Genomic DNA, 129,295 nt, shown 5'->3' on the forward strand with positions numbered 1-129,295 from the left:
GTATTCATAATTGAACACAAGTTTGGTAATTGCAGCCAAGAACTGTATCTTTTATAATCACCCAAGGATATGATCAGCTCTGCTCAAACACGAAGCCTTAATGTTTGAATTGGAGTAGTGTGTTCACCGAATGGCGGTCTTTGGGCAGTGCTTAAATACCCTTGGTTTGACTGTGAGGACTAACTCCATTTTACCATTTGCCAGGGTTGAGTTCCCCTGGCAAGACAAGGATACTGACTCAAACTTTTATTTAAAGGAAGTTGGAGTGAAATTACATGTAGATTTAATTGTTAATTTTGTCTTTTATAATAAAGTTTAGAGGCAGCATGGGAAATCAGAGAAATATATAATCGGGATTAAAGAATTGTGAAACTTTATGATGCAGAGAGGCTACAACAATGCTCAAGGATTAAAGAGTTGAGTAATATAGTGCATTAGATAAAACTGATCATCAGTTCAGTATCCTCTACAGAGCCTCCAAATTTTATATTAAACTCCATATTTTGACCAAGCCCTTGAACACCACACTAGTTAATAAGCATAAAAGATACTCAGTGTATACAGTAGTTTGGTATTAGATAGTTGACCTAAATACTGGTACTTCCTAGCTACATTATTTTTCTAGCTCAGTATGAATTACTTTTATATCATAATTGCTGGATTACCAAAAGTTGCATATTGTCACCTTGAATATTCAGTCTCTATCATTTCTGCAAGCTCAACACCTGCTTTTCTTTCCACACATAATATATTTACAGAAACTGTTTATCCTCTATGTTCAGTTGCAACTCTTAGTTTGGTCTTATGGTCAATACATTGAACAACCAAAATATTTTTTTAGCCTTAAAAATTCTCTGATTTTGTAAAGCACAAATATTTTCTCACATTTACAACTGTTGTTCATAGCTATCATTCTTCAGACACTTAAAATGAGTACACTTAATTATATTTTGCTAATGGAGACTTATGGTTCACTCTGTATAGAAGTTGAATATACTGTAATGATATCCCCATTAGCCGGAATAATTGGTGCAGAGATTTACGGGTAAAGAGAGAACTCTCTCAAACCGGAAAAAATCCCACATCCCCGGAATTTCCCAGAAGTTGATCATTCTTTCATCCTTAGAATATGTTCCCAGACCCAGGAAAAAATTTGAAGAAAGATTCCGGAAGTTTTCCAGGAAATGTGTGTGATTTTCAATTTCGGAAATTGCTCCTTGACCCGGAAAAAAATGGAATGATTTTCTGGAATTTTCTCAGAAAATGCACTTGATTTTCAACCTCAGAAACTCATTCACAGTATTGGAATTTAGTGAAATTTTCCGGAAAAATTCTGAGCCAATTTCAGTTATGACTGACGGGGATTCCGGCTAATGGAGATATTATTGTATAAGAACAAGTGTGTATGTGTTCATGTTTGGAGTAACTCATTTGCTGTTTGAACCTTTTCTGTTGCTGTCAACACCTTTCTTGTGCTTAGTACAGTATGTAGTTAGACTGATTTCTCCTTTTATTAGTTTCGGTTTCTGTATCATTTTCATCTTTATTGCAGAATTCTTATTCAGTGTTGTTGACTCTCGATGACTTAAAACATAAGCGACAGAGAAAAATCAAGGTAAAGTTTATGTACTATTGTGTGAAATGTGGAAAATTCTAAAAGTGTTCAAACTACCTTATCTTGTACTTGAATACAAATTTATTTTCTCTGTAGTTCTTGCATTCAGGTTAAGGTAGGGACAATTAATCTTTTAGGCCTTTACTCCTGCTTGTATTTATGGGTAACAGCTGATGTTCATACGTATAAAGAAGTTAATTTTTATAATTGAAATCTCTTAACAGCTACTGCTTAGGATGTTTTCTGTAGCACAATGTAAACTGTACAGGTAGTTCTGCTATAACGCGATAATTGTGTTCTTGTAAAATATCGTGTTATAGAAAATCGCGTAATAGAAATAACAGGGCTTATGGAGAAAATAGGGTTAGGTGCAGATTACTCGAAATCGAAAAAATTTAGTAGTTAGCCTAACACAAAGGATAGCACAGTCTAAATAAATGTTACATTCATATCTAATAATGAAATCATACAGTAAATTTAACACTTTACCTTGAAAAAATATGAATGTAACTTGATGGGGAGAAGGGTGATTTTGAGGTTGATAACATCAAGCTTCTCTTCAAGTGTTATATCCTTTCTTTTACGATAATCACCGGGAATTCTATCATCAGAATGCTTTTTGGAGATATTCTTCTTTACCATATTCACAGTTAATACCACAAAATTGGAGAAATAGTAAGCAAAAATCGCGTTATAGCAAACAAGCGATCGCGTTATACAAATATTGTTCCGAATTCATAAATCGCGTTAGAGCAAATTCGCGTTATCAAAACACGCGTTATAGCAGAACTCACTGTACTATGATTTTACCTCATCTTCATTGTCGTGATTTAAATAAATACTATTGGGGAGGGATGTTAAACTTTGTAATATTGTGTTACTGCTGTTAATTTAAAAATCTCTTTCAAAAGTCAGGAATGAAACTTGGTCTCACCTGTATTAGATGCTGAACTAGTACAATAAACAAGTAACACCAACACTTAGAGGCTTAAAATATGAGGAAAATCATATAAATTTACCTTGTACAATGAAATGGATTGCAAATATATATAAAGAGCTTGTGTATCGGGTCATCATGTGTAGGGAGATATGTGAATTAAGTACAGCTCCTTCCTGACTTACGACGGGGTTAGGGACCCAAATCCAGGTTGTAAGTCGAAAATGGGTGTTTCTTTTTCTTCTCGGCACCACAAAACTCACTTAAGTTTGCCAGCCATTTTAAAGTGAATTACAAATGAAAATTTTATCTGTGTACTGACATTGGGAGTCAAAAATACATTTGACAAAATTTTGGAATGACTGAGGCAGGTCGTAAGTCGGGGAGGAGTTGTATATATTTATTGTTTAAAGAGGACCGTTATTACTCTATATTCTTAAACTTTTAATGTCTTTCAGGAGTCTGTGATTCATGTGTAATTTATAAGGAAGACATTTTGGGAAAGCCAAAGTTAACTACAGCCATTTATATATTTTGTACATTAGATAGAAATAAAAGTGACTTTGTATTAACAGGTTCCCTGATTCCTATTATCTCTTAATTACAGATTCATATGTAAGTTTAGCCTGACCTTTACAGTTCATCAGAAACTGGGAAGGACACGAATCTTCCCACTCTCTTGTAAGTACTATGGTAATTATGTCCAGCTTTATGGAAATTTTTGTAGAATGTTTGATTTTTTATTTCAGTATAATACCCAAGTATTGCAGGTAGTCTCTGATTAACTGGAGTTGTGACCCTGTGGGTTGGCATTTTGGAAGGGCATCCATCTGTAAAATTTCAACATGCTTGATGGCAACCGGGGTGTAGTTTCACGCTCACTAAAAGTATATTACATAATTAAATATGCTTTAAATAAATTATTAAAATAATATCTAAATTTAGCAACTGTTCTGGCTGTTTATAAATTACTTTATGCAAAGCTCACAAGTGAGTATCTAAGTTTTAAGCTGTACTGTTTTTCCTGTACTGCTGTAATATCAGAAAACTGGGGCCAACATTATAAAGAATGAGATGCCATACATATATTGTAACATTTGAAAACTTATCTGACTGACAAATTACACAATAAACACGGCAACAAAGGAAAATACAAACCGGTTTATAGCCTTCTAATTTTACTTGAAGATCTGAAATACAATTTCATTTGATATTCCAACCTTCTTCAAAACCAGAACATATTTTAGCACAAACTAAAGCAGCAGAGAGATGGTATCTGGAGAATGAAACCTCTTCTTCCACGTATTCTGTATCCACCTGAAAGTATCAAGAAGCTTTTTGTAGTTCCCCTTTTAAACTGAAAACGTTCCACAAACAGTTTGGGGGGGGGGTTAAACATTTTCTATCTGAAAATACCGAGATACATGTACAGTATTTGATTACACACTTCTACCTAAAAATATCCAAAAGCAAATTTTTTTTTTTTATAAAAGCTGCACATTTCAGTCAATAGGTTAGAGGTTGTATCGCACTAGATAACTTGCACAATAACTTGAATGTAAGTGCTTGAGCTACAACATGTCTTACAGCTTGCCAATGTTCTTAATACATAAACTTTGGACATGTAAATCATGTTAGCTTCAAAACAGAAATATTATTTATCAACAGTTTTCAAACAAATAGTGACCAATTTAAAAAAGAAAGACTGTACAGTACAGTATAACATTCAATATTACAGTAATCTCTCCATAAGTAGGAATTAATCCGGGTGAAGGGACGCGTTCTCAAGAAATTCTCTCCGTGTCCTAATATGCCGGGCACATTGAGGTGATTATAGTCACTTTACACTAGCTTGGCCCAGAGGCCAAGCCCCCATTTCTATAAGCGAGCTGATTGGTTCATATCAAATGTTCATTTCGCTGTATATTTATTCATACTAATGTGTTCACTATTTATTATCAGACCTGTTCTTCTCTATAATAATGTTAAAAATTACATAAATAAAAATGCAAATGATTTTAAGGCACTAGCATAATCAAAGAGGATGTTAAAAATGATTAAATATGTATAACGAACGGTCGAAGTCAGACAAAAGTTACGTTCGGATGAAGCCTATCTATTATTTCTTTGTTTTGTGGCAAACAAAGTAAACAAACTAATAAGATCAAACATATAGCACAATAGACAATTCCATACAGTTTGTAAAGGCTAGAATCATTGTAACTCATTTACGCACAGTTGTATATCAGGGGAACAGCCACAGGGATGGAGCGAACTGCAGAGTTGCCAACAACCTTTTACACCAAGGCGGGGCAGTTCATTCCGTCCCTGTGGCTGTTCCCCTGAGCGTACCTCCCCACGAACTGTGCGTATGTTCATCAATTTGTTCAGTTAAACAATGATTTACACTATATCTAGCCTTTACAAACTGTATGGAATTGTCTATTGTGCTATATGTTTGATCTTATTAGTTTGTTTGCCACAAAACAAAGAAATAATAGATAGGCTTCATCTGAATGCAACTTTGGTCCTCGACTTCGACCGTTCGTGATACATATTCTAACATTTTTAACATCCCCTTTGAAGTGCTAGTGCCTTAAAATCATTTGCATTTTTATGTTTGTAATTGTTAACATTATTATTGAGAAGAACAGGTCTAATTATAAATTATGAACATATTAGTATGATAAATGCAGAGGTAAACCAACACTTTTTATGGACCGATCGGCTACTTTTCAGCATAGAAAGGGGGCGTGGCTTCTGGGCCAAGCTCGCATAAAGTGACTATAGTTGTGGAGGTAACATGCACAATAAGTTCATACTGTATTATTCTGCCATTGGAGTGATCCCTTACTCGCTGATGTTTTGTGTACAATGATGTTGTGTAGTACTGTACATTACAGTACCAGGAAACAATCTGCCAAGATTGCAGTGTTAAGACAAAATGTGATTCCAGTTTTGTATACAGTCCTGTACATTCAGCAGAATGGACAGTGTATGCCTACTGTAGACTCAAGATGACAGCATCTGCTGGCGAGTGCAGTAAACGCTTAACTCAATTCGATATACTGTATGCAACTTGGAATGGCAGTAAAATATGCTACTAAATTATTTTATTGAATTACTTTTAACATTAAAAAAAATGTATTTTTACATAACTTGCAATATTCCAAGATCTGATGAAGCAACCTTGGAATGGCAAAATATGTGTGGGATGAGTGGGAGGCTCTGCCTGGTCAGCTGCTCAGTTATGCATCTGTAGGCCTTGTGAGGATACCCATCCACAGTTGCTCTACTTATTTTCAGGTATTTTGTACAAAGTGCTATTCCATTTGCATTGATAATTTAACCACTATACATGTAAAGTAATGTTTAACTGAATAATATTTAAAGTTGGTGCTGTAAGTGCTTACAATACAGATTTGTACTATACGTATATGGTACTGTAGTGCAGTGAGCCCCCACCACCTCTGACTGGTCCAACGAATTACCCAAAAGTATATTAAATCAGGGTAAAATCTTAACGAATATATGTTTTACACCAATAAAACCTGATTAATAATGTTTTCATTGAAATGTAGTCAAAATAATTAAATAACAAACAGCAAAAAACGCTAAATTCCAAAGAGTCACCTATCCAAAATGGAGATATAATTACCGATGTTTCTGTTACTTTGGGGTATTTAACATAGCCGTAGCATTTACCTTTCGTTAGGTTAGGTTAGGTTAGCGAAGTGCATCACGATGGATCTGAGTTATCTCCCTTGTTCACGAACTCTTTGGAATTTAGCGTTCGCCAATACCGAAAGGTTTTCGATGTTTATTATTTCATCTTGCAAATTATTTTTACAAAATTACACTAAAAATATTATTAAACATGTTTTGTGTATGTATAACAGATATTCGTTAAGATTTTACCCTTATTTGCTATACTTTTGGATGCTTTTTGGTACTTTTGGGTAATTCGTGGCTCCTTCTCTGACACCTACCACATGGCACCACAAGCATGAATAATCTTCATCCTTCAACTGCAATGCTGGTAAGTGTTAATTTTTGTGGAAGTTTTCTGATTATGGTAGATTATTTTGGCCAAAAGTTAGAGACAGTGATATCTCCGTTAGCCGGAACAATTGGTGCAGAGCACATCAGGGAATGAGAGACTTCCGGGTAATGAGACGACTCTCAAAGCCGGAAAAAATCCCTCATACCCGGAATTTTCTGAGTAATGGAAAAATGTTCTCGGAAGTTCCAGAAATTGCCCATTATATCTCTCTAACCTGAAAAAATATCCCTCATCCCCGGAATTTTCCAGGTACTGGAATTATTTTTCTAAGGAATTTCCGGAAAATGCGCCCCTTGGAAAATCGTTCCTAAAGCTGGAATTTTCCAAAAAATTTCTGGCTTTAACAACGATTTTCCGAAAAAATTTAAATTCCGGCTATCAGAGATTTCCGGGTCTGAGGGATTCCGGCTAATGAGATATTACTGTATTTGGGTGGGATGAAAATGCCCCGATAACTCGAAAAATTTGATATCTGGAAATGGTAAGAGCCCCATATATTGCAAGTTATCAAGGGTTTACTGTACAGTTCATAAAGATGATGACCATTATACAATGGGGTTAGGGACTTCTGAAAAGCCATTGTAAGGTGTATATCAATAACTTATGGGGGAAATAAGTTCCGTTTCTGTGCTCTTGAGCCAGAGTTAGCACTCAAAACAGTTTATTTTTCAACTCGATGTTTTAATTGCCTGTATGTTGGCCTGGCGAGTTAATGCAAGGCATTTATATATGTAGGTATAAAGCTAGACGTCGCATTCTGGACTTTATCACAAAAACTGGTTTAAAGAAAAAAAAAGGCTTTTTCAACTCATAAGATTGGGAAGACATACGTAATTTTCTTTTACTCTGTTACAAGTACACAAAATCTTTCATAGAAAATGTGAAAAAAAATACACAAAAAAAAAAAATAATCATAAGGTAAAAAACAAAAATGGAAAAAAAAACATGTACACGGGAGTAAGCCCACAGAGCGGGGATCTCTCGGATGTTCTTTGTCCCATGTCCTGTGAAATGAATGGCAACACAATATTTTTATTTATTTTTTCACATTTGCTGGTACTGTACAGTATACATTATTTTATGTACAAAGGATAGTTTCATCTACACGCAAATAATACTCTGAACGTCTTAACATGGTTCAACTGCTGAGCCTGGCAGTTACCAGGGACTGGCAGAACCTCCTGTATAGGTTGCATGTTTGACGTCATTCCGAGGTTACATCATTCGGGTAATGATCACTGTAAATCTGATCTTAGCCATCGTGTAGTGGTATTTGGTGTTGATTTTTTTACATCGTCAAAATTTTACTCTGTTTTTGTGTCTGGAAAGGCCAAGGCATCCAAGACAACCTTGTCTCTGAGGTGAAGCTTGATTTTGTTATGCAGCTTGAGACTCCTAGAGGCTGTGGTGGGAGTCAGCGTGACGTCTCCACTCCACCTACTTAGCCTCGAAGGGGACACGTTGTGGTGAATGTTGTTTAATTGTTTTGTACTGATAGTAGTATTGTAGGAATTGTTTTGTCTATGATACATGTGTGTTTGGGGACTGGCTAGAAACATATCCCATCTATAATAATTCGACTAGAAATGGGTTTTAAGGAACCTAACCCCATCACGTCTTGAGGTTTACCTATCCATTATTTTATTTATCTACAATATTCAATGGTGTTTGTGTAAATAAATACAGCTCTGTGACTGTCCATTTGAGATGCATAGTTTAGATTCTTTGAAAACTTTCCCCAGTACAGGGTGGAAAATTCCAGTCTTGGCTGTAACATAAACAGCTCCATTCAGGATTGTTTTAGAAAATAAAGGATGTTTCTAACTTAATTAGAACATTTCTTCTGTTTTATCATAAAGACTTGAGCCCCCATCATTATATCATGTCAAAATTTGCATAGTTTAGATTCTTTGAAAACTTTCCCCAGTACAGGGTGGAAAATTCCAGTCTTGGCTGTAACATAAACAGCTCCATTCAGGATTGTTTTAGAAAATAAAGGATGTTTCTAACTTAATTAGAACATTTCTTCTGTTTTATCATAAAGACTTGAGCCCCCATCATTATATCATGTCAAAATTTTGTTTAATAAGTTTTTGCTGTGTCAGATTGATGCAGAAGTTTATAATTCGGAAATGTTTCCCCCACCCAGGAACATTCCAGGGATGTGGGCTAGTGTCTGTGCAAGATGAGTAGTTTAGACCCAGAAACTTTTCCCAATAGTACCCGGAAAAATTCTGGGGATGTGGGATTTTTTGCAGGTTTGAGAAAGTCGTCTCATTATATGGAAGTTTCATCCCCGGAAGACCTCTGCACCAATTGTTCTGGCTAACAGGGATACTGTATACAGTGTTGTACGTTGACGCCGTTAATGCACGGCGGCAACTTTTTGCTGACGCTGACACCATCAATTTTTTGGGCAGGTGACGCAGCCAACTTTTCACCCGAGCGGAGAGTCAAGTGTCAATTTGTTCGTTAACTTCTTAAATATTTTATTTATACAAGTTTGATTTTCAATTATCTTGTTATAAAGATGACCAACAAGGCCATGTTCTCCATGGGCAAGGACGTCTTGAGGCCCAAGCGCAGCAGAATGAGCGACAAGCATTTTGAGATGCTAGTATTCTTGCGGGGGAACAAATGAATAATTAAAATAAAAAAAAAATAATAATAAATGATTAAAAATTAAAGAATATATTTTGATTCTGCATATGTTACTCCCATACACAGGAGAATAGGCATTTCGGGGCTGCATTTGTACGTCACTGAAAACTCATTGATGCTAGGTGTTGACGCTAATGGCGTCAATTTCTGAAATCATTTATGCCTATGCTGACGGCATCAAATTTCTCGGCCGTTTACGCTGGCGGTGCCACTTTTTTTCGTTGACACGTACTATACTGTGTATACATAATATCTTCACAAGTCAGAATCCCTCTAACCAGAACCCCTCAACAGCCAGCATTAAAATATCTTTGGAAAATCTAACCAGTCAGATTTTTTTGGAAAATCCCAGCTTTGGGAACCATTTTCCAAAGGGCATATTTTCTGGAAAATTCCGAGAAAATCTTCCCGGCACCTGGAAAATTCCGGGTATGAGGAATTTTTATTCTTGGTTTGAGAGATGAAAATTTAGGGGCATCTTCTGGAAATTATGAGAAAATTTACGGCATCCAGATAATTCTGGGGATGGGGGATTTTTTTCCAACTTTGGGACAAAATAATGCATTAGTCTGGAAAATTCAGAGAAAATTCCGGTTCCCAGAACAATTTTGGAGACGAGGGATTTCTTTTCTGGTTTGAGATCTGATGTAATGCAAAATTTCTGGAAAAAAAGAAAAAGAAAAAAAAATCCCGTTACCCAGAAAATTCTGGGGACGAGGGATTTTTTTTCGGTTTTGAGAAAGTTGTCTCACTACCCGGAAATCTCTCATTCCTGGAAGTGCTCTGCACCAATTGTTTCGTTTAACGGAGATATCACTGCACTACCTCGAAAAGTTACTGAGATATGCATTTGGCATTTATATTTTAATATTTCAATTAAGAACTGTGTAGTACATTATATTTGCATTACAGTATTACCCCGCTTTCACTTTCCGCGATTTCTCATTTACGTGGTACCTTGCCAGAACCAGACTTTCACTTTCCGCTGTGCATCTACTCATATACGCGGTGAAGTATATATATTTTTTTTATTTAGCTCATAAAATTCATACAAATTACCCTGCCAGAATATAATTTACATTACTGGAATTCTTACAATATGATGATCATTTTGAATATAAACATCATGATTTTGCATTAGACATACAAATTTTAGATCTAAAGTAATAATTTGGTTTACACAAAGCAAATATTTTATCTTTTGTGCAAAATATATGAAGTTTATATTCAAAATATTCCCTGACCTGCAAGGAATCCAGAAATGTCAATTATATTATCCTAACTTTAGTCTGAGGTATTATTTATTACTGTTAAAATCTAGTTTTTTTCACCCACACACACATTTATCTGGTAGGGAGGAGGGTGGGGGGGGGGGGGTTGGGACCGACCGACCCAGCTGGCGTGAGTGTGAGGAGGGAGGCAAGGTGGGGTACTTTGATTGACAGATAGTGTCGTGAAGAATATTTTTTTTTTTATTAACTGAAGATATTTGTTTTAGCTCATAAAATTCATACAAATTACTCGACCAGAATATAATTTACATTGCTGGAATTCTTACAATATGATGATCATTTTGAATATAAACATCATGGATTTTGCATTAGACATACAAATTTTAGATCTAAAGTAATAATTTGGTTTACACAAAGCAAATATTTTATCTTTTGTGCAAAATATATGAAGTTTACATTCAAAATATTCCCTGACCTGCAAGGAATCCAGAAATGTCAATTATATTATCCTAACTTTAGTCTGAGGTATTATTTATTACTAAACGTTAAAATCTAGAGTTTTCACCCAAACATTAATCAGAGAGGTAGGAGCTAGTGAGCTGGGAAGAGGGGGGGGGGGATTTGAGTCCATTATTTGAATGGACATTAACCTGGCGACTGTATTTCTCTTAAATATTAATTGTGTGAGCATACCATCATAAAATTTAGATGTTATTTTTACTACAACATAGGTATTGTGTCGGAAAAAGTGGAGTTTGGGGGTCGGGCCAGTCTCTATTAGAATTAATCCCATATGTTCTGTTGTTCACTTTACGTGGTTTTCATTTTCTGCGGTACCCTGTGGGTTCAACTAACTACTGTATATACTAGCTGAAAAACTACAGCTCCTCCCTGACTTACGACCTGCCTCATTTGTACCAAAATTTTGTCAAATTATGTATTTTCAAGTCCCAACGTCAGTACACAGACAAAATTTTTGTTTGTAATTCACTTTAAAATGGCTGGCAAGCTTCAAAGTGAGAGTTTTGTGGTGCTGAGAAGAAAAAGAGACACCCATTTTAGATTTTCTATGTATTATTTAAGCATTTTCGACTTACGACCTGGATTTGGGTCCCTAACCCCGTTGTAAGTTGGGGAGGAGCTGTTTACTGTTGATATGTTTGTAATATACAGTGAACCCTCACTTTACGCGCTTAATTCAACCCACGGCGGCCCGCGTAAAGTGAACAACATAACATATGGGATTAATTGAAATGGAGACCGGCCCGACCCCCGAACTCCACTTTTTCCTGACACAATACGTACGTTTTACTAAAAATTACCTCTTAACTTTATGATAATATTCACCCACACATAATATAGAAGGGAACAGTCAATACGAGAAGAATAAAATGAAGGTTAGGTTAGAAAAAAACAAGGCTGGGGTTAACACTTACGTTAGTAGAAGAGATGGGTCGGCGTAGGGGAATGGAGGCTGATTCCGAGGCAGAGGGCAGGCTACTGGCCCTCAGGTGAGTCTTCATCGGTGTCATCCACACATACTAGTGCCTCCCTGACAAATCCCTCAAAGTCATCATCACTGTCTCTGCCTCTGTTACTATCTTTGACTTGGGTTGGCTGTGGTGGGTTGCGGGCGAAGAACTTGTTATGCTTTGCTGACGGCTGGTGTTTATGTTGTCGTGATAAACCTTGATGTAGGGCTCCATAGTCTGCAACAGCTGGGTAGTGAAGATTTCATACCTGTTTGCGTCAGGGTCGTCGGAAAGGAGGAGCTTGGCTTTCTCGATACACTCGATGACACCCCTAACATTACTATGGGATAAGCGGCGTTCTTCTTGGGATGACACACCACCTGCCTCTTCACTGACGTCATCATCATCTACCATCTCGTCGGTAGTCACATCAGGATCCCTTATCACCTCCAGGATGTCGTCGTTGGTGGTCTCGGAGAAGCCTGCAGCTGTAACACTCTGCGCAGCTTCTCTGGCAAGGTCCACTGCTACTGCAACAGTCTGACCCTCACCAGTCACAGATTGACTCTGCCTAACGGCCGGAATGCCTTGCAACACATGTCTCCATGCATGACGAACAGTTGCTACAGACAGCTGATCCCATGCCTCCACCAAGAAGTCCACAGCTTTCTTGACGTTGAATGCTCTCCAGAATTGTTTTAAAAGTACTTCTTGCTCTGCCAACTGTTGATCCTCGTCGTCTTCACTCAGGTTACGCAACTCTTCCTTGGTGTTGGTGTAGTCGTTCAGGAGCTGGAATTTTTTAGAGAATGCAGCTTTTACATTACAGATCAATTCTTGGTCCATGGGCTGTATTATAGACGTAGTGATGGGAGGAAGGAAGACCACATTTACGTTGGGGTGACGATCTAACAGTAGGGGCGAGTGTCCTGGTGCGTTGTCAAGCAGCAACAAAATCTTGAATGGCACATTCTGTTGCTCACAGAATTTCTTCACATCGAGAACGAAACAGTCATCAAACCAGGAGAGGGACAGTGTAGAGAACATCCATGCCTTACGTGCGGTCAGCCAGTGGACATATAGCTTGGTCATGTCCATGCTCTTGTAGGCGTGCGGCTTGTGTGCTGTGTGGATCACCGATAACTTGAGCTTACAGGTACCGGAGGCATTGGTGGTAAACAGGATGGTGATGCACTCCTGCAACTTCCGGCCCCGACACTTGCTGGCATTCTTCACTACGAAGGTCTTGGAAGGTAGCTTTTTCCAAAAAAGACCAGATTCGTCCATGTAAAACACCTGGTCGTCGGTGTACTGTCCTTCCTCCATAATCTCACGTAAAAACGGAGGAAATTCCCTAGCCGCAACACGGTCAGCACTAGCTTCTTCACCACCAATGTTGATATTGGTGATCTTGTTCCTCTTCTTAAACCTCTGTAACCACCCAGAGGAAGCATTAAAGGGTTTGGGCTCTGTAATTCCCATCTTTCGTGACACTGCAGCATACAGTTCACGTGCATACTCCTTAACTGAGCGCATGTCCACAGCCATGTTCCGTCGCGCCTGACGCACCAAGTAGCTCACAAGTAATTTTTCCGTCTTGAGAAGCACCTGGTTGTGGAAATACTTGATCATAGAAGCACCTGTAGACTTTGTGATGTTCATGTGCTCCTTTATCTTGGCTGCATCCTTCTTAATTGTCCTGATCGTAGACTCGTTAACACCATGCTGGTGCGCGAGATCAACCTGTCATGTTCCTTTCTCCAACTCTTGTATGATCTTATACTTAATTTCGTAGCTTATGGAACGTTGTGTCTTCTTTGGCTTAGGGCGGCTGGGAAAGGTTTCTCTCTGGGTGTGGTGGTCCGGCGGAAGCCATTTTACAGAACAATGGAATCACGTATACACGGTGTGGCCTGGAGGGATGAAACTGCCGTGGCTAGGTCAAGCGTCGTCTTTCCTCCCTCCCTCCCGCGGGTGGACACATCATATTACTTTAAACCAATCACAGCTAACAGCGGAGGGAGGTAAGGATGCATGGCCCAATTACAGTCCGATACGTCATATGACGTCACTGATAACGCAACAAAGACACACACTGCGCAACCTACTCGCGCCGCTTACACAACATGGCGGATGGCGGGAGAGGGCGGGAGGTTTGGATCCAAAAATGGCGCGGCTCACCAGCCGCTCTCCGCATAAAGGGGTACACGCACCGCGGAAAGTGAGCATTCCGGTTTCGGCAAGGTACCGCGTAAACGTGGAAATGCGTAAAGTGGGACCGCGTAAAGCGAGGGTTGTGCCTTACATGACCTGTGGTGTAATGGTCAGCATCTTCGCCTCGCAAGCGAGTGGACCTGAGTTCGATCCTCGGGCAGGGTGAAACTATGGGCCAGTTTCTTTACGCCATTTGCCTCTGTCTACCCATCATTAATTTGGAACCTGGATGTTAATCGATTTACGGATCGTATTCCGGGGTAATGGTTAGCCAGTGCAGTTGGTGAGTTTTCTGGTCTTCTCGGACTATTCCTTAACACTGGGTCATGCAGCTCGTTAATTTAGGGTGTGGTTGTTGAGTTGGCGACAGCTTTTACACCTTAAACAAATTCACGCCAGGTGGGCCAGCCATCCACGATTTCGAGGGGCTTCCATAATTATTGTGCCATAATACTGCATAAAACAACTAGTTTAAGTTATTTATATCAACATTATTACTGTATTATCGAATAATTCGTCAATTTTGTGCAATGTGCTGATATATATACTTAATTTTAGAAGTTTATTTGACCTCTACTTTTGTTGTTAAACTTATTACACTGTACTGTCACTTGGAGGATAAAACAAAGAAATTGGTGGGTGTGGAGTCCCTTAGCCTCAGGGTGATTAGTTTAAACCAATGGTTAAAACTATTTCATAACAAAAGTGTTTTCTCTACCTTGCATGTTCACACCTAAGGCTAACATATACTGAACAGGTAGCAGACAAGTATGACAGCAGCCAAGCTGTCACACCTGGTTGCTGCTCAGACCTCAGTTCACTTTTTGGCTGAGATAGTTTGGGCATGTGGAGAGAATAGATGAAACTGATTCAGTTGGAAGATGCATGAGCTTAAATGTGGAGGGGAGGAGAGCCAGGGGTAGGCCAAGATGGGCATGGGGAGAGGTTCTAAGAAATGATATTAAATAAGAGACTTCAAGAGATTGTGCATCATTGAGAGCTGCCATCAGGTAATTGCAGATAACCCACTCAAGCCTGGGTAATGGCTATAAAATATTAATGAAGCTTTATAGGAAAAAGTATGCTATAACCTGTGTACATACAGTATGTACTGTAAAAACACCATCAAAATTAATTCACTGAGAAAGGAGGACTCCTTGAATAACAGTTATTCTATAGTCTCTAACAAATCAGTAAATACAACTATGCTATTAACTCCTTAAATACAATGATTTTAATCCCCCAATTACAATTTCATCATATTCAAAGGAATAAGTATTGTCCTTAAGGGGAATAAAACATTGTATTCAGGGGTTAAGATATCTTATTAATTGGCCTTATTCACTGTAGTAATCATACTCAGGAGAATGGCATTTCATGCAAAAGATTAAGTCATTGTAGTTTAGGGGTTATGAAGTTTATGACTGCCAATAACAAAAACTACTGCTGCTATCAAGTATCCTGTTTATAACTACCCAAAATAGAGGTCAGTATTAAATTTTACTTCATTCTACTGTATTTAGGAAATCTGCAGGATGCAGTAGTCAAGTGGATATACGAGACTAATCCCCCTGACCTAAGGGTCACTGTTTTGTGCCTGGGGGAAACCCTTAGTCCAATCCCAACCAGGTGTAAATGGGCACCACTACCTACCTTTACAGTTAAGAATGTGAGTGCAGTGATGGTTACACTGCAAATAACCTACAGAACCCAATTTAATTTTTTTTTAATAGAAAATAAACACTACTCCACTACATTATACAAGCATATTCCTACCTTTCCATGAGCCATAGCACCAATAACCACAACAATTGGTTCATTGTTGGGAACAATCTCTCGAGGATTGACCAATTTCGTAGCTGTGAATGAGGTGCCAATTTTTTTGCAGCCAGGAGGGAGATGGTCCGTGACTGGATTGCGTATAACTTTCAATAGCTTCATGTTCCCATCGGAAGCTCGGACATTCAATTTGTGCAAGAGCTGAACTGAAATACAATTTGTTTTATGAAAAAAAAAAATTACATTACCTTGGTAACATAATTTTGTACTACTGCAGAATCCATCTATTACTGCAGTTAGATAGAATGACAGTGAATGCTGGAAGAATGCTTATTGCATATGTGTGTGTTTTACTGTAATTCATTCCACTGTGGTCACCTACAATAAGTTTTATAGACAATCTTAAACATAGAAACAAATTCTGTATAATTAATTTTCCTTCACTTGTAATCCATTAACCTCATTATTGGTAAAATAGTGGGCACCTACTGTACACTCAGTATCAGAGGCCATCTAGTATTAACTAAAATGGAGAGACAGCACAAGCTGGATTGTAGTATGTGTATGTAAAGTATTCTTAGTAAAAATAACTGATAAATTAGCAAAAAATTTTACATGTGCGCACACGCACTGTATAAATACAGTGATCCCTCGGTTAACGAATTACCTTCCATAAGAATATTCAATTCGGTTAATGAAAAAAATTTGGTTAACGAACTCCATACAAATTTTTCCCAACATGTTATCGCCTGCTCACCAGCTGTAGTATTAGTCCGCCAATACAGTAATAGGTTTTAGGGCTTAAATTCGTTACCATTTGAGTAAATATCAAGAAAGTTGTACTATTCAATAATTTTCCAAATCTTATATTAAATTTTTTTAGTCATTTTAACAATTATTTAACATAATTGAAGTACAGAGAACTAGTTTTTAGCGCGCCAAACAGCCACTTGACTCACCCAGAATGGCGTCAGTTTGTGTGTCTGCTCAGTGGAGGAAGCATCTTGCTTAAGACTCTCTTGAACATAAAATATTTTTACAGTACAATTATTGGTCATTCTGAAGTTTATTTTACATATTGACAATACATAATGCAGTGCAGTGGTGATTTAAAGAAAATAATCTTGAATTACACCAAGGGAACTAAAATTTTATGGGTGAAATGGTGCCATGGGGTGACTTCTCTTCCACCCAAATGCCTTCTCTTCAACCTTCTCCACCCCCATTCTAATTCCCATCATCATCATCAACCAGGAGCCTTCTACATGCAAACCTCAAAGTAAGTATACTTTACTGCATTTATTTTTAGTTTATATGTAATTTTCGGTGAGTTGGAACCAATTACCCAAAATCCCATTGAAACAATGGTTTCAGTTAACGAACGACCTTCTGGAACGAATTGTGTTTGTTAACCGAGGGACCACTGTAATTTTAATCTGGGAGATAATATATTAACCCTCTTGTGCATGCAATAAGTTTTTCAGTTTCTGTGACTACAACAAAAGTCATGTGGGACCACTCACATGAGGTCTGGTCAATCTTGGTCTGTGACCAATTTATCACACAAGACATAGTTGGGTTTTTTTTGCACGATTTATACATCACTGACTTTGTTATTGTTTTGGCTTTAAGATAACCTGAAAAAAAAAAAAAATAAGATGAAAATAATAAATAAAAATATTTGTTCCCAGCATCATACCTCAAATATTTCTCATACACCTACCAAGCGAAATTTTGAGTTTTCCAACGGTGCCTCGGAATATTGATCTGACTAATTGTGGGGAGGGTGGGAGAGGAAATACTGTAGTGACAAATGCAACCTACCAGCACGACTGTTGGGAGGAAATTGATAGGACAGCAGAAATCTACCAAAAGTTGACAATTATCTTGAAAAATAAAAAGGTAAATTTTTTTAAAGTTTAATCACCCAGTTCACGTCACCAATGCAAATAGTGCTACCCAATAATCTGACGTGATTCGTGTCAATAACATTTACCATAGGAAGACATCGAGTGAAGAATGAATGATAGTTTTTGTAAGGATGGACATAATGAATGGCAGACAAGATTCTATGATAACAAGAGGTTTGTGTGTAGGTTTAGTTGTAATTTTATAGTGCAGTGCAGTACAGGACAGTGGTCCCTCGATTAACGAACACAATTGGTTCCACAGTCGTTTGTTAACCGAAAATTTTGTTAACTGAATCTATTATTTTAATGGGATATTGGGTAATTGGTTCCACCTCACTGAAAAAGTACATACAAAGTAAAGCCAAAAAATGCATAGTCACAAACACTCCTAGAATTCCCCAAATTGCCATTAAATCACCATATATAGTATATACACGTACAGTACATATACACTAGAACTCTTAAATCACAACTGTAATGTGATACAGGTGATTATTTTTTATCTCGTGCAAAATATATGAAGTTTATATTCAAATTGTTTGCTGTCTTGCAAGGATTCCAGCAATGCAAATTATATTCTCCTAACTTTAGCCTGTTATATTATATAAGATAAAAACTGTAAGCCTAAAACCCTGGCTGGGCAGATCGGGGGAGGGAGGGAGGGAGGGAGGGGGCGCGGGGGGGGAGGAGGTGAGGTGATACGTTAAATAGTTGGCATCGAAGGTCTAATGTGTGTGTTTATTTATCAGTCCTTAAGAGTGACTAAGCTTCTCTCTTATAAAATGCCACTGAAATGACCTGGGAGAATATAATTTACATTGCTGGGATTCTTGTGAGATAATGATTAATTTGAATATAATGCTATAGTTTGTACAAGACAAAAATCTTAGTAATCATTTTGTACATTATTTTGAGTACATGTACAGTAAAGCTTTGCCCTTAGAACAGTGTGTGCATGTAAATAAGTAAAATTACATATATCCAGCCAAAAATATTAGTTGAAAAACTTTATGTAGACAGAGCTTGGATGGCTAAATTTTAGAATGACCAATAATTTTAATATGAAACTGCAAAAATATTCAAGAACACAACTTTCTTGATATTTACTCGACTGGAAACAAATGTAAATATAGAACCAATTACAGTGGGGTATGCTATAACGAACGGATCCTACTACGAATATTCCTATAACGAACGGTTTTACCTATAAAATTGAGAATGCTATAACGAACGCAACTCCTACAACGAACGCGGATGAATACCGGACTATTTCGCCTGGCACATGAATATTGTTGTACCGCGACCCACAACAAGAGCGTCAGGCGCCATCTTTGTCTCATTGTGTAGCCAGTGCACCACTGTTATTGTTGAAATTTCGTCTTTTGATGTGGAAATAGAGTTATTTGTATAAATATTTTGTTATACAAGTGTACAATTGTGACAATGAATCGTTCAAAGCGAGTGAGAAAGCTCATAACTCTTGAAACTAAGAAAGAAATCATAAAGAAATGTGAGGATGGAACAAGCATTGCGAAACTTAGTGATGAGTATGGGATGGCTAAATCGACTATATGTACGATTTTAAAGAATAAAGAGGAGTTGAAAACAGTGCAAGTGGCTAAGGGAATCTCTAGACTTAGCAAAGCAAGGTGTAATGTGATTGAGGAGATGGAAAATTTACTCTTAGTGTGGATAAAGGAGAAAGAAATGGCAGGTGATAGCATTAGTGAAGCTATAATTTGTGAGAAGGCCAGACAATTGTTTGAGGACCTTAAAGCCAGGACTCCCAGTGCAAGTGATAGTGATGTGCCAGTGTTTAAGGGTACCAAGGGGTAGTTTACTGGTTTCAGAAGAAGAAATAAAATACATAGTGTTGTGAGACATGGTGATGCTGCTAGTGCCGATAAGGAAGCAGCTAAGGAACACCATGACATTTTTTTGAATATTATTAAAGAGGGAGGCTTTGTTTCTCAGCAGGTATTCAACTGTGATGAAACTGGACTATTTTGGAAAAAAATGCCTTGCCGTACATACATTACCAAGGAGGAAACTTCTGTCCCTGGCCATAAGCCAATGAAAGACAGGCTTACCCTCCTTCTTTGTGCTAATGCTTCTGGTGACTGCAAAATAAAGCCACTCCTTCTGTACCATGCAGAAAACCCCAGAGCCTTAAAAAACACTAGGAAGACCCGCCTTGGTGTTATGTGGCGGTCAAACCCAAAGGCTTGGGTGACCAGGAATTTATTCTCTGAGTGGGTGATTGAGGTGTTTGGACCCAGTGTTCGGGAATACCTCAGGGAGAATAATCTTCCACTAAAAGCTTTGTTGGTGATGGACAATGCACCAGCCCACCCTCCTAATTTGATGGTTGAATTGCCAGAGGAGTTGAACTTCATCACTGTGCACTTCTTGCCACCCAACACAACACCTCTCATCCAGCCCATGGATCAACAGGTAATTTCTAACTTTAAGAAGCTGTACACAAAGGCACTGTTTAGAAAATGTTTTGCGTCCACTTCTTCCAGTGATGTTAGCTTGAAGGAATTTTGGAAGAGTCACTTCAATATAGCAGATGCTGTATTTTTAATTACCTCAGCCTGGAAAGAGGTTACTGTGAGGTGTCTTTGTGCTGCTTGGAGGCCATTGTGGCCTGAATGTGCCCTTCAAAGAGACTTTGAAGGCTTCGAAGAGTTAGAAGAAGAGGCTGTTCTTCATGAAATTGTGGCTCTGGGCAATTCCATGGGCCTGGAAGTGGATGATGATGATGTTGAGGAGTTGGTGGAAGAGCACAGTAAGGAACTGTCCACTGAGGAGCTGCTTGAGCTTCACAAAGAGGAAAACGAGACACTGAAGCGGAGCTTAACTTCTGAGGAGTCAGGGGAGGAGGAGGACAAGGAGGAAAGCCGCATCATTCCAGCCAAAGATCTCAAGGATGCGTTCTTTTGCTGGAGCAAACTGTCCAAGCTTGCTGAGGATTATCATCCTGATGTTGGTTCTGTGCAAAAGGCCATCAGTGTGTTCAATGACAATGTTATGAACTACTTTTGGAAGGTCCAGAAATCAAGATTGAAGCAGCCAACCCTGGATACCTTCTTTACAAAGATAACAAAAGAACATACAGACAAAGTGCCTGTGAGACAGTCACCAAAGAGGGCTAGGAAGGATGACTCCTCTCCTTCCACCTCTTCTCAATAATTCTCTCCTCCCCCCTCCCCCTCTGCCTCCTGTCCTGCATGCTGAACAACACTAAGGTAAGATAAAGTACCGTATTTTTTACATTTTCCACAGAATTTTTTCAGTGTTAAGTGGTTGTATTTGGGGGCCTGGAACGGATTAATCCTATAACGAACGAATGCTATAACGAACGAGGTTCTGGAACCAATTACGTTCGTTATAGCATACCCCACTGTACTGTATTGGCGGACTAACCGAACAGCTGATGCTCACAACAAAGCGTGTTTCTCCGAAGGCTTTCGTTAATCGAGGTTTTATTCGTTAATGGAACTGAAAATCCTTATGGGAGCTAATTAGTTAACCAAAACTTCGTTAATTGAACTGTTCGTTAATAGAGGGACCACTGTACTGCAATATAGAAGTTGGTGGTTAATGGCCCAAAAAAGTGATTCCTGACCACCTTTAACATACTGTACCACCTAATGATGAGAGCTTAATTTATGCAATGCTTAGGCTCGACTACACTTATGATGGCATCTTCTGTGATGAACTTGACTGAATGGCCAATTAAAAACCATGTTAAATTTATTTGCACGCAAAAATTTGTCTCGAGAAATGACAGGTGCTGTAAAACTACCCTGATAATGAGTTTAAAAACTTTGAGAAAAATTATTGGTACAATTCTCTAAAGCAAATACAGTACAGTACTGCATTACTAGCATCATCTTGTACCATCCTAACCTTAATGGTTTTTACCAACCACTTGTAGTACAGAACATCAAAAAGATGTATGCTAATGTTGTAGTCGCACTACAGTTCTATTTCTGTTACTAGCCTCGTTCATAGAACTACCATAATCCAGTTATTCTCCTTGTCACAGTACAGGTACCAAGGTGCATACCCAAGACTGTTTTCATCACACCCTTCAATATCGTGAATGACACTCAAATTTCCCCATTAACTAGTGAGAGAAAAAAGAAGAAAAGTTTTCCTCAGTATAATGTACTATACTTTCAAACAACCTTCTGAAATAATTATAAATTGTACATTCCCTTATTTCTCCACTAGTAACATTACATTATAAAAAAAAAAAGTCTATTCTGCTGGTGCATAATTATCTTACCCATAAGACCTGCAAATCTCTTGAAGGTTCTTGGTATTCTGCACTGAGGATGGACTTCAATGAGGACATTCTTCTCTGTGTGAATGTACACCTGAAAACAGCAAATGTTTAAACCCTATAATTAAGGTTTTATAATAGAATGGTAGAGAACAATACTGTATCATATTTGAAATTAGTACTGTAGGTGTATTACAAAAACCCTAATGTGAATACTCATTGCTGTACCTGTCTACCAGGTGATTAAAAAATTTGACCTCTACAATTTTAAACAAACCGGTAGACCCTGATTTACAAAAATTTGCAGTTATGAAAACAAAATTTTCTCCACATTTCCATCTACTAATTGCAAGAATCCTGAATTTAAAAAAATAAATAAATAAAAATAATTAGTAACAATCAAACTGTTAAAATAATTATTATTTTTAACTTGAATCCCAGTTATCCTACCTGGAGTTTGCCAGCTTGATTAAGAGGGGAGTCTTGCAGCATTAGAAGGCACTGATGGAGGATATCTGGGCGATAGTTAGCCGGGTCCTTGTTGTACTTCTTCATCAGCCCCATGTGGTCATCACAGTTGAGGAGCTCATAACTTTTACCATTCTATAAATAAGAACAATTATCAGCACTGGAAAACCACTATTGATGGTCTATTAGGTTTGTGATGTCCTTTTAACTTACAATAAATAATAAATATATATTACTAGTCCTGTAAATAACTGATAATACTTTACAGTATTCAGAATTTTTTCCAATGTTTCCCATTGGATCTAACCTAACCTCGCTTAACAATGATAAGATACAATATATTTTATTTAGGTTATGTTAAGTAGTTTAGGTTGGTACATCTTTCATCATACAAACTGTACAATGAAGCATACTTCATGTCTTTCCATTTATAAAACAGTAGTTGGTACTGTAGCATTAAAATTATAAGAAAACAGTGGTGTAGGCAAGTTGATATGGGTGGACGTAGATTAGTGTTCAAGCTGTAGAAGTTAGCAGAGTAAAAATACAGTATGAAAACCACAATTCCTCATCATAGTAATACCCCGCTTTACGGGGTTTTTTTTTACGCGTTTCTACATTTACGCGGTACCCCGCCAGAACCGAAATTCCCACTTTACGTGGTGCATCTACTCATATACGCGGGAAGCGGCGCAGGCAGGGTGCGCACAAGGTCGCCCAGTCATCAAAACATTACCGAGTTCTTCACCCACCACCCACCACAGCCGGCCCAAGTCAGTGATAGAGATAGTGAGGATATGGACTTATATGAACTTTGAGGGGTTTGACAAAGAGGCCCTGCAAGCCTCTGTGGTGGATAGTGATACAAGTGATACAAGTGATACAGATGAGGGCCAATAATCTGCCCTCTGCCTCGGAATCAACCCCCCATCCCCGTGTGCCCAGCCATCTTTTCTACTAATGTAAGTGTTAAAAAACGTAATATTATTGATATTTCTCTTAATTATTAATTGTGTGTGCATACCATCATAAAATTAAGAAGTTATTTTTACTACAACGTAGGTATTGTGTCTGAAAAAGTGGAGTTTGGGGATTGGTCCAGTGTTTATTTCAATTAATCCCAAATGTTCTGTTGTTCACTTTACGCGTTTCCCGCTTTACGCAGGCCTCCATGGGTTCAATTGACTGCGTAAAGCGGGGTTACACTGTATATATGATTTTTCTTGAGGTAAGGAATAAGTCGGTGGGATCACCACAAATTAACCACCCTAACACTAACCTAACCCAGCCAAACTCCCCCCCCCTTCCCCCAAATAGTGTTAGGGTGGTTAATTTTTAGGTGAAATAAACTGGGGTGGAGATTCTTCAGGTGATCCCTTGTTAGTATTGTACTGTACTACAGCATGATACTCTGGAACAGGGGTCTGAGTTAGCCAGTAACTACAGACAAATTTTCGGTGCTACTACAGCATGCCGTCTACAAAGATATCTTTAGTTTAATCTAATCTAAATATCTTGTAGACTCCACATTATAGTAGCATCATTTTTTCTATAGAAGCTAACTTCTTTCCTACCTCAAGAATATCCCAAAACAGGTGGAGAAATTGTCAATTTACATGAAAGTTTTTTTTTTACGGGGAATAGCCCACCCCGGCACAGGTCATCGACCCACATCGGGGCCTAGGAGGCGAAAAAGGTTATATTTACCTACACTGAGAGGTTGCCGGAAAACCATCTTTTTATTGAGACATTGTATGAGTATGGAAACACAGAAGTACTATAACGGGTTATTCTAGTGTGACCGACATCCACAGAGAAATGGTGGGCACAGCGGGCAAGACGTGTGTGACGAGCCCACTGCCTCGCCGGCGGTACACAAGATCCCAAATCCACCGAACATTACCCGTTAAAGTACCTGTAAAAGAGAGAGTGAAGCAACATTGCGGCGAAGAGAAAATGAAGAAATATTGTCAACTAAAGGAGGAGAGTTAGTTAGATGAAATGCCTTTGATTCCACCCAGTTGGACAGAAGAAGAGCCACCCCAGATATGAGAGCAGTACTCCAAGTTAGGACGAATGAATCCCTTATATACTTGAAGCAAATGCTCAGGAGTGAAGTACAGTCGGCCCTTAACATACGCGGGTTTATAATACACGGATTTGCAAATACGCGGATTGCCCCGCCGGAGGAATATTCTGTACATTGAAGTAATTGAAGTACATTCAAATCGCGCGCGGCACCAAACACGGGACACCGCCCGCTCCCACAACCTCACACACACACACACACACACACACACACATAGCTCTCCCTCGCTCAGTCAGTCTCGCTGTAACCACGCTTGTGTTGACATCAGCATTGTAGTTGCAAAAATATTACATTTCCGTGAATGTATTATATCAAGCACAGTATGAATAGAATATCACTAATATAAGAGTATTTTAACTGAAAACTACTAAAAAAAACGAGTAACATATCTTGAACATCGGAAGGTTAGGTAAAGTCTTTTGTTTTCATGTAGTTTATCCTAATTTACATTGAAATGCATTACGTTTCAGCAAAACTACTATTTATTTCTGAGAATATGGAAATGTAATATTTTGCTGAAATGACGTACGTATTACAGTGGAAAGTGACGAAAGCAATGACTCGCTTTCTTTCGTTCAAAAGAAGTTACCGTAATCGCTTTTCAAATGGTTTTCAGTTAAAAAACTGTTGTATTACAATAATATTCTATCCTAATTCACTTGTGATGCAACAGTTTTTTTAACTGAAAACCATTCGAAAAGCGATTACGGTAACATCTTTTGAACGAAAGAAAGCGAAAGTCATTGTTTTCGTCGTCACTTTCCACTGTAATACGTATGTCATTTCAGCAAAAATATTACATTTCCGTGAATGTAGTATATCAAGCACAGTATGAATATAATATCATTGTAATATAACAGTATTTTAACCGAAAACTATTAAAAAAACGAGTAACATCTCTTGAACATTGGAAGGTTAGGTAAAGTCTTTTGTTTTCGTCATGTATTTTATCCTATTTTACATTGAAATACATCACGTTTCAGCAAAACTACTATTTATTTCTGAGAATATATTCATTCAGGCACAGTTTAGGTAAAATATACATGTGCTGTAACATTGTTTTAATTGAAAACGATTCGAAAAACACGTACCCTCTAGCCCTGTTCAAGGAGTAGACTGGGAGGAGCTGTTTGGTGTTTAAGACGATGACAAGGAAAATGATTTTGATGGATTTTAATGAAAATATTCAGAAAGACCCTGGCACTGTCAAGGAAAGTGGCTGCTGAAGGCTTCCAGGACATGGCAGAGGACGAGATTAGGGAGCTAATTGAAGAGCACGACACTGAGCTGACCGAGGAGGATCTACAGGAGTTAGTAGACTCAGGCAAGGAAGAGGAAGCGAAAGGGAAAGAGGATGAGGAAGAGCACCAAGGAATAACGTTGGAGAAGTTGGGGGAGATGACCAGGAATATTGAGGCACTGAAAAACCTGGCCTATAGTATGGACCCCTCCATGGTGCGTGCCCTGAAATTCATGCGAGGGATGGATGACGTTTTCGCTCCATACAAAAACATCATGGAAGAAATGAAAGAAAGAGACGACAACTCCCCATCACCATGTTCTTTGATCACCGAAGGAGAGATTTAACACCATCAATCACTGGCGGCAGTGAGGAAGCAGCTGAATCCACCGTCGCCCCCACTTCACCACCCGTTATGGAATTGAGTGACGATGAGCCCGATGACCCCCGTCCTGTCGCCGAGGATAGGTACTGTACAGTAAAGTGAAATTTTTATCTCTTTTTTTTTTAATAGCTTTTCTTGCCATGTTTATTGTTTGTAAAAATGCACAGCACAGTACAGTTCAGTACTGTACATAGGAAGTGGAGGTGCAGTTATTCACAAAACATTTGTGTTCGTTGTCGGCAGTAGTGACGGTGAGGAGGTGGAGGAGGAGCGGAGGGAGCGAGTTGGGAGGAGTGGTGACCTTGGACGCGGGAGCAGGGACGAGTGGAGATGCCAGCCAGTACATTACGGGTGTATTAATTGTTTTTATAGCTATTTTTGCATTTTAATATTAAATATTGTACATTACGTTTCAACAAAACTACCATTTATTTCTGAGAACATGGAAATGTAATATTTTTGCTGAAATGATGTACGTATTACAGTGGAAAGTGGGATAAAATTGTGACGAAAGCAATGACTTTCTCTTTCTTTCGTTCAAAAGATGTTACCGTAATCGCTTTTCGAATGGTTTTCAGTTGTGGGATTATAAGGCTAATGATAGGATAGAATATTATTGTAATACAGTACGAGTACAACAGTTTTTTAACTGAAAACCATTCGAAAAGCGATTACGGTAAAATCTTTTGAATAACGAAAGAAAGCGAAAGTCATTGTTTTCATGATTTTATCTTTCCACTGTAATATGTACGTCATTCCAGCAAAAATATTATATTTCCATATTTATTTCTGAGAATACCTATATTCATTCAGTTACAGTTAAGGTAAAATATATAGTTGTGATGTAATATTTTAATGAAAATACGATATTGTAGTTTTCTTTTGTTTCAAATTTAATTAACAAAGATTGATGTTTCAAATGTAATGAACAAAAATTTATGTACAGTATCTATAAATAAATTTTAATAAATGAATACTTTGTTTTACATCGTCCTGTGCTACCATACCATGGATTTGGCTACTTTGGGCTTGCTATGATGACGCAAGAGATCTGCCCTGGCGACTGTACTGACACTCACAGCTGGTGGTGCGTTGGTGCATAGTTTCCAATGTTTACTGGTAGTTACTGGTAAATATTTTTCAACCTAACGAAACTATTACCCGTTTAGAGGTCGACCCCCAATTTTTTGCCAAATAATTTGATCTTAAAAAATTGAACTACACACAGGTATATACGGTAAATTAGGACATGGGGGGACCAGTTTTTTTTGGGGTGGAACATATACGCGGATTTTTAACATCCACGGGTATCTCTGTTACATAACCCCTGTGTATGTTAAGGGCCGACTGTAGTTACGGCATCTGTACAGCATTCCCAGCTTTCGGGAAGCAGCTTTAGCAATGTTGAGGATGTGTGGCTTCCATGACATATTAGAGGATATGGTGAGGCCTAGCATATCTATTTTAGAATTTGGCAGAATGATAGCATCCTGAAATATCATTGGTGGGAGATCATCTAATCTGAAAAGTGTAATTGGTAAATACATGTACTCCTCGACTTACGACATACTCGACTTACGACCACCCCAACATACGACCGCTGCAGTCATATAAAATATTTTTCAATTTACGTATTTTCAAGTCCCTACGTTAGTGATCACGTTGTGTACTGACAAAATTTTCGTTTGTAACTCCTTTTAAAATGGCTGGCAAGCGTAAAAGTGAGAGTTCTCGTGGTGCTGAGAAGAAAAGGAGACACCATTTTAGATTTTCTATGTATTATTTTTGCATTTTCGACTTAAGACCAATTTGACTTACAACCTGGTCGTCGGTCCCTAACCCCGTCGTAAGTCGAGGACTGACTGTACAGAGTACTGAGTTTTATTACTATTGAATTTAACCAAGTTTGTACCTCCCCATTCGGAGATGCTGCACAGATCTGCATTGATAGACGTAATGATATCAGCTCTAGAGACAGATCTAGTTTGAGATTTAGGAGGAAGGGGAAAATGTGAAGAAGAGTGAAGAGTAGAATCATCAGCATAAGAATGGATAGAATTAGTTGTAGTGTGAAGTAAATCATTGATAGAAAGAAGGAAGAGAGTAGGTGAAAGAACAGAACCCTGTGGGACACCACTACTGGTAGAGAGAGAGAGCGAGAAATCGATCCCTCGACAACAACTGTCATGGATCGGTTCTCAAGGAAGCTAAATTAGAAAACAAAGTGGGGGAGAGAAACCATGAGAGGGAAGTTTAGAAAGGAAAGACTTTTGCCACGACGAAAGTTTCCCCATAATCCCTAAGAGAGGATGACCAAACATGGGTGCAGTAGGAAAGCAGATCACCAGTAGATCTAACCTGGCGAAAGCCATACTGGTAATCCGACAAAAGAGAACAGCGTTCAAGGTAACGGAGAAAATGGGAGTTCAAGATAATTTAAAAAATCTTGAGAGGGATGAAGTTAGGGCAATGGGGCTATAGTTAAGAGGGACTAGAATGGTCACCCTTCTTCGGGATGGGTTGAACCAAGGCATGCTTCCAAAAAGATGTTAAAGTTTGGGTTTTGAGGCAAGGGCAAAAGAGGCGAGCAATCACGGGCCAGAACTTCAGCACACTCCCTCAGAACACGAGGGGGTATTCTGTCCGGTCCATGCGCCTTACTCACATCCAACCAGGATAACACACCGACAACCCTGCGAGTGGAGATTATAGGAAAGTGCATAGGTTCAGTAGGAGGAGGAGGAGGGATAGAGTTGGAATCGTCTAAGGTGGAGTTAGAGGACAATAAGGTGCCAAAGAGATTGGCTTTATCAAGGGGAGAGTTGGCTATAGAGTTATCAGGTCGGGAGAAAGGAGGAAAAGAGGGAGTGCAGAAGTAATTACGGATGTATTTGGTTTAGGACCAGAAGGATTTACTAGAGGAAGAATTAGTCAGGACAGTGGTCTTTCTATTTATAAAATTCCGTTTGGCCCTACAACGATTCCTAGAAGTAAAGAAAGAGGTGTGGGTAATAGGAGGAGATAGTTTCATAGCTTGATATGCCCTATCTCTCTCCCTGCATGCAAGAGAGCAGGAGCGATCAAACCATGATTGTAATGTGAAAGTTTTGGAAGAATATGGGATAAATGCACTTGTACCACCCTGTATAACCCCAGCAATGCTGTCAGCACATACTGTGGTGTCCCGAGTGGAAAAGCAACATTCATTCCAAGGAAAGTCGGTGAAGAATTCTCGCAAGGATTGCCAGTTTGCCCTCCGATAGTGCCATAGTTGACGTTTAGAGGGGGGTGGGGGAGGTAGTCGTTCCCAGTTTGATTTAATAAAAATAAGATTGTGATCAAAATATCCTAAGGGGGCAGAAATTGAGTATGAATAGTGTGAGGGGTTAGAGGTAAAACAAAGATCAAGAATGTTAGCAAGTTGATCGTATCGATCAGGAACGCGTGTAGGGTGTTTGATTATTTGTTCCAAATCATTAAGTAAGGAAAAAGAAGAGTGACTCAGCTCCACCTGGGTCATCCCTTGCAGAGCCAAGCCACTCTCTGTGACTGTACATTGAAATCCCCTAGGTAGAGGATCTCAGTGTTGGGGTGTGTGGATAGCAACGACTCATGGAACGACTCATGGCAGGAAGTGAGATAGTCAAAGAGTTCCAAATAGTTGGTAGAGTTGGGAGAACAGTATAGGAAACAAAGAAAAATAGTCACAGTTGGTAGAGATATTTTGAGCCAGATGACACCATAAAGGGAAGATTCAAGATCCGTGAGTCGGGCTATAGGTGTACATGTGTTGCAGTAGGCGCATACACCTCCCTTAGAACGGAAGGAGGTATAAAGGTTGTAGTTGGAGACTTGAAAAGGTTTGGGTGAAGCTGCTTTGGTCAGTTGAAGTTCGGAGAGTAGTAAGAGGTCGGGGGAAGAGGTTAATAGATGGTGCTCCACAGTAGGAAAATTGGATCTCAGGTCGCGAATGTTGGAAAAATGAAGTGTGAAAAAGGCCGATCCTCCAGCAACTGTGGTGGCGTCAGTTGAGGCCCCAGTAGTTTGATGATAATCAGGTCGGACTTGGGGTCCACAACCTTCCCGACCAGTGGGACCCATCCCAGAACGCCCCGCTTCAATATTATTGTCAACTGATATCATAGGAGAATAAAAGAATAGAACAGATCAAGAGTGAGTACGGTTATATTTGTTGTGTTGTCAATAGTAAGAGAGACAATTGAGACCCTGCAATTGTGTAAAAATGAGGCAAAAAGACAGATCAGCAACCTGGGACTTGGTAAAAATTTTCGTGATGCCATATGGCAGCAGGGTCTACCATTAGACAACACATTATGCTGCCAATATCGTCCCAGGCGGTAGTACCTCCCTGTTTGGTACCTGCCTACTGTTCCATACACATGAATATTTCCAGCAACTCTTACAGTCAACTTACGACGCAGTTAGGGACCGACGACCAGGTCGTAAGTCGAAAATGCAAAAATAATATACATAGAGAAAATCTAAAATGGGTGTCTCTTTTTTCTTTTCAGCACCACAAAACTCTTACTTTTACGTTTGCCAGCCATTTTAAAGGGAATTACAAACGAAAATTTTGTCAGTACACAGCGCAATCACTAACGTCGGGACTCAAAAATACGTAATTTGAAAAAAATTTGGTACGACTGGGACAGTCGTAAGTTGAGGAGTAGCTTACTGGGCATGCACCGGCTCCTGAATGTATCTGAACCGGCTCCAGTGTTGGTCAAGTCTGGTCTTGAAAGAGCTCACACTCGGTGCATTCACCACACACTCTGGCAGGTTGTCCCATGAATTCACAACTCTCATTCCGAAAAAGTTACCCCACAGTTTTCCGGACTTGCGGCTTCTTTAACCTTGAGCTGTGACCCCTTGTGGGGCGAGCGTCCGCCAGCTCCAGGTATGGGCATTCGACTGAGTAGTGCCCTTTGAGATGCTTGTACACCTCAATCAGATCTCCCCTTGCCCATCTGTAGAATAAGCTTGGCAAGTTCAGGTGCTCCAATCTCTCAGGGTAGTTGAGGTGCCGCAGTGCAGGCACCAGTCTGGTGGCCCTTGTATTAGCCCCTGTCTCATAGGCAGACGTACTTATATAAATGTGGGATAATTACATTAGACTTGTATAACTATCACCCCCTGTAACTTTCCACTAGCTATGAGGTTCATGTTCAGAGCACGTGATAAGGTGTGTCCACAGGAAGGCGCGTCACTTAATGCTAAGCTCAGGCATAAGTAGCCGGCTCCCTGGCCACCCATTGCAGGCAGTAGTTTGATAACCCTGACGAGAGGTAGATGTTATTAGAGCCATCCCTGATGTGCTCCGTCTTTCCTCGAGGGAGGACGTTTGATATATTCCGTTCTCCTCGAGGGGTCTCTACTCACGAACACTTCCACTCTTACATCAATCGGACGTATTTAGTAGAGCTAATCTAAGTTAGCCTCCGTCCTCATTTAACACTCATAGCTCATTGAGATAGTTACGGTGATAATCCTTTTTGAAAGTGTACATAGAAACCTTTTATAATCAACAAAGAAAGGACAGTTGGATTTCGTTACTGAAAACCCAATAAACTTTTATCTATGTTTTAGTCGTCTAGAATATAAGGTAACATGCTTCACAAGTGATTGTTACAAGTGGTGACAACCCAGGAAGGTTGTTACGTATATGACAGCTTCACAAGTAGTTGTTGTACAATGGTAACAGTCACCCAACAGATACACAGTTGGTAAAGGTAGAGATATTATGTTCTCCCCATTACTGTGTTACACTGTTATACAAAGAAGTAAAAGCTACATCGGCAAAGCGCAGCTTAAGAGGACCCAGTCTAGGACCAGTCTAAGGTGACCAGTCTACAGTTAGTCAAGTGTACTCCAAGTAACCGTGACAATTTTGGTAACAGAAATTATTTGTTACACCGTAGTTGAGTAACAGTTGAGATTATCTGTTCTCCTGTTACTCCTACTGATGAAACAGAAATTAAACAGTTTCACCCTCCTTTGGACATTTTCAATCAGCTGACAGCCCCTGGCATATCTTGAGGACCAGACAGGGTGACAGTACTCCAGATGGGGAAGCACTTCACTCCTTGAAGATTGTTATGAGGGACGAACCGTCTAGATATCTGAACAACCCTCTTATAAGACCTAATAACTTAGTTGCCTGATATACTTTCTTCTCCCAATTACCCAAAAACTTCAGTTCATTGTCAGTGTACACACCTAGGTTCTACTATGTAGCCTATTTTAAAATACTAAAATAATAACATCTGTAGAAAAAATGAACAAAATTGAACGCCTTCTGGTGTTAGCCATCTCCTCCATGATTACTGTTGTTCCTTTTAACGGGTGTTATTGTAAGTTTTAGCCAAAAATTTCAAATCAAAACTCCCAGTTTTTCACTATAGCCCTTGGTGCTAAGGCCCATATGCAAGATCAGCCGTGGTGTATACCATGCTGTAGTACTCCCATGGTTGTTATGCAAGAAGCATTTTTGGTTGAAAAAAAGAAAAATATGTATGACTCATTATTGGAACATGGGGAAATTTCGTGGTACACGTACCCCCCGTCCGATGATCACTACGAGGGAACTATTTTTGAAACCAAAAGAAAGAAAATTGATTTGGATGGACATAAAATGTATAAATCTGCAAAGGAATAATATTTTTTATACGATATACTCCATATAGAACAGCACATGCAGAATTGTATTGTTCTTTTTAAAAGCGGTCCATGTTTGTGTACGAAAAATGCCGCCAGCCTCTACTTGTCTCATCGCCGTTTATATCCTCCAAATTCGCCTAACCATCATAAAAGGTAAGCCTTTAAGATAACTAATACAACTAATTTATGTGTAGAAATGTATTGAAATCAAATTAAACTAAAAAAAAGTCATAAAAGGTCTATTTGAAGAGTGGTGAGAACAGCTTCCTCTGAGATGGTGAATGACATCCTTTATCAGAATTAATATCGACCCAAATTTCGTAATGAGGGCAATTAATAACAGTCCAGCACTACCAAAATAATTATTTCTTTAGTATAAATACTTTGTGCATAAATTTCACACTTTAATATGTCCAAATATGCCGGGTAACCAATGCCAGGTGAATCCAAACTGGTACATCCGTGATGGTCGATGGACGTCCTTTATCAGAATTAATATCAACCCAATTTTCGTAATGAGCGCAATTAATAACCGTCCAGCACTACCAAAATAATTATTTCCTTAGTATAATTACTTATTAGCCTAGATTTCATATTTTAATAAGTCCAAATATGCCAGGTAACTAGTGCTAGATACTTCCCAGGCACGTTTCATTTGTGTATCAGTTTAACCACAATTTGCTACTAATAAGATAAATTCAGTGACCTAAATTCATGTTTTATTTATTTATTCCGTTAGTGACTCAATGTATTACAAGAAAGAACTACTTTACGACTTGTTTGGGCCAACAGTTGGAGTGGTGATATTAATTAACTTTGCCATTCACACTGGTAGAATCAAATGTAGATATATTGGCTTTGTATGTCCATGATTTCAACAAAAATGAATAAGTCCTTCTAAAGTAAATGGAATTGATGATATTATTATCTTTTGGCCATCCAGCGAATTTAATGATTTTAACTTGACCGATTTTTACCAGTTAAGTTAGGTTACGTTAGATTAGTTAAGTTGGGTTAGGTTAGGTTTGGTGACATTGAAATTATGTTTTTTCAAATGCCAAGTAGGTGGATGACCTAAACATTCATTTTACCAAATTGATTATGAGTAGATTAAAAACATTTGTTGTGTTTTTTTACAAATTCAGACCCCGTAAAGTTCTAATGACAATCACTTCATGATAGATGTTTCACCCTATACACTAAAGCTGCTTTATATAAGAGGAAAAAATTAGCACCAAATTGTATTGTTAACACCAAAAGAAGTCATTGATGATAATATTTAATAACAATATTTCAGGTATTACGACCTGGTCGTCGGGACGGAACACTGCCGTAAGTCGAGGAGAAACTGTAATACATTCTCATCTTTAAACTCCTTGTAGCTTACCTAACTCACCTTGATGCTCCACTCAATTATAGCTAGATGTAATAATTGTAGAAAGTAATCACAGGTATGACTCCCTTTACCGTTAATTGTTTTTATATTACAATTCTTGGATATTCAAAGATAATGAAATTATGAATCTTCAATAAATGTGATATACGTAAATTCTAATGATGACAATAGAAATATGTCAGACTTGACTAATTAACTGTAACCAGAAATTAACCTCAGTGAATTTGTCCTTAATCCAACCTTTAAAATATGAAAGACAGTATAGTGTACTTTATTTTATGAGAGTTAAGTCAGTTTCCAATTAGGTTAAGTTAGGTAGGTTAGGTTAACATTTTTATATAGATCATTAAAATTTTAAAGGGCTTATAATTTTTGTTCAATGAATTTCTCCAAAAAAGGGATCAAAGTTTTGGAATCACCATAACAACATACACTACAGTGGTCCCTCGGTTAACGAGCACAATCCGTTCCAGCAGGTTGCTCGTTAACCGAAAAACTCGTTAACCGAAACCATTGTTTCAATGGGTTTTTGGGTAATTGGTTCCAGCTCACTGAAAATTGCCTAAATTCAACAAAAAAGGTAGAAAAGTACACTTACTTTGAGGTGTGTATGTAGAAAGCTCCTGGATGATGATGATGATGGGAATTAGAATGGGGGTGGAGGAGAAGGGAGAAGAGAAGGCATTGGGGTGGAAGAGAAGTCACCCCATGGCACCATTTCACCCATAAAATTTTAATTCTCTTGGTGTAATTCAAGATTATTTTCTTTAAATCAACACTGCACTGCATTATATATTGTCAAAATGTAAAATAAATTTCAAAATGACCAATAATTTGCTTGGAAACACAGAAAAAAAGCGTTTAGTTGAAGAGAGTCTCAAGCAAAATGTTACCTCCACTGAAAACAGAGAGAGACTAACGCCTGTCTGGTGTGTTAACAGGCTGGATGGCACGCCAGAAACTAGTTTCTTTACCTTCAATTATGTTCAATAATTGTTAAAATGACTAAAAAGTTAATATTAAACTTTTAAAATTATTGAATAGTATAAACTTCTTGATATTTACTAAAATAGTAAGGAATTTAAGCCCTAAAACCGATTACTGTATTGGCGGACTAATACTACAGCTGGTGGACCGCCAAATGCAAGCGAAAACATGTTGAAGTCGGCTCGTAAAAAACTCGTTAATCGAGGGATTGCTCGTTAACTGAAGTTAAGAATCTTATGGAAGGTAAATCGTTAACCGAAATCTCGTTAACCGAGGCGCTCGTTAACCGAGGGATCACTGTACAGTACATTAGAAAAACAGTAATTTTTTTTCGTGTGTGTTGCATATCAAACTAAACAAATCTGAGTTTCCTTTGGAATTTTTATTTTATATTTTTTTTTAACAGACAAAATTACCCTCAATATTTAGATGTTGGAAACTTATAAATATTAACCCTCATAAATATAGATGTTTCAGAATTCGCAAATTTAACTAACACAATATTAATGACTTTATTTTCACTTACAGGTGGAGATACAGCTGACTATTCACCTTTCACCAATACTGAAGAAACAAATCTTGGTATCATGATTGATGGGGAATTTTTCCGGTTCCAGGGAAGATTTTGGAATTTGCTTTCTAGCTTAACCTCGGAACTGGTTCCCAAACTCAGACCAGACAAAATTGGAGACTTTCCGTAAAATCCCCAAATTACTCATAGACCAGAAAAAATGCAGTTTCTGGAATTTTCTGAACATATACCTTGGAGAAATCATAACATACTGTATGCCTTAATTATTATTATTTTTTTATTTTACACTCTGCATACATACGTGGATATTACGTATTAATTTATTTGTGAAATTTGTGGATGAATTTTTCTTTTAAAATACTTTACTCTTGATCATCCATATACAGTATTACCCCGCTTAACGCGCTTTCACTTAACGCGTTTTCGCATATACGCGGTGCCTTGCCAAAGCTGAACTTTCACTTAACGCGGCATTTTTCATCATATACGCGGTGAGTGTCCGGCTCGAGAGCTATTTTTAGATTCGCACCACCCGCCACCCTGCCACCCTGCCTGTTTTAGCTCATAAAATTCATACAAATTACCCAGCCAGAATATAATTTACATTGCTGGAATTCTTATAATTTGGTGATCATTTTGAATATAAACAACATATATTTTGCATTAAACATACAATTTTTAGATAAAAATTGTTCTCTAGGTAATTATGTTATCTTTTGTCCAAAATATATGACATTTATATTCAAAATATTCCTGGTCTTACAAGGAATCCAGCAATGTCAATTATATTATCCTAACTTTAGTTTGAGGTATTATTTATTAAAATTTAGTGGTTATCCCACACATCTCCTTGGGACGGTTGGTGGGGGGTGGGGGGGAGGGAGGGACCGACCGACCGACCATCTGTTACCCCGTGAAGAATTATTTTTTTTTTTATTAACTGAAGATATTTGTTTTAGCTCATAAAATTCATACAAATTACCCGGTCAGAATATAATTTACATTGCTGGAATTCTTATAATTTGGTGATCATTTTGAATATAAACAACATATATTTTGCATTAAACATACAATTTTTAGATAAAAATTGTTCTCTAGGTAATTATGTTATCTTTTGTCCAAAATATATGACATTTATATTCAAAATATTCCTGGTCTTACAAGGAATCCAGCAATGTCAATTATATTATCCTAACTTTAATCTGAGGTATTATTTAATACTAAATGTTAAAAACTCTTGAATGGAGGATTGGTGGGGGGTGGGGGGAGGGTTGGGACTGACCACGCGGTTGGAAGAGGGGGGAAGGCAAGGTGGGGTACTTTGATTGACAGATAGTGTCGAAGAATATTTTTTTTTTTTTATTAACTGAAGATATTTGTTTTAGCTCATAAAATTCATACAAATTATCCGGCCAGAATATAATTTACATTGCTGGAATTCTTACAATTTGCTGATCATTTTGAATATAAACATCATAGATTTTGCATTAGACATACAAATTTTAGATGTAAAGTTTATTCTGAGTAAATATGTTATCTTTTGTGAAAAATATATGACATTTATATTCAAAATATTCCTGGTCTTACAAGGAATCCAACAATGTCAATTATATTATCCTAACTTTAGTTTGAGGAATTATTTATTACTATACCTGGTTTTCCCCCAAAAATTTCTCAGAGGGAAGAGCCAGTGAGTGTAGTGTGAGAAGAGGGGGAGGGAGTTGAGTCCATTATTTGAATGGACATTAACTTGGCGACTGTATTTCTCTATTTCTCTTAAGTATTAATTGTGTGCATGTACCATCATAAAATTAAGATGTTATTTTTACTACAACATAGTTATTTGTCGTCAAAAAGTGGAGTTTGGGGGTCGGGCTGGGTTCTATTGGAATTAATCCCATATGTTCTGTTATTCACTTAACCCGGTTTTCACTTAACACGGGACCCTCTGGGTTCAATTGACCGCGTTAAGTGGGGTACAACTCAGTATTATAACATATCCTGCTTTTAATAAAGGCTATACAGTATTCTGAAATAAGCATTATCATTGTATTCTTATCCTTATTATTATTACAGTTTATATTAAACATTAAAAAATGCAGGAATGATTTGCAATTAACATTGCAGACTGTATTGAGGATATTTTTAAACCCTTTAATTATCAACTTGTTCTATGTTTAACATTGTTAGTCTCTGATTAGTTAGTAGAATTTCATGACTATACCTACTGTATATGGGTTCCATGACATTTGCTCACAAGATGAACGTAATCTAACCAAACATGTCTTCATTTCCATAATAGTTGAGTACAGTATATGCCTTGTAAACAAATGTCTGCACACTAACTATATGAAGGCTCTCTAGTGAGGATCCATATACAGTATTTACATGTAATATTTTTCCAAATAAAAGACTATTTAAACAACAGAGACTTTTCTCCGACTTCTGGTTTAGTCCATGTCTTAACATATTGTATACATTTTTACTCCTGACATTGGGAAAGTGTTCATGTCTTGCTTTTTTGGAGGGGTATTTATTGTATTACTATAATCAGGTGGAGACAAGTAGGAAACATTATCTCAAATTTTCATATCTTGTAGATAACTGGCCTTGTATAATATGAAAGTAAAAATTTTGGTATAAAGATAATTTCCTGTTTGATAGAAAACTAACAGTTATGGTGATATTTTTTCAAGATTTTATCCTAATTCATCTGTACAGTGAGTTCATCACTGTCATAACAAAATTATAATACTGTACCTAATACTGTACTTCGGTATATTCTACTGACTTCATCCACAGAACAGGCCATAGTTCTCTTTATTTACACTCACCCAACCCCAAGTTCATGAAAACTTATAACTTTATTGTTAGATTTAATACCGATAAAGAAGAAAGGAACAGATATTACACTCTATTCCTACATTTTTATGGTTGTCACAGGCTTTATTTACCTATATTCACTGTAAATGATCGTATTTTATTCCCAGAATTGGCTTATAATCCAAGAAAATAGGAAAATGAGGTGCACCTTAGCTTGGGATTCAAGTTTTTTATGCTCGTAAATCGTGTAGCACGAGCAAACGTTTTGTGCCACTGACAACGTTTTCAGGGTGCAAGCATACCAACCCCCAAGTCTTCCGGCAGTTGATACACCTGACTACATTACGATGACGTAGTAACAACAAACGAGTCGGGTATCACCATGGCCCATCTTGAATAATCACAACATTTTCACTCCATTGTATTACGACTGCCGGGATACCACGGCATGGTGTACACCACGGCTGATCTTGCATATGGGCCTAAAAAGTAACTCTCTGGTCGTCGTTACAACAATGGAAATGAGTTTTTAACCATTTGGTAAGCTATCTTCTCTTAAACTGACATAATCTAACTTAAACGAAAATTTGGATAATACTTGAGGAGTGTGGTCTGGCACTGATGCTAACTCCTTGACCTAGGAACAAGACATACTTTATATCCTCTTTGCCTGTGTTGAACATGATGAAGTAAGTCTTATTCCTGGGTCAAGGAGCCAGTGTTTTCTATATATTTACCAATATTACCCATGACTTACCCCATTAAATACAACATTACTCATGACTTACCCCATAAAATACATTACTCATGGCTTATCCAATTAAATACATTACTCAGGAGTCATGACTTATGCCATTAATACAACATTACTCATGACTTACCCCATTAAATACAACATTACTCATGACTTATGCCATTAATACAACATTACTCATGACTTACCCCATAAAATACAACATTACTCATGACTTACCCCATTAAATACAATAATTACCCATAAATAATATCTACCTTAACACTTTCCAGGTTTGCTCTTTCCAAGACGACAATAAGTCTCGTCTCTAGATTCCGGATGTGTCCCGCTGTTATTTGTCTTTGAGAGGATTCCTCTGCGCTATCATCATCATCCTGGTTCTCTCCATATTTTCTTTTCTTCCCCATGATCAACAGAAGGTAAGACAACACCTACTGTATGGTGTTACTCCACTGATCAACAGAAGGTAAGACAACACCTACTGTATGGTGTTACTCCACTGATCAACAGAAGGTAAGACAACACCTACTGTATGGTGTTACTCCACGTGTGTCTGTCTCCCTTACAGTGTGTCAACAACTTGTTCCGTTAAGTGCTTGTGGCTTCAACTGGATCATAATTTTTTTTAATTGATTAAATGTGTGTGTTATATTTTATTATTATTAATTAATACATATATAAATATAAAAACTAATTTTTATACAATAAATTCGATATTTAAAGATAAATGGTCAAAATTAGAGGAATTTTTCTGTCACAGAGGGTGCCAGGTGGTATAGATTGAAACACTCCCACCTGAAACAGGGAAGTTGTGGTTCTCTCAAGAGTAATGGAGGGGTGTTACATACAGTACTTGCCACACTGGTCTTCTCTCGGCATGGCGAGGGGTGTTACATACAGTACTTGCCACACTGGTCTTCTCTCGGCATGGCGAACTCAAGTTTAGGTGGTCATTAGGTATATAAGGTAAACAATTGGGAGCTGTACACATGTACTGTACTATACATTGTTCGGTCTTTGGTCAGTTTATAGTCTTACACCGGTCATTCTTTCGCTGTTACACTGTCTTTATATATATTTTGCAATGTTTAAACAATTCTAAGACATATTTCTTCTTAGATATTTCCACCGGAAATTATGGATAATTGAGATAATAATTTCTCAACATTATTACATTCCCTCAGTCACAAGTTTCGTCATGTCTTGTTTAGTTTTACCGGAGTAGGTAGTATTGGACCAGTCTTTATTTTGGTATTAAAAATAGGTTGTTCCTATGGTGTTGATGAATTTCGAATGAATTTGATATTAATTTCTGCCGGAAAACACTAGATTTTGAGATTAACCCCCCCCCCCTCCCAACAATCATTACGGAAAAGTTGGTTTTTAAAAAATAAATAAGTAAAATAAAATACCAACCAACTAGCAAAATCTGACCTGATCTGACCTAACCTAACCTAACCTAACCTAACCTAATCTGTGTTCATGCCCCTACAGCTTACCTTAATCTGAAAAAGAATCGGGTTCATTAGAATATGACGTCCAATGTGTATGAACCACTATCTTGCATGGCAGTAAACAGTGACATCACCCACATGACTCTGACCTATATATACTGTTAATGAATGTGATGTATTTCTTTGTGTATGAACCTCTGTCCTGCGTTGCAGTGAGAAGTTTTACCACCCTCAGTGTTAATACCTGACTGAATTACTCCAAGGTTTGTCAATAAATTTGTTAAACTAAAATAAAATCTGGGTTGTCAAGACAGAGGTAAGGAGTGATGCGTAAAGGGTGTCAGACTCCGCCAAAAGTAAACAAGACATGGCAAAACTTGTGACTGAGGGAATGTAATAATAATGAAAAATTAATATCTCGGTTATCCTTAATTTCTGGTGGAAATGTCATAGAAGAAAAATGTTTTAGAATGGTCTAATCATTATGAAATAGATATTAATAACAGCGAAAGAAAGACCGGTGCAAGACTATAAATTCACCCAGTCTTTTTATATCAGTGCACCATTCTATCTAACCCAGTGGTTCCCAAACTTTTTAACCTGACGCCCCTTTTGTTTTTTGCGAAGTCCTCACACCTCCCCCATTATATTTTTGTATGTAAAATCTACATAGATTTAATTTTGTATTATAATTATACTTTAGTATTGTTGAGGATCAGATAACTCCTTGTGAAAGATAAGAGTAGTGTGACAGTCAGTATGGTATGCATGACATGTACAAGACGTGTAAGGTGAGAGAGATGAAATTATAGAAAACGGATAGGGGTGACTGCTACACTTTGGTTTTGCACGGATGTGTGGAAGATTTAAACAGAGAGAGAGTTACTCCTGAAAGAGTTTCTTCATTATATTCTTTTGGAGCAAAAAATATCAAATTTGGGCAGATGGCTTCACACCTCCCCTGTACCCACCTCACGCTGGGGGCACGTCCCCCAGTTTGGGAACCACTGATCTAACCTAACCTAAAAGCCCCCCTGCACTCCCCTGATTAGGTTAGATTAGAGTGAGATAGGTTAGGTTAGATTAGGTTTGGTTGTTGGTGATTTTTCTATGTTTTTACCCATTTCTAATACCCAAAGAAAGAACAGTGCACTGCTATAAATTGACCCATTGTTCACAGATGAAATGTTTAAATGATCGTAGTGGATATTTTACTGTGACCAGCTAAGCTCCTACTAACACTATTTTGCTGTGTGCATTTTGATTGGCTAGGTACATTGTTTAATATGACAGGGGTTGTGTCCCCCGGCTAGGAAGTTAGGTAAGGTTAGGTAGAATTCCTTTGTTGGTTAGGTCATGTTCTGTTAGTAAATGTCGCCTCTTTTATAATGGTATGTTTCCATGCACAACAGATATATGGTTTGGTATGTTTACAGCTACACAACTATTGACTCATAACAAAATAAATGCCAAATGCCACCAGAGTCACGGTCAAATATAGTTCTCGCATTGTTCACCGGTAATGGACGATTAGCCAATCAGAGTTCACTCACGGTAAAATAGCATTAGTAGAAACTGATCGGTTATGGCAAAATATCTGCTGCCTAAAATGATACTGTGTTTTCATTATTATTCATCATTTCATAAATTGGGAACACTATTTAAATATTTTATTTGGTTAATATTTAGAAGTTACCAACACCTACTTATATATTGAGTCTCATATTGGGAGAAAGAAAAAAATAAAAATGATGTACAATATTCTATAATGTTTCTGTGGGAATTTTGCTGGTTTCAAGCTAAAGCCCTTCATGTTCTATCGTTCAGAGAACCCCAGGGCTTTTAAACATGTCAGCAAGCACACACTGCCAGTGTTTTATCGCAGTAATAAGAAAGCCTGGATGACCATTGTACTGTTTGGGGATTGGTTCATGAATTGTTTCATTCCTCGAGCCAAGGAGTAGTGTGCAACAACGGATTCCATTCAAGAATTTGCTGATTTTGGATAATGCTCCGGGACACCCACCACACCTGGACGACATGCACCCTGATGTTAAGGTAGTCTACATTCCACCTAACATCCAACCCATGGATCAAGGTGCTATTGCTGCCTTTAAAGCGTATTATTTACGCACGACCTTCGCTCAGGCTGTTGCTGCTACTGAAGGTGAGAAAACGCTCAGAGAGTTTTGGAAGGAGTACAACGTTTTGTCATGTATAAAGAACATTAGTGCAGCATGGGATCAGGTTACAAAACATTGCATGAATGGAATATGGAAGAAAATCCTGAAAAGATATGTGAACAGTTTTAGAGGATTTAATGAAAATTAAGTTATTTTGGATATTAGTAACAAGATAGTGGAGTTAGGTAAACAGCTTCAGTTAGAAATTGATAATGAAGATGTTGAACAGTTGGTTGAAAGTGTAGCAGAAGAGCTCAGTAACGAAGAACTCATCGAACTGGAAGCACACAAAGATACAGAGGAAGAAGCCAGTCTAAATGTAGAAGAAGGACCTGCACCCCCCCAAAAAGTTTTCAGTGAAGCAAATGGCAGAGGCATTTGCTACAATTATTAAAGGGATGCAAATGTTTGATGGCATGGATCAAAATTATGAGCGTTTTGCCAAAGTTGACAGAATGATCCAAGATGCACTTGCTTGCTACAGAGAAATTTATAATGAAAAGAAAAAGCAAACTGTGCAGTCTAAATTGGACATCTATTTTAAGAAGTCCCCCAGTGCTGTCTCCTCACACCCCACCAGTGCTGCCTCTTCACTCCCTCAAGATGATTCAATACCTTCAACCAGTAAGTTTCCACAGTACATAAACCTGTCTGAAGAAAGCGACATTGATGACCCACCCAACCCTGTCTCCTCCTCTGGTATGCCCCCACCCAGTCTGCCCAATTATGTGTATTATGATCCTAGTTCTACTCACACATGTTTGATGTATGTTAAGAAGTCACTTCCGCATGTACCTCTTGTATCCAAAACGGCTACCAACCTTCAGTACCATGGGATCACTATCCACCTGGGCAACTCCACACTCAACGTGCTAAATGCCTATGCTCCCTCAGATCAGCTTCAATACACAGATCTCCCAGACTTTTTACACACTGAGCCCACTGTCATGATGGGTGACCTGAATACTAGATACAAGAATTAGGTGACTCCACCACTAACACCAATGGTAGGAGACTTATCTCACTTCTCAGCGCATATGAAGATGTTCGAATTATAGGTAATAGTGAACCAACACACATGTATGGTGGGGGTCTAGACAAGTGTATTGGTTTTAATCTTTCATACACAACTCATAGCTCTGATGTTGTCACTGATCTTATGTCTGACCACAGGCCAATCCAAGCTAGTATACATGTAGCCAATGACACCCCCACTGGTGGTAAACTCAACAGACGTAGAATCACAGTCAAACAAGAACATGAAAGCCAGTTCATAGACTTCATCCATGACTGGTACAAGGACTACAAGCCTGACAACTAACAAAGTTTCCACTACGATCTGATAGATAGGACTTATGTATACTTCACCAACAATGCCTCCACCAAAAAAAGGAGAAAACGTGGTCAGCATAATGGGAACAGGCAACAGCAGTGCTATAATGACCCTGAGCTGAAAAAACTCAGGACTAGGGTCAGGAGGGTGGGTAAGGGTTGCAAACAAATTAGAACACCTCAAATGTTACAATTGTATCAAGCTTCCCTTGCTGCTGTCAGGGAACGTGTAAACGAACTCAGACAAAATGTATGGAAGACATATGTCAACAGCTTGAACCAACATACATCCCTCAGCAAGGCCTGGAAAGACATAAACACAATCAGAGGTAAAAACAGTAGACACGTCTCCCATCCAAACCCTCTGCAAAAGTCGAATGAGCTAATAACAAAGTGGGCTCATGTCTCTAGCTATGACATGTTACCAGCTAGGACTCGGGAACTCCTTGATGCGAAGTCTGTAGAGAGAAGTAATCTTATTAACTTTATGCTGGCCAAACAGCACGATGAGTGTGATGTTCCATATACTGAGTGGGAGCTTGACGCCGCCCTCGCCAGGGGTAGGTCTACTTCCCCTGGAGAGGACGGAGTCACCTACAACATCGTTAGACTACTAAGGCGTGTGCCAGGCAATCCATTGTTGGTATTGTACAATATGAGTCATGCCGAGGGCCAACTACCCACATCATGGACCAGCAGTATTGTTGTACCAATACCGAAACTAGGACAGCCTGATGCTTTTCGTCCCATATCACTAACCAGCTGCCTGTGTAAAACCTTTGAGAGGATGGTTCTTGGCAAACTCTTATATAGAATCAGAGAACACATGTCTCCTAACATAAATGGCTTCACCCATGGCAAAGGTGTACATAATTGCATCACCACATTCCTAACTGTGCATGGTGATGAAAGGTACAGATACACCACATTTCTTGACCTAAAAGCTGCATTTGATATTGCCAATAGGCAACTGATATTGTACGAACTAGCCAAAATGGATATTGGAGGTAAGTTGTTACACTGGATAAGTAGTTACCTAACCAACAGAAGGGCTGCTGCACTGTTTCAGGGTTACAAAAGTGAAGTTAATGGTACCCCTCAAGGTGGAGTACTTAGCCCCACTTTGTTCAGTGTTCTTATGAATGCATTATTAAATTTAATACCAGACAACCCCAGCAATATCTCTATCAGCTATGCTGATGATATTCTTGTACATACTAAAACTCATCGTGAAATGCAAACCACCCTGAACCATGTATACGCATGTATACCTTGGTCTTATTATCTCCACTGAGAAAACTAAGGTGTTCAACAAACAAGCTGATAACCACAAACGCGGCCCCGCCAAGTTCAAGATAGGTAACAACACTATTGACAATGTTTTTTCTTTTAAATATCTTGGTGTTTCCGTCCCTTGTACCCTACCTGCCATACAACAGCTAACCCGCCAATGTACTGACAGACTGAGACCTCTTAGAAGTGTAGCGGGGTACAGCCCGCACTATGGTGCTAATATTAGAATTGTTAAAACAATGTACCTAGGCTATATAAGATCTCTGATAGATTACCACACACCAGCCCTGGTCCTTCGTGACGGGAAAGACATTGACAAGCTTGAGAAAATGCAAAATAAAGCCCTCAGAATTATCCTAGGATGTCCCATGATCACTAAAGTACTTAATATGAGGAAAGAACTAGGTATACCCAGTGTTAAAGATAGAATAATTAAAGTCAACCTCATGATAGCCCTGAGGCTTCTGAGTGGTGATCCTGATAACATTGTTTCCTTAAAATTGCTAGAATGAATGAACCAAGGAACTGTTGAGTCTAAATGGACCCAAACTACAGCTACACACATGAAGATGTTTGGACTAGACCACCTGTACAAAGTTGAGACACAACAGCGCTTCCTGCCACCCTGGCGGACAGTGCCTTCGATATCACAATACCGACATATCCGCCTAAAAAATTAATTATACAAAGCATCTATCTCCAGCAAACTGCCAAATTGAGAGCTCTTGAACACATACACACTCTACAGACTGATGATAATATCACACAGACCATCTACACTGATGGATCTCTTAACACCACCTGTGGGAGGGCTGGAAGTGCTATTGTTGTGACTCAACCTGACGGTAATATAATTGAGAAAGGAGTTAGAATTAACAACTGGGCATCCACTCTACAAACTGAATTAGTTGCCATACTCACAGCTATTAAATTCATTGAAACCACTGTCACTGACAGTCTCATCATCACTGACTCTCTATCCTCACTACTTGCCCTTGACACCCTCGACTCAGGTTGTCACGCTCTTGTCTCTGAAGCCAGACACAAATATGCGTGCCTTGTTGACCGGGGTGTCAAGGTCAAACTGTTGTGGATTCCCTCTCACATAGGCCTCATAAAACATGACAGAGTTGATGCCCTCGCCAAAGTCGCGTCTAACAAAGACACCGTTGAATACAATTTGGGTCTGTCAAAAAGAACCCTTAAAACTGTAATTAGGAAAGAACTTTTTGATGAGTTTGACGCAAGTAGACAAGTGCAAACAGGCACTAGTCGATCCATAGTTTACCATGATGAGATGTATCAAGTGAAACTTGTATATGGAGCAAGTAACAAGATCACTAGATTACAAGATGTTGTAACCATTAGATTAAGGCTAGAATATAAGTACCTCTGGCAGTATGTTCCTCAAGCAGATGTAAACAAGACTAAATGTAAAGTGTGTGGCCAGACATATGGCCACACACTTGAACACTACGTCCTCGACTGTGTGAAGATAGAACCTTTTAGGGACAGGTCCAAGCACACTGTGTGTGAAATGGCACAACACTTTATCTCTAATGGCAAGATAGCCGACATATTAAGATTGTATCCACTTTTTTGCACTTAGTAACTATATCAGTTCTCATGTACAGAACCAAATACACAATGTGCTTGAATACTTCTCACGTAAATGTGAATAACAAAGTGTGAGGCCAGACATACTGCCTCACACGCCTGTACTCACGCATTTGTGAATAAGTTACCCTTTATGTATAGAACTAAACAAATAATGTAATTGAAATACTGTGTAACATTCAGTGCCATAATATCCTGACAACGGGGGTTAATTATTATGACCCTTTGTAAACCTTTGTAATCCTTTTGCGCTACCACTCACAGGATGAGTGTGGGGTGCACAATAAAGTAGCCGCTGTAAGCGGCAAAATAAAAAAATCAATCCTCTGCTTATCCAATTAATATAGTCTCCATGTATACCTGTAAATAGAAAATTATGGGGGCCCTGTGTGCATTCAGCTGACTACATTAAAGGTAAGTGCTCAGTCACACTCTCCATTCCTCATTATTTATTACTTGTACTGTATTTCATTGTAGAATTTTTTTTTTTTTTTAAATCTGTGTGGGACTTCGACCTGGATTTGGAGTCCCTAACCCCATAAAGTCGAGGAGCACCTATATATATATATATATATATATATATATATATATATATATATATATACACACACACACACAGTTGGCCCTTAACATACGCGGGGGTTAGGTAACAGAGATACCCGTGAATGTTAAAAATCCGTATTTGCTGCCCCCCCCCTAAAAAAAAACCCTGGCCCCCCATGTCCTTATTTACCGTATATACCTGTGTGTAGTTCGAGTTTTTAAGACCAAATTATTTTGCAAAAAATTGGGCGGTCGACCTCTAAAAGGGTAATAGTTTCGTTAGGTTGAAAAATATTTACCAGTAACTACCAGTAAACAATGGAAACAACGCACCAACAGCTGTGAGTGTCGGTACAGTCGCCAGGGCAGTCTCTTGCGTCATCATAGCTAGCCCAAAGTAGCCAAATCCATGGTATGGTATACACAGGATGATGTAAAACAAAGTATTCATTTGTTAAAGTTTATTTATAGATACTGTACATAAAGTTTTGTTCATTACATTTGAAACATCAATCTTTGTTAATTAAATTTGATACAAAAGAAAACTACGATACCGTATTTTCATTAAAATATTACATCACAAGTACAGTTGGTCCTCACATTACGCGGTTAATGTAACCCGGAGGGTCCCGCGGAAAGTGAGGAACGCGTAAAGTGAACAACATAACATATGGGATTAATTGAAATGGAGTCCAGGCCGATCCCCAAACTCCACTTTTTGACGACACACAACTATGTTGTAGTAAAAATTTTATCTTAACTTTATGATGGTATGAAAAAACAAGTAATATAGAAGAGGTTAGGTTAGGAAAGATAAAGGTTAACATAGGAAAAATAAAGAATAGGTTAAAAAACAAAAAATTTGGTGTAACACTTAAGGTAGTAGAAGAGATGGGTCGGCATACGGGGATGGAGGCTGGTTCCGAGGCAGAGGGCAGATTACTGGCCCTCAGGTGAATCACCATTACTAGGTGAATCATCATCACTCACTTACAGTTGTCAGGGCTTCCCTGACAAATCCCTCAAAGTCAACTTCACTGTCACTATCACTGGCTTGGGCTGGCTGTGGTGGGTTGCGGGTGAAGAACTCGGTTATGCTTTGCTGACGGCTAGCGTTGATGTTGTCGTGATACACCGTGATGTACGGCTCCATAGCCTGCACCAGCCGGTTATGGAAGACTTCATAGCGGTCATCGTCATTGTCGCGGGAAAGGACGGACTTAATTTTCTCTGCAAACTCCATGGCACACTTAATATCACTATGACTTAAACTGTGTTCTTCGGAGACTGACGCACCTTCTTCCTCCTCTTCACTGACGTGTTCTTCTTCCATCATCTCGTCGGCAGTCACTTCAGGATCTCTGATCACCTCCAGGATGTCGTCGTTGGTGGTCTCGGAGAAGCCTGGAACTGTAACAGTCTGCGCAGCTTCTCTGGCAAGGTCCACTGCTACTGCAACATTCTGAACCTCACCAGTCACAGATTGACTCCTCCTCTCACCTGGTATTCCATGCAACACATGTCTCCATGCGTGACGAATTGTAGCAATAGACAGCTGATCCCATGACTCCACCAACATGTCCACAGCTTTCTTGATGTTAAATATTCTCCAGAATTGTTTGAAGAGTATTTTTTGCTGTTCTAACCGTTGTTCCTCATCTTCGTCGCTCTTGCTATCGGTGGTGGTGTCACTCAGGTCACGCAACTCTTCCCTGGTGTTGGTGTAGTCGTTCAGGAGCTGGAATTTTTTTGTTGAGAATGCAGCTTTCACATTGCAAATCAACTCCTGGTCCATGGGTTGTAATATAGACGTAGTGTTGGGAGGAAGGAAGACCACTTTTACGTTGGGGTGACGATCTAACAGTAGGGGCGAGTGTCCTGGTGCGTTGTCCAGCAACAACAAAATATTAAATGGGACATTCTGTTGCTCACAGAATTTCTTTACATCTGGAACAAAACAGTCATCAAACCAGGAGAGGGACAGTGTAGAGAACATCCATGCCTTACGTGCTGTCAGCCAGTGGACATTTAGCTTGGTCATGTCCATGGTTTTGTAGGCGTGCGGCTTGCGGGCTGTGTGGATCACCGATAACTTGAGCTTACAGGTACCGGAGGCATTGGTGGCAAACAGGACGGTGATGCGTTCCTTCTGCATTTTCCGGCCCCGAATCCTGCTGGCATTCTTCACAATGTAGGACTTGGAAGGTAGTTTTCTCCAGAAAAGACCAGATTCGTCCATGTTAAACACCTGGTCGTCGGTGTACTGTCCTTCCTCCATAATCTCACGTAAAAACGGAGGAAATTCCCGAGCCGCAGCACGATCAGCACTCGCTTCTTCACCACCAATGTTTATATTGGTGATCTTGTTCCGGATCTTAAACCTCTGTAACCACCCAGAGGAAGCAGTAAAGGGTTTGGGCTCTGTAATTCCCATCTTTCGTGGCACTGCCATGTACAGTTCACGTGCGTAGTCCTTCACAGAGCGCGTGTCGACCGCCATGTTCCGTCGCGCCTGACGCACCAAGTACCTCACAAGTAATTTTTCTGTCTTGAGAAGCACCTGGTTGTGAAAATACTTGATCATAGAAGCACCTGCAGACTTTGTGATTTTCATGTGCTCTTTGATCTTGGCTGCATCCTTCTTGATCGTGCGAATCGTAGATTCGTTGACGCCATGCTGGCGCGCGAGATCAACTTGCCGTGTTCCTTTCTCCAAATCTTGAATAATTTGGTACTTCACCTCGTAGCTTAAGGAACGTCGTGTCTTCTTTGGCTTAGTGCCGCTGGGTCCAGGTAAGGAAAGGTTTTTCTCTGGGGGTGGTGGTCCGGCGGAAGCCATTTTACGGAACAATGGATGCGCGTTAACACGGAGTGGCCTTGAGGGATGAAACTGTCGAGGCTAGGTCAAGCGTCGTCTTTCCTCCCTCCCTCCCTCCCCCGGGTGGACACGTCATAATACTTTAAGCCAATTACAGCTAGCAGCAGAGGAGGGTAGGGATGCATGGCCAATCACAGGTCTTGTACGTCATATGACGTCAGTGATAACGCAACAAAGACACACTGCGCAACCTTACCGCGCCGCTTGCCCAAGCGGAGGGAGGAGGAGGGAGAGGCAGGCAGGCGCGTGGCGCGTGGGGAAAATCTAAAAATAGCGTCGCGCCGGACACTCTCCGCGTAATGGCGTTCGCGACCGCGGAATGTGAGAATGTTAGGTTCTGGCAAGGCACCGCGTTAACGGTGAAACGCGGAATGCGGGACCGCGTAATATGATGACCAACTGTATATTTTACCTTAACTGTGACTGAATGAATATACAGGTATTCTCAGAAATAAATATGGAAATGTAATATTTTGGCTGAAATGACGTACATATTACTGTACAGTGACCCCTCCATTAACGAACTCAATCCGTTCCAGAAGGTCGTTCGTTAACCGAAAAGTTCGTTAACCGAAACCATTGTTTCAATGGGTTTTGGGTAATTGGTTCCAGCTCACCGAAAATTTCCTAACTTCAACAAAAATGGTAGAAAAATTTACTTACTTTGAGGTGTGTATGTAGAAGGCTCCCGGATGATGATGATGATGTGCATTTGAAGTGGGAGGTGGAGGAGGAGAATGGAGAAGAGAGGAAGTGAAGGTGGAGGAGAAGCATTTTACTGCTTCTTGGAAGGTGAGTCACCTTCCATGAAAATGTCAGGAACCTCTGGACTGACAGATTCTCCACCAGGAACATCCTCTCTCCTTCTTGAAGTGGAAGGCTGAGGGCTAGCATCATCCTCTCTCCTTCTTGAAGTGGAAGGCTGAGGGCTAGCATCTTGTTCCCTCTGCCTTTTACTGAAGAAAGTGTCAATTGTGGTCTGTGGGGCACCTGTCCTCCTCACCATTAACTTATGTTTAAAGAAGGAGACCACTGAGTCCTCAACATGACACAAAGTTAGTTCAGTTTTTTCCACTTCTGGGTGCTTTGAAGCCAGTTCCCTGAACTTCTCCCAGTAGTAAATCACATCTTTCAACTGTTTAGCTGACATATGGTCATCACTTTCAATTTCCTCCTCACCACTGTCAGCCTCTACCCGTAACATCTCATCCAGTTGCTTCAAGTCATCAGGAGTAAGTTCCTCCTCATGAGACATCACAAGCTGTTCCACATCCTTCTCCTCCACTTCAAGGCCCAATGACTGACCAATGGACACAATCTCCTGGTCCAACTCTGTTTCTTCCTCAAATCCCTCAAAATCATGGACTACTGATGGCCACAGTGCTTTCCATGAAGAATTGAGGGTACTAGTGGAGACTTCTTGCCGTGATGACACAATCAATTTTACAGCCTCCAGGACGTTGAATTGTGTCTTCCAGAACTGTCTCAGTATTAGTTCAGGATCAGTGGAAGTTGCCTGATGACACCACCTAAACATTTTCTTCATGTACAACTTCTTGAAGTTGCTGATTACATTCTGGTCCATTGTCTGTATGATTGATGTAGTGTTTGGAGGCAAAAACAACACTTTCACAAAGTCAAATTGATACTCCAAATTGCTGGCAAGGTCAGGGTCATGACCAGGAGCATTATCCATGAGGAGAAGAACCTTTAAAGGGAGTTTATTGGTGGTTAGGTATCTCTTGACAGAAGGGCAAAACACATCAACAGCCCATTCATTAAAAGAGCTGTCTTGTCACCCATGCCTTATGGTTGGACTTCCAATAAACTCCAAGTTTTGTTCTTGCCACTTTCTGTTGCTTGAACACCCTGGGGTTTTCAGAGTGGTAGACAAGCATAGGCTTCAGTCGGAAATCCCCTGAAGCATTGGCACCAAGCAATAGAGTGAGACGGTCTTTCATGGGTTTATGCCTAGGTAAAGAGGCTTCATCTTTGGTGATGAATGTTCTTTTGGGCATCTTTTTCCAGAACAGCCCAGTTTCGTCCACATTGAACACATGCTGTGGAAGATAATTTTCTTCTTCCATCAGTTTTTTAAATTCAACTAAAAACTTTGCTGCCCCTTCTTTATCAGCACTAGCAGCTTCACCATGCCTAACAACACTTAAAATGTCACTTCTTTTCTTAAATTTTTCAAACCAGCCTTTGCTAGCCCAAAAATCTTCAAATTCTGTGCCTGAAGAACCAGGTTGATCTGCCTTTAAATGTTCATAAATCTCCCTGGCTCTTTCACAAATGAAATCACCAGAAACTGAATCACCTTTCATCTGTTTTTCCCTAATCCAGATGATAAGTAACCTCTCAGTTTCTACGATTAGGGATCTACTTTTAAACACTCTTGTAGATTTGTCTCTCACGTTCACTTCTTTAAATTTGTCTTTTTGTGCAAGAATTGTCGACACAGTTGATACCGACATTCCATATTCTTTGCATAGCGCATTTGATTTAATACCTTGTTCGTGTTTTTTTATTATTTCCTGCTTGATTTGGATTGAAATTGCTTTTCTTGATCTCTTAGGCCCCATGCTGGATTCAAACAATGTCAACACGTGTTTTTCAAAGTTAAACTAGCTGTAAATAAAGAATATTTTCTTTAAAATAACACTGCACTGCGCTATATATTGTCAATATGTAAAATAAATTTCAAAATGACCAATAATTAATTTGTTTGGAAACACAGAAAAAAAGCGTTTAGTTGAAGAGAGTCTCAAGCAAGATGTTACCTCCAGTGTAAACAGAGAGAGACTAACTCCTGTTTGCTGTGTTAAGAGGCTGGATGCCGTGCATTAAACTAGTCACTTTACCTTCAATTATGTTCAATAATTGTTAAAATGACTAAAAAATTGAATATTAAACTTTTAAAATTGTTGAATAGTATAAATTTCTTGATATTTACTAAAATAGTTAGGAATTTAAGCCCTAGAACCGATTAATGTATTGGCGGACTGATACTAAAGCTGGTTGCCCGGTCAGTGCAAGCGAAAACATGTTGAGGTCGGTTCGCAAGAACTTCGTTAACCGAATTGAAGATCCTTATGGAAGGCAGTTCGTTAATCGAAATTACGTTAACCGAGGCGTTCATTAAACGAGGGGTCACTGTACAGTGGAAAGTGGGATAAAATTATGAAAACAATGACTTTCGCTTTCTTTCGTTGTTCAAAAGATTTTACCATAATCGCTTTTCAAATTGTTTTCAGTTAAAAAACTGTTGTACTCGTACTGTATTACAATAATATTCTATCCTATCATTAGCCTTATAATCCCACAACTGAAAACCATTCGAAAAGCGATTACGGTAACATCTTTTGAACGAAAGAAAGCGAGTCATTGCTTTCGTCACTTTCCACTGTAATACGTACTGTACATTTCAGCAAAAATATTACATTAACATGTTCTCAGAAATAAATGGTAGTTTTGTTGAAACGTAATGTACAGTATTTAATATTAAAATGCAAAAATAGCTATAAAAACAATTAATACACCCGTAATGTACTGGCTGGCATCTCATCCATGCTCCCGCGTCCAAGGTCACCACTCCTCCCAACTCGCTCCCTCCTCCGCCTCCTCCACCTCCACCGTCACCACTGCCGACAACAAACACAAATGTTTTGTAAATAACTGCACCTCCACTTCCTATGTACAGTACTGAACTGTACTGTGCTGTACATTTTTACAAACAATAAACATGGCAAGAAAAGCTATTAAAAAAAAAAGAGATAAAAACTTCACTTTACTGTACAGTCACTCAATTCCATAACGGGTGGTGAAGTGGGGGCGACGGTGGATTCAGCTGCTTCCTCACTGCCGCCAGTGATTGATGGTGTTAAATCTCTCCTTCGGTGATCAAAGAACATGGTGATGGGGAGTTGTCGTCTCTTTCATTCATTTCTTCCATGATGTTTTTGTATGGGGCGAAAACGTCATCCATCCCTCGCATGAATTTCAGAGCACGCACCATGGAGGGGTCCATACTATAGGCCAGGTTTTTCAGTGCCTCAATATTCCTGGTCATCTCCCCCAACTTCTCCAACATTATTTCTTGGTGCTCTTCCTCATCCTCTTTCCCTTTTGCTTCCTCTTCCTCTTCCTTGCCTGAGTCTACTAACTACTGTAGATCCTCCTCGGTCAGCTCAGTGTCGTGCTCTTCAATTAGCTCCCTAATCTCGTCCTCTGCCATGTCCAGGAAGCCTTCAGCAGCCACTTTCCTTGACAGTGCTCGGGTCTTTCTGAATATTTTCATTAAAATCCATCAAAATCATTTTCCTTGTCATCGTCTTAAACACCAAACAGCTCCTCCCAATCTACTCCTTGAACAGGGCTAGAGGGTACGTGTTTTTCGAATCGTTTTCAATTAAAAAACTGTTACATCACATGTATATTTTACCTAAACTGTGCCTGAATGAATATATTCTCAGAAATAAATAGTAGTTTTGCTGAAACGTGATGTATTTCAATGTAAAATAGGATAAAATACATGACGAAAACAAGAGACTTTACCTAACCTTCCGATGTTCAAGATATGTTACTCGTTTTTTTAGTAGTTTTCGGTTAAAATACTCTTATATTAGTGATATTCTATTCATGCTGTGCTTGATATAATACATTCATGGAAATGTAATATTTTTGCAACTACAATGCTGATGTCAACACAAGCGTGATTACAGCGAGACTGACTGAGTGAGTGGAGGTTGCAGGCGGTGTCCCGTGTTCGGTGCTGCGCGCGAGTTGAATGGCGCGCGATTTGAATGTACTTCAATTACTTCAATGTACAGAATATTCCTCCGGCGGGGCAATCCGCGTATTTGCAAATCCGTGTATGCTAAACCAGCGTATAAGCTAGACCCCGACTTACGACTGCGACTTACGACCGTCGGGACTTACGACCGCCTCAGATTTTTTATTTTTTTTCAAATGACACGCATTTTCTATACCGAAACGTTTCCAGTTAATGTAGTCTCCATGTATAATTAGAAAATTATGGGGGCCCCATGTGCATTCAGCTGACTACATTAAAGGTAAGTGCTCAGTCACACTGTAACCATTCCTTATTATTTATTACTTTCACTGTACTGTATCCATTCCTCATTATTCATTACTTTTACTGTACTGTATTTCATTGTAGATTATTTATTTAAAAAAAAATTATCTATGTCGGACTTACGGCCATGTCGAACTTACGACCTGGATTTGGGTCCCTAACCCCGTCGTAAGTCGGGGTCTATCTGTATATATATATATATATATATATATATATATATATATATATATATATATATATATATATATATATATATATATATATATATATATATATATATATATATATATATATATATATATATATTAATCAAGGTATATGTTATGATTTCTCCAAGGCATATTTTCTGAAAATTCCAGAAACTGCATTTTTTCTGGTCTATGAATAATTTGGGGATTTTACGGAAAGACTCCAAATATTTCTGTTCCGAGTCTGGGAACCAATTCCGAGGTTAGGTTAGGTAGCAAATTCCAGAATCTTCCCAGGAACTAGAAAAATTCCCCATCATTCATGATACCAAGATTTTTTCTTCAGTATTGGTGAAAGGTGAATAGTCAGCTGTATCTCCACCCGTAAGTGAAAAAATAAAGGCATTAATATTGTGTTAGTTAAATTTGCAATGTTTGAAACATCTTTATTTATAAGGGTTAATATTTATAAGTTTCCAACATCTACATGTTGTGGGTAATTTTGTCTATTGTTACGACCGTGTCGTATTTTTCTATTTTTTTTATACAGTGAACCCTCACTTTACGCTGTTAATTGAACCCACGGCGGCCCGCGTAAAGTGAGAAACGCGTAAAGTGAACAACATAACATATGGGATTAATTGAAATAGAGACCAGGCCGACCCCCAAACTCCACTTTTTCCCGACACAATACGTACGTTTTACTAAAAATATCATCTTAACTTTATGATGGTGTTCACCCACACATAATATAGAAGGGAACAATCAATAAGAGAATAATAAACTGAAGGTTAGGTTAGAAAAAAACAAGGTTGGGGTTAACACTTACGTTAGTAGAAGAGATGGGTCGGCGTAGGGGAATGGAGGCTGGTTCCGAGGCAGAGGGCAGGCTTCTGGCCCTCAGGTGAGTCTTCATCGGTGTCATCCACACTTACTAGTGCCTCCCTGACAAATCCCTCAAAGTCATCATCACTGTCTCTGCCTCTGTCACTATCACTGGCTTGGGCTGGCTGTGGTGGGTTGCGGGCGAAGAACTCTGTTATGCTTTGCTGACGGCTGTTGTTTATGTTGTCGTGATAAACCTTGAAGTAGGGCTCCATAGTCTGCAACAGCTGGGTAGTGAAGATTTCATACCTGTTTGCGTCAGGGTCGTCGGAAAGGAGGAGCTTGATTTTCTCGATACACTCGATGGCACCCCTTACATTACTATGGGATAAGCGGTGTTCTTCTTGGGATGACGCACCACCTGCCTCTTCACTGACATCATCATCTACCATCTCGTAGGTAGTCACATCAGGATCCCTTATCACCTCCAGGATGTCGTCGTTGGTGGTCTCGTAGAAGCCTGCAGCTGTAACACTCTGCGCAGCTTCTCTGGCAAGGTCCACTGCTACTGCAACAGTCTGAACCTCACCAGTCACAGATTGACTCTGCCTAACGGCCGGAATGCCTTGCAACACATGTCTCCATGCGTGACGAACAGTTGCTACAGACAGCTGATCCCATGCCTCCACCAAGAAGTCCACAGCTTTCTTGACGTTGAATGTTCTCCAGAATTGTTTTAAAAGTAATTCTTGCTCTGCCAACTGTTGATCCTCGTCGTCTTCGCTCTCGCTATCGGTGTTGGTGTCACTCAGGTTACGCAACTCTTCCTTGGTGTTGGTGTAGTCGTTCAGGAGCTTGAATTTTTTAGTAGAGAATGCAGCTTTTACATTTCAGATCAATTCTTGGTCCATGGGCTGTATTATAGACGTAGTGATGGGAGGAAGGAAGACCACATTTATGTTGGGGTGACGATCTAACAGTAGGGGCGAGTGTCCTGGTGCGTTGTCAAGCAGCAACAAAATCTTGAATGGCACATTCTGTTGCTCACAGAATTTCTTCACATCGAGAACGAAACAGTCATCAAACCAGGAGAGGGACAGTGTAGAGAACATCCATGCCTTACGTGCGGTCAGCCAGTGGACATATAGCTTGGTCATGTCCATGCTCTTGTAGGCGTGTGGCTTGTGTGCTGTGTGGATCACCGATAACTTGAGCTTACAGGTACCGGAAGCATTGGTGGTAAACAGGACGGTGATGCGCTCCTTCTGCAACTTCCGGCCCCGACACTTGCTGGCATTCTTCACTACGAAGGTCTTGGAAGGTAGCTTTTTCCAGAAAAGACCAGATTCGTCCATGTTAAACACCTGGTCGTCCGTGTACTGTCCTTCCTCCATAATCTCACGTAAAAACGGAGGAAATTCCCTAGCCGCAACACGGTCAGCACTAGCTTCTTCACCACCAATGTTGATATTGGTGATCTTGTTCCTCTTCTTAAACCTCTGTAACCACCCAGAGGAAGCATTAAAGGGTTTGGGCTCTGTAATTCCCCTCTTTCGTGACACTGCAGCATACAGTTCACTTGCTTACTCCTTAGCTGAGCGCGTGTCCACCGCCATGTTCCGTCACGCCTGACGCACCAAGTAGCTCACAAGTAATTTTTCCGTCTTGTGAAGCACCTGGTTGTGGAAATACTTGATCATAGAAGCACCTGTAGACTTTGTGATGTTCATGTCCTCCTTTATCTTGGCTGCATCATTCTTAATTGTCCTGATAGTTGATTCGTTAACACCATGCTGGCGCGCGAGATCAACCTGTCTTGTTCCTTTCTCCAACTCTTGTATGATCTTATATTTGATTTCATAGCTTAAGGAACGTCGTGTCTTCTTTGGCTTAGGGCGGCTGGGTCCAGGTAATGCAAGGTTTCTTTGTGGTGGGGGTGGTGGTCCGGTGGAAGCCATTCTTATGGAACAATGGATACTGATATACACGGTGTAGCCTGGAGGGGTGTAACTGACGCGGTAGGTCAAGGGGCTTGAACGCTCCCGTGGCGGGGCACATCATAGTACTACATTAAACCAATCACAGCTAGCAGGGAGGGAGGTAAGGATGCTTTGCCCAATCACAGTCCGCTAAGTCATATGACGTCACCGATAATGCAACAAAGACATACACTGCGCAATCTACTCGGGCCGCTTGCACAACATGGCGGATGGCAGGAGAGATGACGGGAGGTTTGGATCAAAAAATGGCGCAGCGCGAGAGGACCGCCAGCCGCTCTCCGCGTAAAGGGGTACACGCACCGCGGAAAGTGAGCATTCCGTGTTCGGCAGGGTACCGCGTAAACGTGGAAACGCGTAAATTGGGACCGCGTAAAGCGAGGGTTGACTGTACACGTCATATATTTTGCACAAAAGATAACAAATTTGCTCTGAGTAAACAAAATTCTTACTTAGATCTAAAATTTGTATGTCTAATGCAAAATCTATGATATTTATATGCAAAATGATCATCAAATTGTAAGAATTCCAGCAATGTAAATTATATTCTAGCCGGGTAATTTGTATGAATTTTATGAGCTAAATAAAAAAATTATACTTCACCCGCGTATGTGAGTAGATGCACTGTGTAAAGTGGGAATTCCGGTTCTGGCGTGGTACCGCGTAAATGTAGAAACGCGTAAAGCGGCGTATTAATATATATATATATATATATATATATATATATATATATATATATATATATATATATATATATATATATATATATATATATATATATATATATATATATATATATATATATATATATATAATCAGAAATTTCAGAGTAATTTCAAATGCCGCGCCATTGGCGATACTGAGCTTTCAAGGTCGTCTGAGGGAAGAGAGCGCTCCCCGCACATAGTGGGAGGTTGTGGAACTAGGCCTACCCGGTATATGATATTAAATATAATTTGCCGAATTAATAATGATGCGATTCATGAAGTTAAGGGACTATTATTGAATTTGGAATTATTATAGATCGTTTATCAGTCTGAATAATGTTACAGGTGTCCCAAGGAGTTATTGGTTAGGCGGAAAATATGTCACGTAGGCCTAAGCTAGCGCCTTGGAGAGACGCGACGCTGGCTGGTCCTCAGTCACGTGAAAGCGATTGGACCTACAGGACATCCCTGCGCGTCCGTCCACAGAAATAGTCACGTGGTCTAGTCACCTGTGCTGCGCTATTGCAGTATAACAAGTAAGTCTCATTCAATCTCAGACAGGGTTTAGATAGGGCAGTGATAAAGTTAACTAGAGCTAACAGTGAGTTCATTTCAGGATTTCCGCCAGAACCCACTTGACTGCGAGAAATTGACTGCGAGAGTGATGACTGCGAGAGATTGACTGCTGTTTGAGACTGCCGTTGATGATTGAGGGTGGCGATTGTTGCCGTTGGCCCGATCAGTGTAGGCCTGTCACTGTTTAGCGGGGTATCAAAGGATCTCTTGAGGGAATCTAGCCGTCTGGGTGCCCAGCTGACGACGGGACGATTGTTGGGGTCATCAGCTCTCCTCTACCTCGGCTCACAATACCACATGTTTCAAGCAGCTTAGTGAAACCCTCTTGCTAACGGGAAGCTAAAGCTTCTCTCAACTGTACAAGGTCTGATTGGCTCACTCCCTTCCGCTTTATGGATGTACCGGGGGGTAAAGTGAAGCTAGCTGAGTGATACAGGGTCGCACACTGGGGCCAAGAGTCAGTGGAGTTTAGAGGTACACTTTCCAAGGTGGAGAAAGGCTGATTTGGGCCTTCAACTACGGGTGCCTGTTGGTTGTGCCTTAAACGACTACGGAGTGCAGGTGGAATCTGTGTGTGTGTTAGGTTAGGGAGCATGGTTCACGGGTATTGGACTCAGTAACGTCTTTATAATAGTGACAATATTTTTGTGTGTAGTTAATACTATTTTTTCAGTTACTAATGTATGCTGTGTGCATTTAAAATTTCTTTATAGTTTCAATCTCAGATATAACCTTTGTTCCCCAGAGTAGTGTTTAAGTTAGGTTAGGAGGTGTGCATCTGTTGGTGTAACATAATTATATTGAGTGCCCTTAAGGCCTATTCATTGTAGAGTATTTAATTTCTTATTTTTTAATACCATTTCCTCAGTGACTGATATTATTTTGTTGAAAACCCTTAAGGCCTGCATCTGTTGGTGTAACATAATTATATTGAGTGCCCTTTAGGCCTATTCATGGTGGAATTAATAATTTCTTATTTTTATACCACTTCCGCAGTGGTGGATTTTATTCTGTGAAAACCCTTAAGGCCTGTTTCATGTGTGCAAGCAACATTTCTTAATACTTTAAATTTATTGTTGCCTGAGTTTCTAATAATTTCTATATCATGTATAACTTTTATTCCCCAGAGTAGTGTTTTAAGTTCAAGTTAAGAGGTGCACATATTGGTGCACCATTATTTGATTGTGTTTGTAGTTGGAGGGAATATAAGTGTCTAAAATTTACAGTGTGTCTCATTCATCCCAGTCACAGACGCTATCCTTCCACGGGTCACGGACAATTAATTTTGTTAGTAAATTTAAGTGCTCTTGTGCTGGTTCGGGATTTCTCACTAAGGGGCGCTTCCACTGCCATTACCATCTAATAATCTTTAATAAACCCCAAGTCAAGTGAGAAAATAAAGTCCAGTAAATTCCGACCGGTTACATATATATATATATATATATATATATATATATATATATATATATATATATATATATATATATATATATATATATATATATATATATATATATATATATATATATATATATATATATATATATATATATATATATATATATATATATATATATATATATATATATATATATATATATATATATATATATACACAGTATTACCCCGCTTTACGAGGTTACACTTTCCGCGATTTCTCATTTACGCGGTGCCTCGCCAGAACCGAACTTTCATTTAGCGGGTTTTTCCACATATCTGGCGGGAAGCGTAGCGAAGACACGATCTTTCAGGTGTAGTCATCAAAACATTACGAGTTCTTCACCATACACCCACCACAGCGGCCCAAGTCAGTGATGGTAGTAATTATAGTGAGGATATGGACTTATATGGACTTTGAGGGGTTTGACAAAGAGGCCCTGCAAGCCTCTGTGGTGGATAAAGTGATACAATTGATACAAAATTATTGATGCAAGGTGAGGGCCAATAATCTGACCTCTGCCTCAGAACCAACCCCCATCCCCTTATTGCCCAGCCATCTTTTCTACTAATGTAAGTGTTAAAAAACCTAATACAGTGGCCCTCGGTTCGCGAACTCCAATCCGTTCAGAAGATTAAGTTCGTTAGCGAGAAACGGATAAGATAACGAAACCATTGTTTCAATGGGTTTTTGAGTAGTGGTTCCAGCTCACCGAAAATTTCCTAAATTCAACAAAAATGGTAGAAAAGTTCACTTACTTTGAGGTGTGTATGTAGAAGGCTCCTGGATGATGATGATGATGATGGGATTTAGAATGGGGGTGGAGGAGAAGGAAGAAGAGAAGGCATTGGGGTGGAAGAGAAGTCAACCCATGGTGCCATTTCACCCATAAAATTTTAGCTCTCTGGTTTATTCAAGATTATTTTCTTTAAATCAACGCTGCACTGCATTATATATTGTCAATATATAAAATATATTTCAAAATGACCAATAATTTGCTTGGAAACACAGAAAAAAAGCGTTTAGTTGAAGAGAGTCTCAAGCAAGATGTTACCTCCAGTGAAAACAGAGAGAGACTGACGCCTGTTTGCTGTGTTAAGAGGCTGGATGCCGCGCATTAAACTAGTCACTTTACCTTCAATTTTGTTCAATAATTGTTAAAATGACTAAAAAATTGAATATTAAACTTTTAAAATTATTGAATAGTATAAACTTCTTGATATTTACAAAAATAGTAAGGAATTTAAGCCCTAGAACCGATTAATGTATTGGCGGACTGATACTAAAGCTGGTTGCCCGGTCAGTGCAAGCGAAAACATGTTGAGGTCGGTTCGTAAGAAGTTCGTTAAGCGAATTTTTTTTCGTTAACCGAATTGAAGATCCTTATGGAAGGCAGTTCGTTAATCGAAATTACGTTAACCGAGGTGTTAGTTAAACGAGGGGTCACTGTATTATTGATATTTCTCTTAATTGTGTGTGTGTGCATACCATCATAAAGTTAAGATAATATTTTTACTACAACATAGTTGTGTGTCATCAAAAAGTGGAGTTTGGGGGTGGGCCAGTCTCTATTGGAATTAATCCCATATGTTCTGTTGTTCATAGCGGTTTTTCACATATAGCGGTACCCTGTGGGTTCAATTGACGCGTTAAGATTTAACTAATATATATATATGTATGTATATATATATATATATATATATATATGTAATAACCAACCAATAACCATATATATATATATATATATATATATATATATGTATATATATATACATAATATATATATATATATATATATATATATATATATATATATATATATATATATATATATATATATATATATATATATATATATATATATATATATATATATATATATATATATATATATATATATATATATATATATATATATATATATATATATATATATATATATGGTCACTTGACCATCTGACCTGACCACCAACCGTTGTGTGCTATTTAAAGATTGGTAGGGTCATTACCTAATACCTGACCATTGTGGACCTGGTCTCACCCTCCTCTGTATATATACACCTTGATTTGTATTACTCTCTCTAGTCTGTACTCACCCCTGAAGATGTGAATTACACGAAAGCGCTTGGGAACTTCGTGTTGTCTTCTTTCCTTGTGGTTATCAGCATATACCTAGATCACGCGCACCTACAGTGATTTACTTGCATATATATATATATATATATATATATATATATATATATATATATATATATATATATATATATACATATATATATATATATTTATATATATATATATATATTTATATATATATATATATATATATATATATATATATATATATATATATATATATATATATATATATATATATATATATATATATATATATATATATATATATATATATATATATATATATATATATATATATATATATGAGAGCTGTGTGGGACTGAGCTGACAAGTGGTACAGTGGAGTGGTTAGGTCGGTCAATCAATATATCCTTTATTACATAACTTATTCATTGCACTTGTCCAATAATGATAATGAGAAGCAATTTGGTTAGAAAGCTTGTGTGTTGACTCTTCCCAATAATGGTTGTCACTTATGAAAATTGGGTTCATAAAATTAAGTAGTTATTTGTAGAAGTTATAATGGCGGAGGTGTGGCCCATATTGATGATAAAGTAGGCAGTACTTGTGGTAGTGTACAGTACATACTTGCTGCTATACTTTTAGTGTGTACCCGTTACAGAGAGGAACCTTTTTTGTCTGCATATTACTGAGGACCTGGGGCTCCTACATTACTGGACCTCCAGCAGCCCAGAAAGGTACAGTAATTCTTAGATCTAAGTTTGTTTGCTCACATTATGTCTGGGAGGTTGACCAGCAACATTTTGTGAGCAAGGGTGTGACCTACAGCACAGTAATAGCAATAAAGGTATCTGGTGTAATGTATGGTAATTGATTTGGATACTATAGGCTTGTTTAATTTTAATTATATTGTACTTGGAAAAGTGTTTGCTTATTATTCATTTAAATATTGCACATATGTATGCTGTACTGTTGATGTATTATTTAGGAGGTTTGAAGTTGACATGATATAGTGTTTGGAATCTCTGTGTATGTATAATGTGTCTTCAGGCCTCACAACTACTGTTGACCCTGAAATTTAATACAATTACCATACATTCATGGGGCATCTAAATCTTTGTACATGTTTAAACTCCGACTTTCAAACATGACATAATACTGAGCTCTACATCCATAGATACACTACATTATAATGTAATAGTTTTTTACTAGAACTTACACATGTATAGAGGTTCCTAGAACATTACAGTATTGGACCCTGTTATGAACCTGTAATACACTTGTAAGAGGGTAACTTATTAATGTTAGGAATTGCCTTTCTGGCTATGTCTCGTTTATTAAGTCTTTCTCAGTACTTTTTGTATTTCTTTCAATACATTTACTTTTTTATTTCCTCTTGCTTCCTTTTATTCTCAGATTTACTAAGTTATATCCTGTATTCTATTCTGTGGATTAACCTGGGAGAACCACTTCCTTGTCTATTCTTACACATACATGTACTTGCTATACATATATCTTAGAGATGCCACCACTCAGGCTTTCTTTAGAATGTAACATCTACAATTAACCTCTCACTTAAAGTGGTAGTGTGGTAGATGGCAATTGTCACACTGTTATAATTTGAACCTTCACTCGCAACAATAAAACTTAGGTTCAATGACTGATCATGTTACTGTAACACTAAGACAACACAAAACTGACCAATTGGTCGTACTTTATAAGTAGCAAAATAGATCTTCAATAATCCGTTACAACATTCAATAATTATACCTCCTTAAGGGTATTATTACACAACAGTGATACTAGAGTGATGGTCACACTCAAAACTTGTCAATAGCGCATAGTGCTGTTATTACTTAGAGCATCATGTCATTACCTGAACATGGAAACGTACACCAGCACTTATCAACTGTGAGTACAGCTGGTCTACTCGCATCATATAACAAACTCTAATATGCAACTAACCTTCCTGCGTTTGAGGACAGACGGTTCGACACAGCACTGACCCACATTGTGTTCACAGAAGAGGGTATTAGAAATAAACTGTCCAGGCTAAAGGTCCATAAGAGTCCTGGACCTGACATGGTGCATCCTAGAGTGCTAAGGGAGCTGTGCAACGAGCTTGCAGAGCCCCTGAAGATTCTGTTTTGTAAATGCCTGGATGAACAAATGGTCCCCAGTGAATGGAAAGTGGCTTATGTGAGTCCTATCTTCAAGAAGGGCGATAGGCACTCCACGAACAACTATAGACCGGTGAGCCTGACCAGCATAATATGTAAAGTACTTGAGAGTATTATCAGAGATGCAGCGATGGAACATCTACTACGAAACAACCTTGTAAAAGATTGCCAACACGGTTTTATGCCGGGGCGCTCTTGCTTGACACAATTGCTCAAGGTATTGGATATTTGGACCCATATTCTAGAACGGGGTGGTAATATCGACAATATTTACCTAGATTTTGCCAAGGCTTTCGACAGTGTACCCCACGAAAGGCTGAAAATCAAACTGGAAGGGTACGGAATTCGGGGAAATGTCCTAGCGTGGATAGAAGACTTTCTACATGACCGCAAGCAATGTGTGGTGATTAATGGCACGAAATCGTCATCTGTACCTGTAACAAGTGGGGTACCGCAGGGTAGTGTATTGGGCCCGCTGTTGTTTGTTTGTTTCATAAATGATATGCCTGACGTTGTACACTCCTCCATACAAATGTTTGCCGATGACGCCAAGTTATTTCGGGAAATTAAGAACCAAGCGGACTGTGAAGAGCTGCAGAAGGACCTCTGTGGGCTCCAGGAATGGTCGAAGGAATGGCTGCTGAGATTCAATGTCACGAAGTGTAAGAGGATGCACCTGGGGCGTACCAACGGTAAGGAGGCGTACCATATGTCCCAACGGGATGAAGAAAATGCACTAGTTGAGACTGTGTGTGAGAAGGACCTAGGTGTGTATGTTGACAATGAGCTGAAGTTCTCGGGCCATTGTGAGAAGAAGGTAAATCAGGCAAATAAATTATTGGGTCTTATAAGAAGGTCGTTCAGATATCTAGACGGTCCGTCCCTCGTGACGATCTTCAGGAGTGAAGTGCTTCCCCATCTGGAGTACTGTCACCCCATCTGGTCCCCGAGATATGCTAGGGACTGTCAGTTGGTTGAAAATGTTCAAAGGAGGGCCACCAAGCTGGTGCCTGCACTTCGGCATCTCAGCTACCCTGCGAGATTGGAGCGCCTGAACTTGCCTAGCTTATACTACAGACGGGCAAGGGGGGACCTAGTTGAGGTTTATAAGCATCTCAGGGGGCACTACTCAGTTGAGTGTCCTTACTTGGAGCTGGCGGACGCTCGCCCCACAAGGGGTCACAGCTCAAGATTGAAGAAGCCGCAAGTCCGGAAAACCGTGAGGGCAAACTTTTTCGGAGTGAGGGTTGTAAACTCTTGGAACAATCTACCAGAGAGTGTTGTGACGGCACCGAGTGTGAGCTCTTTCAAGAGAAGACTTGACCAACACTGGAGCGGGTTCAGGTACATTCAGGAGCCGGTGCATGCCCAGTATTTGCCAACAGTGCGTGACAGAGACGTGACCGATCGCCCGGGCGGCTAGCGAGCCGACCTTTTGGTGAAGAATATAAAGGAAAAGAGTCGTGACCGATCGCCCAAGCGGCTAACAAGCCGATCAGTGGCGAAGAGGATAAAAGTAAAAGTAAAAGTAATACTGGTGACAATTGTATTCCTGATAACCCATCAACAATAAAGTACACAATAAACATTAGCACATAAGTTATGATGAGTACAATAATATTACGCCACTAATGTTCAAAACAAAGCCGCTCGGCTACACTCTGGGCTGCGGCTGGAGTTGGGCTTGAGAGCGACTCTGCGACCCTGCACTCTCTCTCCCTGGCGCATGCCACTCAGATATTAATCTGGCTGTATTAAAGACATCCTGCCTCGGACATCTTGCCTGTAGGCAGCTACCGACAGCAGCAACACAAAATGCAAAATATTAACATACGTCTGGCCAAGGAATGCATTGGATCACTCAACACAGAAGACGCTCAGTTACGCTTTATTATCATTTGGCCCATAAGACGTTTAGCTACTATAAACAGGAACACCGATGTATTCAACAAAGTTCAACCGAGTTAAATTCACTTAACATGGCAGTGTGAGGCACTATGTGCAGTCAGCCAAAGATCTATTGACCCCCACCCTGGCTTCCGTGCACGCAATTTTACCTGGTAATACTTGGTGAAGGGAGGCTGTATGTAATGGGAATTCGGATTGGCAGACCTATTTTTTGCTCTATTACTTTCAGAATAAATATTAAACAATCAAATGTAACATTTTTATAATAATAAAACATTCGTCGTTATTTAAGATCATGACAATTATCCACATGTTCATATATTTGCCTAAATTATGAAAAAAAGAAAAAAGAATTGTCAATACAACTGCTGTTGCCCACAAGATTCTAACATCAACTTTCAAGAATACATGTTCCAAATTTAACCTTGAGTATTTCGTGAGGAAATTAATTGTCTTTACAATGTGAGCATTACATAATTGTAATTTTCCTTAAATTAGTGGACAGACACTATGTAATAAACCCAACTGACACAATAATGGCATGTGGTATCCCTGCACCAGCGCCGCCCGGATATGTGAAGGGAAAACACCGAACTGGTCATTTTGGTCTTCTACTAACTACATTTGATGGTATTATTTTTAATAACTCATTGATAGAGATTGAGAAAAGGAGACAGACAAACAGACAGAGAGAGAGGGAGAGAGATAGTGAGTGAGACAGAGAGACAGACTCAGAAAAGGGATGTATAGCTCTTAGCTATTATGCAGGATTTTAGTTCCTCACTTTTTCTTTTTTTTTAAATCATATTGCTACTGGCATTAGTGTCATTGTTATTATTAGTACACACACACATACTCTCACTGACCCTCTCGGCTCTCTCTGACCATCACCATGACCTCATCTGCAAATTTGGTGAGAAGCTTCTGCACCATCCTCGACACCAGCTCCTACTACCACCTGAGATCCCTCGTCCGCAAATTTCTGTTTGATACCACAACCGCATCCAGCCCATACGAGCATGTATTGATCGCTATAAGAACAGCCCAGTCCCAACCATTGTAAAAATTATCAATAACTTGTAATCAACCAGTGTATTCACTCCCAGTTAGTCTTACCTTTTTGCACTGTTATTATATTGAAATGCCCTGCAGTATGAGCTTCTCCCCACCTAGTTATTATATATCATATTTGTATCACATATGTTACTTGTACAGTATAGTCTGTGTGGGGGTGCTGGTGGTAGAGTGGTACCGCTCTTGCCTTCGCAAACGAGATGTCACGGGTTTGATTGCCGGGCCGGTGGAAGTTGTTTGGACATACGTCCTAGCCCCCATTAGTCCCTGTTCACCTAGCAGTAAAGTAGGTACCTGGTGTAAATCGAAAGTTGCGAATTCATATTCAGGGACAAGTTGTTGGAGCTTCCAATAACTTGATGACATAAACCATTGACTCTTCAGGCTTCTATGCCCTTGATTCTTCAGGCTTCTACGCCCTTAACTCATGAGACATAAAGGCAAGCATGAACTTAGCATGCTTTCCTGTTGGGCACTGTAAACGCTTCTGCGCATCACCTTACACAAGGATGTAGGGTAGTGCCCAATAAAAAAAAAAAAAATTATAGTCTGCATTTACGCGGTTTTTGTGTATGCGTTTGGTCATTTACGCGGTGCCTTGCCAGAATAAAAATGCTTTAATTATGCAGTAAATTTGGTCATTTATGCAGTGAGCGGCTGGAGAGGTCCAGATCGGCGGTCCATTTTTTATCCACGCGGTCCATTCTTGACCATACGCGGGAAGCGGCACGGTGAGTGGTGCGCATTAGGTCGCTCTTACGTTATCGCTGACATCATTGACTTATCAGACTGTGATTGGGTTACGCATCCTTACCACCCATGCATTCCCTCCGCCGCTAGCTGTGATTGGTCTAATGTAACATGACGTGCCCTGCTGTAATGGCCCTTGTTTCATAAACATAACAATTATATAAATGGGTTAATTACATTTGATTTATATACTGAGTCATCCCCTGTAACTTTCCACTGGCTATGAGGTGACATGTTCAATGCACGTGATACTGTGTGCCCACGGGAAGCTGCGTCATACTATGCTGAGTAAAGGCATAAGTAGCCGGCTCTCTGGCCACCTAAAGCGAACAGCAGTTTGATATCCTTGACTAGAGGAAGACGTTATTTGAGAGCCGCAGTGGATGGCTCCGTCATCCCTTGAAGGAGAGCGACGCGTCTATTCCATTCTCCCTCGATGGGTCACTACTCAGAGTAACACTCACTAACTTACATCGAACGGACGTTGATTCATGTCTAGTTACATAGACTCTGTCCCTCTCTCTTCACGCTCATAGATAGCGGAAGATACGGTGATTTACACATCAGGAATTGCAGCAACGGTGGTGACGGATGCTTATCAGTCTACATACCAAGACGTCTAAAGTTTTGTGAAAACAAGAAAAACAAAAAACAGTGACATATTACTACAAACAATCCGAGTGTTGAGACTATATCCCGTATTGAGACGTTATTTCACGAGTGTTTCTCATTCTGTCTGTACAGCTGTTGTGGTTTCGCGATCGTTGATTGTAGTATTTCCGGTGTCATCAGACAGTCCCCCATATATACAGGATTGCAGAAGATTTGACATTCAGTGGAGGCGACATCGTATCAGCGCATAGCCTACAGTGGGAGGGAAGATTGACGTCACCCACACGCATACACCCACCCCACAACAGATAGCAGCTGGACGGATCACGTTTTCTATACAGATGCCCTAACTCCTGTACTAGGTATTTAAAGAGTAAAATACTTTATACACAGTGAGACTCTATAACTTCTCAAGTGATTGTTACAACTAACAGTCATCTCACCATATACACAGTTGGTAAAGGTAGAGGAATTATGTTCTCCCCATTACTGTGCCATACTGGTTTAGAAGAAGATATGTATATAAAAAACGTAAGTGTGAATATGAATTAGCAATCAAAGATATTGTTATATGTGTTACATTTACTACTACAAAGGAAGATGAACTTGTTACATCTGCTACACGTTGAGTTTATGTCCATAATCAATACTGAGTTATTAAAAGTTGCTGAATTATGGCAACAATCCTGTGAGCTGAAGTGAACATTAGTTTCTGCAAATGATTCGTTCACTGCCCAGGGTGTGACAGGACGTGACTGCAGTTGTTGTGACTACTCATCAATCAACATCCTGTCAACAAAATTCTTTCGTGTGGCGTGAGACACCCCCAGTTACCAGCACCCCAGTACCCCCCACTAGTGATGACACATCTCCGGTCTGAGAGATGGTCTTGGCATTCTGAGGTATGGTGTGGTGGATGACCTAGTGTAACGAGGAGCGGTAGTTTGCTGTACTCATGATTTTCGTGAACATTGACCCAGTCACCGGACCTTGGAATCAGCTGTGAGTGACATGCACAAGTCTACGGGATTGCAGCAACAATTTCACATTGTCAAGAAATTCTAGAAGGATTTTTCAATCAAGCCTATAAGGAATAGGTAGTATCTAGGTATACATTAAATATATACACACATTTACATGTTCGAGACATAACTCCACATTGATAGGACATCGATAGGTTATGTCATTGTTGTAAGTGCTTACTTATGTTAGTTTATACTGATGTGAAATAATTCCCAGTATTTATTAGACATAGAAAATGTGGACATTTTCTTTTGATCCCAGGGAGGATAAGAATGTTCATAATTTTCAAACTACATATTTTAATGATGTCAAAGACACATCTTCTTAAAATAAAAATATGATAGTTCTACAAAAGTATCACAGACTGTAAATTTTCAGCCATGCCGTGTTGAACCCTTTACAACTCAGTACCATTGCTCACCGCTAGGTCGAAAGCGTTGTCCGCCATTCCCGCTCAAAGGAAGGCGGATAATGTGTTAGAGCTAACCCAAGACCTCACACCCTCACTTTCCCAGCATGATTACCGTAGCAAAAGTTGTACATTGCTAAGAAGATGAATTCTTAAACACGAAGTAGACGAAGATTATTTCTGCCATATTGCTTTTGATATTGGCAGTAATGTTTGTGTTTTAAGTCAGAATCATCCAATTTTTTTTGTACATGAGATACTAGCCAGTAAGACACTTAAGTCTAAGACCCCTGTAGTTGAGGAAAACCCTACGGTTGTAGAGTCCCCAGCTTAGTGTTTACACATATGTTTGTAACATGGTTAGGCTTATGTATAGGATGTTTATTTGTGAGTTTAGTTAGTCCTCACGGAGCTCGGAGGGTAGGTGACTGAGCGATGTAATGGCCCTTGTTTCATAAACATAAGAATTATATAAATGGGTTAATTACATTTGATTTATATACTGAGTCATCCCCTGTAACTTTCCACTGGCTATGAGGTGACATGTTCAATGCACGTGATACGGTGTGCCCACGGGAAGCTGCGTCATACTATGCTGAGTAAATGCATAAGTAGCCGGCTCTTTGGCCACCTAAAGCAAGCAGTAGTTTGATATCCTTGACTAGAGGAAGACGTTATTTGAGAGCCTCAGTGGATGGCTCCGTCTTCCCTCGAGGGAGGACGACGCGTCTATTCCGCTCTCCCTCGATGGGTCACTACTCAGAGTTTCACTCACCACTTAATATCAAACGGACATTGATTCACGTCTACTGTATTTACATAGACGCCGTCCCTTTCTCACCACACTCATAGATAGTGGAACTTACGGTTGATCTACACTCAGGAATTATATACATAATACTTTTTAATAAAACAAGAAACTTCAATTGAGTTTCGTTACTAAAGCCCAATATAAAATATGTGAACCAACCTGGTTAACTTGGAGTTAACCAGCCGTTTCACTGCCACCAGAGGGTAGAAGGCGCTGACCTAGCAGGGCCTGTCTCATTGTTCTCAGTCCACGTATACAGTTCTCTCTTGTGCCCGCTATTCCCCTCACAACTCAATGGCTTCCGCGGGACCCCCACCACCAGAGAAAAACATTCAATTACTTGGACCAAGCCATGATAATGTGAAGGAAATCATCGAGTTGGGGGAGAAACTTAAGCTCATCCTTGACAACGACCCAGACAAGCATCGGTATGAAGTGTCTAATAACCATCTGACGAAAGTTATGGAGCCGTATATCCAGATTTATCTCGACAACATCAATGCTAGTCGTCATCGTAGTATTGAGGACTTCCTTGCCCGCAACCCACCACAACCACAACCAGCCCAAGTCAGTGCTAGTGATATTGACAGTGAGGATATGGACTTTGAGAGGTTTGTCTGGGAGGCCCTGCAAACCTCTGCGAGTAGTGAAAGTGATTCACCGGAGGGCAACTAATCTGCCCTCTGCCTCGGAACCAGCCGCCATCCACGTGTGCTGACCCAGCTTTTCTACTAACGTAAGTGTTAAAAAACCTAATATTATTGATATTTCTCTTAAATATTAATTGTGTGTACATACCATCATAAAATTAAGATGTTATTTTTACTACAACGTACGTATTGTGTCGGAAAAAGTGGAGTTTGGGGGTCGGCCCAGTCTCTATTTCAATTAATCCCATATGTTCTGTTATTTCATTTACGCATTTCTCGTTTTATGCGGGCCTCCACGTGTTCAATTGACCGCGTAAATGCAGATTATACTGTATATTATTTGTCAATCAAGAGGCCCATTCCCCAATTATGTAACTGTATATTTTCAGCCTTCCGACTGCCATGTTCTTCCAATAAACCATTAATTATTATTATTATTATTATTATTATTATTATTATTATTAATAATATTATTATTATTATTATTGCACAGACTAGTAACTAGAATATAGGAGGATACTATGTTGCAACTGACAAGTGAGTCTATTACAGGGTGTCATTCCATCAAATTATATTATGTAAAGCTCACATTGTAAAGGCAATTAATACCTCCATGAAACACTCAAGAATAAATGTGGAACATTTATTCTTGAAATTTGATGTGAAAATCTTGTGGCGGTCTTGGATGTAGTTGCGTTGCCAATTCATTAATATAATTTTTTCATTATTTAAGCAAATATACGAACATATGGAAACTTTTCATGGTCTTAAATAAGGATGAATAGTTTATTATTATCAAATGCAACCTTTGGTTTGTTTAATATTTATCTTGACAGTGATACAGCCGGAAATCACAATCCCCATTACATACAGCCTCCCTTCACTAAGTATTGCCGGGTAAAATTGCGAGTACGAAAACCAGGATGGGGTCGATGGATCTTTGACTGACTGTACATACCTGTTACGTGGGAGAGCAGCAGTCAGAAAAAACTTTTCAAACTATGTGCCTCTTTTTATGCACCCTGAGTTACCCCAGATACTTTATTCATTGTTCTCAGTTACAGTACACCTCAGGCTGTGAAAATTAAGCTATGCGCTTATTATACAGTAATTTTCGATGATTAAACTTTTGTAATCAAATCAGAGTTCGAGCTTTGCAGTGCAAGAATTAAATTAATATCAAGTGCACAGGCTGGCAATCACATTGTGGGCAGAGCCTCTGACCACAACATCTGTTCTTCCCAAGAGTATAGGTTACACTTCAAAGTTTTCTACAGTTGACAGGTTCTGCTCTCAAGAGAAATAAGTTTCTTAAATACAAAAATAACAATAATTTTAAGACAGTCATCAGATTCTCTGATGATTGTTAATTAAAACAATCTAACTTAAGTGGTGAATGGAACTCTTGTATGTCTCACAGGGCGGGAATAGGATTTTTACACCTTGGAAAACACTCGACTTACTTGACAATTTTACTAAAAGTAAATACAGTTGAAGCTTTCAACATCACTCTTAATGGATCTTGAATGTTTCAGCTGTATGCAGGTATATCTAACTTACAGTAACACATACACATTCATTCGTAAAATTGAATACACGAAGATCTGGACCCGACAAATCTGGTTTTCGGAAAATACAGGCAAAGAATTTGGGGCTCTGGACTAAGAAGCCTTCCTAAGAAGCATTTCCAAAACAGGGTGAAGATAGTTTTAGGCTTAAAATTTTGATCTTGTAAAATGTCACAGACTAAATTTAGCATAATGTAATTTGCATTGCTGGAATCCTTGCAAGACAGCGAATAATTTGTGTTAACTCAAGCAGTACCTATAATGAGTATACAGGATACAGAGTATTGAGATGGTGGAGATGGAGAGACCCAGAGTAGGTTGAGGTGTTGTGTGGTGTAAGGGGAGCTTGTTTGCGTATAACACGCCTGACGCAGCAAGTCTGGCCAGCCGGGCTGGACATGTGACGCCCGGCAGGGCACCGCCAGTCTGCCACTGTAGCTATCCCCATCATAGAGCCAACACCTAACCTGTTTCTCCTGAGACTTTCAACACATAAGTTTAACTTGTACTTATTGTGTACACAGGTAGACTGTGTCCATTGCATCGTTTATCATTGTGACAACATAAAAATATGGCAAATTAAGTACTCATTGTAAGTGTTAAGATTAGACTAATTACATAGCTATGATTGTTATGTAAATATATACAGTGGGGTATGCTATAACGAATCTAATTGGTTCTAGAACCTTGTTCGTTATAGCATTCGTTCGTTATAGGGTTAATCCGTTCCAGGCTACCAAATACAACCACTTAACACTGAAAAATATAATATGAAATTGTAAAAATTGTAAAAAAGTGCATAAATATGCATCTAAACCCCTGAAATAAAGAGTATCATTAATATTTGTAATAAAAAACTAAATTAGTAAAAAAATAAAAAATAAAAAATTACTGTTCGTTGTAGGAATTTCGTTCGTTGTAGCATTCTCAATTTTATAGGTAAAACCGTTTATTATAGGAATATTCGTAGTAGAATCCGTTCGTTATAGCATACCCCACTATTGGTTTAAACATTTATGTATGATTGCCTATGTATAATTTATTTGAAATACTAAAATGAATTGTATTCAACAGGTTTGACCGAATTATAACGTTCAAGTTTAACGTGAAGAGTCTGATTAACCTTTAAACGCCCGGAAGGCGCTTACAATTTGAATGTACTCATCATATATTTTGCACAAGAGATAAAATTTTAGTCCTTTAGTGTAATACATTTAAGTATCCTGTACAAGTTTTTTGACTCGTATTTATGGGTAAATATACATAACTTTCTTAATTTATTTTTACTCATTTACATGCACACACCATACTAAATAAATATTGTGAAAAAAGTAAAAGAAATAATTGTCCAAAGGGCAAACCTGTACTACTCTACTTTAGTTTTATGTCTAGTGCAAACTATAGCATGTTTATATTCAAATTAATCACTGTTTTACAAGAACTCCAGCAATGTAAGTTATATTCTGCCAAGTCAATTCAGTGACATTTTATAAGCAAAAAACTTAAACTCCCTCTACAGTATATGACTGATAACTACACACTGGGTAATCTCCCTGCCGGGTGGTCAATACTTCACCTCAACCTCATCCCCCCCTCCTCCCCTCCTCTTGGCTGTCAACACCTCACTTCCCTCTTCCAAGGGTTGAAGGTGGTTTTAGGCTTAAAGTTTTTGTCTTATAAAATGTCACAGAATATAACTTGCATTGCTGGAATCCTTGCAGGGTAGCAAATAATTTGAATGGAGACATCACATACGGTAATCCCGTGTTTTTTGAGGGGTTTTTATCGCGGTTCTGACCATTCACGTTTTTTTTTACGAAAAAATTATACACCTGTATATATAAAATATCCTTTAAATTTTTTTTTTTTAATTTCGTGCCATTTTCGATATTCCCCTGTGCGGTGCGGCAAACAGACGCCACCCTTTCCCACCTCAGACACCTGCTGCTCCGAGAAGCCTCAGTCCACACGTGCCTACCGAAAAAACAGTTTTATTGGACAAGCTCAGAGGTGGTATGAGCTATGGCTCGAGATGTGGTGAAGACTGACAATTCATTTGTGTCTTTTGTCAGAATACAAGTCTTCAAGTGGAGGAATGTGGGTGGAAGAGGACTGGCTGGCTGGCGTGACTGCGTGAGGGCGGGCAGGCGCCGGGACAGCAGGGAGAGGCTGGCAATGCGGGTGTTGCCGACCTCAGCGAAATATAATTTTTTTTATTTTCTTGTAAATAAAATTTTTTTGTATATAACTGTGTTTACGTTTTTCTAGTATTACACTACAATATGATTAGTTTCAAATAATGATGTTAGCAAATGCCATTACAGTGCACCAGTGATCAGTGTGACCAATGGGCCGTGAGTGGAGAGCATGGTGTGGTTAAGTGCATGACCTACCTGAGCTGTTTGGTGGTCACAGGTACAGTGATTCTTTAAAGAGTATTCGCGGTTTGGGCTTTTCACGGGGGTTTCAGGAACGTAATTCCCGCAAAAAACACAGGATTACTGTAGTTTGCATAAGAGATAAAAAAAATTGTCCTAAAGTGTAGTACATTTGAGTACAAAGTGAGTACAGTAATATGTTGCTCAAAATTATGGCTATTTCACAGGAAAAAATCTGTATAACCAACCCCAGTAGTCAGGATAATATGTACTGTATTTTTGGGTGTTTTTTATATCATTATATCGATTTTGTACATTTAGTACATTCGCTGAAAGATTTGGACACTCAGCTTTTCCGGACAGGTGGTCCCCCCTTTTAGTCTGGATCTTCAAGGGTTCACTGTACGAGAGATCTGAAACACATGAGAGAAAATGGAAGTCTTGGTCTACTGAAGTGGACAGAAACTGGACGTCTTAGTAGAGGGGGACTCAAGAATTAAGTTATAGCTACATGTGTTATGGCTGTTGAGCGTAATATGAATCATCTGATTTTATGTTAAGTAACATGTATGACTGTGGTCATCATGCACTAACTAGTGACTCGCCAACAGTAAGTGACTATTGATGTAACTACAGTCCAGTGTACATTAAAATAAATTGACAAGGAAAACAAAATGTGACTTAATGGGTAATACTGTACAAAATTGTTTAATAACATGAAACACTTGGATCATGAGATCATGACAATGCATTAGGTTGTGTATAACTGATGCTGAAATATGGTACTAACAGTACATGCCAGAAGTAGTACAGTATACTGTATCATGACAGTACCAGTCCATGTAGTTAGGTTAGGTTTAAGATAGGCAAAGTAAGGTCAAGTTATGTTAGAATAGCGAGGTGTAAGCTATGATATGTTAGTAAAAGTAAGAATTAATTGGCCTAAGTTCATTTAGGTGAAGTAATGTTGAATCAGGTTAAGATATGTTGGGTCAGGTAAGGTTGTTAGGTAAAGTTAAGTCAAGTTAGATAATGTTAAGTAAGATTAGGTAAGGTTAATTAAGGTTAGGTAAGTAAAGTAATCTTAGGTAAGATAAACCAGTGTTAGTTAACAGAGGAGCTGGGATTAGATTGGGTTGGTAATCACAAGAATTATACTATCGTGGCATTTCAGATGGTTGTGTTTGGTGTCGGAGATTCATGCCAGCATCTGGGGAGAAACATCACCACTCTGTTGGCACCTGTTGCCTGGCTGGGAGCACTGCTGGGTGTCTTCCCCTACAGCAGGAGGAGAGCCACTATTGATCCTGGAGAGTCCCTGGCTGACAGTGAGTGGCCACAGTTTCAATGTTTACTTCTGCAAACACCACTAAACACGTGGTGCATTGAGTGGTAGGCAGTAGGCAGCTACCAAACTGGGAGGTACTACTGCCTGGGAAGATATTGGAAGCATAATGTGTTGTCTAATGGTAGACCCTGCTGCCATATGGCATCACGAAAATTGTGACCAAGTCCCAGGTTGCTGATCTGACTTTCTGCCTCATTTACACACAATTGCAGGGTCTCAATTGTTTCTCTTACTTTGACAACACAACATACATATACTGTATTGTTTCTCACTCTTGATCTTTTTTTCATTTTTGTATTTTTTTATGGTTCTTTATTATAACTGTATTATTATTATTATTATTATTATTACTACTACTACAGTGTTTTTATTATTATTATTATAATTATCATCATTATTATTTTACCAGTTTATTTTCAATTTTGTATTATTTATCATAGATTTTGTTTACTATGAATAATCATTATTACATTTTTGCTCCCCAGGCCCTGATGTGGGTCAGTGACCTGTGCCCAGGTGGGCTAATCCCCATAAAAAAAAAAAACCTGTTCCTATTGTTATAACATATGCTGTAAGAAAATCTTCCTTATTAAGTTAATCAATTCCTTCTGTGAGGTACTAGATGTGAATTAAATCAAGATCTTATGGTTCTACCAGGTCCATCATCACTGATCCAAGCTGAAACAGACAAAGAGGCGCGTGAGAGAGCAGCACCAACGAGCCCTCACTCAGCTGACCCACCGTACCGCTTTGTGTTTTGGAGCTTCCGGTCTACTATTGTTGCTGTCTGGCTCAGCCTCGTGCTTCTGGGATATTTCCCCATGATGTTTAGTAAGAAGTTCTGTGTTGGATAGATAGATATTTATTTAGTAAAATCGTCATACAAGTTTACAATTGGTTTAGCATGAGTTGCAGACTCTTCCACGTTGAACACCCAGCCAGATGACCAGAGACGTAGAATCAGCTGATGATCTGGTAACAGTGTGTGTGTGTGTGTGGGGGTGGGAGGGGGAAAGACGGGGGAGTACTTGAGTTGCGTGTTGCATAATATAATCATATTTTATTTTATGCATTACAAAGTAATGGAAGTAGACGGGATTATTTAATTTAGGAATACATTTTTTCCAGTAGTATTACACGGTTTTATTTTTTGCACTGTAAATGGTAATTTTTAATCTAAAGTTGGAGGCCAGAGAAACACTTGATCTTAACCTTATCGCACCAATTCTTAGTAAGAATAGCATGGGAGACCAGGTGCCAGTTAATGGTTGATGTCCAACAAATACTTAGTTATAATACCTATTCTTATAATAAACTTATTTTTTGAGGATAGGAATATTGCAATAAAAAGAAGTATGGGAAGCTGTATTATTACATGAAATGAAACAAGTAGTGATTGTTATCGTAACGGAAAATAAAAGCCACTTATTATTGAAGAGAAAATAAAGTTTACAAAATTTTATTACATTTTTTCACTCAGAAGTATGAGAGACGACCTAGTGAAGGCGAAGCTCATGAGAGGTGGCTACGGTAGATTTTTGCTTTCACAAAGGCTGTCCTAATAAGTGACGATATGAGGTTGGACTTGGACATCAGAAATCATCGACAGAGGAACACCGTGCCAGCAGACTTGTCTTGGTTTGTCGACATTAAACACTGAACTTTTGGAACTTCTTGTTTTCACTGACATAAATTCTTCATTTTAGTATCCTGTATACCCACCTTCTTTGTTGATAACATCATTAAGTCTTTCGGGCATTGATCTAACAAGGTTGCGGAGGAAATCATGTTTGGCCCAAAATACCTCCCATTCTGCCTTGGTGTGGGCGGACAACTCTGCAGACGTTCTTTCCCTCGCAGGCTCCCAAGTGTTTTCAATATTCGCCCGTAAATTTTCCAAAGGGTTCATGTCAGCCCCCGACTAAGCCAATGCAGCAGCTGCAAATTCTCACGGTCAGCAAACCACTGTTGGACAACTCTAGCCGTGTATATGGGGCACCGGTCATGAACAAAAACAATAGGTCCAGGGGGGAAGGAGAAATTTGTTTCCTGCAGAGAGGACAAGAAAAAATTCTCCAAAATGTCCAAATACTTCTGCGGTGTAAATCTCCCGTCAATTTTAACCAAGTCCCCCACACCATGGACAGACATATAGCCCTACACATGACAGGTGCTGCATCCGCCAAGAGCCTCCTCGTAAATATGCTCACGGTCATACCTGTTGTTAGAAAATTTCAGCTGTTACTGTCATGATGCATTATAATTTGTGTAACTAACAATATTGCTGGAAACCTTTACTTCTATTATCTTGAAATTACTTTGGCTTAATATATAACTAGCAACTTAATGGGTTCCAATTTGGTATTTTATTTAGAATACAGCTGGATAAATAAATAAGCATAGTCATTATCGACGTGTGCCTTGCTGAGAGAGTAGAGATAGCACTGTAGTATTTATTTATATCATAGGATTGGTTTAGCAGTCAGGTGGAGTGGTAAAGACGTCACTGCTCCGTCACACCTCACATTGCTCATACGCAAACTTGAAAATCTTCGACCAGAGGGACCGGGTGGTAGGACCAGATGTTTTTATCAAACAAAATTGACAAAATCCAAAAGTTTTAAAAAAATAGATGCCACTGTGCTGATAACTAAGTCTTACTATAGTTCTCTGCACAGACTGGGATTAGTAGACTTTTTTAATTCGTCAGAAATACGACTTTTAAGGAGCAGTCTCCTACAGCCTTTGTTGACACCCACGGCACGTATGCACCTGTGGCTTGCTTCTTCATGTCATTTACATTGGCTGTGCTGTAGGGCTTTAAGTTATTATAAAAAATTCCATCTTTTTACCTAAAAGATTGTAGTGAATAGCATAAAAGATGATACCAGATGTAACCTTGGTACTATAAATACAATACTGGGGCTGGATACTCAAAAGTACATACAATATTTTATCTCTCAGTTCATTCTTTAAGTCAATCCTCGATCTTGTAAAATCTCTCTGTAGTGATGCTCAAAACAAAATATCCGCCATCTTCTGATGGCATATGTTGTAACAGGCTGTAAAGCCGCTTTAGTTAAGGATGGTCGGGTGATGAGCATGTCGAAGGGAATGATTGAAATCCGCCTTTTGACGCACTCACTATTTATTGATGTGGTCAAAACCTGCAGAGAACAAGGTGTTCATTTGTGACTTAATACAAAGTTCATACTTCTATTAATCTTAGTTGTGCTTCATTCCACATTGTCTTATTGCTCCAGTTAAGACAGAAACGAGTAGGCATAATTGATCCACAATATTTCAGTACTGAGAGGTACGTCATCACATAGGTTGTATACTTAGAAGTGCGAGTCAATGTAAATCAGTATGGTGTTCCAAGAGACAACAGTACTGTGTAAATTGTCTTAGCACAAACTCAGGGACAGGATTGTGAGTTGGTGGGTGCTCACGGTATGGCTGTAGAGGGCGATCTGCGCGTCAGAAAGGCCAGACAGTCACGCCACCTGCCGAACTGTATATTCAGCAAAAACCAGGATCGCGTGGCTGTAAACATCCCCTCAGCTCTCTCATCTCCCCTCCTACATCAGGTCACAAGGTACGGCACTGGGTAGCTGAAGCCAGCGGTGATAACAGGCTGTAACTTTACAGGACCTTTGGAGCTCCTGTAAAGGTATTGACCTAGACATAGCATATTATATTTACAGATTGCATAAATAGTATATACAGCATGCCCTTAAAATTCGCGAACTGTGATTTCTCGCGGATGACACCCTGGTTGTGCTCAAGAATGTCATAGGATAGTTTTAAAGTTACTGGCATTTTTGTGGCCAGGACAGGGAGCCATTCATTCTAGAGACAGTAATTTCCTTTACCTGTATTGTATATATGCTGTACAATCAGAAACAAATGTTTTAAAAATGTGACAGTCTATCCTCAAGTCCACTCCGTGCTTTGTTATTATAAAGCACGTAGTTGACTTGAGGATAGACTCACACTTTTAATATATTTGTTTTTGATTATTTGTGAGAGGATTGTCCCTTTATTATTTATTTGTATGTGTTTTGTGTGTGTGTGTGTGTGTGTGTGTGTCTACACACACACACATGCATATATACAATACAGGTAAAAAAAATAATTGTTCTAAGGGCAAACACATAAAGGGAATTTGAAGGGCATGTTGTACCTTCCAAGTAATGATCAACCTTATTAAAGCTGTTGCTTGGATATCATAGAATAATGCAGAAAATAGGTTTCGTATAATATTTCAATGGAAAATAATATTAAAAGATAAAATCTAATCAGTTACAAATCATATTATAAACTGCAGCTGTGTTTTTTCTTCAGCAGAAGATGGAGCTGATCGATGTACATTTCAGGTGTTTTTGAAAGATAGAGCTCTGTGATGTGAAAGGAGGTACTGAGACCTTTTGGACCCTCTTAATATAAGTGATGAACAATAGCTGAGGTTGTACATATTTCCTCTGTGAAATTGCGAGGAATTAGACACCTTTTTAGGGCGGATAACGAAGAGGTCTCATAGGCTGTATCGACTCACACCCAATTGTTGTTATTATTTGTACTTTTCATTATATTTTTTATTATAAACTGTGCTGCTAGTTTCTTGACTTGTTAAGTAGCGAATATGAAATTTTTTATTGCAAGTTGTAAATAAACTTTTTATTTTAATTTCAGTTGTAATCTTTTTTTTAAATATACAGTACAGTAGAACGTCGATTTAATGCGAATCGATTTAAGATTATTGATTTAAAGTGACACCCACAGTTAAAGACAATGTTTCAATTTAAAGCGAATCTTTCCTATTTTGCGCGAGTCAATCTGGCGCGTCATATATAAAAATTCGAACCTAATGTTTCTCTGGGCACGCTACACTGTCCTAAGGGCAAAGCTGTACTGTACATGTACTCAAAATACTGTACTAAATTATTAAAATTTTTGTCTAGTGCAAACTATAGCATGACTATATTCAAATTAATCACTATCTTATTTTCAGCAATGTAAATTATATTCTTCCCGGTCACTTCTGTAACATTTTATAAACAATATACAAAAACTCATTCTAAAGGACATAAATAAACAAATAAATACTTCACTAGACCTTCGGCGCAACTGTCAAACATGTCACTGTCACCTCCCCTTCCTCCCTCCCCCCATCTGCCCAGCCAGGGTTTTAGGCTTACAGTTTTTATCTTATATAATGTCACAAACTAAAGTTAGGATAATATAATTTGCATTGCTAGAATCCTTGCAAGACAACGAATAATTTGAATATAAACGTCATATATTTTGCATGAGAGATAAATATTTTTGTTCTTTGTATGTCTAATGCAAGCTATATCATGTTTATATTCAAATTAATCACTATCTTATCAGAATTTCAGCAATGTTAATTATATTCTCCCAGGTCAGTTCAGTGACATTTTATAAGAGAAAAAATTAGTCACTCTTAAGGACAGATAAATAAATAAGCACTAGACCTTGGCATCAACTGTCAAACATATCACCTCACCTCCCTCCCTCCCCCAATCTTCCCAGCCAGTAAACAGACCATTTTGCATTCCTTAATTTTAGCTGTGTTGATTTATGATTGTTTGTTTTAACATAATACTACAAAAAACAATGTTTTGTTTATTCTAGAGATGGACTGAGGTGCATCTGGGTAGACTGTCAGTTTTTTTAGTATTTTGTGTTTCTCTCAAGTACCAAACTAAATTATTCCATTGAAGCAACACTTGTATGTAGTGCGAATTTGGTTTAAAGCGACCTCTCTTGGAACGCTATCTCACATTAAATTGACGTTCTACAGTAATAGTTTTGTTTTGTTTGTGGAAAATAGGTAAGAAGGGTAAATAAAGTCCTTGGGCTGCTTTTTTCTTGACGGACGTCCTTATGTCAGTGAACTTTCTCTGAACGTTACCAACATCTCTTGGTACTCGAGCCATGAAATTCACTACACTTAAATCTGAGTCCTATGTGTTATTTTTATTTTTGTGGTGTTTTGTTGTTCAGTTTCCCAAATAAAACATCCTTCCATTTTTTCACCCCTTTCAGCATTGCTAAAACCTGTTAATAAATCTTATTCCCTCAGCCAGCTGATATCCTTAACTTGTGATTGGTTCATTAACTGCTTGGGTGGTTAGTGATATCTCTGTTACACACTGTTGGCAAGTAATGGGAATGCACTGGCCCCGAATGTATCTGAATCTGCTCCAGTGTTGGTCAAGTCTGGTCTTGAAAAAGTTCACACTTGATGCCATCACAACACTCTCTGGGAGACTGTTCCAAGAGTTCACAATTCTCACTCCGAAAAAGTATACTTAAATGTCCAATGTGTCCAATAAAAGGGCATATTCAAAACCCTCCAAAATGAAAAAAACTATCCCATTCTGCCTCTGGGCTTGTAGAGCTTGTGATTCCCACCCCGTCCCAACATAAATCTTAGATACGGCCTTGGCTTTTTGAACCAATTGGATGAAGTACTTATTGTTGACCTTAGGATTTGTCCAAATACAGCTCGCTGGCTGTGGGGGCCAGTCTGGGTGAAAGTCCAGGGCCACTTTTCAGTCCCAGTCTATTTCTGATGAGGTCCAACAATTTGGGTGTTTGCTCCCCTCTGTAATGAGTTGGATCTTTAACATTTTGGAATAGAAAATTGTCTCTTAGAGTTTTACAAAAAGGCTAGCAGGATTATTAAGGTCATTTGGCGTGGTTTCATTTCTCTAGTCATTGTCGGAATAGTTAAAGTTCCCCATGACAAGGAGGTGGCTAGGGTTGAACACCATTGCATTGTCAATTTGAAAGCGTAAGTGATTGGCTGAATAGCCTGCAGGAAGACTCACTCTACAATACTATAACACTATAACAGTATCACAAAATATATTTGAATCTGGGGGATTTATAATATTGTTAATACAATAGTTTGTAAGTTTGAATACCATAAGTTGGCTACAACATCGCCGAGTGTGTAATTTATGAGGTGTTTTGAGTACAGGTATTTGGGCCCATTATACTATATTGAATAACCTAAATATAGTTGGTTAGTTCTTAGAATAAAATGTCTTTAGTTGACTAAGGCCATCTATGGTATGATTGAGTCTGCCCCCCCCCCCTCAGTGTATAAAAAAACTTCCTACAATAGAAGAATATGTGGATAGCATCAAAAAATTTTCAGTAAATTCTGTACAGGTACAGTATTTGGTATCCTTCCTTGATACTAATATTGCTCTATGTTGCCACAGCCATGGAGCAAGAGCCCGTCACTGACACAGAAGGTACCGGTATTCTCCACAGCCTGTCCTACACCTCATGGTTCTCCCTTATAGGTACAGTATGTTATTTTTTTAACGGGGATTAGCCCACCCGGGCACAGGTCACTGACCCACATTGGGGCCTGGGGGGCAAAAATTTAATTAATAATATTAATTCATAGTACAGTACAGTACTGTAAATAAAATTTATAATAAAAAATTAAAATTTATAAATAAAATAATAATGATAATAATAATAATAAAATACCATAAATAAATACCAAAAAAAAAGAAAAAAGATCAAAAGTGATAAATGTATGTTGTGTTGTCAGTAGTAAAAGAAACACCTGAGACCCTGCAATTGTGTGTAAACGAGGCAGATCGTCAGATCAGCAACCTGGGACTTGGTCAAAATTTTTGTGATGCCACATGGCAGCAGGGTCTACCATTAGACAACACATTATGCTTCCAATATCTTCCCAGGCGTTAGTACCTCCCTGTTTCGTACAGTGCCGGATTTAGACCTGTGGAGGCCCAGGGGCAGCCTCTTTGTGGAGGACCCCCTCATTATAACTACCCAAGAGGGTAGGGTGGCGAGTTAAGCGAGCCTAAACATCTGGGAGTTCCGGGGGTCGCTGTAAGACCCCCGGGAAAATTTTTAAATTTGAACATTTCTTTGGAGAATTTTGAAGCCATATGCAGTTATATTGAGGAAATTAGAACATTGAGAAATTGTTAATTAACTGTATATTTATTGATAGTGTACAAATTCCCAACACACACACACAAAAGTGAGACATGACTGGAGTCATTCATGTGGTTTCAAGTCGACCAGCCCTGATATAGCTACTACCGCACATGTCAAAAATTTTCAAGAGACTTCACAGAAAAGAATATATTAGTTATTACAGAGAGATGATTCTTTGCATTATTAATCAGATAAACCTCTACTCAAATAATGGTTCTGTCCAAGAATACATGTATAGGCTTCTTTAAGTCCAAGGTCAGATGTAATATGTGGAGGCCCCCAGATTGTGGAGGCCCCTGGGCAGCTGCCCACTTTGCCCACTCCTGAATCCGGCCCTGGTTTCGTAGCTGCCTACTACCTACTCCCTAGTGTTTTATGCAGTGGGATGTATGGTGTACACATCTCTGTCCTATTAATTCAACAAGTGCTAATTTTCAATCAGGCTCATAACTTTGAAAATATCCAGTTGTAATAAATTAAGGGAAATATACCACTTGAATCTCTGAGAATCTCTGATTGTTATTTGTGTATATTTTGTATCAGTGATGTACTTTGGTTGGTGGGCAGTGATCAGTCATCGCAGAGAGTTTGAGTCCCACCTAGCAGCCATGGAAAAGTACCCCACAGCCTTCAGGGATAACCGCTCCTGCCTCGTGCTGATGCTAGGTCTGATTTTCTTCCTCTTCAACCTTGTCCTGCAGATGGATGTCACTAGGAGGGCCCTCCCAGCCAAAGATATACCTACTCTCTTCTTTTATATGGTAAATTGTCTATTTGAGACACTGATTATCAAAATATACTGTTCAGTCAGCCAAAAATGCATTGACTCCACCCTGACTGTTATACTTGCAATTTTACCTGGTAATACTTGGTGAAGTCAGGCTGTATGTAATGGGAATTCTGATTGGTGCATCTATTTTCGGTTGTATCACCATCAGGATAAATATTTCACAATCCAAAGGTATAGCATTTTTATAATAATAATAAACTATTCATTGTATTAAAGATCATGACGAGTTTCTACTACACAACACAGATTGTATGCGAAAACAACAATGAGCGAGCAAACAAGTTTATAATGTACAGTACCACGACAGCAGGGAATGAATGTGTCATAATGCTAGAGTTTAGGGTGATACTCTGAGATAAATCAGCCATTCATAGGCATGCCATGTAGTCCCAGGATAGTAACAACCAATCACAACGCTTGCACACTCTGAATTCTCCATGCAGCTAGCCCACCCATGCACTCGGCCCGTGATGCAATGGGTCAGAAATTCATTTGAATGCCTGGAACGGAGAGATGTTCTTGGGATCTCTCATAATTTCATTTTTATTTTCCAGATACAGTATTAGAAAGTTCGGGAATCAAAGATTCTGGCTGTCAAGAATATTACTCATGTATTGTAGTATTTTAGTTATCATGGCCTACAACAGGCATGGGCAACTTTTTCCTCATCTCCTGGGCTGTATTACAATTTAGGTATATTTCTGCGGACTAAACCAGCAAAATTTATATCCGACCTAACCCTAAACAGGGGCGGATCCAGGCATCTCAAAAGGGGGGAGGGGGCGCTGTAAGCCCCCCAGAAACTCTTTTTAAATCTGACCAATATCATGGTCTTTTGAGGCCAGTTTGAAGCCATGTGCACTTGATATTAAGAGATATTCTGAGGTCAATAGTAATTACTTTATACTATACAAAAATGCCTGAGTACAATACTGCATTAAAGAAAAAGTATTGGAATTTTCTGTGAAAGTGAGGGTTCAGGACTCTCCCCCCCCTTCTGGATCCGCCCCTGCAAAAGTAAAGTTAATATTGTATTTGCATGGACAGTGAAACAGTTTATCATCACGTCCACCTTATGATATTTTCAGTTTGCAATCAGTCTTTTCTCCATTTATGAAATCAAATCCGTCATAATTTTTTGAATAAAATGTTAAAATTTCTTGGTATTTAACAGAAGATGAGTGAAGTAATCTGTGAATACGTTGATTTTTCCTACAGTTAAAAGTATTTTTCTTACTTATAAGACACACCCACCAGAATAATGTCAATGTTAATCTTGGTACATGAGGAACTACAATGAAACAACCTCTAGGCACATGTGTTTTCTTGTTTACTTGTGGTTATCAGCACTTACTTGGATCACGCGCACCTACAGTGATTTACTTGCATATATATATATATATATATATATATATATATATATATATATATATATATATATATATATATATATATATATATATATATATATATATATGTATATATATATATATATATACATATATATACTGTATATATATATATGTGTGACCTCCCCGACTTACGTCCATTGGTACTTACGACCTGCACTGACCGTATGTCCGTCGGGACATATGACTGCGACCGTCGTGACCAAAAATATTTTCAAATGACGCGCGCATTTTCTATACCGAAACGTTTCCGTCCCGGGCGAGAGGGAGGCGCGTCTCGGGTCGCCTCGTGGGTACACTCACTCAGTGGAGCGCTTTGTTGGTGTTTGGCTATCATATTTTATACTGATCACGCTGTGAACTTTCGTTATTATCGTATTTAATTGACTTTATAATGACTGGAAAGCGTAAAAGTGAGAGTGCTGGTGGTGTTCCAAAGAAAAGGAGACAGGCAATTACTTTTGAGATGAAAATGAAGATAATAACACAGCATGAGAATGGAAAAACTGTAGCAACAATCTCACGTGACCTAGGTTTCTCACACTCGACTATATCCACTATTCTGAAGGACAAGGAACGTATTCGTGATGTAGTGAAAGGAACAACACCTATAAAGGGAACTATAATATCAAAGAGAAGACAAGGTCCTATTCACGATATGGAAAAATTATTGGTGATATGGATAGAAGACCAGATACAGAAGCGTGTACCCTTAAGCCTTCTAACCATTCAGGCTAAAGCAAGAAGCCTGTTCCAAAGCCTGAAGGAGCAGAGATGAATGTGATCAAACTTTTACAGGAAGTCATGGGTGGTTTGTTAAGGTGAGTGGAGAGGCAGCTAGTGCCGATGTTGGTGCTGCCGAATCTTTTAAGGAGAAGTTAGATGATGTGATTGTGGAAGGGAATTATTTGCCTGAGCAAATATTCAATGTGGATGAGACTGGATTATTGTGGAAGCGCATGCCTGAGCAGACATACATCCACAAAGAGGCGAAAACAATGCCAGGATTCAAGGCATTCAAGGACAGAATTACACTTCTGTTGGGGGGAATGTTGCTGGTTTCAAGCTAAAGCCCTTCATGATCTATCATTCAGAGAACCCCAGGGCTTTTAAACATGTCAGCAAGCACACACTGCCAGTGTTTTATCGCAGTAATAAGAAAGCCTGGATGACCCTAGCACTGTTTGAAGATTGGTTCATGACTTGTTTCATTCCACGAGCCAAGGAGTAGTGTCTGCAACAACAGATTCCATTCAACATTTTACTGATTTTGGATAATGCTCCGGGACACCCACCACACCTGGACGACATGCACCCTGATGCTAAGGTAGTGTACATTCCACTTAACACTACCTCTATCATCCAACCCATGGATCAAGGTGCTATTGCTGCCTTTAAAGCGTATTATTTACGCACGACCTTCGCTCAGGCTGTTGCTGCTACTGAAGGTTAGAAAACGCTCAGAGAGTTTTGGAAGGAGTACAACATTTTGTCATGTATAAAGAACATTAGTGCAGCATGGGATCAGGTTACAAAACATTGCATGAATGGAATATGGAAGAAAAGCCTGAAAAGATATGTGAACAGTTTCAAAGGATTTAATGAAAATGAAGTTATTTCGGATATTAGTAACAAGATAGTGGAGTTAGGTAAACAGCTGGAGTTACTTCTCTTGTCTTAGTTCTTACTCTTACTCAGTTGTCACATATTCTTGGTAGCATGGACATTCTTTTGGTAGCATGGACATTCGTTTGGTAGCATGGTCATTCTTTTGGTAGCATGGTCATTCTTTTGATAGCATGGTCGATGGTCCAGGCACGTGGGTATGGTAATTCTGGTATCAAGTCACTTGGACGGAAATAAAGGTAAAATACTGTGGGAGAAATGAATACTCCTAAAATACTCTAAGAACAAATTTATTAATATGAAATCAAAGGGAAAAAGATATATTATTAATTTATAACTACCAGGCTCAACTCCTGGGCTTATTGCAGACTCAGTACTTTCTTTATTTATTTTCTTAGTTACTTATTTTCTTATTTACTTTACTCAACAGTAATTACTCAGATCTTACACTCTTACTGCACACAACCTAACTGGTGTTACAATATTACATAGTAGGACCAGTTCCTTGGCCCTACTCACAATACATAGTACATGGCACTCATTGTACATTACGTTGCTTCTCACACCTACTGGTGGTACGTGGCATTACAGTACAAGTACAAGACTTTACTCAACATACTCGTTAATACTGAAAATAGCAGATACAGAGGTCCACTACCCAACATGGGATAATTATTTCCAACTAATTATCCCTAACATACATGTTACAAAACTCTCTGTGGACATATACTTCCAGGGTGCGTCCCAGGGTAGAACACTGAGATTCACGACCGTTGTTATGGTCGGTGGTAGCCAGACACATGGCGAGTCTGGGGTCGGCACTACGAGGCAGTGGAGCAGATTAATCAGGCCGCATCGATGCCATCGTTTCATATACAATCCCTGCTGGGTTTCTACTACATCCGGGGCAGTTGTCGAGTGATCCAAGAGTCACAATTGGATCTGGAGAAAAATGTTGGAGCGGGCGTCAAGAGACGGAAGCATGACAACACAAACACTACAAATCTCGGTCTAGAAACGACAGACGTATTTACGTTATATTACTTCTTACACTGGGTTAATGACAATTAAACTGTTAAAGCATGAACACTGATGAACATTGATATTTACTACAATTGACTGAATCAAACTGATTGACTACACAAAACATACCTGGAGAAAAATGTTGGAGCGGGTGTCAAGGGACGCTCGTCCTGCGTGATGCACGGGTATATATATCCCTGAGTTGCCAGTGATCGCTACTCACGCAATGACAATAATTACAAACAACTCTAACTGTTAGTCATTCAAAGATGACCCTCAGTTGACAAAGGTCTGGCGAATTAGTTGATTTACACAGACTAATTCAAGATTGAGCTTCCCAGGAGAAAGTGGAATAAACAACGCATTGATAACTGTCTTCACAAAGGCGGGACTCTGGGAGGGAAACACAAGTGTAGCGTCTATGGGGAAAAACACGTCTTCTCAGGGGTCGCTAACCCACTCATGTTTTGCTGTCGTGGAGTTTAATAAGAATCATTAGTTAGATAGATTAGCAGTCAACGTGACCATGACAGTTGGACAGTTGGTTGAAAGTGTAGCAGAAGAGCTCACTAACGAGGATCTTATTGAACTAGATGCACAGAAATTTGCAGAGGAAGAAGAGAGACAAAATGTAGAAGAAGAACCTGCACCCCCCAAAAAGTTTTCCGTGAAACATATGGCAGAGGCATTTGCATGGATCAAAATTATGAGCATTATGCCAAAGTTGACAGAATGATCCAAGATGCACTTGCTTGCTGCAGAGAAATTTATAATGAAAAGAAAAAGCAAACTGTGCAGTCTAAATTGGACATCTATTTCAAGAAGTCCCCCAGTGCTGTCTCCTCACGCCCCACCAGTGCTGTCTCTTCACTCCCTCAAGATGATCCTATACCTTCAACCAGCAAGTTTCCACAGCACATAAACCTGTCTGAAGAAAGCGACATTGATGACCCACCCAGCCCTGTCTCCTCTTCTGCTTCTTCCAAATAATATAGTCTCCATGTATCCTGTGCTTTCAGCTGACTACATTTAAGGTAAGTGCTCAGTCACACTGTATCCATTCCTCATTATTTATTACTTTTACTGTACTGTATCCATTCCTCATTATTTATTACGTTTAGTGTACTGTACAGTATATCATTGTGGATTTTTAATTTTTTTTTTTTAAATTTTTTTTTAATTTTATTTATTTTTTTATTTTTATTTTTTTATCTATGTCGGACTTACCAGGACTTACGACCTGGATTTGGGTCCCTAACCCCGTCGTAAGTCGGGGAGCACCTGTGTGTGTGTGTGTGTGTGTGTGTGTGTGTGTGTGTGTGTGTGTGTGTGTGTGTGTGCGTGCGTGCGTGCGTGCGTGCGTGCGTGCGTGCGTTAACCCTCACTTTACGCGGTCCCACATTCCGCGTTTCCACGTTTACGCGGTGCCCTGCCGGAACCCAGGATGCTCACATTCCGCGGTGCGTGTACCCCTTTACGCGGAGAGCGGCTGGCGAGCCGCGCCATTTTTGGATCCAAACCTCCCGCCATCCGCCATGTTGTGTAAGCTGCGCGAACATGGTGCGCACAAGGTCGCCCAGTCATCAAAACATTACCAGTTCTTCACCCGCCACCCACCACAGCCGGCCCAAGTCAGTGATAGTGATAATTATGGTGAGGATATGGACTTATATGGACTTTGGGGAGTTTGACAAAGAGGCCCTGCAAGCTTCTGTGGTGGAGAGTGATACAATTGATACAAGTGACACAGGTGAGGGCCAATAATCTGCCCTCTGCCTCGGAACCAACCGCCCATCCCCGTGTGCCCAGCCATTTTTTCTACTAATGTAAGTGTTAAAAAACCTAATATTATTGATATTTCTCTTAATTATTAATTGTGTGTGCATACCATCATAAAGTTAAGATAATATTTTTACTACAACATAGGTGTGTGTCGTCAAAAATTGGAGTTTGGGGATCGGCCCGGACTCCATTTCAATTAATCCCATATGTTATGTTATTCACTTTACGCGTTTCTCACTTTACGCGGGACCCTCCGGGTTACATTAACCGCGTAAAGTGAGGGTTAACTGTATATATATATATATATATATATATATATATATATATATATATATATATATATATATATATATATATATATATATATATATATATATATATATATATATATATATATATATATATATATATATATATATATATATATATATATATATATATATATATATATATATATATGCAAATGGAAATAGCCAGGTCTTGGCGTGATCTAGGTATATGTCTGTACTCACCCCTGAAGATGTGAATTACACGAAAGCGCTTGGGAACTTCGTGTTTTCTTCTTTCCTTGTAGTTATCAACATATATATATATATATATATATATATATATATATATATATATATATATATATATATATATATATATATATATATATATATATATATATATATATATATATATATATATATATATATATATATATATATATATATATATATATATATATATATATATATATATATATATATATATATATATATATATATATATATATATATATATATATATATATATATATATATATATATATACACACACACACTTCATTTTTAGTCCGTATACAGCTAGACCCCGACTTACGACGGGGTTAGGGACCCAAATCCAGGTCGTAAGTCCGAATGGTCGTAAGTCCAACATAGATAAAAAAAAAAATCAATTTTTTTTTAAAATAAAAAATCTACAATGAAAGACAGTACAGTAAAAGTAATAAATTATGAGGAATGGATACAGTGTGACTAAGCACTTACCTTTAATGTAGTCAGCTGAATGCACACGGGGCCCCCATAATTTTCTAATTATACATGGAGACTACATTAACTGGAAACGTTTCAGTATAGAAAATGCGTGAGTCATTTGAAAAAAAAAAAAATGGTCACAACTGCGGCGGTCGTAAGTCCCGACGGTTGTAAGTCCAAGCAGTCGTAAGTCGGGGTCTAGCTGTATATATACAGTGGGGTATGCTATAACGAACGGAACCTACTACGATTATTCCTATAATGAATGGTTTTACCTTTAAAATTGAGAATGCTATAACGAACGAAACTCCTACAACGAACATTATTTAAAAAAAAAAAAATCTTTTTTTTTTTTAATTTATTGTTTCTTTATTACAAGTATTAATGATATTCTTTATTTCAGGGGTTTAGATGCATATTTATGCACTTTTATACAATTTTTACAATTTTATATTATATTTTTCAGTGTTAAGTGGTTGTATTTGGAACGTATTAATCCTATAACGAACGAATGCTATAACGAAGAAGGTTCTAGAACCAATTAGATTCGTTATCGCATACCCCACTGTAGATATATATATATATATATATATATATATATATATATATATATATATATATATATATATATATATATATATATATATATATATATATATATATATATATATATACAGAGTATATATATATTTATATATATATATACAGTAGTACCCTGATTTACGCGGTCAATTGAACCCACAGGGTACCGTGGAAAGTGAAAACCGCGTAAAGTGAACAACAGAACATATGGGATTAATTCCAATAGAGACTGGCCTGACCCCCAAACTCTACTTTTTCCGACACAATACCTATGTTGTAGTAAAAATAACATCTAAATTTTATGATGGTATGCTCACACAATTAATATTTAAGAGAAATACAGTCGCCAGGTTAATGTCCATTCAAATAATGGACTCAAATCCCCCCACCCCCTCTTCCCAGCTCACTAGCTCCTACCTCTCTGAGAAATGTTTGGGTGAAACCACTAGATTTTAACGTTTAGTAATAAATAATACCTCAGACTAAAGTTAGGATAATATAATTGACATTTCTGGATTCCTTGCAGGTCAGGGAATATTTTGAATGTAAACTTCATATATTTTGCACAAAAGATAAAATATTTGCTTTGTGTAAACCAAATTATTACATTAGATCTAAAATTTGTATGTCTAATGCAAAATCCATGATGTTTATATTCAAAATGATCATCATATTGTAAGAATTCCAGCAATGTAAATTATATTCTGGCCGGGTAATTTGTATGAATTTTATGAGCTAAAACAAATATCTTCAGTAAATAAACAAAGAAATATTCTTCAAGGACACCATCTGTCAATAAAAATTCCCCACCTCCACTCTCCCTCCCTCCCTTCCTACCAGAGAAGAGATTGGGAGAAAATAGTATATTTACATTTTTTGTAATAAATAATAACCTAGACTAAAGTTAGGATAATATAATTGACATTTCTAGATTCCTTGCAGGTCAGGGAATATTTTGAATGTAAACTTCATATATTTTGCACAAATGATAAAATATTTGCTTTGTGTAAACCAAATTATTACATTAGATCTAAAATTTGTATGTCTAATGCAAAATCCATGATGTTTATATTCAAAATGATCATCATATTGTAAGAATTCCAGCAATGTAAATTATATTCTGGCAGGGTAATTTGTATGAATTTTATGAACTAAATAAAAAAAATAAATAAATAAATTATACTTCACGCATATATGAGTAGATGCACCGCGGAAAGTGAAAGTCCGGTTCTGGCAAGGTACCGCGTAAATGAGTAAATGAGAAATCGAGAAATCGTGGAAAGTGAAACCGAAACCGTGTAAAGCAGGGATGGAGGATAGCTGAGGTGGGTCAGCTCTGGATGCTGAGGAACCTGCTGGGTAGTCAGGACATCCACATCAGTTTTTCGGTTGAGCAGTGAATGGCAGTGCTATTCCCAACGCTGAAGGAGGCCTTCATTGTCTTTAATTGTGGAGTTACCATCAGATGAGCCACGGGGGACTATGCCACAAGTGATTTGCCCATAAAACATTTTGGTGGAATTGAAAAATTCGCACATCTTGTGCTGATCTGCAAATTTTTGTGCTTCACATGCTTTATTTCTAAACCAGTCGTTCTTCAGGTTATGAAGTTCCCGCTGGGCCAACGCTTTCTTCTTGTGGAAGGTATCAGCTTTGTTCCTAGACTGAGGGTTGTTCTGTCAGTCAGTTAAAGCAGCACATTTATCATTGATGAGTACATTGATTGCCGGGTCATTTTCATCAAACCAGTCCTGGTGTATTCTTTTGATCTGGCCGATGGTCTCTCTGCAGGTTTTTGTCATAACAGTATTAAGAGTATCCCATTCGACACTGGAATTCCCGTTGTTTGCTGTTGGGTTGGTTATAAGCCCATGTTCGAGCTGGTCTCTGAAAGCATGTGTTACCATTGGATCCTCCTGGCGCTTAGTATTAAAACCTCTTTTACAGGGTGTTTGCCTTCGCCGTTTTGAGTCGACGTGAAGTGAGAGCTTGGATCTGACGAGTTGATGATCAGTGTCACAGTAGTCTGAGCAACGCATGGCCTGGGTGATGACATCTCGGCAATCTTTTTCTCTGACAATGATGTAGTCAATCAGATGCCAGTGTTTGGAGCGTGGGTGTTGCCACGAACCTTTGAACTTGTCGGCCTGCCTAACAAGATATTGGTCATAGTTAGGTTATGAGCTGCACACTTGCTGAGGAGGAGTAAGCCATTGGGATTACGCTTGCCTAGTCCATTTACCCTATAGTTCCCTGCCAAATGTTAGCATTTCTGTCAACTGTGGCATTGAAGTTGCTAAGGAGCACAACCTTGTCTTCTCTGGGGATAGAGGTTAGCACTCTGTCGAGGTCGGCGTAAAAGGCCTCCTTGATGTCATCCTCTGCATCTAGTGTTGGGGGGCATATGCACTGATGAAGAAATCATGACGTAAGTGATTCTGTGGGACTCGAAGCATCATCAGGTGCTCGTTGATCCCAATAGGTACTTCAGTTAGCCTGTGTAGGATACGTTGGCGGATGGCAAAGCCAACTCCATAAATGCGGTTTCTCTCCACAGCAGGCTTACCCTTCCAGAAGAAGGTGTAGCCAGACACCTGTTCTGTGAGTTGGCCCTCATCTTGGGAGCCGGGACTCACTGATGGCTGCTATGTCGATGTTGTACCTAGCCAGCTCTTTTGCCACAAGGGCAGTTCTTCTTTCAGGACCGGCATTTGTGTCAGTATTGAGAAGGTTTCTGACATTCCATGCAGTGACCATAAGAGGTTGTATTGTTTGTTTTTGTTTGGATCTGTGATTTTGGTAGTGTTTTTGACTGCATAAGAATGACCTTACTGGGTGTGGTTGCACAGTCAGGTTGGTTTTTAGCCAGGTTATGTTTAGGGCACCTTTTCTAGCCCCCTTCCCATGTGGGGTGAGCAGAGTGGCTCCTCGGAAGAACTGCTCAGTCACACAGACAGGACCGGACTGCACTGCTTCCTAGATCCCAGTGCATAAACGACCATCTTATCTGTGCCGCCCATGTGCAGAGTTGTGACTTCAGACTCCTGGTAGTCATCTCTGTTCCCGTCGCCATTGGACTTTTGGGGGGTATAGGGGGTTTTGATAACGATCAGGTGTATGATGAACTGGATGATGGCGGCGCGTGAGTTGATTTATGTGGTGAGGCAGGAGCGCAGGCTGCAACCACACATCTTCCAATGGACTGCAGATTGCCCAGTTTGTTGGTTTTCACCTTAGGAGCCTGTCCATCATGCATTGCCTTCGTTTGCCGGTGTAGCCGTTGGGTTTCCACTGTGGTCACCTCTTCCTCCTACACTGCCGTTGGGGGTCTTGTTGGAGCTCTGTAAGCATGTGTGCCTGATCCGGGGCTCCACCCTAGATTTTTTGTTCGGGGTTTACTCCTGTAGCCTTGTACCTGCCAAGGTTAATCCGCAAGGCAGTGGGCCAGTGGTTGGTAGGCGCCAGGACGTGTTCACATGCCATTGAGCCTATGCGCCGTCCCTCTGGGGCCCACTGCTACTCCGAGATCCCCTGCTGATCTAGCCCTGACCCACGAGGTTCCCAGTTACTTTGTGTTGCCACAAGGAGGCACAGCAGGAGTCTTGATGGTGAAGAGGCTGTGTACAGTCAGTTCTGCTATAACGCGATAGTTGTGTTCTTGTAAAACATCGTGTTATAGAAATTCGCGTAATAGAAATAACAGGGCTTATGGAGAAAATAGGGTTAGGTGCAGATTACTCGAAATCGAAAAAAATTTAGTAGTTAGCCTAACACAAAGGATAGCACAGTATAAATAAATGTTACATTCATATCTAATAATGAAATCATACAGTAAATGTTACACTTTACCTTGAAAATATATGAATATAACTTGATGGGGGAGAAGGTTGATGTTGAAGTTGAGGAGTCATGCAGACAGGAGTTGACAGTTGTCATCCTCATCAACAGTATCATCATTATCAGGTGCAGTTTTTCTTTAGGTCCTCATATATTGATAAGGCTTTCTCTTTAATGGTGAGGAAGCTGGTCCCAGATCGCTTTTTCGTTTGATCTTCTATCCAAACACTTAGAAGCCATTCCATCTCCTCAAGTTCCTTTGGCCGTGATCTCACACTTTTGCTAGCACTCAAGGTTTTCCCAGCAATACAGCTTGCTTTAATCTTTGCTGCATTGTCTCTAATGGTGCGTAAAGTAGATTCCTTTATTCCCGTTGCACGCACAATATCACATGTTCTTTCTTTATTTTCAAAACGATTGACAACATCAAGCTTTTCTTCAAGTGTTATAGCCTTTCTTTTACGATCACCACCGGAAATGCGATCACCAGAACGCTTCCCGGAGATATTCTTCTTTTCCATAGTCACAAAATTGGAGAAACAGTAATCAGAAATCACTGAGGACACTTAAAAACTTCACACGTGTTTCAGACTGATGGTGTAGTGTAAACAGAGCGCGCGGGTCTAAAACGCTACGTATTTTGTTTTTCTCTCTTATTTAAAATTTTACAATTTACATATACTGTACAGGTATACTGTATACATAAATATTACATAAATTATTTCTGCAATTCTTTACAAACAAAACACATAACTCAATTGAACATATGATGTCGAACGTGAACTGTAAACACTGCATAACCCCGCGCCAAGCCACAACAACCGTTCGAGTGGAATCGCGTAAGAGCAAACGCGTTCACGTTTTACAAATATTGTTCCTCTATTCATTAATCGCGTTAGAGCCAATTCGCGTTGTCAAAACACGCGTTATGGAAGAACTCACTGTACTGGCAGGGGAAGACTTATGCAAGTTGATTCCATGTTCGCCACAAGGGCTAGCCAGCAGTGGTAGCTGAAAGCGAGAGGGAGCAAGCAGTGCTCTAACATAATGCTGCTACACTAGATGCATTTCACCACCCTGTGTGTGTGTGTGCGTGCACATACACACACCCACACACACAAGTTAAGTAAAAACACCCCACTTTATATTAAAATGCCCTAAACATGGATTACTTTTGATATTTACCTCAGTGTGAGTGAGAGGATAACTAGTAACCATGTTACAGGGAATGGCAGCACATTTCTCAGGTATGGAGAACGTCATGATAAGTGTGTTGTGGGTGTTGCTGGCTCACCACACACACCAACTCCACTCTGCCAATGCCACTCTCTCCTATGCCCTCCAGTCTTCTGATCTCTGCTGTCTCCAGACTTCCAGGAAGCTTGTCATGCAGGCCAGGTATGTGATATATTTTGCCTGAAGGCCGTACCTATGGCCCATTACTCCCAGAGAAGACCGGGTTCAAAACCAATCCATTGTAGTCACTACGTACTTTAACCTTAGTTAATGCATGTAGCTGAGGATGATAAACTGGACAACAAGATGTAAACCAAATTCTTTGGTTATAGCTCAGGTAATAAGAACTGTTATGTTTACCTGACAATGAGTTACTAATGTTTTTATCCATAGCTTTATTGAGAACCATTTGTACACATTCAGCACTTCTTGAACACTATTTAAAGGTGCATACTTATTTTAGTACTTTACACACTGATTTTAACTCATTAACGATAATAGTTTAACTGATTACAGTGGTTTAACCTTTTGAGATCATTTGTTTAACCTAAAGGTTAAGAAACCCCCGTGCTGACTGTTTCTTCCTCTCCATTTTTCCATGGTAGGGGGTTGTGTAATGGTACTGAGGACCTGATGAAGACTGGGATCATGCCTCAGTTATTGCGGACAAGCACCTACCTGTGTTATTCACTGGCCATTGGCTACCTGAGCCTGGAGCAACCACAGGTGGCAGTGATGTGGGAAAACACCTGGATAAGATATACCCTGGTCCTCATTGCCATCATTCAGTTCATCTTCACCTTCTTCCTTGGTCACCAGTGTTATATGGCAGTGGGTGCTCAGTTAATGCCTCTAGTTAAGTTTGAGTTTCAGTGTACCTTTACTGTAATTTGATGTTAATTTTATAAAAAAAAATACTCTGATCAAATTCAACCAGTTAGGTGCATTCCGACATCTTCAGTTAAGAAGAACCTTTTAGAAATTGCAGCAGGCATTTTGATTTTCCACTTTTAAGATATAACAAGATGTAACAATAAATAAGTGTATTTGTTCTAGATTTTGGATTGTTTGTAGCTACTGTATGGAGTTGCAGGATTTACTGTATGAAATTTTCTCTGTGATTCCAGGGAAACGCAACCATTCATCTTCTTCAGGGCAAGGGTGAAGGGCACGATCAGTATTCTCGGGAGGTAAGGACAGCCCTGATGTGGTAGTGTGTGTATGGGAGAAATTCATGTCAACTTTAAGAATGTAAAGAGGAAAGATAAATGAGTCAACAGTGCCACATTGAGCAGCTATTACACTTCCTTATGTCACTTGTCAGCTTGTTGTACAGAAGGTCGCTCACTTCTCAGGGGTCTTACTGTTGGTAGGTACACTGCTGGGAGTGAAAATCAGTGATGTGCTGCAAATCAAGCAGAGCTTCTCTTCTGCCTCATGTTTGTGGTAATACAAAAAATGATTACTGTACAGTAGTTTAAAGATGTAAGAATCGGCCTGCATGTTTTGTACTAGGAGAGCTCCAGATTATATGGAGATGGCAAGGCATGTAAGGAGCCAAATCGTCCCCTTTTGGTATAATAATGGTTGTCCCTTGTGTAACAAGGATGGTCAACCCAAGGGCCACTTAGGTGTGAATTTGTTTAAGGCATAGAAGCTGTTGCCAACTCAACAACCACACCCTGAGTGACCCATGTCAAGGAATAGTCCGAGAAAACCGAACAGCTCGCCAACTGCACTGGCTAACCATTACCCAGGAACACGATCCGCAAATCGATTAACATCCAGGTTCCCAATTACTGTTGGTTAGACTGTATGTAGACATAAGGTATCAAGTGACGGAAAGATGGCATTAGATTGGTTGATTCACTGATCGCAAAAAGATGATGGTTTACAAGAGTGGAAATTTTTATTTGTTTTGGGAAGAAAACAAATACAACAAATACTGTTATGAGATACACCTGTACAAGGAATATAAGTTGAGAAGAAGAAGAAGCATGTTTTGCTGTACAGTATATTTAGTGTTTCAAGAGTGTTGCTGACAAACAGTAAAGTAGCCACTAGAGCATATGGGCTGAAATAGGTCAGAGGTTTTGGTTTAAATGTTGCAGTAACATTGGAGTAAAGAAAGATTTAATGCTGAATGTCGGATATTTAGTGAAGGTTGGATCAGATATGGCATATGACTTTGGCTTGTATGATGTATAGGAGTGAAGAGGATGCACCTCCACAGTGTGAGAACAGCAGTCCATGTGAGGCCCAATTTTTAATTTTTTTGCAAAAAAATAGATGAAAGGAAAAATGGTTGGACCAAAAACCAAAGAGCCATTTTTGGTCAATTTGGATGTGTGTCTGTCAAGAGAGTATGTGAGTTTTGATCACCTCCAAACAATTGGTGTGGGAAGATGTACAATTAGGAATGTTCTTGAAGGAGAAGGGCGACTGTAAACTGTTTACTCTACTCTGAAACTAATATTTGAGTTATTCCTGTTATTGGCAGGTGAGTGGTATCCGGCGGGACCTTCTCACCGCACCTTTGGTCTTCACCGTTAATGACTTCATCAACCTGACCCTTCCCAACTTGTGGAATGTAAATATTACTTCAAGGTTAAATGTTTGATAATTACAGTAATAATAATATTTTTTTCTTTCATTCCTTCAAGCCTTTTGCTGTTATATTAGAGTGAGAGAATCAAACTGAAGCACACATACAAAGACTTCCCCACTTGCTTCCATTCATTCAATGTTACAGCTGCACTTCCATTAAGCTTCGCAGACATAATTTCAGAACTAGATATAATCCCATAACTGTCCATTGATCTATATCCAACCTGCACCACTTACTTATTTCAGCCATTTTAGCCCTACCTTATGTGGTGTGGTGGCTGAGTGGATATAGTGCTTCCCCCATGTCCTAATAATGCACCCACCTGTAAATGGGTACCTAAATTGACAGTTGTGGAAGCGAAAGCAGTAAGGTGCAGTGCCATTCACCTTACCTCTTCATGTACCTTACCCTGAGTATAAAGTGTGCTGTGTCCACACTGTCCCCAATGGCCCATCAAGTGTATGGGACCCACCTTCATCTTTCCTTGCCTTCCTTAACCTAACCTAACCCAACCTAACCTAACCAGACTTTCAAGTAAAGATCTACTTCTTGTGCTCCTCCTGCAGTTGCTACAGTTCTTGATCACTCAAGTGGTCATTTTGGTGCAGTTTACTCAGTATGACCTGGACTCTCCCCTCGTTGAAGCCACCAGCAACACTACCACCACAATCTGAAGTTTCTCACAGTGAGATAGAGGGAGGAAGTTGGGGCCAAAAAATTATGTGAAGCTTCGTGAGTGACTGCTGCCAGCTTGAGCCAGACAAGAACTTCAAGCTGAGTAAGGGTCAGGGTCAGGTACAGTACTTGTAGAGCTGGCCACTGCAGTTTAGATAAATCACTCATTTAAAAGTGGGAGAAAAAAGTAAATTGTGACAATTTGCTGTGGAAGTACAATAATTGTAGGGGAAAACAGGGAAGCTTCCGTAATATACAGTACTGTAGTAATATGAAGTTATAACACAAATTATGCACAATAGTTGAAGGAGCTGTAATGGTAGAGTAGGAAACAACCCTTATTAAACCATGATGTAGTAAACATAGAAAACATCACTTGCAGTTTTTCTCTGCATTGGAAACTAACTTTTTTTAACTACTTTAGTACATTCACAAAAACACCATAAATTGTCATAAAATGTCACAAGGTGAGTAATTAGAATAACAAAAGTAATTATTATTTTATAAGTCATTAATGTAGCTCAGGTATCTTACATGATTTAATGGGAGAATGAGAAGCCACATGCTGACTCTTACTCAGGTGGTTTATTGTTATTGTTGTCGTACCACGTGTCAAACACATTCATGATTACACAGGCCTAAACACATTCTAACTTTGGTAAAAAGTAACATAATATATAATGTATATATAATCAATAAAGGCAGCATATAAACATACACATATATAACACTGTTTCTCCCTTTCAAAAGAAAGCATGGCTGCTACAAATCCTAAATAAACAAAACTTACAGGTCTCCTAACTCTGTTTGATCTAACTAATCTATTCACATTCTTTTCATCAGTTTTTGAATCTGTGGACGAGGGGCACAATTATGGTATGGTATATCTCGACTTAAGCAGAGCCTTCAACAGAGTCCCCCACGAAAGACTAATAAGAAAGGTAGAAGCACATGGCATTAAAGGTAATATTCTAAAATGGATTAGGGCATGGTTACAGGACAGGAAACAGCGAGTGAGCATTAACGGCACTAAATCCCATTGGAGCAACGTCACTAGTGGAGTTCCCCAAGGCTCAGTACTTGGACCATTATTATTTATTATATACATAAATGACATAGATATCGGCATAGACAGCAACATAAGTAAATTTGCTGATGACACTAAAATAGGATGTGTAATTAATCTGACGAGGACTCCGCAAAACTACAGGAAGATCTAAACAAGTTTTTCGAATGGTCTGAAAAATGGCAGATGAAATTCAATGTGGACAAATGTAAAGTACTCAGTATAGGAGACGTAAACAGGGAAACCAGATACCAGATGAACAACGATGCCATTGAGAAATCCGACTGTGAGAGAGATTTAGGAGTAATGATAAGTAGGAATCTTAAGCCAAGTAAACAATGTGTTTTTGCTCGTAACAAGGCTAATAAAGTACTTGGGTTCATACAAAGGAGTGTTAGTTACAAGACTAGCGAGGTCATCTTAAGATTATATCTTGCGCTTGTGAGACCTCACCTGGATTACGCATTGCAGTTCTGGTCACCGTATTACAGAATGGATATAGAATCCTTGGAAAGAATCCAGAGGAGAATGACAAGACTAATCCCGGGCATTAGGAACCTTGAATACAGAGACAGGTTAAAGCATCTTAATTTGCACTCCCTCGAGAGATGTAGAGCGAGGGGCGACATGATAGAGGTGTATAAATGGAAGTCAGGGCTAAACAAAGGGGACATTACAAAGGTACTCAAACTATCCAACCAGGAGCGAACTCGTAACAATGGTTTTAAATTAGACAAATTTAGATTTAGGCGCAAAATTGGTAAACACTGGTTTGGAAACAGAGTAGTGGATGAATGGAACAAGTTGCCAAGTATCATCATTAACTTGAATATGCTGGATAGCTTCAAACATAGGTTGGATGCTTATATGAGCAAAAGGGGTTGGGTGTAAATGGGACTGCCCAGTATGGGCCAATAGGCCTGCTGCAGTTTCCTCCATTCTTGTGTTCTTGTGGCTATTCCCTCCATCAAGTTTTACAGGGGTTTCACTTGCACTCTTTGCATTATCAGTGACAGACGTATCATCACTACAGTCAGTTGACACAGTGAGTGGATGCTGGGAAACATCATCTTTGACCTCATCACCATGATGATCATCTGCAACTGTCAAGTTTATCACCATGTTCTGGTGCTACATTCATCTCGTCATGTGCCTGAATGATGTGATCCACATGAACATATCTCAAAGAGTTACCACATTTCACTAACTATGTCCTAGATCCACATACCTTTTCAATAACATCAGTTATCCACTTTGCATGTACAGTACCATAACCTTTAGCCATGTTCTTAACTCTCACCCTATCAGTTACCTTGAACACTCTTTCACTGGAACTCTTATCATGATACATCTTTTGTTGAGCTTGTTTCCTCTCTACAACTTCAAACAGACTTGGCTTTACTAAACTTAATCTTGTTCTCAACTGTCTCTTCATCATTAACTCTGCAGGAGTACATCCTGTCACACTATGTGGTGTGGTTCTGTATCTGAGTAAGAAATTTGCTAGTCTGTGTTTCATTGATTTTCCTACAGTTCCTTGAATTACCTGCTTGGAAAGTGCTTCCTTTACAATTCTAACTGATCTCTCAGCTGCACCATTAGAGGCAGGATGATAGGGTGGGGTCAGTACATGCTTTACACCGTTGAGTCTCATGAAGTTTTTAAACTCTAATGATTGGAATGGAGGACCATTGTCAGGTACTACCTCTTCTTGTATTCCATGTTCAGCAAATATTAATCTTAATTCATCAATGGTGCTACCAGCATTAGTACTGTACATGTGCTTAACATCAATCCACTTTGAATTATTGTCAATTAATACAAGAAATTTGTCTGTTCCCTTATCACAGAAGTCAATGTGTACTCTTTGGAAGGGACGGGTAGGCCATTTCCAGGTTTTCAAAGGTGTGCTGGGTGGCATACTACTAACATTCTGTCAAACAGCACTCACGTACCATAATTTCTATTTCACCATCCAGTTTAGGCCACCACACAAAACTTCTGGCCAATGCTTTCATAGCACAAATACCTGGATGTTCAAAATGCAGTTCATTCTAAATTTGCCCTCTAAAACACTGTGGAATTAACACTATCATACCCCACAACACACATCCCTGTTGTGCTGATAATTGACATCTCCTCAAATGATACGGTTGAAAGTCTAAGGATGGACAAATCTCTGGCCATCCATTTAGTGTACAGTCAACCCTCACTTTACGCGGTCCCACATTCCGCGTTTCCACGTTTACGCGGTGCCCTGCCGGAACCCAGGATGCTCACATTCCGCGGTGCGTGTACCCCTTTACGCGGAGAGCGGCTGGCAAGCCGGGCCATTTTTGGATCCAAACCTCCCGCCATCCGCCATGTTGTGTAAGCGGCGCGAACATGGTGCGCACAAGGTCGCCCAGTCATCAAAACATTACCAGTTCTTCACCCGCCACCCACCACAGCCAACCCAAGTCAGTGATAGTGATAATTATGGTGAGGATATGGACTTATATGGATTTTGGGGGGTTTGACAAAGAGGCCCTGCAAGCCTCTGTGGTGGATAGTGATACAATTGATACAAGTGAGGGCCAATAATGTGCCCTCTGCCTCGGAACCAACCGCCCATCCCTGTGTGCCCAGCCATCTTTTCTACTAATGTAAGTGTTAAAAAACCTAATATTATTGATATTTCTCTTAATTATTAATTGTGTGTGCATACTATCATAAAGTTAAGATAATATTTTTACTACAACATAGTTGTGTGTCGTCAAAAAGTGGAGTTTGGGGGTCGGCCCGGTCTCTATTTCAATTAATCCCATATGTTATGTTATTCACTTTACGCGTTTCTCACTTTCCGCGGTACCCTGTGGGTTACATTAACCGCGTAAAGTGAGGGCTGACTGTATAATCCAGGACTCTTCCTGACACAAAATCTTTCCTAGTTTCATGAGCAATCATTCTGGAGGTGACTGGAAAATCTTCTGCTAACATGGTTACAGCATAAACCTTAGGCTCTACACCATCATTTGATCCACTACATGGCAACCTGGACAAAGCATCTGCATTGGAATGATCCTCTGAACGTCTGTACTGTATCTCATAGTCATATGCAGACAATATCACAGCCCATCTCTGCATTCTTGCTGCAGCAAGTGTAGGAACAGGTGATTTAGGACCCAAAATTGCCAAGAGAGGCTTGTGATCAGTTATTAAGACAAAATTCCTACCATATAAATACTGGTGAAATTTCTTTACTCCAAATATGATAGACAAAGCCTCTTTCTGTATTTGTGAATATTTTTTCTCGCTTTGGGTAAGAGTTCTCGAGGCATGCAATGGGTCTTTCTTCACCGTTATCCACTATGTGACTTATGACAGCACCTAATCTATAGCCTGATGCATCACAAGCAAGCTTTAGTGTTCTACTGGTATCATAGTGGACCAAAACATCTGTACTAGACAGAGCAGCTTTACAATCTTCAAATGACTTGTGAGTTGCACTGTTCCATTTCCATGGAATCCTTTTCTTTAACAGTTCATGCAGAGGGGCTAAAACTGATGAAAGTCCACTCAAGAACCTTGAATAATTCTGTATCATACTCAGGAAAGCTTTCAATTCACTGACATTTTTTGGGAGCAAATAAATTTACTATGGTTCTTACTTTATCTTCTACAGGTCTCAGCCCTTCTGCATTCACTTTGTAGCCAAGATAAGTTACTTCTTTAGCTAGGAATGAACATTTGCTCTTGTTGAGCCTGACATTGTGTGCCAACAATCTTTCGAATACTGTGGCTAGGGTTTTGACATGATTTTGGATGTCACTATCAACAATAAGGACATCATCCTGAAAACATAACACATTGGGAAGACTTTGGTGCACTTTTAACTCCACAAGGCAACCTTTTGAACTTATACAATCCTTTATGAGTGTTGATGGTAAGGCACTGTTGACTTTCAGTATAAGGGCCGTGCCTCTTATAACATTTTTCTTTACTCTAATACTTATAACCATTGGTAGCGTGACGAGAGGAGGCTCGTGGGTATATGTAATGATAGTATCAAGTAATAGGGAAGAAATAACGTTAGATACTGTAGGTAAATAATAGACACAATATACAAATACAAAATTTATTTAAATATTAATATGGAGATAGGAGAAAGAATATATGTACCAACAGACGAAATCTGGTACTATGCCCTCAGGCTCAACATACTCACACCACTACTGGGTGGACATACTCAATAACACTCACACCACTACCGGGTGGACATACTCAATAACACATAAACTCTTATAGTAACTTAGCACCATTAAGACCAGGGGCAACTGCCACTACAACACTCAGTCGTCAGGAGTGATACTCAAGCACCAGCCATGGGGTACTTTCCAACGAACTCTGAAGATCCCAGTGGAATAACCCCACCACACAAATAGCCCTATTGAGTAAGACACTCATCCACCAATGATGGGGGCTGGTAGTGGTGTATGGCTTGGTGATCCGGGGTCACCTCCGCGGGCCGAGCGTTAGGGTCAGACGAGCCAGCTATGGGGCCCATAGGTAGTCTGAAGTGTCTGACGGTCGGGTCTCACGAAGGTAACTGATCCTACTGGACCTCGGACATCTCCCCAGACATAGTGGATACAACATCCACGTTACAGACACGGCCTAGGCTGCGTTAGGGACCTGTATGGGTGAAGGGGCAAGCACTTACTAACGGTGACAACGACACCACGTTTCAGGGGACGTTAAAGACGTAAATATTACTTCACTCAGAGCATATCAACTACGTTACTGTAACACTTGCACAATCAACTATTAATTGGGTCAAATCACGTAAAGAAGGGCGAATTACAACACAAAGTGGAATGACCTACCTGTGTGGGTGAAGGGGCGAGCACTTACTAACGGTTGAAATACCCGCGGCACCCTCACTCAAAATGGGTCAGGGAGTCCCCCTACTTCTATTTCGATGAATTAATTTACTGTACACTCTGACGTTGAAACTGAGACTATGAACTCAGTTTCATTCCCTACTATTATCTTCACCAACAATGCTCTGCCAGAGCTATCAAAAGCAAAATTAAATTGATTACAAAGGGTTGGATGGCAACAGGTCCCAACATACAGCGTCTTGCTACGAAATCCGCTGATTATATTCAAAGTTCCCTTTAGACAAAGACGGCCTATCGATGGCGTCATCAAGGAAACAGAGAAAACGGGGGACGTTTCCACTGGGGGACTTGGAAGGTTTTGTGGACGTTTGAGCGTAATATGAATCTTTAAGGTTTTCAGGTTAGCCGTCATCACGATCATGACATCAGCATCAACAGAGACCTGAGCATATGCTTGGGACAAGTCTAACTTAGTGAAAATGGTTCCACCTGTTAGCGCAGCAAGCAAATCTTGAGACGTGGGATATTGCTCGTCCTCAACAGCTTGATTAATGGTAACTTTATAATTACCACATAGTCCAGGGGTGGGCAATTATTTTTGATGGAGGGGTCACTTCATGAATGGTGGCACACTTCGCGGGCCACACACTTAATGTAGATGCAAATGTATTATATTAACACAAAGTAAAGCCTTGTATTTGTAAATACAAATGCAGTGGCGAGCCACAGAAATAATTTGGCGGGCCAAATGTGGCCTGCGGGCCATACTTTGCCCACCCCTGACATAGTCTCACAGATTTATCAGCTTTAGGTGCAATTACTATAGGAGCAGCCCAATTGCTCTTGGTGGTTTTCACAATAATTCCCTCACTAACAAGTCTGTTGAATTCCTTTTCAACCTCACCTTTCAATGCATAAAGAACAGGTCTGGACTTAGCATATATGGGTATAACATTTTTGTCAGTGGTGATATGAGCTTCATAACCCTTTATACCATCCTGTCCCTTAACAAATAAAATCTTGTATTTTTCAAGCAATTTCTCAAGATCTGGAACACTGTTACACATTCTAACACTAAATATCTCCTTCCAGTCCATCTCAAGTTCACACAACCAGTTCTTACCTAACAAAGTTGGTCTAGCTATAATTAATGGCAACTTCAAATTCTGATTTTTGTACTTTACTTCACACTCTAATTTACCTTCTGTGTTTAAAATCTCTCCAGTATAGGTTCTCAACTTGACACCTCAATCTTCTAAAGGCACATGTGCAAATAGCTTCTCATACATATCTCTACTCATTATGGAGAAATCAGCTGCAGTATCCACTTCCATGGTTACAGGTATGTCATTAATGCACAAGTCCACATTTTACCTATGTTTAACTTTCTCTTCATGACTGGTGTAAATAGTAAACACATGGGCACTCTCATCATTATCAGGTTCACTAACTCTCATGAATACTGTTTTTCATTTCTGGTGCCCTTATTATAGAATGGATATAAATTCACTAGAGTCAGTGCAGCGAAGAATGACGAAAATGATTCCAGGACTTAGAAACCTTCCATATCAGGATAGGTTAAAGAAACTTAACTTGCATTCCCTAGAAAGACGAAGAGTGCGGGGAGATATGATAGAAGTATTTAAGTGGGTGAAAGGAATCAATAAAGGGGATATAGATAAAGTTCTTATAATATCCGAGCAGGATAGGACTTGGAGCAACGGATTTAAGTTGGATAAGTTTAGGTTTAGGAGGGAGATAGGAAGAAACTGGTTCACAAATAGGGTGGTGGACGAGTGGAACAAGCTTACCAACTTTGTAGTAAGTGCTGGAACTCTGGAAAGTTTCAAAAGGAGGCTAGATAGATTCATGGATGATAGAGTGGTTGTAACTCCGACAGGAGCTGCCATGCACAGGCCAACCGGCCTATTGCAGACTTCTTATTTTCTTATGTTCTTATGTTCAACGACATATACTCTACCTTTATCACTTCTGGCAGGGGCTGTAATTTCTTTCTCACAGGCAGGAGCAATATGTCCAATATGCTGACAATTGTAACATCTTGAATTTTTTAACTTACACTGAAAGCTTTCATGCTTCCCTAGGCATCTCTTACATTTTAAATCAGCATGTGTTCCTTGTTTTGTGGCATAATTCTTCCTTTTAGCTACAGTTACTTTACACACTGAGCCACTAATGCCAACTGTTTCACTACCGGTATTGGGAACAAATTCTCTGGTGTTTTCTCTGCTAATTCCATGCTTATAACTATCAGACATGCTTTTTCAAAAGTTAAGTTAGTGGTGTTCATTCACTTATTCTGTATTTTTTCTTAATTCAGACTTATCACAAACCTATCTCTTAGAGCTCGGTTCAAGAACTGTCCAAAGTTACAGTGAATGGATAACTTCTTCAAAGCAACTATATAATCACTTACTGATTCATCTTTCCCTCTATCTCTTGTGCCAAATTTGTAACTTTCAGCAATCTCAGGGGGCACTACTCAGTTGAGTGTCCTTACTTGGAGCTGGCGGACGCTCGCCCCACAAGGGGTCACAGCTCAAGATTGAAGAAGCCGCAAGTCCAGAAAACCGTGAGGGCAAACTTTTTCGGAGTGAGGGTTGTAAACTCTTGGAACAATCTACCAGAGAGTGTTGTGACGGCACCGAGTGTGAGCTCTTTCAAGAGAAGACTTGACCAACACTGGAGCGGGTTCAGGTACATTCAGGAGCTGGTGCATGCCCAGTATTTGCCAACAGTGCGTGACAGAGACGTGACCGATCGCCCGGGCGGCTAGCGAGCCGACCTTTTGGTGAAGATTATAAAGGAAAAGAGACGTGACCGATCGCCCAAGCGGCTAACAAGCCGATCGGTGGCGAAGAGGATAAAAGTAAAAAAGTAAGTGGAGCAGGATCAAAATGTTGCTTCAGAATCTTGATAATCTGAATCAGTGAGGAGTCTTTGGGTTTGTCTAGAGCAAACAGATTGACCAGAGTAGAATAAACATTAGCTCCTACCTCTGTCAAAAAGATTGCTTTCCTTTTCTCTTCAAGGGCCTTCTTCTTCTTCTGAGCATCACCACCGCCGTCCACTAATTCATTTGCCAGAAAGAAGTCCTTTCTCACATCATACTCCCCCACTCGTTCGATGTATCCACTGACGCCAGCCATGGTTGCTCTCTTCACTCAAATTCTCCAGGTTCAGAGTAGCCTGGTCACTATACTCTCTTCAAGGACTTCACCAATACTTTGTGAATCCTCATCTCCAGTGTAGTATCTTACATGATTTAATGTGAGAATGAGAAGCCACATGCTGACTCTTAGGGCCAATTGCAAGATCAGCCGTGGTATCCCGGCGGTCGTAATACAATGGAGTAAAAATTTTGTGATTTTTCAAGATGGGCCATGGTGGTACCCGACCATCATTTGTTGTTACTACGTCATCGGAGTGCAGTCAGGTGTACCAACTGGCTGAAGACTTGGGGGTTGGTATGCTTGCACCCTTAAAACATCGTCAGTGGCACGAAACGTTTACTCTTGCTACACGATTTACGAGCATAAAAAACTTGAATCCCAAGCTAAGGTGCACCTCATTTTCCTCTTTTCTTTGATTATAAGCCAATTCTGGGAATGAAATACGATCATTTACAGTGAATATAGGTAAATAAAGCCTGTGACAACCATAAAAATGTAGGAATAGAGTGTAATATCTGTTCCTTTCTTCTTTATCGGTATTAAATCTAACAATAAAGTTATAAGTTTTCATGAACTTGGGGTTGGGTGAGTGTAAATAAAGAGAACTATGGCCTGTTCTGTGGATGAAGTCAGTAGAATATACCGAAGTACAGTATTATAATTTTGTTATGACAGTGATGAACTCACTGTACAGATGAATTAGGATAAAATCTTGAAAAAATATCACCATAACTGTTAGTTTTCTATCAAACAGGAAATTATCTTTATACCAAAATTTTTACTTTCATATTATACAAGGCCAGTTATCTACAAGATATGAAAATTTGAGATAATGTTTCCTACTTGTCTCCACCTGATTATAGTAATGCAATAAATACCCCTTCAAAAAAGCAAGACATGAACACTTTCCCAATGTCAGGAGTAAAAATGTATACAATATGTTAAGACATGGACTAAACCAGCAGTTGGAGAAAAGTCTCTGTTGTTTAAATAGTCTTTTATTTGGAAAAATATTACATGTAAATACTGTATATGGATCCTCACTAGAGAGCCTTCATATAGTTAGTGTGCAGACATTTGTTTACAAGGCATATACTGTACTCAACTATTATGGAAATGAAGACATGTTTGGTTAGATTACGTTCATCTTGTGAGCAAATGTCATGGAACCCATATACAGTAGGTATAGTCATGAAATTCTACTAACTAATCAGAGACAAATAATGTTAAACATAGAACAAGGTGATAATTAAATGGTTTAAAAATATCCTCAATACAGTCTGCAATACTAATTGCCAATTATTCCTGCATTTTTTAATGTTTAATATAAACTGTAATAATAATAAGGATAAGAATACAATGATAATGCTTATTTCAGAATACTGTATAGCCTTTATTAAAAGCAGGATATGTTATAATACTGTATATGGATGATCAAGAGTAAAGTATTTTAAAAGAAAAAATCATCCACAAATTTCACAAATATATTAATATGTATGTATGCAGGGTGTAAAAAAAAATAATAATTAAGGCATACAGTATAAGTACTGTAGTATGATGTCTCCAATGGCATATTTTCAGAAAATTCCAGAAAGTGCATTTTTTCTGGTCTATGAGTAATTTGGGGATTTTACGGAAAGTCTCCAAATTTTTCTGTTCCGAGTCTATGAACCAATTCCGAGGTTAGGCTAGGAAGCAAATTCCAAAATCTTCCCTGGAACCGGAAAAATTCCCCATCGATCATGATGCCAAGATTTGTTTCTTCAGTATTGGTGAAAGGTGAATAGTCAGCTGTATCTCCACCTGTAAGTGAAAATAATGTCATTAATATTGTGTTAGTTAAATTTGCGAATTCTGAAACATCTATATTTATGAGGGTTAATATTTATAAGTTTCCAACATTTACATATTGTGGGTAATTTTGTCTGTTTATAAAAAATAATAAAAAATTCCAATGGAAACTCAGATTTGTTTGGTTTGATATGTAACACACACACAAAAAATTTATTGTTTTTTCTAATGTAGAGTGTCATGGTGATTCCAAAACTGATCCCTTTTTTTTGGAGAAATTCATAGAACAAAAATTATAAGCCCTTTAAAATTTTAATGATCTACATCAAAATGTTAACCTAACCAACAGGATGTAGAATGTCTGCTATAATAACCACCAATCTGACTCCTCGCCAATCTTGTATGGAGTCCCCCAAGGTTCCATTCTCTGTCCAGTACTGTTTTTGTTGCACATAAACGACATAGTCCACGCCAGCACACTCATAAAATACAACTTATTTGCAGACAATAGTAATCTCTATGCCAGCAACTCAGACCTCCATTCCTTGATGAGAACTATGAACACTGAATTGACTGAAGTCGGGACCTGTGTAATACGTAATAAACTGACCTTAAACCTTGAGGAAACCCACTACACGATCTTTCACAGAAGGAAAAACTTACCCCCAGACCTGGACCCCATGTACCTTGGTAATATAGTCCTCAAACGTGAACAAAATACTAAATTCCTTGGAGTTATTGTTGATGAACAACTTAACTGGAGAAACCACATACCTGTACAAGCCATTCACAGTAAAGTCAATAAACAGTGCGGTATCATGTATCACACTCGAAATTCACTCACTCTCACAGCAATGAAAGAAATCTATTATGATCTTGTTTACCAACACCTAATACACTGTCACACACTATGGGGGGGGCCTGTGGCTCTTCAAAAACACAATGCCTGGTTACTGCACAAAAGAGAGTTGTACGGACAATGACCTACTTGAAAAAACAGATCACACAAACGAACAATTTGTTAAATTGAAAATGTTGTTCCCTATTTGTTTGCAAATCTGTTAATCACTTGCTTGACAATAATTATTTCCAGTTCCTGAAGAATCGGAGATACAACTTAAGGCACCCAGAGCTACTAAGACCACCCCCCATGCGCTCCTCAGTCCCAGACCTCCATAAAATATCATGGTGTGAAGGTGTGGAACAACTTACCCCCACCCATCCGAGCAAAGACTATGCTCCCTTCCTTTAAATCATCTCTTAAAAAATATCTATTGTCGAAGTATTAATATTTCTTGTAACACTTACTATATTTACAGTACCTGCTTTTATTGTACCATCAAAACCGTTTTATCGGAAATTATCATGTAAATAAATAAGTAATTACCATTGCAATAAACATAATTGCCAACTAGACATAATCCTGACAGCTCTGTCCTCTTGTTCAACCTTATTACTGTACAACCCAGGTTGTACTGCTCCCCCATTATACTTATGTTTTTCAATTACACTGTAATATATATATATATATATATATATATATATATATATATATATATATATATATATATATATATATATATATATATATATATATATATATATATATATATATATATATATATGTATGTATATATAAATGAATAAAAAACTCAAAAAATAATAAATAAATAAAATAAATAAATATTGAAGTGATAACCGTGGCAAAATTATGAAATTTTCTTATTAGCCTACCACCATGCTATTGTACTATTCCAGATGATACTAAATGTTACATAATACTTCCTTCTGATAAATGTATAGTATATATCAGGTGCCTCAAAGAGAGCTCAGGTTCTCAACTGGCTCAGCCATGTTAATATTATTATTATCCACTCTGTATCTGCATTTTTCTGGCTAAATAAACTGTTTCAATTCAATAACCTACCTAACTGGAAACTGTCTTAACTATCATAAAATAAAGTATACTGTCTTTCATATTTTAAAGGTTGGATTAAGGACAAATTCACTTAGTTTAATTTCTGGTTACCGTTAATTAGTCAAGTCTGACATATTTATGTTGTAATCATTAGAATGTATATCACATTTATTGAAGATTCATAATTTTATTATCTTTGAATATCCAAGAATTGTAATAATAAACCAATTAAAGGTAAAGGGAGTCATACCTGTGATTACTTTCTACAATTATTACATCTAGCTATAATTGAGTGGAGCAGCAAGGTGGGTTCGGCAAGATACAAGGAGTTTAGAGATGAAATTGTAGTACAGTCCCAGCTGGTTTTCCGGCATCTTCGTGGTGTACATTAACACAGTATAACCTTTTTCTTCTGTTTTGAATTTCTTTCTGTTCTATTTTTTCCCCCCTGTTGTGGGTCGTTCGACCTGTGCCCGGGTGGGCTAATTCCCATAAAAAAAAAATAATAATATATATTTCTTTTATTACATTTCCTTTGTGATTCTTTGCAGAATTAAACCGTTTGACACTGAATTATTTATACCTTACATTATGGCGGTAATTATAGAAGAGGAAGAAAAAAGGTTTAAATACTACTCCTAGCTGAAGAATATATTTGTGCCTATAGTGTTTTATAGCAAGCATGACACGCCATGAACCTATAATGGACGCATGCACTCGAGTAGGTGGTGTAATTATAAATACTTTATAGCCTACCATAAGTTTAACAAACACTAAAGATATTTAACCCTTATGAACATTTCTATACTCTCTCTGATGAATACAGCATAGATTAATATTTCTAGACTTTATATGAAAAATATTTAAAGGCGTCAGTGATTATTAAGCCCAATTTAAATCTTTTACACGAACGACGCTTGTAAAAGGAGTCGGACCGTCGGACGTAGTTGACTAATGCAGTTGCTCAGTGCTCTCGTGACATTTTGTGGACTGACTAGAGGTAAGTTCGCCATTTATTTTCTCGTGGCGGTTAAGCCACCTGTCGCAAAATGTCTGGGAAAAACTTTTGCCCTGGGTTAACTAGAGCAATTCCGTGAGCTATTGAGGTAGCGCCCGGTCTGCTGGAGGATATAGTGAACGCCAATCAGCTGATCTCTGTGAAAAAGACCTAGGGATACTTGTAAGCCCGGACCTACGGCCTAGAAAACAGTGCGTTAATGTTCGAAATAAGACAAACAGAGTATTGGGTTTTATATCTAGGAGTGCAAGTAATAAGAATGCAGAGGTCTTGTTCTAGTCAGGCCGCACCTCGATTATGCGGTTCAGTTTTGGTGCCCTTATTATAGAATGGATATCAATTCACTGGAGTCGGTGCAGCGAAGAATGACGAAAATGATTCCGGGACTTAGAAACCTTCCATATCTGGATAGGTTAAAGAAACTAAATTTGCTTTCCCTAGAAAGACGAAGAGTGCGGGGAGATATGATAGAAGTATTTAAGTGGGTGAAAGGAATCAATAAAGGGGATATAGATAAAGTTCTTATAATATCCGAGCAGGATAGGACTCGGAGCAACGGATTTAAGTTGGATAAGTTTAGGTTTAGAAGGGAGATAGGAAGGAACTGGTTCACAAATAGGGTGGTGGACGAGTGGAACAAGCTTAGCAACTTTGTAGTAAGTGCTGGAACTCTGGAAAGTTTCAAAAGGAGGCTGGATAGATCCATGGATGATAGAGAGTGGTAGTAACTCGACAGGAGCTGCCATGCACAGGCCAACCGGCCTATTGCAGACTCCTTATGTTCTTATTAGTACACCAGGCTCACATCGCGGGTTTTCAAACACGTGCTCAGCGGTAGCCTCCCTAAACTTCAGCGAGCGGTGCTAGATGAGCCCACTCTCCTGGGGTTAGCTCTCAGCGCATCACTCCTGTGCTTTTAATATCCCTGAATTAAAGACATCCTGTCTTGGACTCCTTGCTGGTAGGCAGCTACCTCTCCCTGATAGCTGCGGGTATCAGCCACAACACACACCGTGCCTGAGATACGATGAGAAAGCGTCGGAAAAAGTCTAAACTCAGATACAAATTATCACATGTCTGGCAAGGAAGACGCGTGGCATTGACGTAGACGATGACTAAGTTACGTTATTTCTTACGTGGGACATGAGACGTTCACTATGTTAAAACATGAACACTAATATTCAACAAAGCTCAACCGAGTTAAATTCACTCAATATGGCGTGGGTGAGGCACTATTTGCATACCTGAGATACGATGAGAGAGCATCAGAAAATTGACTTTGACTTGACGTCTGTAGATAAGGTAGAGGGCTATTGCTTGTAATGCTGAGTGGAAGGACAGGGATTAGGATTGGAAGTACTTTGGTGGCAATTTGGGGGAGGAGGGGGAGGGGGAGGGGGGATTGGCTTCGGATCAAGGAAAAAGAGGGAGGAAATTTGAAGGAAAGTAAGAGGTTGACAGTATCCGGGCTCAACCAGATAAGCTGAGGTTATAATAATTATATTTGAACTTACATCTTGCGTGGTTAGGTTCTAGCTCTCAAGCATTTTTCATTTAGTTAAAAATGTGTTTATTTTTGCAGTAGCCATTGTTCCAAGGAAGGGGTGACGACCTCTGGCCAGGTTCTTGTGGAGCTGGCTGAGCAACGTATCTTTTGTTTTAATAAGAGTGGAAGGAAGGGGCAAGAAAACAAGGGTTGGAGAGGCCAAGGGTAGTGTCTTTTGGTCACTCATCTTTTTAATGAAACATTTTTCAGTTTTAGAGAATTGAAGCGTTTTGTTTATAGTAGGGAAGTTTAATTTCTAAGAAGAGGTGTAGGATCCAACTTGCTACTTTTGTTCACAAGGAGGTGGTCCTATCTTTTTGGTTTAATTGAAAGATTGAAGCTTGACTTGAAGGTACAGTATTTATTGGCTATACAGTTCTTTTTGTTTTTGTATTGAATTTGATAATTTTTAGATGTATTTTGGCATTGGCGGTGGATTGTTGACTCTTATTCTGCTTAATCTGAACCAAGCGTGTTCTTTTGCTCTTCTTATTGGTTCGTTGTCGAGCCAGTTTGCTACAGTTTCTGAGTCTAACTCTCGTACTTGTTCCCATGTTCTTTTGGCTTGGATGTAGATATCAACGTTTACTGCGTTGATGTTGGCTCTTCTATGGAGTTCTTCCTTTGTTACTCTTTCTTCGTAACTGAGGATCATATGAAGATCCTCCCCCCCAAACCTACTTGGGGGGGGGGGAGGATCTTCATATGATCTAGCCTGGGTGGGGGGGGGATTTTCATATGATCAAGCCCAGTCGCGCTCATCTGAAGATCCACCCCCCCCTAACCTAACCTAAAAGAACCTAACCTAACCTAACCTAACCAAACCTAACCTAACCTAACCTAACCTAACCTAACCTAACCTAACCTAACCTAACCTAACCTAACCTAACCTAACCTAACCTAACCAAACCTAACCTAACCAAACCTAACCTAACCAAACCTAACCTAACCAAACCTAACCTAACCTAACCTAACCAAACCTAACCTAACCTAACCTAACCAAACCTAACCTAACCTAACCTAACCTCCCCCCAAACCCACTTGGGGGGGAGGATCTTCATATGATCTAGCCTGGGGGGAGGATCTTCAGTTGGATACTTTGGGGGGGAAGATCTTCATATGATCCGTAACTGATGTTATATATGAATCTTAGGCTTTTATTTTGTGCCGTTTGAAGTTTCTCAATTCTCGTTGCACTAAATGAGTTGGTTGGTACAGGCGGGTAGCACATTACTGATTTTATTAGTGCCGTGTATAATTTCCTTTTGTTTGGTGTGTTCAGGTTTTTTAATCTTCTTATTTTTTAGAGTTTGCTACATGGTTTGTGGACTTTTTCGTTGATGAAGCTCTGGTAACCATTTGTTGTGATTTTCAGTCCCAGGATGCTGCCTTCGTTGGTGTATGGGTAAATTTCTCCATCTACTATTACTGGTTCGACCTTTTTCTTGGCAATTAGTATGATTTTAAATTTGTTGATGTTTCCCGTGTTTTCCATTTCTTTTCGTAGTCATGTTTTTTATTGCTAAGGCCGTATGGCGTGCCATCATTGCTTCTGATTTTCCGGAATATGATATGATTTGTGTGATGTCATCGGCAAAGATAATGTGTTCGCTATGTTGCGTTGGTTCAGGTAAGTTGCTCGTATTTATGGAGAATAGTGTTGGGGATAGGACGCCTCCTTGGGGCACTCCGCTTTCTAGGTCGAAGGGTGGACCTAAATGGTTGCCAATTTGTAGCTGTGCTGTCCTGTTTTGAAGGTAGTCACATAGGATTCTTTCTATTTCTGCAGGTAGGTCTAGTTTTAGTATTTTATATGCTAGTCCGTTGTGCCACACTTTATCAAATGCCTTTGCCACATCTCTTAAGACTATGTTTACTTGGTTTCCTTGCTGTTTTTCTTTGGCTATGATTTCTGTTATTATTGCTATTTACTTTTATCCTCTTCGCCACTGATCGGCTTGTTAGCCGCTTGGGCGATCGGTCACGTCTCTTTTCATTTATATTCTTCACCAAAAGATAGGCTCGCTAGCCGCCCGGGCGATCGGTCACGTCTCTGTCACGCACTGTTGGCAAATACTGGGCATGCACCGGCTCCTGAATGTACCTGAACCCGCTCCAGTGTTGGTCAAGTCTTCTCTTGAAAGAGCTCACACTCGGTGATTGCTGTTTGGGTTCCTCTACCTCTTCTAAAGCCGTGTTGTCTTGGGTTGAGTTTGTTGTGGTTAACCAGGAACTTATCTAGTCTGTTATTTAGTATGCGTTCCAAGAGTTAACAAGTTATTTCCAGTAAGGATATACGTCTGTAGTTTATTATCTGTTTTTGATCCTTGCTTTCTTTGGGAATGAAGATCATTTTTGCCCGGTTGAGGGCATCGGGAAAGTAACCAGCGGATAAGGTTGAGTTGTAAATGTTTATCAGGGCTTCCATTGGTCTGCTGGGCAGGTTTAATAACATGTTTCGGGTCGTGCCGCTCATTCCAGGGGATTTTTCTTTAAATTTGCGTAGGCAGTGTAGTAGTTCGTCGTGATTTATGAATTTACTGGGTCTTAGTCTTTCTGGGTTTCTTGTGTGGTAGGCAGTCAGTCTGTGGCTTTGTTCTCTTAGCCAGTCTTTAATTAACTCTTCGTGTTCGTAAAATTGTTAATTTTCTTCTTCTGATATTCTGAAGATCTTCCATTCTCTTCTGAAGGCCTCTTCTTTTTCATGGCCTGTATAGAGTTTTTGTCCGTTTTGGTTTTTAATGTAGTTTATTGTCTGTTTTTTCGTGCCAAGTAGTTTGTTGGTGTTTTGTCACAATTTTCAACAGCCCAATTCAAACAGAAATACCACCAAGGCTCCAGATGAGCAAAACAGACTGGATGAAATATAGGGATTTATTGGAAAACTACCCACAAATAAATCGAAAAGATGCGACACTCGAGGAAATTGACGAACAGATAGACAGGCTACACAACACAATAAAACAAGCAATCAACCAGACAACCCCAATAACGTCATACAGAACCCTCCCGAGTAACAAACCCAACGTAGAATTAAAGAGACTACAAGTACAATATAATATTAGGACATTTATAGAACAAACAGGGCCCACTAGAGAACTACTCCGTAATATAAGAGAAATCCAACAAGGCCTACAAGAAGAGTACAGGCAAATTAATAACGAAAAATGGAAGAATCTAATAAAAAACACACCACAAACGACTCAAAATTGACTTTCTCTCCCGGTCACACGAGGCAAATGGCAACTCCAGGCATGTCGAAGGCGCCACTTCACGCATTTACATATATTTCATCTAAATCAGTTGCTGTACATTTGGTTATGAAAATCAGTGTTCTGGGTTAGATTAATTTCTTAAGTCTATTGTTTACACTAATCAGTGTTCGAGCTTGCACGGCAACACTGAAATTGACGTCAAACGCACAAGTTGTTAACTTTATTCTTTCAACGTCAGCTAAGTAGGGACAAGGGAGTTCTGAGATTCTGTCGTTTTTAGATCTAGGGCGATTAGAGACTGACATGTTCTTTCAAAAGATTAATTACTTTCTAAAATATAAAACTGACAATAATTTCAATATGAACTTCAGATTCTCTGATGATTGGTAATCAAATGATCTAACTTGAGTGGCAATTGGAAACTCAGGGTATCTTCTAGGGCAGGGATACGAATCATGGCTCTATTGGAAACTCTAACACAAGAACTTATTTGACTATTTCACTAAAAGTAAATACAGTTGAAGCTTTCAACATCACTCGCAAGGGATCTTGAATGTTTCATCTGTAAGTAGACATATCGACCTTAATGTATAACATATGCATTCACTTTCAATTTCAAATCTCCGAACACCTTTGAGATATTAAGAGATATTTAGAGAGGGGTTGGGTGTAAATGGGACCGCCATGTATGGGCTAATAGGCCCGCTGCAGTTTCCTCCATTCTTGTGTTCCTATGTCTCTGAGGTACACGAGAGAAAACGGAGGTCTCAGATGGGGGAACTCAATAATGAAGTTATAGCGACATGTTTTTTTGGACTATTGAGCGTAACATGAATCATCTGATTTTACGTTAACTAACAAGTACGACCATGGTCAGTACAGGGGCAGGTTGTTCCACGAGTTCACAACTCTCACTTCGAAAAAGCTCGCCCTCACAGTTTTCTGGGATTGCGGCTTCTTCAACCTTGAGCTGTGACTCCTTGTGGGGCGAGCGTCCGCCAGCTCCAGGTAAGGACACTCGACTGAGTAGTGCCCTTTGAGATGTTTATTTACCTCAATTAGGTCCCGCCTTGCCTGCCTGTAGTATAAGCTCGGCTATTGCAGGCGCTCTAGTCTCAGGGTAGCTGAGGTGCCGAAGTGCATGCACCAGTCTGGTGGCCCTCCTTTCGACATTTCCAATCAACTGACAGTCCCTAGCATATCTCAGGGACCAGACTGGGTGATAGTATTCCAGGCGGGGAAGCACCACGCACTTGGAAATCATTACGAGGGATGGACCGGCTAGATATCTGAACGGCCTTCTTATAAGACCTAATAATTTAGTTGCCTGATTTACTTTCTTCTCGCAATGGCCCGAGAACTTGAGTTGATTGTCAACATACCTAGATCCTTTTCACATTCAATCTCAATTAATGCAGTTTTTCGTCCCGTTGGGACATATGTTACGCCTCCTTACCTTTGGTACGTCCCAGGTGCATCTTTTTACACTTCGTGACATTGACTCTTAGCAGTTATTTCTTCGACCATTCTCGAAGCTCACAGAGATCCTTTTGTAGCTCTTTTTTTTACTTTACTTTTATCCTCTTCACCACTGATCGGCTCGTTAGCCTCTTGGGCGATCGGTCACGTCTCTGTTATGCACTGTTGGCAAGTACTGGGCATGCACCGGCACCTGAATGTACCTGAACCTGCTCCAGTGTTGGTTAAGTCTGGTCTTGAAAGAGCTCACACTCGGTGCCGTCACAACACTTTTTGGTAGATTGTTCCAAGCGTTCACAACTCTCACTCCGAAAAAGTTTGCATTCACAGTTTTCTGGACTGCGGCTTCTTCAGTCTTGAGCTGTGACCCCTTGTGGGGCGAGCGTCCGCCATCTCCAAGTTAAGACACTCGACTGAGTAGTGCCCCTTGATATGCTTATACACCTCAATTAGGTCGCCCCTTGCCCGTCTATAGTATAAGATATGCAAGTTCAGGCGCTCCAATATCTCAGGGTAGTTGAGGTGCCGAAGTGCAGGCACCAGTCTGGTGGCCCTCCTTTTGTAAGGGCGCGTGTTTTCCAACACCTACACCACCCTTATATTACTTACTTCTCTTATCTTAGTTCTTACTCTTACTCAGTTCTCTTGGTAGCATGGACATTCTTTTGGTAGCATGGAAATAAAGGTAAAATACTGTGGGAGAAATGAATACACCTAAAATACTCTAAGAACAAGTTTAATAATATGAAATCAAGGGAAAAAGATATATTATTAATCATATAACTACCAGGCTCAACTCCTGGGCTTATTGCAGACTCAGTACTTTCTTCTTTACTTATTTTCTTAGTTACTTATTTTCTTATTTCTTTACTCAACAGTAATTACTCAGATCTTACGCTCTTACTGCACACAACCTTACTGGTGTTACATTACATTACATAGCAGGACCAGTTCCTTGGCCCTACTCACAATACATAGTACATGGCACTCATTGTAGATTACTGTACTTTTCACACCTACAGTTACAAGACTTTACTCAACATACTCGTTAATACTGAAAATAGCAGATACAGAGGTCCACTACCCAATATGGGATCATTCTTTCCAACTAATTATCCCTAACATACATGTTACAACACTCTCTGTGGACATATACTTCCAGGGTGCGTCCCAGGGTAGAACACTGGCTCACGACCGTTGTTGTGGTCGGTGGTAGCCAGACACATGGCGAATCTGGGGTCTGGCACTACGAGGCAGTGGAGCATATTAATCAGGCCGCATCGATGCCATCGTTTCATATATGATCCCTGCTGGGTTTCTACTACATCCGGGGCAGTTGTCGAGTGATCCAAGAGTCACAAATGGATCTGGGGAAACATGTTGGAGAGTGGCGTCAGGGGATGGACTGGGAAGCATGACAACACAAACAACTCTCTTGTCTAGACGACAGACATATTTACGTTCTATTACTTCTTACACTGAGTGAATGACAATTCAACTGTTAAAGCATGAACACTGATATTCACTACAATTGACTGAATCAAACTGAATGGCTACACATAAACATACCTGGGGAAACATGTTGGAGAGCGGCGTCAGGGGACGCTCGCCCTGCGTGATGCGCTGTTACTCATTCAAAGATGACCCTCAGTTGACAAAGGTCTGGCGAATTACTTGAGTTGATTTATACAGACTAATTCAAGGTTGAGCTTCCCAGGAGAAAGTGGAATAAACAACGCATTGATAACTGTCTTCACAAAGGCGGGACTCTGGGAGGGAAACACAAGTGTAGCTTCTATGGGGAAAAACACGTCTTCTCAGGGGTCGCTAACCCACTCATGTTTTGCTGTCGTGGAGTTTAATAAGAATCATTAGTTAAATAGACTAGCAGTCAACGTGACCATGACACTTTGAACATTTTCAACCAACTGACAGTCCCTAGCATATCTCGGGGACCAGACGGGGTAACAGTAGTCCAGATGGGGAAGCACTTCACTCTTGAAGATCGTTACGAGGGACGGACCGTCTAGATATCTGAACGACCTTACAAGACCCAATAATTTATTTGCCTGATTTACCTTCTTCTTGCAATGGCCCGAGAACTTCAGCTCATTGTCAACATACACACCTAGGTCCTTCTCACATTGTCTCAAATAGTCCAGTTTCTTCATCCCGTTGGGACATATGATACGCCTCCTTACAGTTGGTACGCCGCAATTGCATCCTCTTACACTTCGTGACATTGAATCTCAGCAGCCATTTTTCGACCATTCTTGGAGCCCACAGAGGTCCTTCTGCAGCTCGTCACAGTCCGCATGGTTCTTGATTTCCCGAAATATCTTGGCGTCATCGGCAGACATTTGTGTGGAGGAGTGTACAACGTCAGGCATGTCATTTATGAAACAAACAAACAACAGCGGGCCCTGTGGTATCCCGCTTGTGACCAGTACAGATGATGATTTCAATTAATCACCACACACACACTGCTTGCGTTCATGTAGAAAGTCTTCTATCCGCGCTAGGACATTTCCCCAAATTCCGTACCCTTCCAGTTTGATTTTCAGCCTTTCGTGGGGTACACTGTCGAAAGCCTTGGGAAAATCTAGGAATATATTGTCGATATTACCGCCCCGTTCCAGAATAGGGGTTCAAGTCATCCAGCACCTTGAGCAATTGTGTTAAGCAGGAACACCCTGGCATAAAACCGTTTTGGCAATCCTTTACAAGGTTGTTTCGTAGTAGATGTTCTATCGCGGCATCTCTGATAATACTCTCAAGTACTTTACATATTATGCTGGTCAGGCTCACTGGTCTATAGTTGTTCGTGGAGTGACGATCACCCTTCTTGAAGTTAGGATTCACATAAGCCACTTTCCAATCACTGGGGACCTTTTGTTCATCCAGACATTTACAAAACAGGATCTTCAGGGGCTCGGCAAGCTCGTTGCACAACTCGCTTAGCACTCTGGGATGCACCATGTCAGGGCCGGGACTCTTATAAGAACATAAGAACATAAGAATGGAGGAAACTGCAGCGGGCCTATTGGCCCATACTGGGCAGTCCCGTTTACACCCAACCCCTATTGCTCATATGAGCATCCAACCTATGTTTGAAGCAATTCAGCGTATTCGAGTTGATGATGATATTTGGTAACTTGTTCCATTCATCCACTACTCTGTTTCCAAACCAGTGTTTACCTATTTCACGCCTAAATCTAAATTTGTCTGATTTAAAACCATTGTTACGAGTTCACTCCTGGTTGGATAGTTTGAGTACCTTTGTAATGTCCCCTTTGTTTAGCCCTGCCTTCCACTTATACACCTCTATCAGGTCGCCCCTCGCTCTACGTCTCTCAGTGCAAATTAAGATGCTTTAACCTGTGTCTATACTCAAGGTTCCTAATGCCCGGGATTAGTCTTGTCATTCTCCTCTGAATTCTTTCCAAAGATTCTGTATCCATTCTGTAATACGGTGACCAGAACTGAACTGCGTAATCCAGGTGTGGTCTCACAAGAGCAAGATACAGTTTAGGATGACCTCGCTAGTCTTGTAACTAACACTCCTTTGTATGAACCCAAGTACTTTATTAGCCTTGTACGAGCAAAAACACATTGTTTACTTGGCTTAGTTACCTACTTATCATTACTCCTAAATCTCTCTACATCGGATTTCTCTATGGCATCATTGTTCATCTGGTATCTGGTTTCCCTGTTTACATCTCCTATACTGAGTACTTTACATTTGTCGACGTTGAATTTCATCTGCCATTTTTCAGACCATTCGAAAAATTTGTTTAGATCTTCCTGTAGTTTTGCCGAGTCCTTGTCAGATTTGATAACACGTCCTATTTTAGTGTCATCAGCAAATTTACTTATGTTGCTGTCAATGCCGATATCTATGTCGTTTATGTATATAATAAATAATAATGGTCCAAGTACTGAGCCTTGGGGAACTCCACTTGTGACGTTGCTCCAATGGGACTTAGTGCCGTTAATGCTCACTCGCTGTTTCCTGTCCTGTAACCACGCCCTAATCCATTTAAGGATGTCACCTTTGATGCCATGAGCTTCTACCTTTCTAATTAGTCTTTCGTGGGGGACTCTGTCGAAGGCTTTGCTAAAGTCGAGATATACCACATCATAATTGTGCCCCTCGTCCACCGATTCGAAAACTGATGAAAAGAATGTTAATAGATTAGTTAGGCAAGAACGTCCGCTTGTGAAGCCATGCTGGGAATCATTGATCAATCTGTGCTTCTCCAGGTGATTTCGAATAGAGTTTGAAATGATTGCTTCCAGTAATTTGCCTACTATTGATGTTAGACTGATTGGGCGGTAGTTAGAGGATAGTGATCTATCCCCCTTCTTGAAAATCGGTATTACATTCGCTATCCTCCAGGATTCTGGTACTACACCTGTTTTTAAGGACATGTTAAACAACTTTGCTAAGGGCATACTAAGCTCTTCCTTACATTCCTTTAATACTCTGGCAAATATCTCATCGGGACCAGGTGACTTATGGGCTTTAGTTTGTCTATTTGCTTACTAACATCGTTACTAGTCACTACTATCTCACTTAATTTGTTTTCTTCACTATCTCTGAATAGAGTCGGTGCCTCGGGTATCATGTTTAAATTTTCGGTGGTGAAAACTGTTGAAAAATATTTATTCAAATTATTGCTCATTTCTCCGTCGTTATCAGTGAGCTCGCCGGAGTCTGACCGTATTGGTCCAATCTTTTCTCGTGTTTTAGTTTGATACATTTGGTAGAATCCTTTGGGGTTTGTCTTCGCCTCCCTTGCTATCCTTACCTCATTATTCCTCTTTGCTTTCCTTATCTCGGTTTTAACCCTACTCGCCAATACCCTATAATGGACCTTTAGCTTTGACAGTTTATTTCTAATACCCTCTTCTGTAAACACAATGTGGGTCAGTGCTGTGTCGAACCGTCTGTCCTCAAACGCAGGAAGGTTAATTGCATCCTCTCTTGTGAACACCGAGGAAAAGAAGCTGTTCAATGCCGCAGCTTTATCCTGGTCAGAATCTGCGTAACTACCATCTTCAAGCCTCAGGTCTGATACTTCTACTTGCGTTTTTAATTTCGACTTTGCATAGCGGTAAAACGCCTTTGGGTTTGACTTGACCTCGCTTGCAACCAGCCTCCGGAACTCCTTTTCAGCCCTCCTACACTCTATCTTTGCTTGGTTTCTGGCTCTTGCATACACCCTCCTGTCCTGCTCATCGTTTGACCTAACCCATGTCTTGAATTTCTGGGTTTTCTTCTTAACTTTGTCGACCGCCGCATGGTTCTTGTGTAGGGATCCCCTCTTATTCCTAGAGGCACTGGGTTTGGTCTTGGGTATATATTTATCGATCAAATGTGTCACTTTACTAGTTATAATATTCACCGTATTGTCTGCGTTCATGTGCCATAATGAATCAGGCCAGTGGATACCCCTCATCTCTTCCCTCATCCCATTGTAATTTCCCTTGTAATATTTGCACCTTGGCCTGGCCTTATCTTAAACTAGGTAACAGTTAAATCTGAATGACAACACTATATGGTGACTGGCGCCAACTGGGGCAAGGTGTTCCAGTTTGGCCACCATACCCTCCTCGTTTGTTATGATGAGGTCTAGTGGCTTGGCTGTTTGCTCCCCTCTGTCACAGTCTGCTTGGTTCTTGATTTCCCTAAATAACTTGGCATCATCCGCAAACATTTGTATGGAGGAATGTGCAGCTTCTGGCATGTCATTTATTAAGCAAACAAACAACAGCGGGCCCAATACACTGCCCTGTGGTACCCCACTTGTCACGGGTACACATGACGATTTCGTCCCATTAATCACCACACACTGCTTAAGATCATGGAAAAAGTCTCCGATCCAAGCTATGACACTTCCCCGAATCCCGTAGCCTCCCAATTTAATTTTCAGCCTTTCATGGGGTACGCTGTCGAAAGCCTTGGCAAAATCTAAGTGTATATTGTCAATACAGGGTATTACCACCCTGTTCCAGAATTTGGGTCCAAACATCCAGTACCTTGAGTAATTGTGTTAAGCAGGAGCGTCACGGTATAAAACCGTATTGGCAATCCTTTACAAGAATAAGAA

General features: G+C 39.4%; 2 protein-coding genes across 4 annotated transcripts; one reads left to right on the forward strand and one right to left on the reverse strand.

Moving 5' to 3' along the window:
* Positions 1–3,063: 3,063 nt before the first annotated feature.
* Positions 3,064–40,107, reverse strand: LOC121863615 (ribosomal RNA small subunit methyltransferase NEP1-like). Of its 2 annotated transcripts, XM_042362353.1 has the most exons (6): positions 39,787–40,107; positions 22,628–22,780; positions 22,181–22,271; positions 15,971–16,179; positions 3,711–3,869; positions 3,064–3,382 (listed from the first exon to the last, which is right to left on the reverse strand). In XM_042362353.1, exons 1-5 carry the CDS (start codon positions 39,934–39,936, stop codon positions 3,756–3,758), a joined length of 717 nt encoding a protein of 238 aa, XP_042218287.1. In that variant the 5' UTR covers positions 39,937–40,107; the 3' UTR covers positions 3,064–3,382; positions 3,711–3,755. The 2 variants fall into 2 exon arrangements, with proteins under 2 accessions (XP_042218287.1, XP_042218286.1); XM_042362352.1 differs by having other exon boundaries at positions 3,064–3,869.
* A 154-nt stretch (positions 40,108–40,261) lies between these two features.
* On the forward strand, positions 40,262–103,769 carry LOC121863616. Of its 2 annotated transcripts, XM_042362354.1 has the most exons (11): positions 40,262–40,495; positions 64,420–64,495; positions 78,296–78,449; positions 79,127–79,300; positions 85,729–85,812; positions 87,029–87,246; positions 99,779–99,951; positions 100,395–100,620; positions 100,917–100,979; positions 102,290–102,379; positions 102,964–103,769. In XM_042362354.1, exons 3-11 carry the CDS (start codon positions 78,296–78,298, stop codon positions 103,069–103,071), a joined length of 1,290 nt encoding a protein of 429 aa, XP_042218288.1. In that variant the 5' UTR covers positions 40,262–40,495; positions 64,420–64,495; the 3' UTR covers positions 103,072–103,769. The 2 variants fall into 2 exon arrangements, with proteins under 2 accessions (XP_042218288.1, XP_042218289.1); XM_042362355.1 differs by lacking the exon at positions 64,420–64,495.
* The last annotated feature ends 25,526 nt before the right edge of the window (positions 103,770–129,295 follow it).

The sequence above is a fragment of the Homarus americanus genome, unplaced genomic scaffold (assembly GCF_018991925.1).
Source record: "Homarus americanus isolate GMGI-L3 unplaced genomic scaffold, GMGI_Hamer_2.0 scaffold41366, whole genome shotgun sequence".
Taxonomy (NCBI): domain Eukaryota; kingdom Metazoa; phylum Arthropoda; class Malacostraca; order Decapoda; family Nephropidae; genus Homarus; species Homarus americanus.

Bases quoted from the DNA above. Each gene is read 5' to 3' on its own strand.
- LOC121863615 (XM_042362353.1), bottom strand. From the start codon at position 39,936: ATGGGGAAGAAAAGAAAATATGGAGAGAACCAGGATGATGATGATAGC. The intron at 16,180-22,180 runs GTAAGATAATTA...ATTGTATTTCAG, and splicing joins GAGATTTGCAGGTCTTATGG to TTCAGCTCTTGCACAAATTG. The intron at 3,870-15,970 runs GTAGGAATATGC...TGATACTTTCAG, and splicing joins GTGCTATGGCTCATGGAAAG to GTGGATACAGAATACGTGGA.
- LOC121863616 (XM_042362354.1), top strand. From the start codon at position 78,296: ATGGTTGTGTTTGGTGTCGGAGATTCATGCCAGCATCTGGGGAGAAAC. The intron at 87,247-99,778 runs GTAAATTGTCTA...ACCATGTTACAG, and splicing joins CTACTCTCTTCTTTTATATG to GGAATGGCAGCACATTTCTC. The intron at 99,952-100,394 runs GTATGTGATATA...TTTCCATGGTAG, and splicing joins AAGCTTGTCATGCAGGCCAG to GGGGTTGTGTAATGGTACTG.